Source organism: Carassius gibelio, chromosome A7 (assembly GCF_023724105.1).
Source record: "Carassius gibelio isolate Cgi1373 ecotype wild population from Czech Republic chromosome A7, carGib1.2-hapl.c, whole genome shotgun sequence".
NCBI classification, from domain to species: Eukaryota; Metazoa; Chordata; class Actinopteri; order Cypriniformes; family Cyprinidae; genus Carassius; species Carassius gibelio.
In genome coordinates, this window is record NC_068377.1 from 35,776,405 (window position 1) to 35,889,890 (window position 113,486).

The window sequence follows — 113,486 nt, forward strand, 5'->3', positions numbered from 1 at the left end:
AGTTTTTGTTATTTAGCGGGATGGAGAGTGATATTGAGGACGCAGGAACAGCTTATAAATTGATTAACAGTTAGAGTAGATGTTTGTGTTAAATGTTTCGAATTTAGAAATTAAGAAAGCGCTGAAATGTGTCAGTTGCAATTAAAAAGAGAAGAAGAAAAATAAAACTGTCAAATGAATCTCATCCTACCATTTTCCATGTTATCATGGTTTTAATGTGACAAAAGCCAGCTAAAAACCACAAATCATCACAGGATCCATCAAATTTACACCTAATATTACTGTTGTCATCTCCTGGAGGAACGACCTGTAAATGGATTCAAAATTTGACTTGTTCGATTCAAGTCTGGAAACTGGAATATTTCATAGGAAATTGTCTGGGTTTTTTTTGGTAATAGAATAAAAGTAATAATATCTTTTGGTTTGCATCCATCTAGTCACAAATAAAAAGTAAAAAATGTGTATTTCATGCATTTAATACATGCATTTAATTACAGTTACTTCATAATAATATTAACCTTTTTGCATTGAATTACCAGCAAAACTATATTTATTTTTGTTTATTATTATATTATATTATAATCTATGTCTATATCCATTTATCTATATCTATGCAACCCAGACATTTAAACAATAGTGTGTGTATATATATATATACAACACACTATTTATATATATAACACACTATTTCACTACAGGTTCACATCACGAAACACTCGAATTAAAAGCTAAATGTGTTCATGAGCTTCATCCCAACAGCTGTGTCGCCCGGAGATGTCTTTAATTATACAGAAGGGATGAATGAGTTTGCCAATTATTTATATGATTATGCAATCAGCATAATCCTCTCGGCTTGATGTCTTCTAAATGAGTGTTTCCTGTTCATATCTTCTGATATATTTTCAGCATCTCTCCTCCAGTCTTCAGTGTCACATGATCCTTCAGAAACCAGTCTGATATACTGAATTATTATCAGTGGAACAGTTGTGCTGTTTAATGTGTTTTTAATAGAGTGTAAATATTGTGTAAGAGCATGAGTCACACATGCATACAGTGTCTGAGGTCAGAGCGTGTGTGTGTGTGTGTGTGTGTGTGTGTTTCAGGTTGTTCCTGCTGAAGAGTGATCTGCAGTGGACTGAAGACGCAGCAGATATCCTGGGACAGGGGGGCAGCGGGACCATCATCTACAGAGCCAAATACAGAGGTCATCCGGTGGCCATCAAACGCTTCCACATCAAGAAATGCAAACAGCAGTCGCTCAGCAGCAGCACAGGTACGTCCCCCGTACTTCCTCCCAAACCTGCGTCTGTTGACTGTAGATCGTCCCGCTCGTCAGAGGTGAGGTGTAAGCCGTGTGTTCCTGCAGGCGCATGTAAGGTCAGAGGTCAAGCGCTGTGGTTTTTTTCAAGGCTCGCAGCGGGACGCACAGCGGCTCTGAGCGATGGAATTTCCTGTGAACAGAGAAACGCTAATCCTCGCCGGATTTCTCCTGGTGTGTGTCTTTCTCCGATCCAAAACCTACTGAGATGCAGACTTTAATGAGACATATGCTGAAAAATAATCCCCAGTAGAGGGACTTAATTCAAGAGAAATTCTCCAAAAACATGTCTTTGTCTTTTGTCTGTTTACTGTTTATTTAACCATAATTTAAAGACACCAAGTTTGTGTGTATATGTGTGTATATGTGTGTATATGTGTGTATATGTGTGTGTATGTGTGTGTATGTGTGTGTGTGTGTGTGTGTGTGTGTGTGTATATATATATATATATATATGCGCACCTTTGGGGAATTAAATCCAAGAATTCCATACAACAGGTTGAAAAAATAAATAATAATAAATAAATGAATAAATAAATTATATATATATATATATATATATATATATATATATATATATATATATATATATATATATATATATATATATATATATATATATATATGTATGTATAAAATTATTTATTTATTCATTTATTTATTATTTATTTTTTCAACCTGTTGTATGGAATTCATGGATTTAATTCCCCAAAAGTGCATGCTGATAAAATACATTAATTGCACTGTAAATGGCATTTCATAAAAAACATCTGCATTGCATTTTAGTTTTAGTGATGATAATAAAATCTGCATTTTTATTATTATTTTTTTTTTTTATGTGGCTGACAATTTATTTTTCTTCACAATATAGCAAACATGATTTTTCAATATTTATACAGCATGCTTTTATAAAACCTGCCAGTCGTCTTCCTAAATCTGTGATGAGAATAAATTATGAATCTGTCGTCAACAAGAGAACGTCTCGTTGAAGTTTCAGCAAAACAATAAAGGCTGTATAGTTTGAAAGCCAAGATATTAATATTTGTTTAAATTGATTTTATTTTTATAATTTGAATTATTAAATTCTCAAAAAAACAACAACAATACTAATAATTATTATTATTGTCTTTTTTGAGAATTCAAGAAAAGCGATACAAATAAGTAAAATCACAATTCAGAGTGTAAATATATATCATATTTAGATATAAATTCTTACATTGTAAAGATTTTAATGCACAACATGCAAAGAAGTACGCCTCAGAGTCATGCAGTGGAGTATGACATGAATATGATTTATATGCAACAATTTTAATAAGTAACATAATTTATTTATCACCATAAACACATTTCACCAATTACAGAGAAATCAGAGAAAAAAGGCGATATTTTACTGAATGTAGACTTGCTATCAGCTGTTTCACCTCATGTCTCAGACTCAGATACAGTATATCCACTTCATAAAAGAAGATTAACATTACATCTCTCTAAACTATAAAGTCTGTTAGGAAGACACATCACATGTAAGAGGAAGCACATCTCTTTTCATTGTAGATCTGATTTCAGAAAACTGGCCTGAAGTAGCATCCTGGATCCCCAAAAACATGTTGAACTCCTTCAGCAGTGTTCAGACTCCTCGTGTATTATTTCAAGCTAGCGTCACACATGAACCGAAGTGTTTAGGAGATGTGTGAGGCAGCGGGACACGGTCTGCAGTCGGGCTCATTAGGAGTTTACAGAGCCAGAGCAGCTCTTTAACCCTGCAGCTGTAAATCAGAGCATTTATTTCAGCTTTCCTCTTCGAGCTCACAGACTGGACTTCAGGTTTATTACAGCTCTTAATGAGATGAGAGAGGTCAGAATGTGTTACGCAAGACCTGATCCCTGACCGCTGCTCTTTTAACCTCACAGTTTGAGCTGACGGACACTTATTTAATTATTATTATTATTATTTTATTTTTTATTATTTAATTATTATTTAATTTATTTATTATTATTATTATTATTATTATTATAAATGCAGCGAAAAAGAACAAAGAAACACTAGGAAAGGCAATAATTGATAACACTCAAATAAAATAAAAAAAATAAAAAAATTAATTAACATTTATTCATTTTTTTACAGTTACTAATTTACTAAATAATTAAATATACTGAAATTTGTTTAATGAAATATAAAATGTAATGAAATGCATACGTTCTAGTTGGCAACAGATAAATAAAAATAAACATTACATTTACATTTCCATGTTTCACATGTACTCATTTAACAAATAAAGTAATAAAATATATGAAAAATATATTAATGTATTTTACGAAACAAAAATATTTTTTGTTTAAGTTTAAGTTTATTTTTGCAAAAAAAATATACATTTAGCTGTAAATGCATACATACATTCATGCATACACACACACACACACACACACACACATGAACTACATATGTTCATTTTGACAGCAAATAAAAAATAATTTGAAATAATAACATTTATATATTCACTTTTATTTAGCACATATATATAATTTTGCACTTTATTTTATATAAAAAATTATATATATAAATTTAATTAAAATTAATGTTTAATAAAGTCCTTTTGGGAAAACACACACACACACACACACATACATACATATATATATATATATATATATGTATATATATATGTATATATATATGTATATATATGTATATATATGATATTTTGATTGCTAAATGACTTTATGTAAAAGTAAGTCACTTGTTTGTTATTCAAAACTGTTTTGTAAATAGCATTTTTAAATGATGTAATGCATTGCCACAGAGAAACAGTAATTTTCCACTCCAGAGCGCGTGGTGTATTGGCGTGCTGATGTGATGGTGTCTGCTCTGTTGTGTATCCGAGCCGCTCTCCTCCTCAGGCCTGCAGCTCAGTAACGGCGTGTCTCTTCACAGACACCATGATGAAGCACCTGCAGTCGCTGGATGCGGCCCACAGCTTCTCAGAGTTTCGTCAGGAGGCCAGCATGCTCCACTCCCTGCAGCACCCGTGTATCGTGGCTCTGGTGGGCATCAGCATCCACCCGCTCTGCTTCGCCCTGCAGCTGGCACCGCTGGGCAGCCTCAACACCATCCTGGAGGAGCGAGCCAGAGGTGCGTCTCAAATTACAGAAGACATCGCCAAACATAGAGAGCATGCAACAATATATTATTATTTATTATACATTACTATACACCTTTATTTGAAAGTAAAATATTAATTAAATAAAAAAAATTGGGCATATGTTTTATATGTTAACAATATGTTTTATTGTTTATATAGTACAATGTATATGTTTGTGTGTGTGTATAAATAAATAAATAAACATATATATATATATATAAATATATATATATATATATATATATATATATATATATATATATATATATATATATATAATTTTTTTTTCATTTATTTTAATTTATTAATTAATTTCATTTATTATTATTTATTTTTTTCATTTATTAATTTAGTGATAAATACATTTGAATAGATATCAAATAAATGGCATTAAATAAATAAATAATAAATATAAATATATATAATAAATACATGTGTGTACATTTTAATAATTTTTAAGTGTATTAATTTAGCTAATAAAAAAAGAACAAAAAAAAATACGATTTAATACAATGCATATTTTACTATTGGCAACAAATAAATACACAAATGTAATATAATAGATAAATGTGTTCATTTAGCAAATACAAATAATAATAAAAATCGATCAAATGTAATGTTGCTTATAATATTTATAACATTTAATTAATATAAATGCTGAATATTTGTTAATGATTAAGCAGTGCAAAATTATATAATAATTTAGAATTTAACACACACACACACACACATATATATATATATATATATATAAATTTTTTATTTTTTAATTCAGCAAATAATTTAATAATCTGCTGTTCTTTAGATCTGCATCTATTTTATAACTTATTCAGAGAATATGTATTAGTTTTTGACATTAAAATGTAAGCTTTTAATTGCAACAGACTACTGAACAAACCTAAGAAGCCTTAATAGTTTTCAGAAAGCCCTCATCATTACGAGGGGTTTGTGAGAGAAACAGACTGAAGTTACTGTCCGCCGCTCCTCAGGCTCTCAGTACGTGCCGCTGGGTCACATGCTCACCTTCAAAGTGGCCTATCAGATCGTCTCAGGCCTGGCGTATCTGCACAAGAAGAACATCATCTTCTGCGACCTCAAGTCTGACAACATCCTGGTGTGGTCTCTGGAGCTGGACGACTCTGTGAACGTCAAGCTGTCCGACTACGGCATCTCGCGCCAGTCCTTCCACGAGGGAGCGCTGGGGGTCGAGGGCACACCTGGGTACCAGGCTCCTGAGATCCGGCCCGGCATCGTCTACGATGAGAAGGTACAGAGAGCCCCCCAGCAGCTTTTAGTGTGACCGCACAGTCTGCTTACTGCCTCCATTCACACTGAATTCACATTTTTCTCAATATCTAGTCTTTAAACTCCCGTCGTGGTCATTTAAAGACTGGTAACCCTTAGCTTTCACACTGACACCAGGAAGCGATGTTAATATGACTACTACATGCAAAATACTGTTATGATGGAGACATTTTAACGTTATGCATAACTAGAAAAAAAAAAGACACATTATTTATGAAATAATTTATATAAACATCACATTTGTGCTTTTAAGCTCTACAGTGCATTTTATTTTGTGTTTTATAATTGCATTTATTCATTTGACAGACACAGTTTGACTTTTCTCCTATTATTGAGCCCCATAATGCTACTCTATATACCATTATAAAATGTATTCATGTTTTAAATTAGCTTTTATTTTTAAATGAAGTTTTGGTTTTAATGAGTCTATGATGCACTTCTATCATTTTTTTTTTTTAGGTATTTATAAATATTTATATTTAATTTTCACTTTATTTTTAGTGTAGTTTTTAAACTTATTTATTAGATTTGATTTTAGCTTTATTTCAATTACCAAAATTATTTGTAATATTTGGCTACCATTTATGCTTATATGTTCAGTTGTCCTTTTATTTTAAGTTTTAGAAATTTTGTTAGGGATTTTTTATTATTATTATTATTTTTATAATTGTAGTTTTTTCCTTAGATGTAATTTATTTTAATTTTAGTCTTGGTAAATTTAGTACTTCATCTTAAACCTATTTATATGAATTAGCTGCAAATTATTATTTATTTTTTTACATTTTTATCAAAATTTTCTGTTTAAGTTTTATTTCAATTACCAAAAATAACTAAAGAGTTTTGGTTGCCTTTTACAACACTGACGCTATCCAGATTTTAATTCTACTTATTTAATTCTGCATTAGGCATCAATTATTCTGGTTTTTTATTTTTTGTATCCAGTGTAACTTTAGTATATATATATATATATATATATATATATATATATATATATAATTAGGGGTGTCACAATTCTCCAAATCCTCGATTCGATTGCATTTTCGATTCTAAGGTCACGGTTCGATTCGATTCTCGATTTTTACATTTATTCTCTTTAAAGCACAGATTGTCATTTTTCAAACTAGACTTTTATGTAATATAATATCTGACCTTTGTTTGCAATGTACCACATTACGCTGTCAAATTTAAAACTTTTATTAACAACATAATGTAACAATAACTTATATCTTTAGTCAATTGAAAACTTAAAATAAACTGCCATCCAGTTTCTCTTTTGTAAGTGCAGTCACAAAAGATGACATTCAAGTTCACAACAAAACAAACAAAAACAATAAAAAATGACTAAACTAACCTTCAAATATTACGATGTATCTATTTAAAAGATTAAAGATAAAACGCTTGTTAAACACTTCACTGTCATTCATTTAGATTTATTTATTATATATATATATATATGTGTGTGTGTGTGTGTGTGTGTGTGTGCATCATTACAGTCTGTAAAATATGTGTATCTCTTATTACAAGACTGCAATCACTAGCAATCAGAAGAATTCCAGTTAATCAAGTATCTACAAAAGATCTACTCTATAAACAATGCATTAAATTACATTAAAGACAAAAATAAATTAAACAAGAAAAAGAAATGATTACTCGCATGTATCTGGTCCACTGATGAAGTCATGGGTCAAGTCAAGTGAATTATTAATCATTTTCTAACAGGCGTCGAATACTGACTTTAGGAAAAGGGGAATAACCAATGACATTTGAGATAACAACTAAAACAGCAAGCCCCGCCCCACGACTGACAAAAATAAAGTTGTTAGCGCGAGCAGAGGTGAGATGATCGAGCGCGAGGATGTGGGGAATGAGCATGCGCGCGCGAGGGCTTTTATTGCGTGCAGAGTACATGTCACGCGCGCGAGAGAGTTTCAAATGAGCTCGCGGGCTCCCGTTTCTTTGCATCCGATTCAGTTTTCCTCTCGCGGAAGCCATATAGCGCGCGCGCCAGCATCAGTTGAATACTCGGTTATTTTTGTCATTGATTTGCCGTCATACAACATGGGGGCGTGGCAGCATCGACGATTCCATTTTTTAATTCGAAGTTCGACACTGTGACTTAATTTCGATCGATTTCGATTTAAAATCGAAATCGTGACACCCCTATATATAATATTTATTTATTTATTTATTAGTATTTTGAAGTATTATTTTTATAGTTTTTTTTTTCTTAGCTGTATTTTTTATTATTATTATTATTTATTTTTTTTATTATTTTTTTTGAATATTTTTAGGACTTCAACTTCAACTTTTTTATTTGAATTAATTGCAAGGCAGCATATCTAATTTTCATTTCAGTTAAGGTTTTTATATTAGTTTTTAGCTTTATTTTAATTAATTTCTATAATGGTTGTAATTATTTTAGTTAAACATGATTTGTAATCGTTTGAGGTAACATTTACAGCATGTATCCAGTATTTTATTGCGCTCATGTAAATAACAGCATTAGTGTCAGCTGATGAAGACTTCACTGAGGCACAGGTTGAAATGACGTGTGATAATCAGCAGCACGTCACAGCGTCTGTCGATAGAGATGAACTTGTTTCACAACCACAACGATTCAGTCTGAAAGCTGAGAGCGACAGGTTTTCCTTGAGATTGCATGTGCATCCCTCGTCTGTCGGCATCCAGTGACTTCTGACTTAATTGTTTTTTTTTTTTTTTTAACATGGGTGGGGGGGGGTTATATTTTACAATGCAAGGAAGTATGCATTTAAATTTTCTGTCAAATATTTATGCTTATAATATATTTTGTAATGAATTTATTTCAACCAAATGTATATATATATGGATGAATTAAAATGTATTTGGGCATTTCCTCTGCAAATATAACAAGGAAATATAGATTTCTGAATATAGGAGTATTTTATTTTAATTTATCTTATTATTTATTTATTGTTTTGTCAGACTGAATATGAAAGGTTGTGACAGTATAATTTAGATGGCCTGTATGTGTGTGTGTGTATATATACGTGTGTGTGCGTGTGTGTGTGTATGTATGTATGTATGTATGTATGTATTCCTGTGTGTGTGTGTGTGTGTGTGTGTATATGTAGTATGTATGTATTTATTCCTGTGTGAGTGTGTGTATGTGTGTATGTATGTATGTATTCATGTGTGTGTGTGTGTGTGTGTGTATGTAGTATGTATGTATTTATTCCTGTGTGAGTGTGTGTATGTGTGTATGTATGTATGTATTCATGTGTGTGTGTGTGTGTGTGTGTGTGTATGTAGTATGTATGTATGTATTCCTGTGTGAGTGTGTGTGTGTGTGTGTGTGTGTGTGTGTGTATGTATTCCTGTGTGTGTGTGTGTGTGTGTGTGTGTGTATGTATTCCTGTGTGTGTGTGTATGAATTCCTGTGTGTGTGTGTGTGTATGTAGTATGTATGTATGTATTCCTGTGTGAGTGTGTGTGTGTGTGTGTGTGTGTGTGTGTGTGTGTGTATGTATTCCTGTGTGTGTGTGTGTGTATTCCTCTGTGTGTGTGTGTGTGTGTGTGTGTGTGTGTGTGTGTGTATGTATGTATGTATTCATGTGTGTGTGTGTGAGTGTGTGTGTGTGTGTGTATGTATGTATTCCTGTGTGTGTGTGTGTGTATGTATTCCTGTGTGTGTGTGTGTATGTATTCCTGTATGTGTGTGTGTATGTATGTATGTATTCCTGTGTGTGTGTGTGTGTATGTATGTATGTATTCCTGTGTGTGTGTGTGTGTGTGTGTATGTATTCCTGTGTGTGTGTGTGTATTCCTGTGTGTGTGTGTGTATGTATTCCTGTGTGTGTGTGTATGTGTGTGTGTGTGTGTGTGTGTATGTATGTATTCCTGTGTGTGTGTGTCTCAACTACAAACTATTTCCTGTTTCTTCACATGCCTGCTCTGTGATGTCATGTCAGGCCACCCAAATTAAAGCGAAATGTGGAAATTGCCTTTTTTTCTCTTTGTGCTGGCAAAGCCAAGCATCCTAAAAATACAGATCTGGATTGATACGGCTCTGCTCAGAGCTCATGGCCATTTATAGAAATGACCCAGAAAGAGGTTTAATAGAAACATGTCTTCCAAACAATCACAGGAGTGTGTGAAGTACGATCTGCTGTGTCAGAAATCATGACTTCCTTCTTTCACTTCTCCACCTCTCCTCCGTCCTGGCCTCACATTTCACCATCCACATGAAGTCTGCGCCATATTTGCACTGCACAAAATGATCTGTATTTTTATTTGTTTTTCATTACAAATGTCCAGACATTTAACAACGTTTTACAGCAAGTGGCTCCCAGTATGAACATAATAATGGGTTAATATACGGAGAAAACGGCTAAATATGAATTGTGTTCGTTTGTGGCTGAATAAATCAACTCTGTTGGATAAAAAGTTAAATATTGCATCCATTTTTACTTGAGGAAAAAATGGGTTTCAAAAGAAAAATCACTGCAAATATCTAAACATTCACAAATCAAGATACGTTTACTTCATTTAAGTAAATGTTTATTACATTAACTAAATTCTACTAAATAACAAGATTATTTTTCTCAGCCAACTTGCATTTTTTTTGTGCATTTTTTTTCTGTCAGAAAAAGTCAGATTAAAAAAAATCAGTTAGGTCTATTAGATATCAAGTTTTGTATTCTGCATTAAAATGTATGCTTAAGTTTATGCTTAAAATAAAAAGTATGTCAGTGCAGTAAGAAAAAATGATTATTTTTCTTGTTTTAAGCATAGACTCATTTAATTTTCATGCATTTTTAAGAAAACAAGATTTTTAGTCTACGCAAGTACATTTATTTTGATTTAGGATTTTCTTTTTTGATATTTGTATTAGAAAAAAAAATGTTTTTGCAGTGTTGCAGATTTTCAGGCCAGGAATTGCACACACAGACGAGACCAAACCAGACGTTTATTATTGTTTTCATTCATCAGATCATGTCACAGCCAGAAAAATGTAGTTCTAGTTTACTTTCTACCTTGCTCAGCAAGACGTGGAGTTGCATGCTGCAAATGTGTGACTGTTTAACAGCATTACGGTGCATTGCTCTGTGCTTCAGGTGGACATGTTCTCGTACGGCATGGTCCTGTATGAGCTGCTGTCCGGCCGCAGACCGTGCATGGGTCAGCACCAGCTTCAGATCGCTAAGAAACTGTCTAAAGGAGTCAGACCGGCGCTGGGCAGCTCAGAGGAAGTGCAGTTTCACTGTCTGCAGAAGCTGATGCAGGAGTGCTGGGACACCAAACCAGAGAAGGTACAACACACACCCGTCTCCTCCTTCAGACGCATTCACTACGAAAGCTATATAGCTCAAAATCAGCTCGACTGTGTCAAACCATTATTGTGTTCCTGTAGCATGAACAGTAGAGCAATGCGTTTCTGATTCCCAGAGAATGCATGAACTGAGAAAATGTGCATGATTTTTAAAAGCATCTGCTAAATGCAAAATATAAATGTCAGGACAAATTTTTTTTTTTTTTACTTTGAAAAGGTCAAATTCTTAGTGTTTCAGATGGTATTTGTCATTAAAGTAAGCAACAATGCTGAAAATGTTTGTTTATACAGAATATACACTACTGTTCAACAGACTTGGCTCAGTACTTTTTTTTTTTAAGAAATTAATATTTTTGTTTAGAATTAATGCATTCAATTGATCAAAAGTGACAGTAAAGTCAAAATCTTTAAGGAAGGATCTAAAGATTTCGGCTAAAGAGCAGCACATTATCAGTTTTCAACAAATGATAATAATAAGAAATCAGCATATTAGAATGATTTCTGAATACTGAAGACTGCAGTAAAATTCATCTTTGATCACAGGAATAAATTAGATTTTACAATATACTCGCATAGAAAACAGTTCTTTTAAACTGTAAAAATATGTAATTTTTTTTCTATTTTTACAGTATTTTTGATCAAATAAATGCAGCCTTGGTGAGCAGAAGAGACATTATTAAAAAGTCTTACCAACCCTGAACATTTGAACTGAAGTGTACAGCAGACAGAAATAGTCATGTAGGCACATTCTGTCTAATAGTGTCTAAGGCATGTGTCTAACAGTGTCCTGTCCTCCGGTGGCTGTAGCGTCCCCTGGCCGCTCCTCTCATGAGACAGATGCAGGATCCCAGTTTCGCTTGTCTCAGGTACCTGCTCCCCTGCGAGGAACACAGCCAGCTCTTCTTGTCCCCGCTGCAGGGACACAGCGCCGTCTTCTGGGATGGAGACAAAGACGACAGGTGCGTTCTTGAGAGAGCACCATGCTTTTCCATTGCTCTGTTCCAGAAACCTAATAAGCCAACTCGCTTTCTGTTGTCTACATAGACAGCTGTCTTCTAAGGGAACTGAAATGTAAACTCAGATGACTGATGAGGTGGTTTCAACTGATTTTAATAGAGTTTGGTTTTAGCAGGTCGATGCATTAATGATTTAATACTCTACACACAAATATTGGGTAAAATAGTCAACATTTAGTAGCAGTGAGCATTCTTTACAGACGCCTTTAGTGAATGAGTTTTTAAGTATATTTATAGTTCATTTACATTTCCCTCACTCTAGTGTTATTTTAGTGTTTTTATACACTATTATAGTATTTATTAATATGATTTAGCTTATATTTTTATATTTTAATTTTTAATTTTAGTTTTAGGGTTAGGGTTATTTTTCTATTTCATGTTTATATAAATATACCAATAAGTATTGCATAAATGTTCATTTTAGTTCAGTTTTAGTTTTTTATTACATCAACGTAAAATTGTTATTTCAGTTAGTTTTCAAGTCAACATTTCACATCTTTTTATTTATAAAATTTGTAATATTTTATCTTCATTTCAGTCAACAAAAAAAAACAAATTTTAATTTCATTTATCTTTTGAATTACCTTTTTTTTTTTAATTTTTTTTTTTTTTTGCTTTTTTGAATATTTAAATTTTGCCTTTTATTATTTCTGTTCATGTTTTAGTAATTTTAGTACTTCAGCTTATTTTATTTCACATAATTTCCAAGGCAACATTTCTACATTTCATTTTTTTTTTTTAATTCTTTTTTTTCTTCACTTTAGCAGAATTTTTTAAATGCCATATCTATGTACTTATTTTACTACTATTTTGAATTAGCTTTTATTTTCAGTTTTCATTTTAATTCAATTCTCAGTCATTTTTATTTTATTATTATTTTTATTTAGTTTTCAATGCAACATTTACATTTTTGGTGACATTTGGGTACATTTTTTTGCCTCAGTGAACAAAAGCCCGTTTTACTGGTTTTGGTTGTAGTTAACTATAACAGCACTACTGCATGTGACTGTGATCTAGAGTTGGCCTAAACAAAGCTTTAGGAATAGCATTCGTGTCATTAGTGTGCTCTCATTAAATTGCTGTCTACGTAGGCAGCTCAATAGGTTTTGGAACAGAGCCTTTTCAATAATGAGGCCGAAAGGCCAAAGAAAATGAAGTATCTCAAAGTACCAGGTTTGCACTTTACAGAAATCACCCTCGTCAGCCGGTACGAGCCCGTAATCACCTTTTCACTCCATTTCCCTCATTTAAACGCTCTCCCGTTTTTTTTCTATTTACCACCAATTTGCTCCCCTTCAGACCTCTGGCTCACTCATATAAACACCCTCATTAAAATCTTTCAGGAATCTCATTTTTCCAGCTTCCCTGGATGCTCTCAAGCCTCCTGCAGCTGGAAACACCTGAGAATATCAGGGAATCTTAAAAATGTGATTTTCAGATCTTAGGAATTAATCAAATTATTATGTCATTTGTTATGTGTGTGACAGTTTTGGAGTTCGGGGTCATAGAAATGTCTTAAAAAAAAAATTAATGAGTATACTTTTCAGTGATGCTTTAAATTGATCAAAAATTACAGTAAAGTCATTTATGAATGAGACATTTATGTATATCATATATTTATATATTGTTGTATATATATATATTAATATTTTTTACATATGCTGTTCTTTTGAGCTTTCTGTTAATCTGAAATCCTGAAAAAATAAGCCACGGTTTCCACAAAAATATTAAGTGAAGACTGGAGTAATGATGCTAAAAATTCAGCTTTGCATCACAGAATAAAAAAGATATTTTAAAATACTGTACTGTGTTTTTGACCAAATAAATTCAGCATCTATTTGTTTGTTTGTTAATAATAATAATAAAAAAATTATTTTAATTTATTCTAAATTAAATCTAAATTTCAGTTAATGAAAACAAATGTTAATGACATTTATGCACTAGTTTTATAAATATTTGGAGTTAGATTTTTAGATTTATTAGATTTATGAAAATTTTCGTTTTTCATTTGATTAGCTTTTTTATTTTATTTTTACATATATTTCTATTGTGCTATTTCGTTTTATTTCGGTTTTAGTCATTTTAGAACTTCAGTCTACTTTTCCAGTTAATTTTCAAGGCAACATTTGTAATTTTTGTTAGTGAAATTCATTAATTAATATAATTTATTCGTTTGTTTAGCTCTAAAGTGTTTGATCTGGTTTTAAAATGTTGAGTGTTTATGTAGGAAGAGTTATCCTTATCTTTGTAATCAGAGATATCTGGAGCAACCATTGAAATTTATTGAAGAAAAAAAAGAGAGAGAGTAGAAACTCGAAAATCCTGCTTGAACCAGTCTGAGCTGGTTTAATTTGGCCTTTCATCTTTGTGAAGCAGCTAAAGAGTGCCAAAAACCACCCTAAAACTGCCTAAAGGTCCAGACCGCGAGACCAAACGAAGCTATTCCTCTGGTCCTAACAGGTTTGAGTTGGTCTCTCCTCCTGGCCGAGCTGGGGCTAGCTGAAAAGTGCCCAAAATCATTTGTTTTGTTTCCTCCAGTCCGGGAGACCACCAAACCAATCTGGGCTGGTTAAACGTATTATCTTTTCAGCAGGGAAGCAAACAAGACATCAAAACATTGGCACGAAGCAGGCAGTAAAAGCTCCATGTGGGTTTTTATGATCTAATGACCCCCTTGATCCAGTAATACCCTGTCAATTATATTTGCACGAATCGCTTTATCATCACAGCCTTTATTCGTCAAGGTTTGACGTTGCCAATTATATTTTCGCGTCTTCGTAATCAAAAGGGGGAAAAAAGGAGAACCCAGTAAACCGCTTGCTAGGGTATTTGGATCAAAAGCGTGTGTAGTTGAATCACAGGGGTGCGTTTGTGACCGATTGAATCATTGGTGTGCTCTGTCACAGCGCACCGTCAGATAAATGACTCCTCTCATCAAGTAATGAATCACTGTTCAGCAAATGAATTAGAAGAATACATAAACCTGAGCCCTGCTCCTGCATAACAGCGTAATGTATGATAAATGCTAAGATTCAAGACTCTTCATAAATCATGTGCAGATCTGAAATCATTTGGGTTTGTACGACATACTGTGTTGGTACAAAAGAACAGAACAGCAAGGCTTGGGTTGTGTGCATTAATTTCATTATTACTGTTAAATACCAAGACCTTTAAAAGGAATATTTCCTGGCTTTGGTAATATCTTTGAAAGTTGTTGTTTTGACTCTTTTGTGAATAAACCAGCCAGAACACCCTCGCCAGTGTTATATTTATGTACTACTTTTTATATATATATATATTTACATTTACATTTATTCATTAAGCAGATGCTTTTATCCAAAGTATTCAAAATATTTGTTTTGAATCAGCTTTTATGTTTATATTCCCAGTTTAAAATTTTTAATTTTAGTTTAAAATGTTTGTAATTGTAATATTATGTGCTTTTAATTTGTGTTTAATATTAATATTTTTATTATTGTATTAATATATTTTGGTAGTTTTTATTTTGCATATATATTATTTGTATAATAATATATTTAGTTTAACAAAGTTTTTAATTGTTTTATTTTAGCCCTGAGAAAACCACCACTCACAGTTATTGCTTACAATATTTATTCATTTAATTGTTTGTTGGTTTATTATTAATTTCTAAAATAATTAATAATACATTTATTTTTATTTTGGTTCTATGAGCGGTGTTATTTTATAATTTATTTTATTTTATTTTGATATCCATCCATCCATTTATATATGTACACACACACAGTTTGGGTTTGTCATTTAAGTGTCAGTTGCCAATGCAATATTTCTCATTTTAGTCTAATGTTTTATTTTATTATTCATCTTGATTTCAGCTAACATAAATGTTTTAATAGTTTTAATTTTAGATAACAGTAGTAACCCCAAGAAAAAGCACCATTCACATTTGATTCTCAATTTATTGATTTATTTATTCTTATGTTACAATTTAGGTATTGTTTATTTCAGTCTTAGCCTTTATTTCTCTTGTAATTTTCCAAATGTGGATTTCATAACTGCTGTGTCCCAAAGACACATTCACGTTTCTCTGTGTGTGTGTGTGTGTGTGTGTGTGTCCTACAGGAATTACACGGTGGTAAACTTGGCCAAGGGGCAGGTGGAGGTGAATCGGATGCCTTGCCCAGGAACACGTCTGAGCTGCCAAATGAAGATGGAGAACAGCCTGTGGACGGCCACTGAGGTGCGTTCAGCTGTCAGTCGCAGCACTGGGTTCAGCAGCGCACGATCTTTAACAAGGAAACAGCACTAATCAATAGACGCAGTAAAGGAGATTGTTGTAACTTATGTCAAACCAAATGCTTGTTGCACAAGACTTGTGTGTCATTTATCCACCGTTAGCAGAACAGCAGAAATAATGATGATTTTCAGACAGGTTTCCTGAACAAACTGATGTTTCTTCCCTAAACTCACACCATTAGTTGAGACGGTCCTGATTCTGATGCCTCTGGATCCAAATTTGATTCATTTTAAGTGATACTTTTAATGGGGTTTAATGTTTAATGTTTTTTTTTTAATGCAGTTAAATGCGCTTAATGTCAAGAATGCATTAAATTGATCAAAAATGACAGTAAAAGGTTTATAATGTATCTGAAGGTTTCTATTTCAAATAAACACTGTTTGTTTATTAATCTAAAAATCCTGAAAAAAATATTGCACCAGTTAATCACAAAATAATATAAGGCAGCATGAAGTGTTTTCAACATTGACAAAAAATAATAAGTGTTTCTCGAGCCATAAATCAGTTTATTATAATGATTTCAGAAGGATCATGTGACACTGAAGACTGAAGTAATGATGCTGAAAATACAGCTTTGATCACAGGAATAAATTACATTTTACAATATATCAAAAAAAGAAAAGTTTTTTTAAATGGTAAAAATATTTCACAATAATACCTGTATTTTTGATCAAATAAATGCAGCCTTGATGAGCAGAAGGTACTTCATTCAAAAACATAAAAAAAATCCCAAACTAGGAACAGTGGTGTATTTGAAACATGGAGCACAGAATAACTGTGTATTTCAACATCAGATCAATTGATGCAGATCACCTTTAAAATATTGTAAAGGATACACATTTTGTAATTTTTAGTCTGGTTCATGTTGTCTTGTTTTGTTCCAACCATTAAAGTGTAAGAATTATATTGCAATCCCCATCTTTACACACAAACCACCTGAAGTAGTGCATATACCAATAAAAGATGCATGCTTTTTAATGCACAGAATGAAAGCGTGTGCAAATGCTTTATTCAGTGAACTTCTGGTGGAGCTGAACACCCTGAAATTCACTTGTCCCGATAAGAAGTGAACAAAAATGGTTCTGAATACGGTCTATTTCGCGATTCCCAACCCTCTTTGTGAGTGAACACAGCAGATGAATGGAGATGTTTATCTTGATACCTTGTTGCTGTTTCTGCAGGAACAGGAAGTCTTTATCTACAGCCTGAAAGAGATGTGTCCCTTGAGTCACCCGCAGAAACTGCTCTCCTGTCCGGCTGTGGTCACCTGTCTCTTTTTACTGCCCGCCAGGAAAGAGGTCAGTGCCCCGGTGTGCAGTCATTGTCATGTAAACTATGCTTCTGCTGATCCTGTTCTTGCATGGGTTGTTTTTCTAGCTTTCTTTGGATATACAATGTAAAAACTAAATGTAACACAGGAGTCATCTCAAATTAAAGGAGTAGTTCATCAAAAAAATGTAATTTGCTAAAAATGTTCTCACCCTCAAGCCATCCAAGATTTTTACATGGGAGCAGATTTTTGGAGAAATGTAGCATTGCATCACTTGCTCACCAGTGGATGCTCTGCAGTGAATGGGTGCCGTCAGAACGAGAGTCCAAACAGCTGATAAAAACATCACAATTATCCACACCATCAATTAATGTCTTATGAAATACTGGATGTTTTTAAGAAATAATTCCATCATAACGGTGTTAAAACAACTTTAACCTGTTGTTTCCAATCAAAATATGAGTCCATAATACACAATAATGCTTCCTCCAGTGAAAATGTCCATCCCCTGTTGTCTCTCACTTCAAAAACTACCCACATTTTTGTTTAGAGCCGTTTTGGACTGTTTCTGCTTGTAAACAGTGTTTGATCTTTGACTTTTCACTGGAGAGGACAATTTTATGAAATAGATTAGCATTGGTTTGAAGTTAAAAACATCTTAATGATGGATTTGTTTCTTACAAACATGCAGCTTTTCTTTTCACAAGACATTTAACTGAAGGACTGGAGTGGTGTGGATTACTTGTGGATTACTGTGATGTTTTTATCAGCTGTTTGGACTCTCATTCTGACGGCACCCATTCACTGCAGAGGATCCACTGGTGAGCAAGTGATGCAGTGATGCATTTCTCTAAATCTGGTAAAGAAACAGACTCATCTACATCTTGCACAGCCTGAGAGTTTGCAAAATTTCATTTTTGATAGTCAAACTATTCCCCCGAGTATTAAAAACAGTTAACAAGTGCCAAAACTCTCTAAAACCAGCAAATCAGACTCAATTGTTGGCCAGGTAAGAACAGCAGGCTCTGTCATTTGAAGTCTGTGTTATCCAGGTGTTCCCGCTCTCCCTCTCTTCAGCGGACGTCCCAGTGACAGATTCAGTCCTCAGTGCTTCTCCAAACACACTCTAATACGAGTCTCGCTCCCTTTGAAGTGCCCTCGGTCCATTCCCTGCAGGTCACTGAGGATGTCAGAAGCAGTTGTGCAGATCGGTGAAGGAGCATGCAGCTGGTTGAGGGCTGTCAGGACCGTTTTAGGGAGGAAACGCTTTACATTTGGCACTTGTTCAAAAATGCATGCGGAGGCGGACTGAAATATTCAGAGAATGAGTGTTGTGTATGGTTTGATGGGATGTTGTTTGGGTTTAGTATGACTCTTCGGACAGCAAGGCCGTTTAGAAGTTAACTAGATCCGAGCAGTTCATTACAGAATTGATAATCTGCTTAAATTATTAAACAAAGTTGTTCTTACAGAAGAAACGTGTGATTTCGATATGACTAGTGGCAACTGATGAATCGCAGTCTTCTGGTTTTGCTCCAGGCCAAAAGGATAAACCAAAAGATTGTATGGGACAAAAAAGCTAGAGATGATGTGAATCAACTGTTTAAACTAGAGTTCATCCACATGCACATTGTCTGTACAGCTCTCAGAAATCTTGTGCTTAAATATGCAGCGTTTCGAGTTCATAGCGGCACCAAACTGAATTTCCAAATGTATTTCCGTTATGTATTATATGACAACTTATTTCTTGTGATCACCACATGATGGAAAAGTACACGTTTCTGGCTAATAGGGGAGCATTATAGAAATCTAGTTAAAATGTTCATCATTCTGTTTATTTATATTATTCATATTTTTTTTGGTGCCGCTAGTAGTGAGGACCATACAAACTTAGTTTTATTTTATTTTATTTATTTATTTTTTATTTTTATAAAAACTATTTTATTAATAATCATATTAACGGAAGCAACTATTATTATATTGAGTAAAAATTTATACAGTATTACTTAAAAATGTATTATTATATATTATTGTATTGGATTATAATCTTATCTTGATATATAGATTTACAAATGTTATTAACAAATAACTTTAAATGTAATATTCTATCGAGTAAATATTTTTAAAAATTATATTGAAATAAGCAGATATTGTATTGTGTAAAACAAATCATAATACAGTAGTGTGTGTGTATATATATATATATATATATATATATATATATATATATATATATATATATATATATATATATATATATATATATTAGTGTCAAATAATATATATAATACAACCATTATTATTAACCAATTATTAGTGTATTATATGCAACATATATATTAATATATGTAAAAAAATATTATATTCATAAATAACAATATTAATCAAGTCAGTAAGTAAAATTTCATAATATACTACATAATACACTTATGTTATAATAATATAAATTTATACAAATAAATGTGTTATATTAATGCGAGAAAATATAATTATATATACTTATATTTATAAAAATGTACAAGTAACAAGTATTATTGTTTTAAGGAAAAGAATGTAACCTGATATAATAAAGAGTGATTTAAAACATGTATTTAGAGTATGTCCCTGTGTTTCAGTGTCTCCCGCAGGTGTTTGCCGGCATGTCTGACGGTCTCGTGGTGGTTTATTCCCTGGTGGATGACATGCCTGTAGAAGGTGAGACTTACATCTGCTCGCACACCATTAACAAGCATCTTCTGAACATGGAGGACTCGGACCCTCGGCAGCGACCGTACCCCGTGTGCAGCATCGTCCCGGTGTGCTCCGGATCAGAGGTGTGGTACACCAACGGCCCCGGCGTGCTGGTCATCGACAGCCTGTCGCTTCAGCCCATCCGCCGCCTCGAGCCGTATCTGCCTCCGTCCCGCCTGGTGTCCATGGTCTCGTCCGCCAGCTGCTGGGGCGAGGAGGCCGTCTGGTGTCTGGACGATCACAGCAGCACACTTCTGATGTATCACGCCGCCAGCTACCAGATCTGCGCTACATACAGCTGCAGCGACGCTAACCCGCTGCGGGACGTTTTCCCCGTCCAGAGGCCGGCTGGGGCTATGACCCCTGTGACCCCTGATCCTGACATAGAGGAAGAGTCTCTTCCGGCCGCCCTGGAGCCGGTGAAGGTGACGGTCACACACAGCGAGGACGCAGGGACGCAGATCTTGTGCCAGCAGGACTCGCTGGATTACTGCTCCATGACGTCCTCGGGCTTCAGCTCGGAGCAGCTGGATCAGATCGGCCATTTCCCTCACGTGGAGCGCTCCAGTTCGGGAGCCCTAAGCTCTCTGACCAGCTCCAGCAGCATGCCTTTATCCACAGACTTCGAGGAGACGGACAGACCGCCGGACGAGCCGGTTTCACCTGAATCATGTCCTTCTGGGAGCGCAACAGATCCAGAACTAGCGGCTCAAAGCCAGACACCAGAGCAGCTGAAGGCTTTGAGCATCATTTCTGTCAACAACACCATCTGGGTGCCCAGGTACGACTCGCACTTCACAATACCTCTCAGTATTTGCATTAGAAAAAAAACATGATTATTACATTTTAAAATACTTGTTTTTTATTTGGATTCTTTTTGATGCCATGCCAAAATCATGTAAGAAAAGTAAATAAATAATATTTGTATTTTTATTCGTAAAACATGCATTGAATTAATCAAAAGTGACAGAAAAGACACAAAGCAGTCTTAAGTGTCTGGGGTATATTTGTAGCAATAGCCAAAAAATACATTTTATGGGTGAAAATTATCGATTTTTCTTCTATGCCAAAAATCATTAGTATATTAAACTTCCTACCGTAAATATATCCAAACTGTGATAAATGTTGTTCCAGGAGCGACAAAGGGACATGTCCTGCATCAATTAAACATTTGGTTAAAGAGAGTAGGATCAAGGGCAGAATGGCTATGTTTTATTCATGAATATAAATGCATTATAATGTGAGTTTCGGGAGGCGTTGGACTTTATTCTCTGTAACCCAGACACCGCAGAGCAATCAGGTCACACAGGTGCCTCATGTTGAGCTCAAGGGAAAGGACATGATTTATAAAAGGAGCTTCCTGCCGATTAAACTAGGTTAGATGTCTTTCATGAGCGCGAGAGTATCAGTGTGAAATGTGTTCATCCAAACAATAAGAGACCGTATTGTTCAGCGTTTATTTTATTATGTATAGCGTGGTTTGGGTTAATGCAGACAAAAATTATTCATGCAGTCCTGACTTAAATGGATTAAGTAGATGTTCGTTTGGGAAATTAAAGTAGATTGAGTGCAATAAAATGATCAAGAATACAATCATTGGTCAGAGACATCTGGGAACACTGATTAAAAACAGCTTGGACCGTTTTGTTCACTGCCACACTCAAGTGAACCAAACAGCTCCTTATTCCTTATCAGTTCATCCTAGTTTTCTCAAATCGTTTTTTTTTTTTTTTTTTGCATCCTGTAACTCCTCCAGGACGAAGGAGAAGATGCAGAGACATATATCAGAGCATCGGTTTAATTTAGACACTCTTGATAAATCTCTATGAAGCAGCATGCACGGTTACTGTCTGAAATATACACTTGTTTAATGTCACTTTTGTGACTTGCTACACATAGCATCATTTTAAATAGTTTATTTTAAATTGTAATGTTATGTTATCGATAAATTTGACTAGCTTAATATAGATTTTATATTTATTATTATTATTATTATTATTATTTTCAAATAAGTTGTTTAATTGTTAACCTTGCTTTTTAACTATTGTGTTAAAAAATGTGATAACATGTTTTTAAATGTATGGTTCATTTATTAAAATTATTAATATTATATTGTTTACAAAAAAAAACTAACTATACATTTTTATTTATTTATTTTTAAAATAAGGTTATTATTAACATTATTAAAAGGTAAATAGTCATTGTCTTTAAATAATTTGTTTTATTTAAATTGTTCACGCAGATTTTTAATTTTGTGTCGAAAAAAAAAAAATCAGTTATATATAATATTGTAATCTATTTTTAATTTTGTCTCACTTTTAATATTATATTGTCAACAAGAATTTGCTTTATATTAAATTATTTCATTTTAAATATAAGGTTTATTTGATTTTAATTAATTACCATTACTTTTAAACTAGCTAGATATAAAATCATATTTTTTTTTATATTGGTAAATGGTTTATTTAAATTATAATGTTTACTTGTTATATTGTGTTGACTGACTAGCTGACTAGCTATGTACAATGTTTAGTATATTTTTTAAATATGGTTCATAAAAATATTTTTTCTGTTATACTGTTGACAAAACTTGACTAGCTTAATATTAATATTTAATAAAATAATTAAAAACTTCTACTTCCATTTTTAACCTTTTACTTTTAAAGCAGCTGTATATGAATTAGTGTTTTATTTATTTGTACGTGACTCTGTCTGATTGTGAAGTGTGAATGACGGCGTGTGTCTCTCTCTCTGTGTCAGGCGTGGAGGAGATATCCTGGTGATCGAGGTGCAGGAGCAGGCCGGTTCGTTCAAGGGTCGTGTGATCGCCGTGTTGACGGTGCCTGGAGTGTCCGAGTATGGGTACGTGTGTCCCAAACATGCACATTAATAACCACACCGTGTCCAAACACACCAGAGCTGTCAAACCCAGTTCCTGAAGGACCAGCAGCTCTGCAGAGTTTAGATCCAACCCTGCTTCAACACACAGACCCATTTAGTTCCCAAATGAGCCTGTAGGACCTGATGAGCTGGATCAGGTGTGTTTAATTAGGTTTGGAGCTAAACTCTGCAGGGCTGTGTCCCTCCAGGAGCTGAGTTTGACAGCCCTGACGTACACGACTCCACACTGTTCGTGACACCGGTCGCCTGGAGCAAACCAAAAATCAGCGATGCCGTAAACAAGCCCAGACAGGTTCAAATCTGCATCGATTACTGAGAGAGAAACTCTCAAAGCACTGTTTCTGCTAGATATTTAAAAACATTTAAAGCTGCATGCATTCGCAGCCAAATACAGTAGATGAATGGGTTCATCTCAAAACTAAAATCATTAGTTTGAAAAGAGAGATTAGCAGTTGTAGGTCAGTTCTTCATAAACCTGGTATATTTTACACACACACATAGCAGCCCATCAGCTTTAAGTGAACACACAGTAAAGTGTGCTTGCACCTCATATAGACTGCTGACAAGACTTTTGTACGAACACACACCCTAAAGATCTCATCTGGGTCGAATTAATCGCACTGATTCTTCAGGTCACACAGATTTCTTCTATATTATATTTATATTATACTTAATATTTTAAGGTTTAAAGTTTATTATTATAAAACCAATCTTTAAATAATTATATGTACATAATATTGTTATTTACTTTTAAATATTACATTTATTTTATTTTGTAAACATTGATTTTAAACTACCTTATATACACATATATATATATATACACACACATATATATACAATGTATTATTTAATTTTAATCTTCTGTTATTGTATAGAACAGAAATGTCACCAGCTACACATAATCATTTATTTATTTGTTTGTTAAAGGAAATGTTTATTATTACATTACTTTTAAACTAGCTTATTTATATTTAGATAAATAATATATTATTTATTTATTTTATTTATATTTTGGTTGTATTTATTTTCATTTAAATTATTTGTTATTTTTTATTTATTTTAACACTTTAATAAAAAATTTTATTAAACAAAAGTTTGACCTGCAATACATGAAATTCCTTTTATTTATTTTTTTCATTTTTAAGTATGTTTTATTTCAACCCTGCAGGTGAAACATGTCTTAAAACTATAGTGATAGCCGGGAGGAGCATGTGTGCATGTGTCAGGTTTATAACACAGATCTGCACCTGTGCATCTCCTCTGAAGCTCCTCGTTCCTCACCTTCTCTCGGTGCGATTAGAGAATCGATACGTCCTTCATCATGGCGCTGTCTGATCACTTTCCAGACCACAAGCTGAAGGACAGAGCAGTGAGAAAACAAGGAAGTCATCAATTACAGTATCAGGAAGCATCCAGAATGACAGAAATAAATAATTCAGTTAGTATTAATAAACACCCTGTAGCTTTTTTAGAGAAAGTGTGAATGTCTTGCAGCTTTATTAGAATGTGTTTGTATGTTTTCAGAAGTTAGCGGTGCTATGAAGTGTTTATCATGAACTAGTCTCTGTCCCCGTCAGCTCTCAGCGTAAACACATTCATCACACAGTCGAGGCTTTCAGGCCTGCGTCTGCGTCTCCGCCGCGCGGGTTATTTTCAGCGTAAGCTCTCGCTCACTCTTCCTCTCGTCCGTCTCTCAGGACCCTGGCGGAGGCGGCGCTCGTCGCAAAGGACACCGTTGTGTGCGGCTTCCGTAAAGAAAACATGGCCTGGTGCCTGGCTGTCTGGAGGAGCTGGGGAGGACGCGATCTCGAGCTCTTCTACCAGGGATACGAGGAGCTCGGCCGCTTGGAGAGCAGTCTGAGGAAACGGAGGTAGCTGTGTAAACGTATGTGTGTGTGTGTGTGACGGAGAATCGACGTTCTGTGCAGCGCACACAGATACAGGTGTTGAACTGGAGGGAATACACACACACACACACATGGACTGTTGCTATAAGCAATATAATCCTTCAGGACTTGGCCACATACACATTTCATATATATGCACATAAATAAACACAAACGATTGAATGCCACACGCGATGGATGCATGAACATATTTATTCAGCCCTGGGCATTTGTACGTTTGCTGATATATGAGTACAATTACATTCATGGACCAAGACTGCATCAGAATTCAACGAAACTAATGTTTGTTTGTTTTTTGCATTTATGGGTTTGTGTGTTTAAATGCCAAGAGAGAGATTTATGAGGTGTGATGCTGGTTACCTGACTTTATCCACTTTGTCTCAAGTTAATCTGCAAACTAGATGTGCCTTTGGATGAAGGATTTTGATTTAGAAGTGACACGCAATGAGACGAGGACCACTGAAACGGCAGGCCTTGTGAAGCCCCGCCCACTTAATGAGATCACAACGGAGTGGAAATGTTCCCATCAGCATTAGTATTTTTCCCATTCATTATTTCCCATAGGGATTAAAAAAAAAAATTAAAGAAAAAAAAAAATTACATTCTGTCGATGCCTGAGAATGCGATATAGTTCTGTGCGGTCAACAAATCGCAAAGACTGCGTTGTAATTATACAAATAGGTAATTTAATGTAAAATATCACAAACATCTGCAGGTTTCCACCAAAATAAAAGCTCTGTGATTCTAAAACATAAAAGTTTTTTTTGCTGCTGTTTTTGTTGTTATTAACTACAATTATTATTTTACAGTACAGTGGTATTATAGTGATATTTCTTTATTGATTTGTTTAATTATTACATAATACATAAAAATATTCCCCAATTCCTGGTCTGTTTTTTTAATAAAATACTAGTGCACATTCAGTAACCTTACCAGGAAAATATATTTATGGCTGGTAAAATTCTCATGTCACTGGCCATTGCAGGTGCACCAAAAAGTTTATTAAAACATATAAATAAGCAATATTTTGAATATATGGATATGAAAGTGTTTCATTGCAAATTTGCTTGATGCCATTCTCTGCTGAATCATGGGTAATGTAGTTTTTCACCAGGAAGTCCACTGTTAAAACACGATCTTTTAAAGATACGTTGGAATAGTTCTTCAACAAAAGCATGTTCCATTGATTAACAACCTTGTCGTTTATAGTAGGTCTGTTGTTAATGGTTTATAAGTTCATCACTAAAAACCAGTTCCCTATGGAGAAAATGAATGGGATGTTTACTACAGCACTATAGAGCACGGGTTGATGATTGTTGTGACTCAAAGCGGTTCTGTACAAAGTGGAATAAGAGCATACTGAATACTTCTAGCCTTGGTAGGCTATATTTGTCACTTTCAGTATGTGGCATCTGTCAGTCTTTAAAAAAATATGATTGTTTTACAGTTTCAATCCATTTTTTGTTTAAAATCTGTTAACATTTGGCTGTCTGATCATATAATGATTCATCACACAAAAATCACACTGGAAATGAAAGGTTAAGTCGAACGCATTGCATTATGGGAGGGATGCAGCGTTCCACACAATGTTATTCTGCTCATTTTAGGAAATGCAGAAGGTTGTACTGTGTCTAGTTCACATCCTAAATAGTGCAGAACTAGTATGCTGCTCTGAACCCAGCCGGAGTGATGGGAATCTCTGATTTGTAAGGAATCCAGAAGGGATTGATCTGATTGTTCAGTGTTTAGAGAACACCAGCATGCTGACTCTTTGCTGTTGTAAATAATATCCAAGCGTTTCTTCTCTATTGGAAGAATGTTATTTATTATAAACTGTTTAAATCTCATGCTGCATGTGTACAAAGTTGTTATTGAACTGTAAATATGCTGAATAGAACATGATAAATAGATCAACTGCTTTTTTTATTAAAGAGACTGTGTGCAACCGAAAAGTCTGGATTGTGAGATATGTCACAATTGCCTTTTTTCATTTTATTCCACGGTCGAAAACAAACAACCAAAAAAAAAAAAAAAAAAAAAAAGAACTGCGAGATCTAAACTCTGAATTCCAAGACAAAAATAAGTCAGAATTGTTAGATGAAGGTGAAAAAGAATTGCGAGATGTTAACTTTGAATTACAAGAAAAAAAAGTTACTTTTTTTGTATTTTGTAACTTTTTGAGTCTGACTGATTAATGAGGGCCTGTTTTCGTTATTGCATCTATAGAAGAACCATTAATTGTTCCCCAAAGAACTTTTCAGGGAACAGTATGAAGAACATTTTAAAAGTCCTTTTAAAAAAACCTTTTGCGGAATGCACAGATTCCATGGAAGTTAAAGGTACTTCATGGACTCAGATGCCAATAAAGAAGCTTGTTTTAAGAGACTAAAGTCATGCATAATTATAATATCTGAGCTATAACTTTCAAATGACATTTAGATGTTTTCAAAGGCGATACAGTGTTTGAATGTGCCAAGGCATGCAGTGCTACCTGAGATTTGAGGTTACAGTTGCTTTTGCCTGCTGGCATTGCATAACAACATAAACTTCTCTGGAAATGACTCATGTGGTAAAAGCCCTGAGCTCTTTACAAGCAACAGTTGCTTTGCCCATTCTCATTGTGGCATGCATTGTTGGCAGTATACATGTGCATGTGTTGTTATTCACGTGAGATTAGAGGGGTAAAGGAAGCACACACATGACTGGTGAAAACTCCAGCGTTTTGTGTATGTACACTCACATTAAGGATTATTAGGAACACCATACTAATACTGTGTTTGACCCCCTTTCGCCTTCAGAACTGCCTTAATTCTACGTGGCATTGATTCAACAAGGTGCTGAAAGCATTCTTTAGAAATGTTGGCTCATATTTATAGGACAGCATCTTACAGTTGATGGAGATTTGTAGGATGCACATCCAGGGCACGAAGCTCCCGTTCCACCACATCCCAAAGATGCTCTATTGGGTTGAGATCTGGTGACTGTGGAGGCTATTTGAGTAAAGTGAACTCATTGTCATGTTCAAGAAACCAATTTGAAATGATTCAAGCTTTGTGACATGGTGCATTATCCTGCTGGAAGTAGCCATCAGAGGATGGGCACATGGTGGTCATTAAGGGATGGACATGGTCAGAAACAATGCTCAGGTAGGCCTTGGCATTTAAACAATGCCCAGTTGGCACTAGGGGCCTAAAGTGTGCCAAGAAAACATCCCCCACACCATTACACCACCACCACCACCAGCCTGAACATTGTAACAAGGCATGATGGATCCATGTTCTCATTCTGTTTATGCCAAATTCTGACTCTACCATCTGAATGTCTCAACAGAAATCATCAGAGACTCATCAGACCAGGCAACATTTTTCCAGTCCTCAGCTGTCCAATTTTGGTGAGCTCGTGCAAAGCGTAGCCTCTTTTTGCTATTTGTAGTGTAGATGAGTGGTGGGGTCTTCTGCTGTTGTAGCCCATCCGCCTCAAGGTTGTGCGTGTTGTGGCTTCACAAATGCTTTGCTGCATACCTCGGTTGTAACGAGTGGTTATTTCAGTCAAAGTTGCTCTTCTATCAGCTTGAATCAGTTGGCCTATTCTCCTCTGACCTCTAGCATCAACAAGGCTTTTTCTCCCACAGGACTGACACATACTGGATGTTTTTCCTTTTTCACACCATTCTTTGTAAACCCTAGAAATGGTTGTGAGTGAAAATCCCAGTAACTGAGCAGATAGTGAAATACTCAGACCGTATCATTCTAATATGCTGATTTGCTGCTCAAGAAACATCTATTATAACCAATGTTGAAAACAGTTGTGCTGCCTGATATTTTTGAAAGAAGTTTTTTTTTTCTTCTGAAGAATGGAAAGTTCAAAAGAAAGCGATGTGTTGCAATCTTTCACAATACAAACAATGGCATCACTGATGTCAAACCTGTCGTAACTCGAGGCCGCAGCTTTTCAATGTGTTTTACGGTGGAAAGGATGATTAACAGTGAATAAGTTCATTCTGTTCCTCAAAAAAAAGAAAAAAGCTAACATCAAATAGCTTATGAAATCATTATGAAATATAGCGCAAGAGTCATATGAACATGATGCATGTATTTTTTTGATACCCAAGGCTCAAGCATAAGAGTAAATTAATTGTAATTGTAACACTTAAAAGTTTAGCCTTGAAGCATCAGAAGTGAGTTGAATTAATGGTGATGCGGTTGTGATCTATTTCGAGTGTTATGAGTGTGTCTTACAGAAACAAAATATATAAATCTTCATCTTTTCATTATATTTACTTGATCAGTACAGCGCTTTTCACAAAACAGATTGAAAGCAGCTTCAGTAAAAAATGCATGTTTCAATGTTAGGATCAGGAATTATTATCAGACATGAGTGTGTCAAACTAATCTCCTTCTTGCAATAATATTCAACTATCAACCTTATTTTTAACATAAGAGCACGCACAGCCATTTGTAAGCCTCCCGGTGTCATTTGCCTCCGGTATTTTACCTGTATAAAAACAACCCTTTATCCAGTTTGATTTTGCAAACTGGGATTTGTTATCATATGATTTTAATAATCATAAATTCCAGCACACATAGCACAATTGATTTTACCTATAATAGATTGAAGGAGAGAAGATCAGAAAGGGTTTGGGGTGTGAGACAGTTTTTCAAACCTGCAGTAAAACTCCTAGAATCAAATCTTCAATAAGGTCGATGATCTAATATGTAATGTGGTTAGTAAAGGTCCTGTATTCAGTAAATATTACAATGTAAGGATACTCTTCGACAGTTTTGGACATGGATCCGAAGTTGGCCTTATCTGAAGGCTTTAATCAAGACCGGTTTCTGAGATCAGCACAGCACCAGTTTACAGGAAAATCTGCTAACATTACAGAAGAATCTGGAGAGGGACTTTTCCTGCACATGGAGTCTGATTCTTTGTAAACACGCCGCTGGATTCGGAGCCAGAGGTTTAGTCAACACCGGACATGGTGCCCCAGAAACTTCAAGCTGGATGAATGTTCCTCTGTTTTTTTTTTTTGCATGATGGGAATCGTTCTATTAATCGATTAATCTTAATTCACTCTCCAAACATCCCTGAAAGTGCGGCGGCGTTTATATTTTTTGGGGGGTTTGATACGGGACAGATGGCTTAAATGGGTCGAAGGGGCGTAAGTGCTGTATTTTTTGACCTCACTCATGCATTGTGATGCTTTACTTATATCTTGATTATATAAATATGAGATGTTTGGCTGAAGCAGCGACTTAAGAACTGGTGAATCTGTAGTAAGACCAATCTGAGACTTTTCATACTTTAAACGTATGTAATTAATCATTTTACATTAAAGTGCTGGTGTAAATGACAGTATGTTAGTTTAATTACAGTTATAGAGCTGGTCGAGTGGTCTGGGGGGTTTCTGGGATGAAGGCCCATTAATGCATTTCTGACCATATAGAAGGTCAAGATTTGGGATGATGTCGCTGAAGTTGTGTACACCACTGTGAAGCTCTACAAACTTTTGGGGTACGATTTTATTTATTTTATATGCTTATATGCATAGTTTGTTAATAACATTGGTTGGACGAGTGCAACATGTGACATGCGTTAATGACAAGTCAATTTCGCCACAAATATATCAAAACAGGTGTCTTCATTTGGCAGAAATGGACTGAAATTGGCAGACATTTAGGACAGAAATTGTCAACCTTGATTTTATATTTCTGTAAGATTATTAAAGTTATTTTGAAAGACATCTCTCATGCTCACCAAGGCTGCATTTATCAGTTTAGAAATACAGTAAAACTATTAAATTTTAAAATTTATTTTTTTATTCTTTATTTCTGTGATGCACTGCTGGATTTTCATTCCTCCAGTCTTCAGTGTCACATGATCCTTCAGAAATCATTCTGATATGCCGAGTTCATGTTTTTGTGTAAACTGCAAAGTTAAAAAAAAAACTGCATTTATTTGAAATTATTATTAATTTTTATTTTTTTTTTGTAACAAATCAGTCGGAGCAATTTAATGCGTCCGTGCTGGATTAAAATATTATGTTTCCTTCAAAAAATTTTAATCTTACTGACCCGAAAACTTTGAAGGGTAGTTTCTTTGATTTTTACAAAGAATGCTAACGTCCTTAAATATTCAGAAGCTATCAAAACATTGTTTGGCCCAACAATTTTGTTAACTAATGGCTAAAAAACAGTTGTAACCCACTTTCAGAAGAGTGAAACATTGTACATTTCCAATTATAACAAAATTGGTAGATATTATATACTATAATGAAGTATTCTTTAAGTGCAAAAAGCCTTATAAAGTATCACGACGCTAAAATCCAAAATCAGATTCAAAAGCCAAATCAAGTTCTGAGTAATTCCAGTTCAAATCTCCATCCAGCTCCCGCAGCTAATAGTCCCGTCGTTTCCATCTCACCAGGTGTCTGAGATTGACAACATTTGATGTTCATTCCCATTACTCTACCATCTGATCCATTAGCATCAAAAGCAAAACTTCCTGAATGCGGTGATTCCTGCCGGCTGGAGTCCCACTTCCCCACTGACCTGCCACTGCAGCGGAAAACTCATTACCATTCCCTTCACTCAGCGCATTTTCCACTGCTCTTTTCTGTGCTATAACTGCAGCGCAGTGGTTTTTCTCACTGTCGAGCATTAGCAGAGGCCTGCGGGGATCGGGACGTGCTGAGAGGGGGTAAAGGATCTGAACAGGGCAGTAATGGAGACCAGGTGGCAGCCAGTCAGCCACTTTTACTGCACTCCTAAAAATATAGGGGTTTTCACAACAATGCCATAGATACAACCTTCCAGAAATCATTAAAACTAATAGTTCACCAAAAATGAGAATTAACCGAAAGATTACTCACTCTCAGGACATCCAGTATGTAGAGAAGACGGTTTCTTCATCAGATTTGGAGAAGTGTAGCATTTCATCACTTGCTATCCGGTGAATGGGTGCCGTCAGAATGAGAGACCAAACATCTTATAAAAACATATCAATAATTCAAAAGTAATCCACACCACTCCAGTCCACCATGAAAAGCTGTCATAAATCTATCATTAAAGTGTTTTAACTTCAGTCCACTGCTAAAATACAAGTCGTCTATCCATAATATTGCTTTCTCCAGAGAAAAAGTCGTCACGTGTGACTTGGGAGAGAAATATGCACAAATGAAGCAGCGTTTACAAGAGAAAACAACTCTAAACAAAGTACTGTATGCTGGTGGATTTTGATGTGAGAGGACATTGGTTTATAGACTCATATTTGGACCAGAAGCAAGAGTTTGACATTTAAAGGTCCCGTTCTTTTCGTGATCCCATGTTTTAAACTTTAGTTAGTGTGTAATGTTGTTGTTAGATTATAAATAATATCTGGAAAATTCTAAAGCTCAAAGTTCAAAGCCAAGTGAGATATTTTATTTAACAGAATTCGCCTACATCGAATGACCCGTTTGGACTACAGCCCTCTAGTTCCTGCAGTAATGACGTCACTAAAACAGTTTTTTGACTAACCTCCGCCCACATGAATACACAAACAGGGGGCGTGGCCTTGTTGTGCTCGCACGGACAAGAAGGAAGAGCTGTGTTTTTTTTGTCGCCATGTCGTTGAAACGCTGTTATTTTCATCTCGGAGTCCAATCATCTTTGTTTGGCCTTCACAGGGACGCTGTACTTGGAGATTAATGGTTACAATTTATGTTTAACTCGGTTCCCGAAAATTATAATCAACATGTAAAACTATGTGCAGCACATTTTGCTGAGGACAACTTCCTCAATCTCAATCAGTTTAATGCTGGATTCGTTCAAAGTTTATTCCTGAAAGATGGAGCAGTTCCCTCTTTATCTGGAGAAGGCGTTGTTTATGGACCACAACCGGTAAGTGTATTTTATTATTTAAGTTGGTGCGTTTAACAGTTTCTGTAACTTATTACACAAAGGGCAACGCTGTTTAGCTTTGTTAAGTAGATGTTAGGGCTGTGCAAAAAAACTAATGTAATTTTCATGCACATCTCATCAGTAAAAACGTTCCTGTGATTATAAGTACATCTCCAGCACCTGCGTTCTTTTACTGTCTATGGTTCAGATCAGGATTGCCAGGTTTTTTGAAAAACAAATCCTGCCGACTTCTCAAAACTAGCCCGATCACGTTTGCAGGAGGTCGGCGCACGCTCAGCTGCTGTCGAATCACAACACAGGAACCGCTGGCCCAATCAGAACTCGTCACGTATTTCTGAAGGAGGGACTTTATACAACAAGGAAGACATCAGCCCGTTTTTATGACAGTGAAAACAGCGGTATACAGATAGGTGAATTGTGTGAAGAATACTGTTTTTTTCTTTTTTTTACACATGAAACATGAACACGTTATATTGCACACTGTAAACACAATCAAAGCTTCAAAAAAACACAAAAAACGTGAACTTTAAAAAATCTTGATGATGGATTTGTTTCTTAAAAACATGCAGGTTTTCACTTCACAAGACATTAACTGATGGACTGGAGTGGTGTGAATTACTTGTGGATTACTGTGATGTTTTTATCAGCTGTTTGGACTCTCATTCTGACGGCACCCATTCACTGCAGAGGATCCACTGGTGAGCAAGTGATGCAATGCAACATTGCTCCACATCTGTTCTGATGAAGAAACAAACTCCTCTACATCTGGGATGACCTGAGGGTGAGCAGACTTTAGGCAAATTTACATTTTTTGGGTGAACTGTTTATTAAAAAGAACATTTTTCTTATTGTGAAGAACATTTTAATAACCTAAAGAACTGTTTCTGCATTTGAAAACATGGAACCTTTTTATTCCAATAAAGAAACTTTATTTCTATAGTGAGAGCTACTTCACTGTGAAACCAGAATTACATTGAGAGGTTAATTTCCAAATTTGAATTGAAAAAGCAAATAATTCCTACTTGAACCCCTTCAGGGTGTAACACAACCCCCTCTGCTTCACGTCAGGGTTCATTTTGCATGAATCAGTTCCATGGAAAAGCTGGGTTTCTTGGTGTTTTCTGGCACACACAACCACAAACAGAGACCATTACGCAAGCTCACATCTCCTCTGAGAAACTTCAGAAACATGCACATGCACACACACATGCATGCACACATGCAAGCAATCCAGTCTTAATCAACACTTCCCCACAGACGGACCCCCAGCACTAATCGATTGGATGCAGATATCGGAGCAATTACAAACATGTGTCTCACATTAACTCGGCTGATAAGCTTTTTAAGTGCTCTTTAATATATGCATGCCCTGTGTGACTGCAGTTGTGTAACTACTGATTGAAGACGGTGTGTTTTCTTCTGGATCTGGGATGGGCAACTGGTGGCCCATATTTTGTGTGTGTGTGTGTGTGTGTGTGTGTGTGTGTATTTGCATTTTAACTATTTATTTCTATCCTCAAATCTAAAATTTGCAAAAATGCATTTTTGTGATTTATAACTATGCATTTAGAAACATGGTTCATGATTCAGACCAGTTTGTTGCAAATTTACAAACGATGCATTTGCTTCTTAACATTTTTTGAATTAGCATTATTGCACACAAGTTTTATAGTTAATAAAATGTTTTTATTATTATTATTACATTCATTATACTTAGATTTCATTCAGTAAGAAGGAAATCGAGTAAAATGGTTTAGACGTCTATTTACTGAATATGTTGCATAGAAAAACTGTACATATTTACAGGCAAACATTTGTTTTTCAAAGCAGTATTTTCATGCATGTGTAAAAAAAATTAATAATAATAAATAAAAAAATTAAAGATGTACATTCTGTAAACTCTCTCTTTATTTTATTTTTCTATAATATTGTTCTGAGAGGAAATAGGCAGCATTTTGTCAGTGCATTGATGAGACCCATATAAAAACATGTTGAATATAAATGTCTAAATACATTCGATTTTTTTCCCTTCAGTTGGTTCTTTGTCAGGTTTGATTTATATTTATCTTCCACTAAATGCTGCACAATCTTCCTCGTAATGGTGAAATGTGCTGTATAATCTCTCGGGACAGAGAAAACAACATTAAAAAGCTTCATGCTACCAAGACAAGCATGAACTCTTTGACAGCATCTGCCGTGGGTTTTGGGGAAGGTGATTAGCATCCATGAAGCGGTCGGCCGGCCGTCCGTGTGCCAGCCAAACTTCCCCCACATTATCCCAGCGAACAACACCGCCATTGTTCCTGGCCAAGGAAATGCAAAGATGTGCTTTATGTGGCTTTAAGCTCCTGCGAATCAGCACTTTTGAGTGTCTCTGTGTGAAACATTTCCTGTTCATTCTCAACCCAAGTCCTGATGCCGAATTAAAGAGATCAGGTCTCCCAGAATTCAATCCTGTGCTTTACTCAGCCTATAGTGCCATTCAAAACCTTTATGACTTCTCATACAATGAAAGTAAACGCCGAGTGAATGTTAAATCTCTGTCTCAAACATATGACTCCACAAAACTTGGACTATACTGGAGCTTGGCCTTCTTTTAATCACTCTTTTATCAATCACAAAGAAATGTAAATCAAAAAAAGGGAGGGGAAAAAAAAATCACATTTTATCACTATTTATGATGAGCGAACATCTTACGAATTACATTTCATTTTACAATACTAATTTTATTTTATTTTATACATGTATATATTTGTAAATATTTTATAAAATTATTTGAATTATAAATGTAAAATATAATCTGACAAAAAAATATTTGTGTGTGTAAACATGTATATGAGAAAAATAGTCTGAAAAAAGTAAATAAAATATTGAAAAAAAAGAATAATATTGATATATAAAAAAAAAATCACACACAAAAAAATTGTAGTAACGTTTTATCACTGTATTCAAGATGAGGAGAAAACGCTCTAAAGCTATAAATAACTAAACAGAGGAAAAACACATTTGATAGTAATATTATTATTTGATATATTCTAATTTTAGATATTCTGTATATTCTTTTAGAAACTTTATGAAGTTACTTGCACATTATAGCCTACTTATTTACATTTGACCATGTAAAAGTAAAAAATTATTACAAATTAATTTAAAACGTACAAAAAACAATCACAAACAATCTGATAAGGAAATAACTGTTTTCGGCATGCTGTGATTTGCTGATTATTCTGTCAGTATGATTAAAAACCCTCCTTTTATGTTCGCGACAGAACAAACTAAATGAGTCAAACTGGAAAAAATCAAAATAAACAAAAATTAAACGCATATTTGCGACTTTGTATCTTATGAGTTTAGAATTGCGCGTTTATTGTGTAAACTTGCAAATCTCAAAAGAGAAGTCAGAACCGTGAGATAAAAAGTCGCAGTTTAAAATACTAATGAAAAAAGTCGATGAAAAGTTGGAAGAGATTCACAATTATGAGAAATAGCCAGAATTGTGTGGTCACAATAAAAAAAGCAAATAAAAAAAATTGCAAGATAAAATTGCAAAGTATTCTGAATTTTTGTATTATTATTATTATTAATTTATTTTATTTTTTTTTATGAGAGTTTATATGTTTGAATCGTGCCGGGTAAATTAATTTATTATTATCATTATATATTTATACATTTATTTATTCCATGGTTGAAAATGGCTTTCATATGTAGAAATTAATGGAGTAATAATTACAGTGTAAACAACAGTGATACCGTAATACAAAAATGATGTACAATGCCTGCACGCTATTGGTCAAAGTACTTTTCAGTCATTACCTTTAGCAAGCATGAAAACAATAGGAAAACAAAGCCAAAACCTGGACGTTTTAGGCAATTTAGAAGCAGAAAACAGGATGTGTGAGGAACATTTGTCATTCACTGAACTAGAACCAGTCCAAAGTAAGAAATCTCTCGGTTTGATACAGATCAGAACCAGTTGCGTCAGTGAAAGACTTCAGAAACCAGTCATTTAGTTGTTCTTTTAAACACATCCACCTCAAAAAGCCAAGCCAGAGAGATTCACGCCAAAAGCTGGCAGCAAGATGCCAGGAAAAATCATGGCTGGGTAATACTTGGTCTTTTTGGAAGCCAGGTGATGACACATTAAACCCAACTGCATGCTGTTCATCCAGCCACCATTATTAATCCACATACAGCTCTCAGTTTCACACTGGTCAGCAGCAGAGCTTTCCTTCAGGACGCAAATTCACCTTCATGAAAAAATAAAAGCGAGATGGCAACCTAACAAAGAGGGCATTCAGTTTTGGTCCTGACATGTTTGTTTCCATCTTACTTATCAATAAGCACATCGACTGCTATGCAAAACACAAACTTATTTGCAAAGCAGGAGTTGGTTCCATGAAGTCTAAAGCTTATCAGCTCTGTGACTTCAGGAAAGAAACATCAGAAACTCTCTTATATGAGGTTTGAATGGTTGTGGCTGACGACTTACTTTTGATTGATTCTGTAATGATTAAATGGTTGTTTAGAAGTTAAAGCCTCTGTGGTTAGAATCAAGAATGAAACCAAGTATTTAATACTGAGGGGGGGGGGGTGTAACAATTAAAAAGCCGTGTTGACAACACTGTTGAATATCTGGGTCTAATATCAGTGTGTATTATGGTTTTGGCTCTGGGTTACAGACAGGAATGTTAGTTTGCTAAATAAACAAGTATTTATTTAGAAACCGTAGATTTTTATAATAATTTATAACTAACTTTATATTTGTGTGCGTGTGTGTTATTGTAGTATGAAACTAGACGTATTTAAATGAGCATAGCTTACTCACCAAGAAAACCACAGATATTCAAGTACAGACAAGAACTCCAAGCAAAACCTCCAAACCTGCTCATTCCTCAAGTGCCCCGTTACACACACAAGGAATGTTATTTTAAAGGTGTGTGTGTGTGTGTTGATATCAGGAGCAGTGGGTCAGACCGCTCATGTCAAACGCACAGATACCTGCTGAATCATAGTACTGTATTAAAGGGAATTGCACAACCGCACAGGGCTGTCCCCAAAAGGTGCTGTGACTCAGATTTAAGCAGGAAAAAAGAAAACCACAGGGCAGATTAGAATCCACTCTCAGGGCAAGGAACATTTGAGGAAAATGGTAGAGACATGGGCTCCGTTCCAAAACCCAGCGAGCTGCTCACTGCCTACTGAGGCACCGCATTTATGACCTGAAAAGAGATCGTTTCAGTCCTCAGAATGACAACGGGACATTCTTGTATGAAGAAACTTATAATGACAGAGTATAAACTCAAAAAAGCAAATGTCGAAAAACATTTTCGAGCACTTCTCGGTTCAACTGCCAACTTGCATTGATTTTTCAATAAGTTTAATTTAATTTCAGATACATGCAATGTAAGTTTAAGGTATCTTATAATAATGCAGCCTATATTTTGGCACAGGTTTCATGCCGAAAGCACATGGAAAATGCAGTCCATGTAGGCAGCATACAAGGTTTTGGAACAGAATGGCATGAGATCTCGATGGCATTGATTTTGAATAAGGTAAAGCTTATTTGTTTCAACCTGAGTAACGGTCAATGGCAGGAAAGGAGAATCGATTCAGGTCTTGGCTTCTGCTTATGTGGGAAGTTTCTCCACACGCGTCTGCACATGAAGATTTCATGAAGGTGATGCTTGTTGCCCATTGCAGTTTTGGGGCCTCCTTTTAATTACCTGGAATGTTTTTGCCTGGAATGTAATTTCACTCTGGGTAATTAAACCTGAAGATCCTTATCTAATTTAGTGTTTGGCATTTAAAAAAATTCTTGTCAACATGCTATATTATCACCAGTTCTTGGTTTCAATCTTTTTGTCTTTTAATTTTCATGTTTTTTTTCTCTCTTTTGGAATTGATTGATTATAGTTCCCACCGATTTGATCTGCACCTTAGATTTTGAGAGAAAAAAAGCATTATTTGTGGAAACATTTGGCAAGTTCACTCATAAACAGAGGTTTATAAGTACAGATCAATGAGGCAAACTATAAGTAAAAAAACAAACAAAAAAAACTGCTAATTGAAAGAAAACAAGTTCAATAATTGGTAATAGCATACCATAGTGAGAGATTTATGCAATCATTTTTGAATGGGAAACACCACAAGTGTAAAAAGGTTGGGGGGGGGACACACCCCAGATTTGGGAAGCTATTATACCGTCTGAGCAAAGTCAGTTTTAGTCCAATGTGATAATTAACTAGCATTTTCAGGAAGAAAATCCTCTCTTGGTCAAAATGTTCAGGATTTAATGCAAGTTAAGCACAACACTTTAATATCCTACAACGGAAGTCATTGAATCTTAATTTGTGTGAAAGACTTTACTAGCCTTCCTTGTGCAAAGTTAAATCCAATCGTTCTGTCTGGTCATAATGTAGAGCCGCTAAACCTGGAAGGTTTCACAATATACTGGCAATGACACTAGCAACGGACTGTTTATATGATGAAAAATACACAGGAACTACACAAATCTGCTCAACTGAGCTCAGCGATTAGATTCCCTGGGAAAATGATTGTATATAAAGTTTCATCCTTGCATAAAAATCGCTTTGGTTAAAAGCACTGAAAAGCGGTTTTAACTGCTAAAAGGATGATTGGCTTTACGCAATAACACATTTCTGTACAGAATAATACACGTAGGCACATTAGTGCTTTACTGTAAACATCAGTTACCAACAGATCTTACCTCGTCTTGAATCTGGAATGTTCCTTTGAAAGTGTTTGGATGCTCTGATAAGCAATTTAGTGGTAAACAAAATGAGACGAAACCTGAAGGCATGGCACATTTTGGATGTAGAAATCAAAACATGATGCATTTTGATAAACATTTTCTATTTTATTAAATATAAAACTTTTGTCCCAGCTGTATTGGGGCTAACAGAGAACTGAAGTATGAAAATGCCCCAGAAAGGAACGCAAAAAAAAAAAAAAAAAGAAACCGACTGCTGTGGGAGATCAGTCCTCGTATTGGAAGGCTAGGCGGCAATTTAGGCTGATTCCCCCTGTGGAGTGCATGGCTCAATCACATGAGAATGGCCTGTACTTAAATAACAAACAGGAGCAAACGAACTCTGATCGAATGAAACAAGAAAATAGATCGCTAAGTGGTATGTTGTCGACATGCGTTCATAGAGCCATGTAGAATAGAAATCTGGTCATCGGTACCGCCATCCTACAGTACAATTCATGTTTTCCTGCTCCACCACTTTGTATTCGGACATCCACACACGCACACATACACAAGCATGCTCGAACAAAAAAAAAAAATCACCTACAGCAACTGTGCAAAAAAGTCTTTGGTAATCAAAGCCATTCAAGATAGAGAGAGGAAGATGTAGAGGAACAAAAACACTATCCATGACTGAGATGGTTATACGATCTCTACTATACATAACCTCAGCCGATATCATACGAGACCGAACGTTCAATAAATTAGACAGTGGGAATGAGTTGGAAAGATCTACATCCAGCAGTTTCATTCACAGAAGTCAATAAAAATAAATCAAAATCACTGAAAACAAAACAGTGTTATTATGGATTTCCCAAGACAAATAAACTGGAAAAACAAACCAAAAGCCAAAAATTAGAAACTTTTGATCAATGGCCCTTAATTGTCACAATTAAGATTGTTATTTAATAGATCCCCCTTCCCAAGCATGAATCACTTGTTCGTAGCTCTCTGTAAACATTCACAGATAAACATTTACCAATTGCCAGACACCACATGTCCGTGTCCAAACTCCCTCTCCGATACCATCGCAACGCATTTTCAGGGGAGGTACACAGCAGTTTGTATGAGAGGTGGCATAAATATAATGCTCAATATTGGATTGGTAAAATACATCTCCTTACGTCAATGATCCTTACACTGCTAAAAAAAAAATAAAGATCAGAGTCTAAAGATGTCACGCTGCTCCTGTACAGTTTACAAAACCAGTTCTTATGTCAAAATATATCCACAGACGTCTTTTCAGTAAAAAATAAATAAGGTAGTTAAAAAACTCCATAGAGAGGAAGACAGACAGTTGGGTGTGCACTTGCCGGGTCTATTCTGTCCTCACTGAATCGTTATTAGAGTTCGAGATCTTTCGGAAGCCGTGGTTGTTCTTCTCCAACCACAGCTCCGCGAGTTGCTGCGTGGAGCCGTGCGAGGATGCTTTGGATCCCAGGCACATTTTGTACTGCTTGGGATCGAGGTTTGGGTCGCAAACAACAGGGTGGTGGACGTGCACGATTCCGGTGTCCGTGCTGCGGAACAGCTTGATCCCGGACTGGACGAATTTGTTAAAGAGGTCCACGTCTTCCAGTCCCCAGCCTTGGATGGAGACGTCAAAGCCACCCGCTTTGACCAAGTCTCCTTTGTAGATGCAGACGATCCCATAACCGTAGTGTCTCCACAAGCCTGTTTTGGATGTGAACACGTAGTGGTTGTCACTGGGCACCTTGCCTGCATAGACAACCTTAGGGTCATACTGGCTGAAGATGATGGGAAAGTACGTCTGTTCCCCAAGTATGGTGTTCCCACGACATCTGGTCAAGAAGTCGGGGGTAAACAGTAAGTCCACGTCACAGTAGAAGAGCAAGGAATCATTGGTAAAGTGGGCCGAGCCGACCTCTAGGGCCAGAGCACGGGAGAAGGGTCCAGAAACTGGTTTGATCTCCATGTCGGCTTTGGGATATTTCATGTGATACTCCCTCATGAGCTCGATTTGCTTAATGCGCTCCGTGTTGTTGTCTGTGCTAAAGAGCAGAATCAGCAACTTGACGTTCTGGTTGGGAATCAGGCAAATCTTCTCGAAGTTGGCCATGAAGCGCACAAAGATCTCGTAGCGTCCCGCCAGGGGCACAAGGATGTTGATCTTCTTCTCTTTGGGTTCGTGTTGTTTGATGCCAGATTGGCTGCTCAGTTTGAATGGGACGAGCATCTTGAGAGAGTTGGACAGGAAGGACAACGAGTCCGAGTCTTGGTTGATCCTGGCAGCCAGGACTCGGGCGTCCATCTCCTCGTCTTCCAAAAACTGGATCTTACTGAAGGTCTGTTGGAGATAGGCGTGCCTCCTTACAGGAACCGTCATGGTCTTCCCCTTGTGCTTCTTGTAGAGCAGCAGCAGATCCAGTACGTACTCCGCCCCGTACATGGGGTTGACCCTTCGGTATCCGTACTGGATCTCTTTGAAGTCAATGACTCTTCCTCGCGTCTTGGCATTGGCGTTAATCATCTCCATAACCTGCATGATGATGTCGTCCAGCGCCATCTTCTGCGAGGAGTCGATGCCCCGACGTGGAGGCTGCCCGTCTGAGGACGAGAAAATGTACTTGCCCGTGAGGAACTCCCATTCTAGCACCTCCTCCCGCTGGTGGGGATGAAAGCGCATGAAGGACGGAGGCATGCCCAGTTGGAGGTCTTCCTTGTTCACCTCGGTGTTGCTGTAGCGGCTCATCTGCACAATCTCGCGGTGGAGCTGGATGGTGCGGTGGCGCAGCTCCGCGATCTTGCGGCTCAACATGTAGCTGTGCAGGCGATACTGGTACGGCGGGTTCTTGTTGGGGTGAAGGGTTATGGCCCGGTGGATCTTGCTGTTGTGGAGATCACGGATGTAGCCCTTTTTGTTTGGCTCGTAATTCTCATAGAACAGCTGCTGCATCTGAAAAAGAGAAAATGGGTATTGATGACTAGCTCAGACGTAATAATGGCTTGACATCATAATGACTGAACTGTGCAATAATAGATCATTAAAAGCTTGGAAGCTAAAAACAAAATAGGCAGAAATTTTCCAATTAAAGAGCCAAACTGAAACACAAACAAGCAAGTCTGCCTTAAGACACAGGAGAAGGTTGGAAAGTGGCCCACAGACTAATCGTGGGATTAAAAGTGATAGCATGACATGGGTAAGATTACAGAACAAGGCCTGTCTGACGAATCTGGAAAGTGATACAATCACTAGCACAGAGTCACAAGACACGACTAACCCATTTCTATGCCTGAAAACTACAGTGCTGAGGGGCCAATGTCCAATATATTATCACTCATTTATCTAAAAAATATCTAAAATGTCTAAAAATATCACTAAACCTAAAGTATGACTTGACATGACTAGGAATAAAAATAATAGATCAGTTGATATTTGCCCATTTTGAGGTAAATAACAGTTGAGTAAATGCTCCTTTCATCTTATCCAGTCATTAGACCCAACTATCCCATTTCTAAGCCTGTCCTGTAAACTATATATCATCAAACATAGAATTATTTAATATTATAAGTATTATTATTTTTCTAATACTTGGTTAAAAAAACATTATAAATTAATTTAAATTAAAACGATCTTACTCGTAACTACAGTCCTGGGTGACAAGTATATCCTATATATAAAGCTAGCATTAATGACACCACAAAGAAAATAACAACTCTTCTGACACTCTAGTTACATTCTCAGATACAATATCCTACAAGTCTGATGAATCATTTGTGGACCAAGTAATAACCTGCAATCATTGAAGGCTAAACCAGGTGCTCCTAACTGCAGCTCTGCTGGCTCTGGCTGAAAGGGTAATAAGGGTGTGAGAGGAACACGGTGCCAATCAGCAGGTTAGATTGACCTGAGAAAGCCTGAGAACGCTTCTCAGCAGCAGTCAGGACTGTGGGAACACTTCATCATTAGCCAGCCCATAATTATCCCCACTTTGGGTCACTTCTTTATTCTTAAGGCACTTTATGACCATTTATAAAAATTCTATGATGGCCACTGATGTGATGAGGCCGTTCATTAAGGTTTGGAGTTAAATACCACTGAGTGGCGTCTACCAAGCAGAATTAGAGAAGTAAAACTGGGAGAGGAACTGAAAGTCAATTTGAACTCAAAATTGTTCTTCCCATGCCAAGACGAGGTGCATCAGTGTTATTAACGAAATTACAAGAGCGTCTCTCTGGCCCAAAGCAACCACTTACATTTAGTCTTTAAGCAGAAGCTCTCAACCAAATCCACTCAGAGCACATCTTTATTACAGAGGCTTCCCAAGCCTTTCGACCAATGAATTTCAGTAACTTTCCCACTTTGATTACTGGATAACTGAAGCATGTGAATACAGGATTGTAAGATTGCAATCTCAAAGAGCAAGTTAAAGCCAAGAAAAAAATCAATTCTTTATAGAAAGGTCCATGATTTTCAAATCTGACTCACAGAAATTACTCCAACAAAGGTATTTTTTTAATTCACAGATTTTCCAGGTTTTTCATGACTGTGGGCTATAAAAAGGTATATATTTTCAGCCTATTTATCTTTTTATTAAAAAAAACCTATATTTGAATATTTTTTTTTTATAACGCATTTTATAATTGCACTTACAAAGACCAATTTATAGCCAAGAAAAATGCATATTAGCATTCAGACAGCAGACGCGTCCCTTTAAATGGAGGATGCCAGAGAAATGAACTCAAGCTGCAATCGTGTCGTCACACAACATCCCCGAGCCTAAACAAACACATTACAACAAGATACAATCACTTCATTCCCACAGATAAATGCAGACGGCCGCATGACAGCATCAGTCTGCTTTCTGTCAGGACTCGACGCGTTTCCATTACAGCCCATAACAGGAAGCTCAAGCGAGAAAACCATAAAGGAAATGCTCATCCAAAATTCTGTTATCACGTCAATAGTACCTGTAAACCACAGCAAAATGCTCAAATTAAATAAACACATTTTACACAATATTTTTAAAGAATATTAAAAATTTCCAATAAATAAACATTACAAATTTTGGAGGAATTAACATATGTATTAATTGGCCACGCTCCGTTAATTCTAATATTCCTATAATTAATGCACCATAAAAATAAATAAATAAATGAATAAAAAATTATATTATATTTGATATTTAAAAATATAATTACATTTATTAATGCTAAATGAGACACTATGAGAAATTACACACAAATTACAAAATATTTACTCAACAATATATTTATTCAGTATTGTGTGTTTTATTTATTAGCACATTTATAATTTACAAAAAATAAATAATTTGAAAATAGAAATTTTGGAAGATAAATGGACATTTAATGGATATGTGCCATGCTCCGTTAATTATACAGTTATTATATAAACTGTTTCTAATCGGTTTACCATTAACATCATTTTTTAAAATAAATATTATGATAATTTAAAATAATATAAATTATTAATGCCAAATGAGACCAAACTGAAATTATGTAAACTATTTACATCATATTTACTACTACTACTACTACTACTACTACTACTACTACTACTACTACTAATAATAATCTTTATTCACAATGATATATATATATATTTTAGAGAATATTTTAAATATCCCCTCCCCTTTTTTATTTATTTAGTTGAGACCAAGGGAATGAACATTTGTACTAACTGGGCTGAGTAATACATTTTTGTCTAACATTACAAACACATTTTTTTTTTTTTTATGAAAATATAACTAAATTTACAGAAGCTAAATGAAACACTGGTGAAATTCAATAAACACATTTTACACAATATTTACCTTTTTAAGTGTTGTCAATCGATTAAAAAAAGAAAATCACTAATCTATCACACATTTTTTTATAAACAAAGTCCATTTCTCGGCCTGCTCTATACTGTAAACCCATTACTGAATTACATTTATCAAATGAGTCCCTGTCATGTGATACACATTGAAAGCAGTCTTTCTTAGCTTGAATTGTTGACAAGCAGCACGAGAAAAAACATTAACAGTGCACAAAAACCTAATGTGGCACACAGCTGACGGGATCAGTGTAAAGCAGTGCATCTAAACAGACGAATGTTTGACTTCTGCAGCGGGAGATTTGCTTGGCACGGGAGCCCATGTTAAAGTCAACATGTAGTCAGAACCAACCCTATTTACACTCCTAATGAATCGCTTAATTTATTATCCTGTAGGTCAAATGTGCTGTGAATCTTTCATTAAAAGCACTGATTGGTTGTGACGTACAGTTGATTCTCATGACTGCTTCTCTGTTGTGATGGTGCTGGATTTGTTTGGGATGGTGAAGGGCGAGTGAAATCTGACATGGAGAAGCAGATCCCGGCACTGGAGCATGTGATGCAAGATTAGAGCTCAGATTCAATCCGTCCACAGCTCAGATAACGGAGTAATGCCACACGACACGCTTGACTTGCTGGATTCACATTGCACCGGATGAGATAATGTGACCTATTTCTCATTTTCTAACATGTAAAGGCCAAACTGCAGTAAAGGAGTGATCTGCTAATGAGCTGCGTCATCATTTAAAGTCACACAAGGCCCAATTCATGCACATTCACGGTTCATTTAGCTCGTTTATGAGTAAACATGTTTTCAATATCCTTAACATAAGTTTACTGTAGTGCATAATGTATTAAAACTCATTTTCAATTAGACACTGTATTAATCTCCAAGCTGAAAACACAGAAACAACTTTGGATAAATCATTATAGCTACCGCTATATAAATATGCAAATGTGCATTTTAAGATGCATGTCTCTTCTGATAACTTTAACTGTTTAGCCAATTAACTGAAATGTTGCAATACCAAAAAATATGAACAGCCTTGTCATTAAATTTTAAAACCTATTTGCTGTTTTTCAAATAGTGTGTGGTGAACTTGTAATAAATATTGCATCAGATAATTATTTGGATTATATTATTTATATACGCTTTATTTTGTGTATTTAGAGTAAATAATGCATTAAATAAGATCTGCGTCATAAGTTTTAAATAAAAATGTATGTGATTTTGTAAAATGCAATATATATAGTAACAAATTAACAAATCTAGTCAAAAGACTTTTGCTATGCAAAATAAACAATTAAATGTAATCATACCTATGAAATGGTAAATAACAAAATACTTCTAGTATTAAAATAATAATAAATATAATCGCATTGTTTATCTCTGTATTTGACCGGTGTAGTTTCAGTGTCTGTGACGTGATGTGATTTATAAGCATGTGACCGGATAGAGCGTCTTAAACCTGACCACACTAAGATTTCTCTGCTGATGAATACGCAGCATCGCAGCTCATACATGTGTGACTTGTTCCCTACAGATCACAGACTGAGAACTGAAACCGTTGTTAGCTCTTAGAAAAGAGTTGTTAACTCAAAGGACTGCAAAGTAAAACATGGGTAATTCTTTCCACTATTTAATGGGAAGCGATTGCTCCTGATGTTAAACACGTGTCAGGGCTGATTTGATGGCCGAGCTCTTCACACTGATGGTGAGCATCAAAAACAGATGGAGCCTCCTTTCTCTCAAATATCTCATGCATGATGGCACAGGACTGGACCGGAACAATATCGGTTTACAAATGCATTGCATTAAAAACTGCAGAAACAATGCATTTCAAGTTTGAAAAATGAGTAAAATGTTCAGATATGAGAAAGACAAGAACATGCACGGTGGTTAACACTAAATGGACTGTTTTCCAATGCCACTCAATTATAAAAACCTTAAGTAGTTAAATATCCAATAATGAAAGGACTTTTTTCAGTCAGCTTTGAACAGAATAAATGTTTGCATTATTAATGGAAACATATCTAAATCGTAATGTAATCATGGTCAAAGCTTCTTTCTAACATTTCCAAAACATGTGTTGTAAGAAACTAAAAGGCAAGAATCTATAAGTGTAGTACAACTTAATTACTTGCCACTTAACGAATTACATTTCATGGAAAAAGCTAAATAATTTAAATAAATCATTTTTTTTTTTAATATATAAATTAAAACAATCATATCTAACCATACAAAATACATTACTATCATCTAAAGCAAACCGAAGAGGGTAGATATGATATGATAACATTAGGGGTTTTATTCCTACTATAACTATTATAATGTAATATAATAAAACAGTCTCGGTGTGCTTCAGCTGCAGCTTCCAGCCCCTTTCTCTTGAGGCTGCTTGTGAGAAGATGTTAATAATGCTGATTTCAGCGCTGCGGTCGCTGTATGATGGACGGCTCTGGTCTGGACGCATGAAAACACTTCAGCGTGCCACAATCAAAATCAGCATTATGCAACACTCCCAATGACGCAGATGAAGCTGCCTCCTCTGCATCCCTGTGAAAAAGCCTTGTTGACTGAGAACAAGAAAGGTCCTTGAAGCAGAATGAGAACGTGTGAGTGAGGAATGAAAGCGTGAGGATGAGCCAAAGTATCGCCCGTCTGCTGTTGGAGGTCATCGGGTCTCATATATTATATTATATTATATATTAAATTTGCTGAATTTATATTGATGTGATTTATAAAAAAAAAAAAAAAAAGAAAAAAAAAGTATCCCTCTTAAAATTCTGCTTATCAACGGCTTTCAATGGGAAATACAACATTAAAGTAAATAGCACTGGTTTTCATAAAAATATAATATAATATAATATAATATTTTTTATAATATAATTTTTTTTAAAGGAATAGCACAATTTATTCCTCCATGTATAAATTTTAACAGCACATTTGCCGAAAAGTAGACTGTGTTTTAAAAGATTAATACATTTCTTTAAAAAAAAAAAAAAGGACCATATTAAAAAAAAAAATTAATTGCTAAATTTGTGTTAATTCAATTGAACAGACATTAATTTTTTGCATTTAAAAGTAATTATAAAAATGTCTTTATAAAGTGTAAAGGAAAAATAGAATCTAGATATAGAAATATAATTTCTTAAACTTTTAATTAATTTCTGTTAAATTGTATTGGATTTATGATTTCTATTCATTAGACATTATTGCTACATTTTTAAACTAAAACAGAATTAAAAAAACATTAATTAGGAAAAATTTTAATGGAATTTGGGAAAAATAAAACCTCTTTTTTGTAACTTAAGAAATCGTTGCTTATTTAATAATACCAAATTTTATTCAACCATTAAAATGGAATTCAGAAAAAATTTAAAACGGAATCCAGAAAAATGTACAGAATTTGGAATTCATGAAAACTAATTACAAGTCCCAATCTATCCACCATCCTAATATATTTACTCTGGAAAGATTGAGGCAACTCTAATAAATGACTACTTGCTTTTATACAAAATGTACAATAAATAAATGGAAATGTCATTATTTTATCCATTTAATTTACTGCTAAAGTCATCCATAATCTATTCATTGTCCAGTACAACAACAGGAGAATCCATACACGATTCATTCACCTCAAACGTCCCACAGTAACCAAACCTCAAGAGTTTTAATAAAAAGCCAACGATTTTTCCATCAATGCCTGCGGATCGGATCATTTGGCCAATAATCGGCCCATTGAGTCACAAAGGAGGCTCTCAGCAGGTAATGAAGGCTGAGTGGAGGTGGACGCTTCTGTCACTGCGCTCTTTATTGAATCGATTGATGGAGCTTGACGCAGATATTGAGCTCTGATAATAGACGGCCTCATCCAGCACCTGTCAGCTGAACAGCTCCACGCAGAGAGCCCAGGCGGCCGCTCAAGGTCTCCTCGTTAACATCTGCTGAGACTAATCAAACCTGAGACCTCAAACATCCGGGGAAACAAGCCTCACCACAGAGACGACCCTGGGAAACAGCATGGGACAGCCAGAAAATACACACCAAAAGAGCTTCTTTACCATGCAAAACAAAACAATATATATAATTGCACCTGAGAATACTAAAATAAAAAAACGAATATATAAATGAAGTAAACAAATATTAGTAACGTAAATAAAATATTATTGCACCTATGAAATAATAAACAAATTTCTATAAAATAAAAAAAAAAACTAAATCTGGAGCTGAACTCTGAAAAGCATCATGGGATGTCAAAAGATGTTTTCTGAGCAACTTCTACCTAAGTTCAGGCTTCTTTCGTCTGTTCTGCTGTAACCCAAACAGAGACTGAAGGACAGAGCTGAAATCAGTCATCAGCCGTCATATGAAAGCAGATCTCATTACCCGATATAACTCTTCTGATGACAGGAATCCAAGACCAGTGTTTTTCATAGTCCGTTCTATTCAAAAGCCACAAGAAAAGGTCCTTCTCTTTCAGAAACGTTGCATGACTTATCACGGATCAGATAAAATAGCTCAATAAAAGATCATAAAGTTGCCAGTTTAAGGCATACAGATATTGTATAAAGGACAGTCAGCGTTATGCTGAATCTCAGAATGTGGCTCATCTTATCAGAAATGTAATAAAACACTTTTGTTTTTAACCGAAGCATTACCAATCTGTTTTCTTATGTGAATGTTAACGTTCAGGTAACATGGTGCATCTCTTATATAAATCTTTCCTCCCATTGAATTTCCAGCTCAAACCCTACTCCACCGTATTCATACCATCTAAATCGATTCCATTCAGTATTTCTTGCCGCCACTTTCTCACAAACAGGTGTCAATGTTTAAATCTTGCTTGAATCCAGACAACATGAAGCCAATGTCTTTGTGAAACACTTCTGACATTAAAACGGAGCAGACTGGTGTTGGACCGATAGGAAAACAATCCATCAAGCCCTTATCTTGTTCCACAGCGCTTATCTAGAGAATACAGTGAATAGAATACAATCAGCGGAGATAAGAGAGAGAGAGAGCTGAGAAGAGCTTGAGCCTGCAGACGCATGACACACTGCACACCGGCATCTCTAGAGCCGTCACACACACACACACACGCATGGAAACGATCACAGCTGTCGGGTAAAGTGCAACCCGGGGCGATTCAGAGCATTCGGCCTGAGATTCCTGTTAAACACACTGATAAAGTCCGGCTCTGCATCCTGTTCAGATAACAGACCCAAACAGGGCATAATGATGACCAAACCAAGAAAGGTTGCTATGTGAGAGTTTTCACACTTGGTTTAATTGCTTTGGTCTCTTTTACAGCAGCGGCGTGAGAATTACAGCAGATGTTTAGTAATAGAGATACTGACTCCAGACCACACTAAAGCTCATAGCAAATCAAGCTGTGACAAACAAACCTACTCCATCCGGTCCGTCTCAGAGCTTCCTAAATCTGTCTGTACTGTGAGGACGGTCTGTTTCCAAGTGCTGCTGGTAAACCATCATTACTGCCGAGGGCCGTCTAGTCACATCGGGCCACTTAAACTCAAGACCTCATCTATTCAGTCGTAGACCTCGGCGTCTCGGTTCAATTTTCCTCTGCATTACTTTATTATGGAGGCTTTTCATTCTGTGCTTGAAACTGTGTCTGCAGCGACAGTACTATTCCAATCCAACTCCAAATGACTAGAATAGGAAGAAAGCTGCTCCCCCGTCTGCTGATAGAAAGTATACTTAGGCTGTCCTTTTAGTTTTTGGGTAATTGAGTTACAAAGCTCTTCAGTTTGTAATAACCAGGCCTGTCCCTTGGTGGGATGGTGCAGTAAGCCACACCCCTACAAAGCCAGATTTCCATCGCTGGCAGTCGCAGAGGGAACAGTAAATCTAACAGACCGCGGGAGTAAAGGGAGATGACACTGAAATTAAGAAAAAGCACAACTTTGGAAAATCTGACTTATGAATAGAGGAAATTCCATATCAACATCATGAGGATAAGATTGAACCGCAAAGTAGGACAGGAAGTAAAGGGGGAAGAGGAGCTACCTGCTTTGTGGCAGCCAACATGGTCCAAAAACTCAAGTCTTTAATTAGAAAATGAATAATGAAAATAAACTGGAAAATAAATCAGGCCAGATTCAGATCAAAACAAAAGGAAAGCAAAACAGCAGAGAAAAATGGTTTATGATGGCTTCAAAATATAAATAAAAGGTTTTTATTTTTTGGTCGCTGTTATTCATTTAGCTTTTTTATCAATTAAATAATATATTAAATAATTAAAATAGAATCATTAAAAATAATGAAATACAAAAATTTAATACATTTTATACTTAATAAAATATTGCCTTAATTGTAAATAGTATTAAAATATAATATTTCATCAATTAATTATATATCACAATAGCCTATTTTATACACAAACACACACACACACACACACACACACACATAAAAGATATATAATTTATCCATTAATTCTGCATATTTATTTATATATATTTCAATAAGAATTGTATTTCATATTTAATACGAAATAATGATTATACTGAAATATTTAAAGTAAATGACAAAAAGAGAGAGAATTGGAGTAATGCCCAAATAATTGGAAGCGTTTCTAGAAAAGCGCTCGTGGTAGACACATCTCAGTGTCTCATCTCTGATATATCTCTATTTGAAGTGGCTTCCATCCATATGCTAGTGACAAAGCAACTCAAACACCAAAGAGCATATATACAATAACATATACAAATATACAACATATACAAATAACCATAAACCTGCACAGACAATGTACAATTATCCATCGCACAAACCCCGGCGTGAACAACAAGGGTCTTGTAGCAGCCTGAAGTGATATTTCCAGTGATAATGACCAGATGATTGCACATTTTCACATTTATTTAAATAAATAAATGCATGCATGGACATGAAATGTTGATTTGAGTAGAAATTGAAACACTAGCAACAGTTAATTACACAGTTAAGTGGTTAAATCAGCCGTGTAATATTCATAAATCTAATTGTTCCGGGTCTAAAACGTGATCAGATGAGCAGTGTTTAAAGCTTCCACGCTCAAACCATCAAAGCACATCTAACGATCAGGTGACAGGAATAGCTCACCTAAAAATGAACATTTAATGTTTGGACTCTCATTCTGACGGCACCCATTCACTGCAGAGGATCCATTGAGCCCCTTTCACACTGCCATTCCGGCAAATACAGGGGTAAAGTGTTCCTGTAATTGTTCCCTGGTCGCAAGATTTGGCACTTTCACACTGCCAGTGATGACCCGGTATATGTGCGTGCTTTCACACACAACCCTTGAAGATCCCGTAACGACACGTGACATCAGCGCGTGACGTGTAATGTACGAGTCGACAACGCTTGGCACGTTATACTTTAATTGAAGCAAGCAAACGATCTCTGCGTCAGGGCGGAAAGTGAGGAACTAACTGATCTCTGCTTCATTACAGTTTGCACATATGTTTTCGTCGCGAATGTTGATCTTCCTTCAAAACAGCCGGTAAACGAGTCGCGCGATAACGCGCGTCATCACTTCGATACGGAATTAGATCTGGCTTTTGTTCACACAGCGCTCGTTCCGGATCGATTACCGCAATGTTACTATGTCCCCGACCCGGGTTCGATTTGGTAATCAAACGGGACGTGGTTGCTTTCACACAGAAGGCGACCAGGCAATGTTACGGGAATATTACGGGTCCGACGTGCAGTGTGAAAGGGGCTTTAGTGAGCAAGTGATAAAATACTACATTTCTCCAAATCTGTTCTGATGAAGAAACAAACTCATCTACATCTTTATTGGCCTGAGGGTGAGTCAATTTTCAGCAAACTTTCTACTATTTCTTTAATGAATTTAATAAAAGCAGTCCACCACAGGAGGCGATGCATTACAGCCGTTTTACTGCCCAACTCGCCCTGAGCCCTGGTAAAACTGCTGTAATGCTTCACCTCCTGCAGCTTATGGTTTCATAAATATCAGAGCCTTGTGTATAAGAGCTCGAGCACAGCTCTGTTTACGCTTTTAATCAGACACTATCTGAAGTCATTCGGTTCCACGCGGTCACACTGAACAGCAAAACCAATATACCAGCTGCCAAGCTCAGTGTGAAAAATGACAAACAAGCGCCGCCGTATTAGTCATAAAACACTGAATAGTCAATGTCCACAGCCAAGCACAGGAGGGAACGGGCCGAGCTGTGGCCATTTTTACATCCGCTGTCCTCTAAAAAACGACAAATCAGATCAAGTTAAAGCTAAGCATAATTCACTATGTCTTCTAATAATTAACATTGAAAGGAATCGTCTATATAGAATCAGACCACATCTTGCATTGGGAAAAATGCTGCATTTATTAATTTGCACTAATCTTTAGAAAACAAATGTGATAAAATATCAATATTATATGGCATGACCAAATCATCATATTAGAATGATTTCTGAAGGATCACGTGACACTGAAGACGGGGGTAATGATGCTGAAAACACAGCTTTACATCACAGGAATACATGACATTTTACTATATTACAGTAAAAATATATTTTACTGTAATCTCCCCTGTGGAGGATTTTTGAATAACTAAGCTATACCTCGATGAAACATTCAGATAGAGACAGAATGTGAGATTTCCTTTGAGAGGATGGGAGCTATGAGCAAAATCTTATCACAGTTAGAGTAATAATGCTTCACATCACAGAATAGTTATTTTTGCTGGAAACCCAACTTAAAGTTTTGCATTTTACTCTCCAAAACAAGGTTACATTTATAGTAATACTGTCCAGTCCCATTTAAAAAATGATTGGAGTGAATGAATGAACGAGTGTATCGGACAATGATTAAATGGCCAAAGGAGTGCAAATTAAAGGTGAAATGACAGGGATATTCCTATTTAAACAGATTAGATCACGTTCAGTCTGCTTGCTAAGAATAATTCAGACATAAATGGCCTATCATTTACCAGTCAGCACAATATGGACATGTTAAACCACAGAAGGTCGAGGCAGGATATGAGATAACACTGCACCATGGTGCATTACATCTACATTTTATGGTGGGCTGAAGCGCGATGCAATAAACTCAATAGTTCAAACTAGATTAATGAGCGTGCTCAGCAACGACTAACTCTCTCTCTTTTTTTTTTTTCATCATACAGATGAACTTCCTGCTTGAACGGTGTCTGTGTTTGTCTTTTAGCCTGCAGCATGGTAACTCACGACTGGCAACTCTGCACCAGAGACAACGACGGAGACCAATAAAATCCTTTCACTGACCGCAAGCTGGAGCGTCCCTAAGCCACCACTTCATTCCTGGCTTGTTGGTCACGGAGGCTCGTTTGTGACGAGCAGCAGAATTAATGAAATCTGGTTAGGTGGGGTCTGAGGTTTATAGGCCAGATCACTCATGTGAGATGAGGAAGAATCAACAAGAAACTTTATAATCAAATAAATAACTCATTCCAGATTAAATAACTAGTTTGAATTGAAGTGTTAAGATTATTAGAGGTCAAAAGACAGTGTAAGTCATTCTAATCAGTAATTATGTCCCAACTGGATGCAACAAATGCCTCGTTTATAATGGGTTTTATTGGTTTTGTATCGACTATTGATGTCCGGATCGCGAATGAATCGTTGTATTTAACCGGATCTTCTTAGTGAACCAGTCGAACCAGTTCACCAAATCAAACTGAATCGTTTGAAAATGTTTGCGTCTCCAGTACACACTAATCCACTCGAGTTATTCGATTTATAAACGTGCCTGACACTCCCTCTGATGCGAAATAAACCAATATCCAGAGTTATTCAGTTACTCCTAACAGTACATTGACTGAACTGCTATATTATATATATATATATATATATATATATATATATATATATATTAGGGATGTCAAATTTCGATTATTTCCATGATCGATCGTCGTTTAAATTAACGATCAATTAATCGATTAATCGTTAACCATAATACTGCAAAATGCGTCTATTGCAGGCACGCAGTCAGCGGTATGACAGGATGTGCAAAAGCCACACACACACACAAAACGCTTTCTCACTTGAATTAAAGAGGTTTTAGTCTGAATAAAATGCTAGTAGCAGGATTATAAAATGAATAGATGCGATTATGATCATTTGATAAAATGAAGAGAGCGCGCCATACTTTTGAGGTCATTTTACTTTGTTGACAGTTTCCATTCCCGCACGGAGAACGCTGAACGCGCCTCTTTAAATGGTTTTGTGGTGCTCGTTGTTGTATTTTAAAGCACAATTGCAATGTTTTCAACTGACATTATTGTATAAAATTATCCGAAATGTGGAGCGCGTGTGACTGCGCTGCACATTAAGTGAACTACATCGGCGCTGCTGCACCAAAACACAGTTGCTCACATTAATTTGATCCTGCTGGATTCTGTCCTAGAAAATGTCAGATTTTTAAAAATCCGGCATACAGCGCATTAGATCGTGACAGTGCATGCGTGCACACGAGGATGAGCGAGCGCGGCTTTGGCTAGATTTATTTGGAGGTTATTGCTCATGTCTCATTCGGCACAAATCGAAATGTTTCCATATTCGCAATGTATTTGAATGTTAAACTATTATTTATAATGTAAACTAGGCTTGTACTTAACACGCATTCGCATATAGACGGAAAAGATGATCCTCTTCATATGAGCAAAAACGTCCTTGGAACAGCAGAGAGGACCGGTATACTACGGTCTATTTAAACTGACCAGTGTAACCTTTTAATGTTTAGTTGACATTTTATTTTGATAATGAACAGACTGCGATGTAAGTTTGAATCGCTAGAATATACGTGTGCAGCAGGCTCCGGGGCGATCGAAACAGCTGAGACATTAAAAAAAATATATATTTTCCGCAAAAGTGTTTACTTTCATTTGTGCACACTCACAATAAAAACAGAAGATTTGTGCTCTTGTAAAATAAAGCAAACAAACAGAATGCGTTGTCATCCTTTTTTTTTTTTTTTTTGTGAACTTATGGTGCGCCCACACTTCTGTTTTAAATCCGTTAATCTTAATTAGCCTATTTAAGTCGGATATATTTCGCATAGCCTATTTAAAAAAAAAAAAAAAGGTTTATTTTATTATCTTTCGCTTTTAATAACTGTTTTCGCATCTCTTACTGTGGTAAACATGGGAAGGGAAATTAAACATTTCATGAATTAAGAATTCGTTCGATTTATTAATTTGTTCCCTTATTTCACTTAAATCATGGGTTATTTAGGGAACAAAATTAATGAAACATGGACAATTGCCACATTAATAATTCGTAGGAATGAATTAACAAGTTGTAGGAATGAATAGACTACCTGTCCTGTCACTGTGTCCCGCAGCCCTGCAAAGCGCACGATATAAAACAGTTATCTGATGAAATGATTAGTAACTACATTTCTATTGCATTTAATGTTGAAGAACTTTTATGTTGTTTCTATTTTAATGTACTTTAAAGTTTAAATCACATTAAAAGCTTAATTTGTACATTGTGAATGAATGATGATGCTTTTATATATCGTCACCGTCACTCACAGCCGCTCGCACGTGTTGAGTGCGCATGAGCCGCACGCAGCCCAACATTGAATCGGTTAACCGACCATCGATAGCCTTAATCGATTGCATCTCTTATCGACAATTAATCGATCATCGATTAATCGTTGACATCCCTAATATATATATATATATATATATATATACACACATATACACACATACATACATACATACATACACACACAACTTTTTCCCCCGATATATCATCATACATGAGTTTAATGCTGCTTTATGCAAACAATATCAACTTCATTGAGTTGCTTACAGCTGTTGTTACTTGTGTGGCCTCACATCACCTTTCATTGAAAATGATTGACTTTAGTTCACTGGTGTGAGAACAAAGCTAGTGTGTGCCAAAACAACAAGAAAATGATCTGGTGGCAGAAAAAATCAGCCCGGTAGAGGAAGAGGTACATCTCATATTCAACACCGAATGCTGTGGATTACAGTGAACTCTGCAATAAAGCCAACTTCACAAGCATCTTAAGCTGCATTACAGTTCAATGAACGACTGTACGAGAGCCTTGAACCCACACACCCACGGCACAAAGACACGTTATTCAATAACCTGAAATCCCTTTTGTTCCTCACAGCTCTAAAGAAGTTTAAGTGCTTTAGACAAACAGACAGGGGAAAGATATAGCCATAAACCAGCAGTGTATGACGCATTCATCTTTTATTGTTGCTGCTCTCAAGTGTTTGAACAAGACACACCATCAATTGCTTTGTCCAAATGAACAGTGTTGGGTGAGGAACTGTTCGGTTTTGTCTCTTTTGTAATAATTCACAAAAGATCTCGGTCTAAAATGTCAACTAACTTTGTAAAACTCTGATTACTTAAGTATTAAGGTCAAATGTCACAAGCATTCAGTAAACTCATGAACAACCACTATGTATTGATAGTGCTTTATGTTTCAAAAACCTAAAGTCCCCCCAAAAAATTCAATTTCAATTATTCAATTATAGCCTGCAGTTCCAGAAAGCGAGTCAGATATCGATTCAATCATTCAACTGGTAACTTGTCAGCTTGTGAGTCCTTTTTTGGGTGATTTAAAAAAATAAGTTCACTAAATAAGTCACTTGTTTTTAAATCAGACTAAACTGGTTAAGCTGTATGCTTCTAATTAACAAAGCAGAAAGAGTCATTTGTTCATGATTTGGACTAAATTAGTTCAGCTCCAGTATATGGTTTTGATTCACTGGAAAGAATCAGCTCACAAGTGTCATTTGTTTGTCAACCGGACTAAAATACTTGTGCTGTGTGGTTCTGATTCAATAAAAAGCAGCAGCCCATATGTATCATTTGTTTATGAATTAAACTAAGTTGGTTAAGCTCTATGGTTTTGATTGCCTGAAAATAATCAGTTCATAAGAGTCATTTGTATCAGACTAAACTGGTTGCACTGTCTGGTTCAGATTCCATCAAAAGAACCAGCTCATACGAGTCATTTGTTCATGAATCAGACTACTAGTTTAGCTAGCTCAGATAAAACCGGTTGTCCTGTGTGGGTTTGATTCACTGAAAAGCAGCAGATCATAGGTATCATTTGCTTATGAATCAAACTAAATTGGTTAAGCTTCCATAGTTTTGATTCACTGAAAGAATTAGCTCACAAGAGTCTAATTTGCATCAGAGTAAACTGGTTGAACGGTGTGATTCTGATTCACTTAAAATAGATCCGGCTCATGAGAGTCATTTGTTTGTGAATCTGACTAAATACATTCTAAACTAGTTAAGCTAGTTCAGACTAAACTGGTTGTGTTGAGTGGTTTTGATCAACTAAAAAGTCCCATCTCAAATAATAAAATGTGTTTATGAATTAAAAGAAACCGGTTGCACTGTGTGGTTTGCATTCAGTGAAAAGAATCAGTTCATAAGAATCATTTGCATCAGACTAAACTGGTCTGTCACTGTGTGCATGTGATTTAAAAGAACCGACTCAAATGCTCACAAAATCAATCGAACAGAATGTTGTGGTTTCTTGCCAATTTTAGTGCAGTCTTTTTATCTCATCACAACCAATCATATTGGGATAAATATTATTAGAAACTTCTTTGGCATGATTTTAATCATAACGCAGCCTTACAGGTTTCAAATATTACAGACACTAATTTACATGAAAATATTCATTAAGTGTGATCTTTCCACAAGAAGATTACTTAAGTTAATAGTTGCAGTCCATGGACGTTATGAACAGGTATTGTGACCAATCAAACTATCTTATATAATTTCAGACACAACTGAGAAGTCAATTCACGTCGCTTCTCCTTTTAAAGCTGGGCGGCACACACCAATAAAACCTCATTCAAACCTTCCAGCGAAGAGCAGGATTCAAAAGCCACCCTCAAACGACATGTTCAAGCTATAACTGATATTGTCTGTCCTTATTCATTTTATTGAGGGTAGTAATTACAGTCTCCGGGAAAGTTGTGGCAAGCCTGTGGCACACTGGCGCTCTGTTAGCTTTGCTCGAGAGGTGCCGCCCATAGGAAGGAGGGGGAAACGGGGACAGGAACTGGATCGTGGGTGTTTAGACAGAAGTGGCTGGGAGAAGTGAAATGATTAAAGTGAAACAAAGAGGGAAATGGAGTTCAAAAAGAGACCCAATTACATATAATCTGTTAAAGTGCGCCTCTGACCTAAACAACTCCCAAGCTCCCACAATGAGAAAGCCCAGCGTTAAGTTTATAGAATGGAAGTGTAAACCATGGGAGGACCACCACAAATGGAAGCTGGGTTTATTTAAAGCTGAACAAAGCTGGAAGATTATAGCTGTCACTTTCCGACACACATACTGGAGTGTGAAGGGCTGTGGAAAACATGTCAAATACAGCCTCACTTTCAGTTACAGATTCAGTACATGTGTCCTGTGACAACCTCAATCCTTCAATAAAACACGTTTCAGATCCTTGTCTGGTTTAGATAGATGAGAAATTTGTCTGTCCACACCAGATGTGACATGACTTTATGATGAAATCTCAAATCCACAGCCAATGAAGAGCGTGTGAAGAGTCTTTACTGTTAACTAAAACTAGCAGCATATTTTTTTTATACAAATGCGGTTGTTAATTGAAATTAATCTCAAATAAAATATTAAGCTGATGTAAAAAACAAATAAAAAAGAAAAAAAGAAAAAGAAAACTAAAAAGAAAAAGACCTAAGAGAAATGGCAAAAGCCAAACCAAATAAAATAAAAAACTAACAATACAAGCTTTGATAAATACTATAATAATACATTACTACTGGCACAGTCTTCTCTTGTACTTGCCATTGTGGCTAAATACATAACAGAAATTAAACATTATTCAAGAAGAAACACTTGTTCTTGTTTTGTGTCATTCATAAATGTAAATTATCCATTGTTGCTTTCATTATGGCTATTGAATCCACACACAATGAAACGTAACTAAAATTACACCATTTTATCCTAAAATTACACCATGAACTCAAAACTCACAATCAGTGAGTATAACTTTTGGTTCCGGTTCCCTGACATTTCAGACCCATCCTGTCGCTTCATCATAGCTATTAAAAAGCATGCAAATTTTGTATAATACAAAACACATAATCAGCACCTGAGATAATCACTGAGCTGTTAACTGCGACTTCTCAAAAACAGAAATTATATTTATTAAAACCGAATACACTCATTGCGTATTTTTTTTGCGTTATGTTTTTTTCTGTGCCACAAAAATAACGACTGTTTTCAAACAGGTTTCAAACAGATAGCCCCGCCCCCAAACTGGCATCAGGTTGATTAAATGCTACAAAAAAGTATTTTAATATAAAATCATTAGACTTTGAACTTCTGTTTAAACACTTCCGCTGTTGCTACATATTACCACCACTGCATATTACTGGCTAGCTGTATAATGAAATGGAAACAGAGGCTTGATTGAAACCATGAACATGTGCTGAGCTGATTCCTCTCACCAGGGCCACATGTCAGGAGATGAAGAGAAAGGTCTGTTTCACAGATCCTGCATCTACAGCCTGTAACGCTGACAGTGCTTCTGCTTCATAAGCTTCACACAGAAAACTAACTCGTTTCTGCTACCAAACGGAGTATTTTTATTAATAACAACCATAAATCCCACCACAGTCTTTGGATGGGAGCTACTGAGACCCAGTAAAAAAAAACTTTATCAATGTAAAGGTTAGTGTGCATACTCCAGTCCTCAAAATACTGAAACTTTTAAGAAAAAATAAATTATTGTACTAAAGATTTCAAAGTTACAAAATTAACCCAAGATATTACATGTGACCCTGGACCACAAAACCAGTCGAAATGGAGATTAATACATCATCTGGAAGGTGAATAACTAAGCTAGGGTTTATTAGGATTGGACAATTTTTGGTCAAGATAAAACTATTTGAAAATCTGGAATCTGAGGGTGCATAAAAATCTAAATACGGAGAAAATCACTTTTGAAGTTGTCCAAATGAATTCTTAAATTATATTACGAATCAAAATTAAGTTTTGATATATTTACAGTAGGAAATAAATGCATTTCGACATTCTTGCGACATGCAGCAGAACTAACGTTTATTGTGAATGCTGCAACATGTTAATATGGGCAAAATCAATACTTTCAAACGCAAGGTGAATGATCCAGACCTGAATTTTTCTTCTGATACAAAATGACATTCATTCAAAAGCATTAGCTGTGTGTAGCTATGTGAAAAAAAAAACTTTTTTGAAGTTGTAAATGAATACAAAATGTAAAATTTGTACTGCAGTACGTCTTTTTACTTCAAAAAGTCACATTCAATGTGGCAGGAGTGGGACCGCAGGCCGGAGGTCAGACACGCACAAGAAGATGGGACGTCAAAGGTTTTGCTTTACAAACAGGAGTGTTTTGGCCAGAAACATCATAATGACAAGCTGCTGTAATCTGACAAAAACAGCTGCAGAGCAACTCAACAGATGTGCAGGGGTCGCTGACGTTGATCTCCATCTGCTGCATAATGACGAGTCTGTTCACAACTCAACAACATCACAAAAGGGTTCAGGATTATGGAAACTCTGATACAAGGAGCACAGAAAATCTAAATCATGATTCACCATTTTGGCATCCAAGTTCAATTGCGTGTACAATGTGATGAGAGAGAAAGACGAGGTGTCGCACAGTAATACAATATAGTCCAACTTGCAAATGAATGATTCCGCAGAGCCAGCTCTAATGAATCAAACTCAGCAGTTTGAATAAGTCAAAAACTCTTTCTGACTCAAGTCAGAGCAGTTCCATTTCAAATAAACGCAGTTCTTGTACATGTTCATCAAAGAATCCAGGTTTACACAAAAATATGAAGCAGCTGTTTTCAACACTGATAAGTATAGGAAATGCTTCCTATGCAGCAAATCAGCATATTAGAATGATTTCTGGAGATCATGTGACAGTGAAGACTGGAGTAATGATGCTGACAATCAAAAAGGCATTTAAAAAAGTGGCATTTAAAATATAAAAAAAGCCATAAAAATGCATGTGTGAAAATAAGACAATGCATGATATTGTTCTTGGGGAAACAAGGAGGAGTTTCTGGGAAAGGCTGCAGATGGTGGCAGCTGTTTAAAATGCTGATGATAATGGTGGAAGATGAGGACATGGAGGTCTGACTGCCAGAGATGGATTTACATGACTGTCCCTCTCACACAAACACATTCTGTCACCATTTCCTCTACCACAAAAAAGAAATAAATAAAAAAATACAATATGCAAACCTACTTTGCATGAACAGCAACATCAGAACCTGACAAACCAGCAAGGCTGCCTGCTCTGCTATTCAGAAGTTATTTTAGGTCTGTATGTTTTAGTTAATCTGTAAGTGACAACAGAAAGACTGGAACACAATAACAGTCATTGTCATTTACTCGTTCCCTTCCCTCACACAGCACAACATCCATCCCATTCTACTACACTTTTTTATTTATTTTTATACATATAAATAAATGCACACCCGCTTCGCGTCGTGACCGCATCACCACCTGGGGGGGTGCATTATTTTGCAAATAATTCAACGGCCCGTCGTCAATTATTCTGCTTCTACTACGGTTACCACACCTCAAGACATCGATCCAATAATTTATTTCAAAGAGATTCGTCCGGTTTTTTGTACTTAAATTGCTATTGTGAGTAGGACTATTTCTTCCGCATCTCATCCACCGTCTCTTTTGCTAGTACCAAAATGTCATTTTAAAGCTGTTAACGGAATAACATATATGTGTGTGTTTTATTTATATATACACACACACACACACACGTATACATACACACACTACAAGGCCGTTGAATGCTTGAATCTGATTGGCTTACGGACGTTCTGAGGTGTGCAATTATTTTCTGGGAATTGCACAGTGAATGTAGTTCCAGGCAGCTCTCTTGACCGCATTACAGTTCCATATCACTTTGCATAGTTAACTAATAACAGTCATGCAGTTTGCACCAACAAGTATTGTCAGAGCTGCCCTATATATATATATATATATATATATTAGGGGTGTAACGGTTCACAAAATTCACGGTTCGGTTCGATACGATACACTGATGTCACGGTTCGGTTCGGTTCGGTTCGATACGTTTTAGATACAGCAAAATGTAAAAACATCTCAACTTTTCAGAATGCCGCAAGCGCACCGCGGGTCATGTGACAAGAACTAACCAATCAGCTTCATCCTTTCCCGTAACAACGTTGAGAGCTCAGCCAAGATGAAGGATCAGCTGATCATAGTTGTATATGGATTGCAATTTTGAAATAAATTTAGTAGCAGAGCTACTGCAAGCGATTTTTAGAGCTGCAAATCCATTTATCCTTCGCTGAAATTTCCGCGTCTCATGGAGAGAGCACGTCATTGTTGCTTAGCAAAGACAGACGCCTCATGAGCGCTTCTGCCCAAGCGCTTTGGAAAGGAGGAGAAAGACGCGCTTAGCGTTTTCCATGCGTTTTTAGGCACGATATGTGAACGGCCCCTAAGGCGCTCGCTCACTCAGCATGCGCTGAAGGCTCGTTGCAAAATGTCGAATGCCTTTAACAGACCAGAAATATAAGATCCTAAAATAACCAACAGGTCTGGTGTTTGGGTTGGATTCCCTGTAAGCTATAGTTTCTAAATGCTGCAGGGATAGTTTGCTGCGTGCATGTTTCTCCTTTTTTTCGTCTTTTCCCAGATAGTACTGACGCATATATCCCAGATATTCCCGCTGGTGTTTTTTTTTTTTTTTTTTTTATTCCCGCTGGTGTACCCTGTCATGTTGCAGATGCGACATACCGTTGTTTTTTTATCCACCACTCTCTTGCCATCACCATTATAGCTTAAAGGGAATCCAAAGTGCACCCAAACACCAGACCTGTTGGTTATTGGAGGATCTTCTCATTTCTAGTCTGTTAAACGCATTGGCTATTTTGCAACGAGCCTTCAGCGCGTACTGAGTGAGCGAGCGCCTGCTGAGTAGCCTAACATAAACATATAAGATGGTGTTTTTTTCTTCTTCGGGAGTGTCATGGGCGTTGCCTGTTACGTTGTTTGGGTTATTGGGCTACCTTGTTGAACGCATATCATTATATTTCTCTCTCTCTCTTTTTTTTTTTTTTTTCAAATATAATTAATTACTCCAACGAACCGTTCGGTATACATAATGCGTACCGCGTACCGAACCGAAAGCGTCGTACCGAACGGTTCAATACGAATACGCGTATCGTTACACCCCTAATATATATATATATAATTATTATTATTATATATTACTTATTATTTTATTTTTTTTCTCATCTTCAATATCAACTTGCAGAAATGCTGGGGTTCTTTCAAAAACACAAGCAAAGCAAAGTTTACTTCACATAAAAATAAAAAGGGAGAATAAATGAGGCTGCACGACTGACTCCACTGGATCCTTCTGGTTCAAAAGCAAAGCCTAATTAACGTGTTTATCAGGATTCATGTGAGCCTCGGCCGTACGCAGCACAATGAGACCCTCGCTGTGCCTGATGCAGGACTGGCAAAGGCCCTGGCATGGCATGAGATAAGCTTCTTTCCTCTCCACGTGCCCTCTTCTGACCTCCCGGGAGGTTAATTGCAAATTTAATTCGTTGTAACAGAGGCCTGTAAATTTTAAGGGGCCACGCAGCGGCAGGCAGCCACATAGTTGGCCAGAGGCACGCTGGGAGATTCGGGCACAGCTGTGTGTTATCACACACCACCGGATGCACGACGACTTATATTTTAAACAGCTCCCGACCTTTCCAAACCATTCCCAACCAGTGAACTCTCAGTCCCAGACCACGAGAAAGGAAAACGATCGTTAGCGACTGGAAGTCAGGCATGCTGAAGAAACCGACTGTCACAATGGAAACATGCTGGACTGAGCTCACAGCTTCCTACAGCGGAGGAAAGAATAGAGATGTGCAGTCAAATCACCATTAACTAGTACAGAGAGAAACAAGGAGCTGACACTTCAACATTTAATCAAACAGACAGACTTGCATTTTTTCATAATCTACCATCTGCCATAATTTACCATTACTTTAAGTTAATATTATAACAATTCAACATGGTTGCGTTTTCATCACGTTGTCTGGAGTTGGTTAATGGCCACAATAAAATGCAGAAAAAAAAATTTGAATCTTTTTTTAGCATGTGTTTGATACCAAAAATACTCTCAAACACATACCCCATAAAAGCTCTGCAAACACTTTTACAAATGCTGGGTTCTCTAGCATATATTTGACACATATTAATGATAATGAATCTTGACTGATGCAATGTGATCTACACTAAACAGCAGTTTTGTGAAATATTACTGCACTTTCAAAGAACTGTTTTCAATTTAAATACATTGTAAAATGTCATTTATTTCTGTGATTTGAATTTTCAGCATTACTACTCCAGTCTTCAGTGTCACATGATCTTCAGAAATCATTCTGATAAACTGATTTGCTGCTCAAGAAAGATTCCTGATTATTATCAATGTTAAAAAACTGTTGCCATAATGCATTTGGATTCTTTTATGAATAGAAAATAACTTTTGTAACATTAAAAATGTCTTTAGTCACTTTTAATCAATTTATGGCATCCTTGATTAATAAAACCATTAATCTTGCTTAAAGACATCTATCTCTCTGTAGAGGTTACAGAAAGCACAGACTCTGCAACAGATAAATTGGCTCAGAATCTATTAAATCGCAATAAACTATCAGTTCACACACACACACACACACACAAACTAAGCACCAGTACTTCTAATAATGTGGAAATTGCTCCCAGCGGGTGATGTGAAGTCCACCAGTAATTGACTTGTTGAAGGCGGCGGATCCTTTACACACGCGGTGCTTTGATGGCTGCAGCGGCGATGCTTTAAAGACAATGAATTAAGAGATGCAACTTCTCCGAGAGGATTCCAGCATGCTGTGCTTTGGTGTTGTGTCAGCTTGCTAAAACAAGCTTGAAATGTTTCTTTTAACCTCAAAAATCTAGATACAAACCAATTTAAAGGTGCAGAATGTAATATTTACAGCTAGCAGAAGAAATACACTACAAGTTGATGAGTTGATTTATCAGTGTTTTAATACGCTCTGGTCGTAGAGCTTTTTAGATGGATGGCAAAGTTTTTGAAGTCAGGAAGAATCTCTGAGCCAGTTTGTTTGCTGGCTTCCTTGGCTGCAATGTACTGTGTTTTCCACCAACTGGCAACATGGAGTGGTGAAATGCTATTGGGTAGAACTGCAGTGGGTGGAGTCACACAGACCAAAACAAAACACAGACATTCCGACAATGAACATAACATTTCACACCATGGATGATAACTATAAAGATAATGATAAAGATATAGTTCTAAAAATCGTTCTTAATATTAAAGAATAGCAGAGTCCACACAACAACTACAATGATAAAGACAAAAGAGAAACAATATCGTTGGAATCACTTTCAAAACAATGTTTCTCCAGCTGATTAACAATAATAAAAAAAAGTAAAAAAATTGACAGCCAATCAGAATCCATCCTGCTGTAACAAGCTTAATAATTTAAAGCAGCAGATGAGCGTCCCCATAGAATAAACAGACGATATTGTTGGCTGGCCTGGATGCTAATATCGTTATCTTAATAGTTATCTCTCTTGGTGTGAACTGGGCTTTACTGGCTGTAGCATCGTTTTGTGGCATAACAAGTTTGTGAACCTAGAAAACTAAATATCTGTGAACTTGGTATTTTTATGCTTTAGTACAGTCTTAACAATTACATACAGCACCTTTAACCAACGCACATCTAGTCCATCAGTGTCAACTGCCTTTGTAGAACTTTTAAAACGACTGACTTGAAGAGTAGATCAAGAAACAATAGCATTACGAGGCTGGATGAGTGATGAGTAACTGGACTCGAACCAGAGCAGTTATTAGCTCTTTAAACCCTCTCAAACATACTCATGAATCCAGAGAGAGATACAGTAGCAGGATCTGCTTGGCTCGCTTATTTTAGGAAAACTGTTTGCCAATAAGGTGGCGCGATCCAAAAAGCAGCGCTGCCTCTTGGCACGTGCCGTGAATTAGCCGAGGGACACGGCGAGCCTCTCTCAATCTGTCTGGGCCTGCGCTCTCGAACAGAGCAGAAACCCATTTGGATGCGGCCCAGGAGAGGTGGATGGGTACCACGCATCCATCTTGCTGTCAGGAAGCAGACGCCGCAGTCTCTCCGCATGCAGAAATCAAATAACGCGCTTGAGACGTGCACAGAAACAGAGAAAGGCGCTGAGCTCACCTCCGCCAGCTCATGCTAACGTTATTTGACATCAGGTCTGTTGAAAGGAGCTGGAACTTCAAACGCTGAAACGGTCTGCTGAGATGTCAGATAAAACCCACATTTGTCTTCAGAAGACTCTGGGGACTCATTTTGGCTTTTGACACATTAAACATTGACTGTGAGGATCCGGAAAAAAACAAAACAGACAACAGACAACAGAAACATCACTCGCTGGATTCAAACAACAGCTCAACATATTCATGCATCTAACATGAATCTAAGATCTAACCAGAAGGTCATGGACAGACAGACTCTAAAACTGATCTGAAACACAAAGAATACTTATTCAAATCAACATGGAATCAATATGAACCCCTAACTTTATTTCTGTACGATATATGCTAAAAATGGACAAAACATCTAAAAACAGAGAGAGAGAGACTCTCATTCAGTTACCAGTCATATTGGCCTACTTTTACAGTTTGGCCCAGTCACTTCAACAATGAATCAGAACAGAAAAAGGAAACCAAAGTCTCCATGGTCCAAGAGAGATGAAAATATCATTGGCTATCTGACACTATTAGAGAACAAGAAAAACATACAAAACACAGAGCCTTGCTCTTCCAGCACCTTCTGAACTCAGTGACTTCTGCAGACTGAAAACACTTGTGTTGTCATTTCTATTGAACACTTCCTTAGCCATATTCCTAAGAAAACTTAGCTTGACTCCATTTCCATTAGGGGAAAAGACATAAAAAGGTGAAAAATGATAAAGCAACTGTAATGTCTCTTAATAAAACTGAAAAATATAGCACCGTTTCCTCAAACCAGAGCAGTAAAATCACTTAAAATTCACTCTGTGTTCATTCAGTTGTGATACAAGAAACTCATTTGATTTCCATCTTTAAAAATGCTGAGTTTTATATCTTATTCAATATATTAGAGACATGCACTGTTAGAAATGTCTGTAAATTTAACAGTATTTAACTGTAAAATGAACTGTATTTTACTGTAGGACAGTTATACAGCATATTACTGTATTTTAAAGTAACATTTTGGGGAATACCCTCTTGGCGACACTAAATTACAGTATTTTTAATTTACTGTAAATTTAAATACAGTAAAGAAAAAATGAGCGCGAAACCTGACCAATCACAGATCAAGTTTTATATCCCACTTGGAGAAAGAAGAAAACAAGACACACAGATGCGAAAAGAACCAGTCAGATGCAAAGGTGGGTACAAATATTACTTCTTTTACTTTAAATATATTATATCTTTGGTTTAACGCGAAAATGCGCCGCAAATGGCACAGAGCACAATGGAAATGTTTTCAGGGGACCCCAGTAAGTGACGAACCCGACTGTGTACATCCAATGCGCGATCAACGGCTGTCCGAATTCATTCACAGCTTCAAGTGAACCGTATTAGTGGACTAATGTAGAAATGAGTGAATGAGTGTTAAGGGGGCGATTTCGGATTTAGCCAACGTAATTTCCTCATTATTTTAACCTGGGATGTTCTCGTGTCAAAGCAGCATGGTGTCTATCAGCTTAATAGCTGTACTTAGGACATAAATGTCTTATTATTGCTGTTAACATAACTGTTGCAAATAAATACATTTTATACAAAAAAAGTTTTCGTAATATGCTTTATTTATCTGTGTGTGTCTCAACTTTAAAATTAGCTGTTTCATCTTTGGACCCTACATTACCTTACATTTCTTACCTATGAAACTTATTTAAACATAACATTAAATTTTTTTTTACAATGTTACTAATGTATAGATTAATATCTCACCCTCATGTTCTTTTTACATTTTTTATATTGTATATAAAGTTGTATGTCATAAATATGTAATCTCTGTATTTTTTGCAAGAAAACAAAAGTAGACATTGAGTACTAAACATGCTCCATCCGGGTTCGTCACATATTGGGTCCCCTGGAAATATTTCCGTTGTGTTCTGTGCCATTTGCAGTGCATTTCTGTATTTGGTTGTGTTGTGAGTATTTGGTTGTTTTGTTAGACATTTTTCACATCAAATGATCTAACTTTTTTTTCTGTTATGTAAAGGTTAAATGATAACCCTGACAACAGCAAGTGCTCCTCAAAGTTCCACGTCATCAAAAGAAGTGGGAAGATGGTGCAAAGGAAGAACTCTGGTCTGAACCCTCATGTATCCTCCTTCATTAAAGGGATAGTTCACCCAAAAAATTAATTCACCCATTAATAACTCACCCTCATGTCGTTCCAAACCCGTGAGACCTCCATTTATCTCCTCTGTCCCTCCATTGAAGCTGTGTGTGTTCGGTCTGCTGTCCATGTCCAGAAAGGTAAGAAAAACATCATCAAAGTAGTCCATGTGACATCAGAGGGTCAGTTAGAATTTTTTGAAGCATCGAAAATACGTTTTGGTCCAAAAATAGCAAAAACTACCACTTTATTCAGCATTGTCTTCTCTTCCGTGTCTGTTGTGAGAGAAAGTTCAAAACAAAGCAGTTTGTGATATCCGGTTCGCGAACGAATCACTCCATGTAATTGGATCCTTTTGAACCAGTTCACCAAATCGAACTGAATCATTTTAAACGGTTCGCATCTCCAATACGCATTAATCCACAAATTACTTAAACTGTTAACTTTTTTTAATGTGGCTGACACTTCTGAGTTCAAACAAACCAATATCCCGGTGAACTGCTGTGAGGAGAGAACTGAAGATGAACACCGAGCTGAGCCAGATAACGAACAAAATACTGACTAGTTCACGAGTCAGCCACATTAAAAAAGTTAACAGCTTAAGTAATTTGTGAATTAATGCGTATTGGAGACGCGAACAGTATAAAACGATTCAGTTTGATTTGGTGAACTGGTTCAAAAAGATCCAGTTACATCCAATGATTCATGAACTGGATATCACAAACTGCTTTGTTTTGAACTGTCTCACAACAGACCCGGAAGAGAAGACAATGCTGAATAAAGTCGTAGTTTTTGCTATTTTTGGACCAAAATGTATTTTCGACGCTTCAAAAAATTCTAACCGACCCTGTGATGTCACATGGACTACTTTGATGATGTTTTTCTTACCTTTCTGGACATGGGCAGTATACCACACACACAGCTTCAATGGAGGGACTGAGAGCTCTCGGACTAAATCTAAAATATCTTAAACTGTGTTCTGAAGATAAACGGAAGTCTCACGGGTTTGGAACGACATGAGGGTAAGTTATTAATGACCTAATTCAGATTTTTGGGTGAACTATCCCTTTAAGGAGTTTCTGGATTTCAGCTGGCAAAACTATTAAGCTACTAAGAGCAAATACATTCTACACAGGAGTTTTCTGAATTAGTAAATTTTTAAGATTGTTCTTATGACTGAATCTGTTCATGTCTGTTGTTTTAAAATGCTCTTAATATGAAACTTTTATGTATAAATGAAATGTATTCAAGTTTTTGGAAAACTGAAAGTACAATCTGCAAGAATATTAAAATGTTATTTCAAGTATTACAATTTAACTATTAAACCAATAAAAGAAGTTAAACAGTCTTTTGTTTCTTTTTATAGTTTTTACTACTGAGACATGAGACCTGTTGAAATACAATAATTTGTAAAGTTTTACAATACATAATAAAAGTGAACCAATTACAGTAAATTTCACAGTGTAAAGTAATATTTTATTGTATTAAAATATATAAAAGGAGAAAAAAAACAATTGTGTTTTACAGTAAAAAAATATATTACTGCAAATACATTTACAGCAAGTTAAATGGTACTGTAAATATGAATACAGTATTTTTACTGTAAGTTTAATTTACAGTAAGTTACTGGCAAACTGCTGCCAGTAAGTTACTGTAATTTCTACAGGAAATTTTTTACAGTGTGTACAATAGAGATACGTATGAAAAATGTGCATAGCAGAAATGAGCAGCAAAAAAAATTGATTAAACTCCTAAAGAGAAAGCAGCCCGGCCTGAAGAGATAAATATTTGAGTCATCATCAGTTCAACTCAAAGCTGGCAGAACACCCGGAACAGATCAGAAAGTTCCTAAAATCACAAAATGTTAGACTCTCAAAATACCACAGTAAACCCATTCTGTTGGTGAACTTCAGGATTATAGGGGACATGAAAAACGTGCCACTTTTGATGTACGAGCAGATGCATATGACGAATTTGTTTTTTCCCTCTCCTTCTTATTTAAAATGCTCCGATAAAGAAGTCAGAAAAAGCCTCATTGGAAACTTTCCCTCATATAGGAGAGGCCTGTTACGAGTCATTGCTCTCTGGTGGGGAACAGGGAAAGTCAAAGGATGCAATCAGGAACCAGACTTAAAAACAGGCTTCCCCGAGAGTCAAATCTCAAAACGGTTCAAAAAACAAAAGCACCCAGAATTAGAAACAAGTAACCATCAGAACAACCTAAATGCAGTCACACAGCCCAAAACAGCCCTGTATTGTTTTACATGAAATTATAGGTTGTGTTTTTGAGAACGGTCCATCTGGATCATTCCACACACTTGTCTTCATATATTACGCATCAGTTTTCCAGCATCATATCATGATCAACCAGTGCTGACATTAAATATGATATGATGACCATTTCACATGCATGGTGGGATTTCTTCTGTATTCAATTTTCTGATGAAGTTTATTGTAAATGTTAAAGTTTTTTTAGCTGAAAATTGATAAATTCAGACAAAAGCTTTGTATGAAACAACAACATATGATAAAAGTATGATAAAAAAACATACAATTAATAAAAATGTATAATTATAATAAATACTTCTTCCATCACATAATCTAGTATAAATGCAAGCTTTTCTTTCTTTTTTTTTTTTTTTTTTTTTAAATATGCTGATATTTAAAACTTTCAATTTCAATTCAGCATATCAAAGTAACATCACAGGTTATTAATAAAGTAATTACTAACCCTAAAAAGCCTTCTGTATCATATTTGACACAAATTTCTAAGGGTTAAATGATCAACATGATGAATAAAAATGGCTGAGAAACCAGTTTACTCACTGGACTGAAGTGTTTTTAGATTTTTCAAAAGATTCAATAAATTGTTCCAAAAAATAAATAAAAATAAAATTCTCACTTTTTTTTTCATTTCTCTCTATTATTTCATTATACTCTCCATTTTATAATGCAGATTTACAAGCATTATTTCTTAAAGGGAATGTTCACTCAAATCCATAAATTCGGTCTTCATTTTCTTACCCTCTTATGACTGACTTAGATTTTATTTTTGGACAAACTATCCCTTTAAGGAAAACCTGAATAGTCTTTGCCATCTTTACCTCTATGACTTGCTCTCTCACAAGTATATGAAGGAAATTATACTATGGGATGTCCTAAATTCTTAGACGGTTTCGAGTGTCAAGCACTGCTTCATTCCATCCAGTGAGATTTGGTGAGAAGGCACTTTCCAGCGGGGCAGATGAGCAAAGGCTGGAAAGAGTGAGTGAGGCACTGCTGAGGACAGACCAGGCTTTCCCTCTCGGAGCTGTGCTCATTCAGCGCTCGACAGGTGCCATGCTGGCACACCAGACATCACCACACACCGCTTCCAGACTCTCTAATTATTTCAAAACACAGCCACTTTGATGATGTTAATATTTCAGTGCGTCTGAAGTGGCTAGACAGATTTATTTACCTCGCTGAACCCGGAGCGTGCATTTTGCAGTCTGGATCAAAATTCAGGCGTTATTCAAGGATGTTTCCTTTGGTAACCGGCAGCATGTGACTCGTAGAAAAGGCTCGGCAGACAAAGACGGCTTTTCACTCCGGTGTAAGGTTTTAAAGCAAAGTGTCTTTTGTGGAGAGTGACGGTGAGGAAGTGTGATGAATCGTCCCAGTGTCATTGAAGAGAACCAGAGACAGGCAACATAATGAACATCACTAGTCCGTCAATAAGAAGCACTCCATCACACGCTTTCACATGTCCTTCAGTTGGTTAGCAATAAAACACACAGACGAGAGTCTGAAGCACTCAGTCTTCTGAACGTCAGACACTCAATCTGCCTGAACTCACACAATGTTTAGAGACCCAGCATCTCTTTCATAATGCAAATTAATTTCTGAGTAAATAACATACTCTGCAATATGTTCGTCTGTGGTGCCTACTGAAATAGAATGGTGAATACTGCAAAATGTGGTGAATATTGATCGACAAATGAATAAATAACACACTCTGCAATATTTTAGTTGGTGCCAATATGATCGCATATATTACAAAATGTAGTGCTAAATAAATTAATTTCATAACACTGCTATGTTTTACTCAGTGGTCTAATGCAAGACTATGGTGAATATTGCTAAACAAATTTAATAAAATACTCTGCAATGTTGCAACATGATGGTGAAAACTGCTAAATTAATTAATAATTAAAAATACTCTGCATCCTTTTAGTTCGTAGTGTCTATTGCAATAGAATGGCAAATATTTCTAAATGAATACATGAATAAAATACTTTTTTAGAATTCAACTTGTAATGTCTACAGCAATAAGATGGTGAATATTGCTGAATAAAACAAATAAAATCTTGTGCAATGTTTGTGGTGTTTGTAGCAATATTATGGCAAATTAATTAATTTATATTTATTTTTATAAGTAAATAAAATATAAATGCATAGACACAAAACTGAAAAATAAAAATAGAAGCTTGATATATATATTTAAAGTATTTAAAAATGCCAATTTTAGTCTTGGTGTTACCCTACAATATATTTTTATTCCATATCCTTCAATTTGAGCGAAAGCAGTAATTATTACTTCTGTTCACACTGCAGGTTTTGTTTTATCTGGAAGATGCATCTTTAGCTGCACATCACACACAGGGATGTGTTCAGCCAATACTGCAACACACCATCACTGCTGGAGCTGAACACTGCCCTTTAAAATGGTCCATTTATGACATATGCTTTCAAAATTAAAAGTCCTCAAACTACACATCAGAAATGTTTGTTTTATATAATTAACATAAGCGTGCAGTCGCTTCATGCAGATAAATGATGGCTCCATTATCAGACCCATTAGCACCAATCACAATTAAGAAGGTCAGTGGTGAGTGAGAGAGTGACACCATGCTGTGCCGTCATGCCGCCAGTAACTCCATGCCAAAAACACACACACACACACACACACACACACACCCCCCAAACAAGGTTATCCCATGTCAGCTCTGATAAGACTGAAGCTAATCTAAAACAGGAACTGAAGGATAAACAGGGACTCCGGGACAGCAGGGATGGCAGCCGTCCGCACAGCTAACAAAAACATCACTAAGCTGAGGAAGCAATAACGCCGAGTCATTCTGGTGAAATATAATCATAACATTTAGAAGAAGAGTCAATAAAACCACCCACAAACAATGAGACTGTTGTGAAAGTGATTATTCCGTTCACATTTTCATGAAAATTCCCTCAAAGAATAACGACAGCATCTGTTTAAGGTGTTAAACTTAATTTTGAGACAATTATATATATATATATATTTTTTTTTATTATTTAATATCAAATATTTGTAAATTAAATTATATTTATAATTTAAATTTACAAGAATAAATTGAGAGATATATATTATATTGTGCACGCAGACCTGCTGAGGAAAGTCCGGCTGGCATTGTCCTCCGACAAGTGAGAAGTGTGAGGTTACAGATGGAAGAGTGGGGTCAAAAGTTAAGAAAACAAAGTGAGCCCTGGGAAGGTACACAACGAGCAGCAGGGCCTTTTATTTCAGCAGTCCCTGTAAACCACCCACAATGACAGCAGACCTACCACATCCTAACATCCCAAACACAGATACAGCTTCAGAATCAGCTGCGGTCAGTATCATGGGCTGATCCTGGGATCCGTCTTGTGTCATACCAGAAATATAGTTTAGATGCAATGTTACTGAGGACAGGACAAAAATATATATACAAATACATCAAGACATACTGTGAACAGTTTTTATCAGAAATATATTATACATTTATTTAATATTAACATATTAAACATTATTTAATAAATACTATATTCTAATTAAAATACAAAATGTATATTAGAACAAATATTTTCATAGTAAGTTAAAATTTTGCATCAAAATATTTAATACAAATATAAATAAAATGTATATTTATATAAAACACACACACGCATTATATATATATATATATATATATATATATATATATATATATGACAAAAATTGACAAAGTAAAGCACTTATGTGCCAAAAAATAAAAACTAAGACTAAAACAAAAGCTGCAGAAACAACAACAGCGTGCACAGTCTAAATGTGATAAATCTGTGCTTCCCTCTGTGCATTGACCTGAATCCTAATGAACAGACAAGGTTGTGTTCACTTTTACACGCTTGAGTGCATGTTTGAAAACAGTCTCGATCTTTCACACTCGTGGATGCTGGACAGACAGCTGAACCCACACGTCGATAAAAAGGTAGAGACCTTTGGAGCGCTGTGCACTACTCTGCTCTCAGCCTAATGAGATTGTTTAGGCTGGTTCATGCACGGTGGGTTCACAATCTGTATGGCAGAGACACCTGGTCAACAGGCCCTCATGCTGTAAGACTCTTAGAGCTTAATCCCGTTTAATAGGATAGAGGCTTTAGCCACTCCTCTGTGATCGCTTGTGGTGGCTTGGATGGTGGTCATGAATAAACATGGTGTAGAATGGGTGAAAATGCATGGCAATGACAGCTGACAGCGGTCTAGGGGTCACAAGGTCATTCATTCTACTAGAATGGGGTCATGAGGTGAAATGACCAGTGCCATAAGCTTTGAGTTCAGCCCATCACAGAGGTCATGCTCTCCAATCAGTAAAGCGGACATCATGTGGCTCTGGGCCTACAAAGATTAAGATGTGCAATTAAGCTATAGTATGTGCACGTCATTGAAGAATCATGAGCTGGAATTTGGGAACAGGAAGTAGAAGTGGAATTTAAATTAAAATGACAGGAAGAGGAACTTACAGAATTGTGTGTTATATTATAACATATATTCTCTATGCCCTGGATCCGTATTCTATTTCCTAGACCTACATCCTTCATCTATCTATATTATATATTTAGTATTCTATAGGCTATATCCTGTATTTAATATCAGTATTCAACATCCAGTATTCTATATGCTATATTCTATTTCATGTATCTATCTAACATCTACGCCCGCATCAGATTTTTATATTCCATTTCCAAATTTCCATATTTCCATATCTGATATCAGTATTCAACATCCAATATACTATATTCTATATCTTATGTCTATATTCGTTATCTAGATCCTATTTGGTGTTCTCTACATGATGCATGTTGTAAACTATATCTTGAATCCAACATCTACATTCCATATCCATGTCCAGTTATCTATATTCTATATGTAATATCATAGACTATAGAATTCCCATGACCTGGCTCCATCAAACAAAGCCCCGCCTTCTGAGTAAAAGAGCCAATCACTAATCGGTAAGTCAGCTGCCATTAGAAGCATCCTGGTTGCTATAGAAACAGTCAGCGTTCTCAGACGTGTGCTTAGGACTGTGCATGCGCACTGGCTGCTCTAGCCTGAAAAATGTTGTTTTTACGCTATTTGAACAAAAGAAACAATATTTATGAGATGGCTATTGTCAGATTTCACTGGTGATTTCAAATATATTTTATCTTAAGCTTGGTGAACAGTTTTGCAGAATTTGATGTTCCCCCATTCAAAGAAACACTTGCATGCCTGAGAGGCATTTCAAAGATGGCCGCCGAGTGACATGACTTGCCCCATGGGGACTTTGCTAATATACTACATTTTATATTTTAGATCAAATATCTAGATTCAATATCTATGTCCTATAACTTTATATTCTATGTCTTATATCAATACCCTATAGTTTCTCTCTATTATCCAATATTTATAAATCAAGTATTGTTAAACTTAATTTCAAAGCTAACGAGCCAACGTTCAGTTCATCCAGACAAACTTGCTTTTCTAGTTCAAATATTGGATTTCAGGCCATTTTTATTGTACTTCCTGATTCAAATTCCAGTTGCAATACTGCATCTAGGTTAATACCACAGTTGAAGTTGAATATTCATTTGATATGCATTCTCGGTTCAGTGCTGAATGACACACAACCTCTGTGCATGTAGAAGTGACAGTCCATTCATCTTCAATGGAAGAATAAAACAGTCATAAAACGGCCTCAGGGGATGCTTTTCCATTCCATATTATCAACAAAAGACCGGCATTCGGGTGAAGCACATTTAGCAGTAAAAAACTGGAGTGCTCATCTGTCCCTGTGCCAAAACAGTCCTCTTCCTCTGCTGCCGCGGGACATGGGATATTCGGCAGAAAGGTGGAACAATGTCACCAACGGCTTGTGTTTGTCCTGTGGCAGGGGCAATTACACTGCTGAGATTCACACGGCAGTGACAGGCCGAGGTGAAACAATGGCAGACGGAGTCATCTGTATGAGGCCGTGCAATTAAGCAGCCAGTCCGTCTGACATCAAGGGAGGGTCCCGCAGTTGAGCTCCATCTGAATGCAGTCGGACCTGCTAGCTGGCCAAACCTGTAAACAGACTGCTGTGGGGGATGATGAGCTGATAAGAGCCGGAGAATTTCCCCTGAATGTTCAATGGGGAGAGAAACACGAGGGCGCAGCCTTTTCCACATGAGACTCATTACAGGCCAGACATCCATCAAAATGGAATTACATGGAATTCTCCATTACCGTAATTAGAATGCACTGAAATGAACCCCGTTTTAAATCTACGCTAAGATTTTGAAATGGTCAACCCATGCTAAAAAAGCCCTACAGCTAGCTCTTTGGAAGAAAAGAGAAAGTTGTAGTTTCTCACCCTCACGTTGTTCTGAACTTATTTGTTTTTATAAGATACAGGAAACATTTGTGCATGGAACAGACTGAAATTAAGCCATTATTTATGGAAAATACTTTATTTTGCTGCATTGCACCATTCAAATTGCTGTGACAAGATGCCATTTTTAATCAGATTCTGAACCCGATTATTAATGAAATTCTAGAGATGAAGATTTCTCTTGGTTCTTCTTACAAAACTATTATATGACTTCAGGTGAATACATCACAACTCAAACGGACCACTTTTATGTTGGTCATGGTCTTTTTTGCAATTTTGTCACTATTGCTGTATGAAAATGGCTGTGTGAAAATTATTAAATTCTAATAACAGTTTGTTGGTTGGATTGACATGGGGCTGAGTAGACAGGATTTTCATTCCTATGTCAAATATTAATTTATGAGAAATGCAACATGAATTTGACTAATTTCACTAGTCCTCCAATTCCCATTCTTCAAGATTCCATTGAAACGCATCATTGGGGGAACAAATATTTCTCACATGCCAGTGAATGCGTACTTCAAGGGAGTCCCATCACAGCCACCACAGAGACACTACATCATTCCCACAGGCTGTCCTTCAACCGCTATGACACCAAAAGACAAGCCTCGTCTCTAGCCCCGAGTCCATCTCCCACGGTACAGCAGCCTACACTCTTAAAATAAAGGATTGTTTTCTCTGCATGGGGAAACTTGTACATGTTCTATAGATTTTTAAAATGGTCAAAGGTTTCAAAAAGGTTTATTTTTTTGGGAGGGGGGTTTCACTGTGACGCTAAAGAACAACCATTTTTGGTTTCAGTAAACAGTTCTTAAAAGAAACATTTGAAGATTCAAAAAAATCTAAAGAACCCCTTTGAAGTACCTTTTGTGGAATGGGTTCCATGATTGTTCAGGAACCATCAACGCCAATAAAAAACCATTCATTTTTTTAGAGTGTAGAAGAATCATATTCACACCCAGAAAAAAAAGTTTCTGGAACTATATTCGTATGTGCAACATCTGCACAACTTCTGTTTGGATCTAGACACCTTCTGACGACTCTGTGGGGATCAGTAACCAGTCCAGTCTTTTAAGACGCTTCTCCAAAACTCCTGAAGAAGCTGCTGTGGAGTAGAAACCCTAAACTTTAAAACTAACTAGCATCATTTGGATGTGTTAGTGACAGATTATAAAACCTGGTTAGATTTTACCAGAACTACCGTCAAACATCCTACCTTTTACTTACTGAAATAAACCTTTTTGAAAGGAAGATTTTCCCAAGATTACAGCATTTCAAAGAACACAAAGTCCTAAGATGAAGTATTCACCAACAATCACGCGGTTTCATGTTCTTCTTTTACATAAATGAATTATGCTCTCTCGTGTTGGTTGCAGACATTCCTGCCTTTATAGTCACCACAAAGCCTCTTGGGATCATGAGAGTGATGGTACAAGTGCTGGCCGGCAGGAAAAACTGTTTATTATTAAAAGAAAATGCTGGAGTCTTCATTCAGTTCCATGAGATGGAAAATAAAAACGTTCATTTCAAGATTTTGAGAAGCCAGTCACAATCTCAATGTCAATGTTAATGAGATTATACGGAAGAATAACATAGCTGATGGTTTACTAAAACTCCTAATGCACAAAGTGTTCCTTTATGAGAGTCTGCTAACATTCAAACCACAAATCAAAGCGTTCTTGTGCACCTAGAGCAAACATACTTGAGCAAACCAGTACGACTAACCAATCAAACAAAGCTTTAGCACTGTAGCCATATTTGAATATGGGAAAAAAAATAAACAAAAAGATTAGCGAAGTATTCATTTCAATTCAATTCAATTCTGAAGAGAAATAGCACAGATATTAGAAAAAGATTTCTAGCTGCTTAGTTTGAGCTGTATGCATATGCTAAGTGTTCGCATCAAAACTGAAAAATACTTTGGGCTTAATTTTAAAGTACAGCACGTAACCTGTCTGTGCTAGAAATGATTCCTCAGATCACGTTGTTAATTGAGGAGAAGGTGCATTATTACTTTTGTAAGATATTGGATTTAGCAGACAATAAAATGTGCTAAAACAGCAGCTTATCAAGCGCTGAGTTGTGGGTTCTCAGTCCTTTTCTTTCTTTCTGCCCTTGCAAAGTGAAAAAAAAAATACACTATTTAAATGAACAATATCCCACTGGACCTCACCAAGAATCTTGTTTCTCCCTCAAATCTACACGTATGTCTCTTTCCCAGTCTATAAAACTTTATTTCCTCCTGGTTTACTTCAAATCCTTATTAGGATCCCTTAACTGTGGGGATGTTCCTGGAGGAGCAAGAAGAAATTGACAAGACCTTGTTTTTTTTTAATCCATCAAAATGACAAGATATCTTTTTCTAAATTGAATCTTCAATTGAATTGAATAAAATGAATGGGAAATTTATTTTTACAGACAAAAATATATCAAAGCAGGCGGTATGCAGAGCTTCCTCGGTTTTATTCTAATGAGCATCCGGAGTCTCTTTCCACAAGGATCGATCTCTTTCTTGCTTGTCCAACAGCAACACATACAAGTAAAGCAGTGGGAAGAGGGAAAGAAATGAGATTTACAAGAACAAAGGCTCTCAGGGTCGTTCTGGCAAAGCGCAAGCTCACTTTCCCCAACATCCTGAATCTCCACAGGCCCCCTGCATAGTCAGAGATGGAGCACTGTGGTCTCACACCTACAAACAGAGCCCGGAGGCTGAAAGAAACCACGCAGGATGTCACCGCTCTCTAATTCAATCCCCTCCAAGCGTTAGTTTCAATCCAAGGACTGACGTTCCACAGATGAAGGGTAACACAGATGGCTCACACACACACACACACACAGGACTGATGACACATCCCCTCATCGGCATGTTCGTCTGCCGCCACTAGGCACCAGATGTTGCGTTGGCGTCGTCCCACAGATGTACAGCAGTGGCCCCTCTATCACTGCCTAACGCTCGAGCCGTCATCGGCAGATTTAAACACAACCATCCCTGCCTATTAGATCATGAAGCAGGTGGACGGGCCGCGTAATGCTCCCACAGGGAAGCGGTGGAGATGGAGTGCATTTGCATTTCAGAGCTCTCGCTATTGATGATCTCAGTAAGTGAGTCATTGGCAGTCAGTCGCCATCACAGACGGCAGCGGAAAAAAACACTGGCATTCTGCAATAAATCATCCAATAAACCATCTAAACAGAGAAGCGTAGAAACACATATATAATATACTCATATATTCAGCAAACTATACAAAAAATGAAGAATCGATGATAACATAGCCTGGCTGTTAAAAGTTTAGGAAGTGTGACTGACCTTTAGAAGGCATGAAAGCAAAAAAACAAACAAAAAAAAAAAAATATATATATATATATATGTATATATATATACACACACACACACACACACACACACACACAGTACAGACCAAAAGTTTGGACACACCTTCTCATTCAAAGAGTTTTCATGACTATGTAAATTGTAGATTCACACTGAAGGCATCAAGGGCTATTTGACCAAGAAGGAGAGTGATGGGGTGCTGCGCCAGATGACCTGGCCTCCACAGTCACCGGACCTGAACCCAATCCAGATGGTTTAGGGGTGAGCTGGACCGCAGACAGAAGGCAAAAGGGCCAACAAGTGCTAAGCATCTCTCGGGGAACTCCTTCAAGACTGTTGGAAGACCATTTCAGGTGACTACCTCTTGAAGCTCATCAAGAGAACGCCAAGAGTGTGCAAAGCAATAATCAAAGCAAAAGAAGAACCTACAATATGACACATTTTCAGTTGTTTCGCACTTTTTTGTTATGTATATAATTCCATATATAATTCCACATGTGTTAAATCATAGTTTTGATGCCTTCAGTGTGACTCTACAATTTTCATAGTCATGAAAATAAAGAAAACTTGTTGAATGAGAAGGTGTGTCCAAACTTTTGGTCTGTACTGTGTATATATATCATGCACTAATAAACTGCTGGATAATTAGTCAATTAGTCGACCATCATTGAAACGAAGTACTAGACAATTTTAACAAGGGATGGAGATGAATGTCACTCCAATTTGGTTGGAATCTTTGGAGCTTTCTGTGGATGCAGATTCAGGATGGACCAGCAAACTAGCAATTAATAATTCAGTAAACGGACAGGTCAACAATATCATGCCACAGCAGTGCCGAGCATCAGTAACTGAATCAGTGCAGTCAAAGCCACTACTATAGATGCTCGAGCAGATGGTGCACCAAAAGGAACTGGGCCAAAACTCAAACAGCCCTATTTAACACAGTCTACTCGTCAGACCCGAAACAAGCCCACAGGGCTCAGGGTTCATGATGCTGGAATCACCATCTTATAAAATGAGATTTTTCCAACATTGCACAAAGCTAATGAAATCACATGCAAATAAAAGCATTATATGGGGAAGTAGGGCATTTCTTCCTCATATTTCCCTTTCCAATGTGTAATAAGCACAAAATTTGCCAGCTAGACACGGAAAAAAAGGGTGGTGGACAGGAGAAATGAGGCCATGGCTGGGATGCGTCAGGAATATGTCCATAGAGGTGCCTGGAGGACAGACGCTTTTTTCTGTACCAAAACATACTTTTACCAGGGAAAGAGACAACCATGCAATTCTGAAATGCTGGAGAGGAATCTGAGGCTTTGACAGTGAATCTATCAGTGATATGGGATGGTTTGTCCTTGATTGGACGCTGTAGAAATCATGCATGGTCGTCTGACAGTGCGGCACATCTGAGACATGTGGTTTTGCGAAAAATAAAAAAGGCAAACCCAAAGTAAACGCTGAACATATTTATCTCCATGCTAGAAAAATACAAGTAATACTTTAAGCTGTTTGCACAGTCACTCAGCCAGCACTGGTAGAGACCGGGCTCCACGGCACAAGACATTTTAATCCCTAACAAATGGATGCTGGTCCGAATTAACTTCGACTGCAACGTGCAGTTTTTTTGCAGGCCACCTCCAGCTGCGAAACTCTCTCTGGAGTCACAACTGTTTGTTGGGCACGAGTGAAAAAAAACAAACAAAAAAAACCAAGAAAAAGTCAGCCCTCGCCCTGGAATAGCAGGGACCTCGAAGGGAGGGCGAAGCAACAAAGTGGGCGGCGATTAGCAGACCTATAGTTCTGTGATTTTGCTGCGAGCCAAGAGGCACATTAGATTTAGTGGTAATCCGAGTTGGGCTCCTGTTTCCTGAGGCTTTGCTCTCTTGAACATCTAGGCTGTTATAAATGTAGGGAACCTATGATCTCCGAATCACGGAATCCAGTCGTAAAAATGGAATTTATAAAAATGGAAAAGCGGAATTTTACAAATAAAATCAATAAAACGTAGGCCTACTGGAGTAGTGTTAAACTGGAGTAGAATATTAAACTGAAAAAAGACTATTTAAATATGAAGTCTGCATGTTCTGCGTATCTTTGTGTGAACGAATGGTGCAGTTTCATCTATCAATGTTTTTAGCATATACATAGTCTCACTATATGAAGACATGAACACAAACTTCATCACTTCATGAGCATTTCACTATTTAATTTGAGAAAAACTATCAATCAAATATATACAGAATCTAAAATGTCTTCACTAGAGCCTACAAAATAAGAGTTTGGTTTAACTTGAAGAAATTGAGACAGAAATAGATTTTTCCCTTGAAATTGTAATTGCGATTATTAAATACGATTATCACAATTTACAATGAATGATGTTTATACCATTGTTCCATGCAACTGCATGCCTTATTTTTATATTAAAATAAAAAAAGCTGAAACACCTTTGGTGCATTTCAATAGTATCAAGCTTCAAATGTCAAATATACATCTTATTGTTTTCTTCAATGAATTCTAAAAAAGTAAAAATATGAATGGAATTATAATGTTATACTAAAACAAAAATTCTAATAAATGGGAAAAACCCTAAAGAAAACATGTACAAAGAAAAAATGAATCTTAAGCATGCAGAACATAAGTGGACTTTGAACAATTGTCACTTTGAACGATTACGTAATTGTGGCATCGATAATTGTAATCGCGATTAGAAATTAGATTAATTGTGCAGCCCTACATATTACTTTCATAAAATAGAATGTGCATCTCAAATTCATACCTTTATTATTAACAACAACAACAACAACACTGAGATATACATTAAATTGTGCAAAAACATTATTAATAACTTCAAGATAAACACTGTAAAAATGTATTACATTACTATTAATGTACATTCACTTATACAATAGTTATATCTCAAAGTATAATAATACTAAAAAAATTAATAAAACATTATTTTTTAAGAGAATATCATACAATAATCAGCCAATTAAAAATTTTAATAAGATAAAAAAAATTCTTGGCATCCAGTTAAAAATAAATAAATACAAAAATTAAATACAAAATTTGTAAAAAAAAAAAAAAAAAAAATTAAGAAAAATAAAATAAAATAAAAAATAGATTTCACAGGGCCCTAAATCAGCTGCCATAGGAAACCGTGAGAGAACTAACACCTTACAGATCAGGTTCAGAGGAGATACAGCATGAATTTAAACCATCAGTGAGCTTCCTTTCTGCCCTTTAAAACTAATCTAGGCTTTTCCTAATCTCTTCACCAGCTTAAATAGTCCAGGGCAAGATGACACCCGTACGTCCTTTTAACACACATGGGCTACACGGACACAAACGGACACAAACACAGGAAGTCGAGAAGGTCTGATGTGAAAGTCAATACAAAGACCTACTTCACAGCTGGACAAATGTCACTATCCCTATTCCCGATCAACCGTCTCAAGACATGGTGCGCAGACATTTCCATTTCATATTTGGAGCATATCCTTTTGGAAAACCAGCAGGTGTGAAAGCGTCAGGAAAGCTCACTGCGATATCAAACTGCTTAAACTTTACCATAAACAACAAAATTCAAAAGCAGCACTTCTGCAAGAACACCAAACCGTCATTTCCTTCAGATAAAGAGTCAAACATGCACGATGGACACAATGTCATTTCATCGCGGCTCATGATTATGAATCACATTTTCTTCACCGCTTCAGAAAAATGAAATGGTATATCTGCATATCTTACTTGCCTGAAGGTCTATTCTTTACCTCTGCTCGCTATAAAAATGTTAGGAAAACTATACATAGAAAATACACAAAGGCTATAAGTGATAGACTTTCATATCTGTTATGCCAATTAATTGTTAACCATATTTATTATCCATTTTGAGATCAGCTATTCACTAATAAACGTTAAAAAGTATTAGTTCACTTCCAGAATAAAAATGTCCTGATAATATTCTCACTTCAATTCACTATTATTATTATTATTATTATTATTATTATTATATAATTTCAGTTATTTTGTATATTTAATTTGGTACCCTGGAAAAAAAGATAAAATAATAAATTGTATTAATAATTTTGTTTTTTCTAATTTGTGTAATTTGCAACCCTACGGTAAAGTAAAATAAAATAGCGTAAAATACACATTTTAAATATTAGATAAGTGCAAATGTAAAATTCTAGTATTATACATTTATATATAAAAACATTATAAAAATTACACTTATAGAGATTGATACATTTCTTAAACTTCGTTTAAATAGATTTACATTTCTTATGTAGTTACTGTAAGACATATGACAGTTTTGCATGCTTTGAGAAGCATGAAAGCATCAATCTGTAATCACTGCAGAAAGAAAGTAGCTAATACTATCTTCAGAAACGCTCCATGTGTTTCATGAAAGAAAGTCATATGGGCATGGAATAATCACTTTCACCAGCTGAATCCACAGACTGGAAACAAATGGAACGGTTCCCATCCGATCCAGCCGCCACAGGCAGGACAGCACAAGGAAAGAACTGCCGGCATTTTGGTGGAGAACGCCGACTTCTAAAAGAGGAAGAGGGTGTGTCTGGGAGCTGTTTGGTCTCACTAAACACGGACAGAGCCCAGACATGTGCTGACATCAGCATCTCCTCCGCCGTGCCCATTTCTTTTCCCTCTCCTGCTTGAAGATCCTTCGCTTTCTGCTCCTTTCCCATCTCCTTGATTCTGCTCTTTGTTGCTAATTCTTCTCGAAGATTTCCATAACTTATTTTCCTTCCCTTGAGTTTCTCTAAATGGCCTCATCCTCATTTCATTCACATTCCGCTGTCTGAAAGGAATGACAGATTCTGTCTGGTCCTCAACAAATCAGACGTGATCTAAATATCGACTGCTCAATGAAGCCCATTCACCAAACCAGCAGCATCAGCATCAAACCAGCTCACATCCAGTCCGACTCATTCACAGCTATGAGAACATATGAGGCTTTGAAACAATTGAGGCACACTATAGCACAGAATATCAAATAAGTAAATAAACGTAGTGAACTGTGAATTGTCACAATCTTTAATTGTATGCTGCCACAAAATTAAATAAACTTCACGTAAATGGCAGGTTAAGAAATCAGCACATTTGGTCCCAATAGTGTCTCTTCAGTTGTGTTGTATTTGCAGATCAACAAACTGCATCCCAGTGTAGCTGCATGACATTAGCTTTTTAGAGCATTCACATTCAAGCCAAAAACCTTGCAAACGGCTCTGAAACCAATCAAAATCCATGCAGGAACCATAATGGAGTGTGAAATGACCCTTCTTGCACAATTTAGGACAACACAAGCAGTGTGAATCTGCTTTTGTTCCTCACTAGCGTCATCTTAGCTGCAAGTACGTTCTTTCTGTTCGACCTGCCAGAACATTGCAAAGACGCTATGTGAGTCATTTACATGAGGTAAACACTGACCCACCAACTAGTTGACTAGTAAACACACGTAGATGTGCGAGCTCTGAAAGACTGGTCCTCATTCGAACATGGAGGAAACGTAATTGCGCTTGCCGTTTTTGATGTAATGTTCATTTTGAACCAAAAACAGAGGCAGCATCCTTTTCAGATTCAGATACTGTTGGCATGTTGATCAATGGCTCTTTTATCCCATTTAATGAACGCTTTGAAATGAAAAACAGCAGCTTTCAGTGCAATCAAATATTAATAGCCCTCCAGAATCCCTATTGTGAGTTTTAAGTGGTCTGAAATTCTTCGATTCTCGTTTAGTTGCTTTTGTAGTGACTCACGACGTTGACCAAACACACTTCAGGCAGGAGAGAACGGCACAAAATAAAAGATCGGCAAATCTGCCTCACAGATTACGCTCTTAAAAAGATAGTTTAGCCAGTCTTGGACTGGACAAACCAGCAAAAAAAAAACAAAAAAAAAAAAAGTGAAAAAGTGTTTGTGCGAATGGGGGGAAAAACAGCCCAAACAGGAAAAGGTAGCTCCTGGATTGCCTTTGAGAGAGCAGAAAAGCTCTTAATAAGCCTGCTGGTGGAAATGAGGGGTTCAAATGGCACGCTAATGGACTTCCTCTAAAAGAAAGTGTCAAACGGCGGTGAACACAGCCAAAATACCACCCACAGAAGCCAGGGAACACAAAGAGTCTGCCAATGAAGCGTTATCTCCTGCTATTGATATCTGACAACACTGCAGTTCCTCTCATTAAGAGAAAACCAGAATCTGAACAACCAGACAAGAACTTCTCAGATCTTAAAAGACCCCAGTTAACTTAAGACCTCAACATCAGAAATAAGGCTTACTGCTTTGATACTAAATCTTACAAATATGATCCTTACATTTTAACATTAATACAGATTTTCTATATAATTATTTAAATAAGAACAAATATTTTAACAAATAAATGTTATTAAATATTTCTGAATTTCTGAAATGTTATTAAAAATAACATTTGTATTAACATTATGTATTATGTATTAACAAATACATAATCATTTTAATGTTTTTAAAAATAATAAATACTATCATTAAAAATATAGAAATAGGTTTAATAAAGTAAATTAATATTTTAATAAATATAAATAATTAAAACCAGAACAGAATTTTTAAAGTCAATAATTGAAAAAAATAAAATAAATAAATAAATAACGTAGACATTTAGATATTAAAGTGGTTTTCCACATTCCTGCACAAGGTAAAAAATTATATCTATACATGAAGACGACAAAATCGGCAAATACTACAGTATTTCAACAATAAGACCTTCACTGTGGTCGTTTCTGTCAACGACATTAATGACACTTCCTCTTTTAAACAGGTTTTTAGGGAAGTGTCAATTATTGACCGTTTAATACATACAATGTTTCACAACATATGCTTCCCAGTTCCTTACAAACTCAAAACGGCTGTATTACATAAGCACTTCCTAATGTCTGTAGTGACATGAATGCTACATAATCATGTACTGGTTTGGGATGGAAAAAGGAAGGCTGATTTGGTTTCATGCCAATGCCAAGCCATGTTCAAATCTACAGAGAGCCTGTGCTTAATCGTCAATAACAGGCCAGTTTCCTGCAAGGTAGACAAACATCTGAGTGTATAATTGAGGCTGTAAGGCGATCAGTCGGCAGCTAGCAGCGAGACACTCATTCTCTACAGCATTCCTGAAGTGCCACATACAGAGCTCACCGTGGGAGAGAAAAGGACAAGCGGTATGAAGTTTGAGGATTTAAAGGGGCCACGCCTGAAACTTTTCTTGCACAAAAAAAGCCATAATTTAGTTCATCAAGAACATTTTTCAGACACTCTGACACTTACAGTTATGAAATTTTCCTGAAATGTGCTCACATTCAGGCCATCCAAGATATAGAGGATATATATTGTTTCTTCATCATAACAGATTCTGAGAAATATAGAATTGCATCACTAGCTCACCAAAGGATCCCATCCAGTGAATGGGTGCCGTCATAATGAGAGAGTTAACAAAAACATCACAATAATCCACATCACTCCAGTCCAACAGTTAACATCCGGTGAAATGAAAAGCTGCGACTTTGCAAGAAACAAATCCGTCACTAATGTGTTTTTGGACTATTTTGTTTAAAGATTTTGGCCAGGAGCAGTGTTTTAAAATTAAAACGCCATAATGATGGATTGGTCTTTTACAAACACACAGCTTTCACTTCACAAGACATTAACTGATGGACTGGAGTGGTGTGGATTAAGGTTATGTTTTTTTCAGGTGTTTTGACTCTCATTCTGATGGCACCCATTCACTGCAGAGGATCCATTGGTGAACAAGTGATGCAATGGTACATTTCTCCAAATCTGCTCTCACAAACTCATCTACGTCTTGGATGACCTCAGTGTGATCACATTTTAGCAAATTTTAATTTTGAGGTGAACTATTCCTTTAAAATATGCTATTTTAACATGTTAAGTTAATATATCAGTTTGTACAAACCTTTGCTGACACTCCTGGATTATTAATCAGTTTTACCGGAATTTGCATCAACAACTGAATTTTAGTATTGCGTCAATACTTGTACGTGCTAATATCAGTGAAAAAAAAAACCCTTAAAATGCTCAATGCAACAAGAATGCCAAAGAAATGAGGCACAGAAGTCACTCCTCCAGGCATCCAATCAAAGTGAAGCATGACTCACATCAGGCTTCCTCTTCAGTTCAATGTGTCAGCCTCAGGTGCAAAAACTGCCCTTTACAAACAAAAGGCATTTTTTTAACAGCAGCCCATTTACTGCATCACCCGATCACACGTGAAACAGCTGAAGAACAAAAAACACACAGATTTTAAAACCGTCAAACTCACTGAATAAGAGCAGCGGTTGAAAGCGAACTACACTGGGGAGGTAAAAATAGACTCGAAGCTGTTCCACAAAGACGCTCTTGTTCGAGGATTTCTCGATGAAAACACGGAGGCCAAAGAGCGAGAGAGACAGAGAGGCACTTATAAAAGATAGCGCGGGTGCAAGTCAGCATCTCGCGAGTGTGTCAGACCTGTAGGAAACAGATGCTGTGGTTCTCATTCACATTAGCTGTGCTTTGGCATGGAAATGACGCCAAAAACCACAAGACCTCCACTCGAGCCACGCAGAGCCGTCCGTGCGCTTGGCGCTGCATGGAAATCCTGCTTTACTCCAACAGAGGGGGTTTTGATGCAAAACTAGAAAAGGCCAAAGCAAAATCTACTTTTGTCAACAGATTTTTTTTTTTTATATAGATGATAAACAAAAAAAAGCCATAGTGCAAAAGTAATAAGTACATCAAAGTATCACAAAACAATGTGGCGTTTGTCCAAGGGCAACACAGACTTGGAAGCTCTTTGTGTTTATGAATAAGATTGAAACCGTAAGCAATATGACTGATAAAGCACTCTACACAATCAGCAATGACTTGTGCAATCGTATCTGTATGCAAACAGCTGGAGAGATATTTACGGCTGTTACTCCACAGAAGGAGTGTTTCAAGATCGCTGGCTTTTATGCACCAGCGAAACCCTTTAACCTCTGTTTGCGTGTATTTTTAAATGAAGCTAGTAAACATTTATTTGCTCACTGCCGCTATAATTTTAGCATCCTGCTCGGGAGGGCCGAGGAGCAACAGAATAACACATACAGGAGTCCAGCGGCCACAGGATGTCTGAAAATACACGAGGTTTGCCACATACACGGCAGTCTGCTGCGAAGAACTCAAATAAGTAGTGAAACAGAGAGACACCTCAATCTTTAAATTCTGAACGTGAAGATCTACATGACGCGTTCAGTCGCTGCTCGTCAGACAGACAAATTAAAAACTAGTGAAGAAAGCTGGAGACAGGGTGAACACATGTCTGGGGAAAGATAGCATAGGAACTGGTGAAACCGGATTTAAGAGTAAAAAAAATATATAAAGGTTACGACTTGAAAAAAACAACAACAGTGAACCCATTTACTTCTCTAACAGAGCTAAAGAAGGAACCATGTTGGGTTAGTCCACCGCCAAACCCATGAAACAGGTGAGCAAAGCTATGAATTAGGGCCACATGATTACGACAAAAATCATAATCGTCAATTACTCCCTTTAATTGCAATTGCATGCCATATTTTTATATGAAAATAAACAAGCTGAAAACACTCGAACTGAAAAACCTTTAGTGCTTTTCTATAGTATGAAGTCTCAAATGTCAAATATACATCAGATTGGTTTCTTCTCCAAATTATAAAAACGTTTACATATTATGAATGGTAGAAAAAAAGCATCTTAAGCATGCAGAATAACATAAGTGGACTTTGAACGATTAATTGCCACTTTTAACAATTACGTATTGTAATTGCGATTAGAAATTCAATTAATTCTCTCTGAGTGATCGCTCACATTCTGACTGATGTTTGTTCTTTTCAGAAAAGCTTCACATATTCTGCGCTCCGCCGCCAATTTTCAAAACACTATAACTGAGTGCAATAATGATCCATCTCGCATAGATCTCCAAAACAGATTGCATGAAAATGGCCACAAAATACAGGACTGCATGGCAGTATAATACTGGCCTTTACTGAGTGGCAAGAAATAGACACGACTACAGGCGTTTGTTTGTTAGAGCTCGAAGAACAGTATATGCGTGTGGGAGGCTGACTTCCTGTGGATGTCTGAGCAGAGAAAGAAACCAAAGTCTTCTTGACACACTGTGCGACACATAGAAGAAGGTGAGAGAACGGGGTCTGGATCTTGAATGAGAAATCAAACATTCAAAAGCCAAAATGAAAACTAAACTGACCGTAGTTCCTAAAAGGTTCTCATAGTGAAGACTTAATTTCTCCAAATCAATTCATTGCTCCAAAATGGTTCCATATTTAAAGAGTTGATCAAAAGGATATTGGATAACATCAACCAATAGCCAAACAGCAACTCGACCTCAACGACCTTTCTGATACAGATCTGTGGGCACACTGACACAACAGATGTGTGGAAATATGTGTTTGAAAAGACAAGTTTGACTTCTGCGGAGTTCACATGGCGAGCTGAATCATGCGTGATAGCTCCTCTAATTGAGATCTCACAGATAGATGCAATCATCATCACACGGAAACAGGAAGCGGATAATGTGAGGAGAGATGTCAAAATGACTCGAGATGTCAAGGAGAAAAGACTCACACCCAGTTGATCAAAAAATGGCTCTGGTCTTATGGTGTAAAATAAAGACTGGTTAAAAAAAGAACAGGGATAGTAAGATTTTTCTTTTTTTAGTAGTCTGCATTTATTTGACCAAAAAAAAAAAAAAACTACATTTAACAATGTGAACTATTATTACAATTTAAAATAACGGATACATTTTTTATTTTTGATACACTCCAATTCATTTTTTTACGATTCTTTGAGGAAAAGAAAGATGTCTTTTAGTGTCACTTTTGATCAATTTCATGCATCCTTCCTGAATAAAAGTATTAAATCGTTTTTTGCAATTTACTTGATTGATAAAAATGTCCCTGGCTTTATTGTGCACGATTCTTAGATGGTCTATCTATTCTAACAAGACAACAGACTGAGCAAATAAATGCGCTGACATGCTATTGACAACAGAGTCATAAATCAAGGGCGCAGATGGAAAAAATGTGGAGCCCAATATTGGCTTTCAGTTTCCATTCTTTGTGTTGCCATTTACGGCTGTTTTCAGAGCAAACAGATGGACTGACAACTAAATAATGGGTGAAGAAGAGCTTGTCAACATCAGTCAGAATGTGAGCGATCACTCAGAGTCACGTGACGGAAGACGAAACGTGTACGACGTGACAAGCGAGGAGCGTCTTGCATAGTTCTTGCACTGTTCGCCATTTTCAACGGAACAAACCACCACTTTCCAACGCTCCTAATTGGCACATTTGTTTGGAATAACCAAGACTGCTCTTCGTTCGGTTGTAATTTGTGAGCTGAAGTCCCACACTTCAGTCAGGCAGAACATCCGTGACAATATAATTGGTGTAAAGATTAGCCAAACTGCTCTACTGAACAAGACACCTTCACTTCTGCATTTAGGGGGTCTACATTCAATAACACTGCTCAGAAAAAGCTTTTTAAGGACTTTCCCTGACAGTGTGTTACACGGCTTTCTATGTTTTACTAAAAAGCACAAAGATGCTAACTTTTTAATATGCATCACAACAGTAAGCTAAGGAAGGACATCATTATATATTTAAAATGTTATTAATAAATAAATATTTATTTCTAACTTCTAACGTATATTTAATATTGAATACACTTCATATGTATTATTATTATCAACAAGAAGAAAAACAATACTGATTTTACTGTATTTTTTAACAAATGAATAGAGCTTTAGCAAGCTTAAGAATCTTCTTCCAAACACCTAAAAAATATCTTACAGATTCCAAACTTTAGAATGGTAGGGTTTATCACCAAATAAGTAATTCTATACATCTTCCATCAAACACACACATCAGCAGCAGTGGCAAAGACAGGACAGTTTTGTTTAGACCCTGAAATGTGAAAGTCCTCGATGAGGGCAGGACAAGGTCAGCATGAGAGATACCAGATCACCTGAGAGACACGACCCAGATCGACAGCTTTAATATGACACCGGTGACAGCTAAGGTTTGATATCACTGGTGAAGCGGAAAAGATTAGATAAAACACCCACACGTCTCCGTGATATCCTGGCCTCTGGATATGGTTAGAGTCCTGCGTGCATTCGAGGAATCATTTGTGTAACTGTACAGTCAAAGTGACCAAGCAAATGCACTGAAATCAGATGAAAACCTGTCAGTTTCGTTACAGCTACTTAAATTGCGCACAGGAATCATCTCAGGTAGCTGCGAGTCCAAAGCGGAGGTCAGATGAGACCGTTTGCGCTCTGGCCATAAACAAACAGAAGTTGAGCGGCGGCACAGACAGATACACATCTGAAGAGCTCCAAACAGACAAAGATGCTTAATATCAGTATTTAAGGGAGTTACAGGCTGCCATTTTGAGCCGTGAGGTCTTTGAGGTCACTTTACAAGGGGGCCGTCCCATAAAAAAACCAGAGGCCGAACGCTCCGACATTAATAGCAGGTTGCCCAGCTGTGCCGTCTCTAACTAATCCTGCACGGCTGTAATTAAAGCACACATCAAATGCGCATTAAAATCCCAGCGGCCCCAGTCACGAGGGAGACTCGTTAAGACTCAGAGGTTCCAATTCCGCCCCATTCCACAAGCCGAAAAAGATCCATCTGAGCACCTCTGATAGCTTTCCAACCCTTTCATTTTTCCATTTTGCAAATTTGTGAGAAGCGATGTCACATTTACGGTGACGGATTGCGCAACTCCTTCATTGGGAGCAGATGGAAAAAAGGTAATCTCACCTTGACAGAAGGTCTTGGTTAGAGCCCGACCGATATATCGGCCGGCCGATATTATCGGCCGATATGAGCTAATTGCATTTAAATCGGCATCGGCGTTTATAACGGCCGATGAAACATGAAAAAACAGAGTCTCATGCTTCACTCATGTTATGAGTGTTGCATACTTTGCCCACCAGAGGGCGGTCTGCAACTCCAGAGTTGACAACAGCGCCAGAAATTCACTACAGAAGGACAGCCAAGCCACCCAGGTGAGTCTGTCGTTCGTCATGTGAAATGATTGTAGATTTAGTTCATACACTGTATATAAAAACGGTGTGGTAGTTCTAGCTAACGGTCCTATCATTATCACTTCTAAATATTCTGCAACATCACTTACAGCCGCTCATGCATTGCTATATTAGATTAGCCACAAAGCTAATACCATGTATTATATACCATGTTTATTAGTGGAAGAGCGCGAACGTTAATAAGAGGTCAAACTATAACGTTAGCATTTAAATTATTCTTATTCTATTGCGGTGTGTTTCCCACATAATGACCGCGTAATGGTCCTTTCACACAGGACGCGGTATGCTGGGTTCAGCGTTGCCCTTCAGCGCTATGGCGTTGGCGGAGTTTTAATAGTCTGTTGTTCCTCCTTTCGGTCAGCAGCAAACATGTATCTGTCCCGTTGTAAGAAGCGAGCGATAGCGCTAGTCCAGCTGATGATAATTAAGAGAGAAGCAAGGAAGAGAAGGCTACCCTCAGGTCCAGAGCACAATTTGGTGAATTCAGGCTGGTTATGTTACTCTAACGCTAATATAGCTTCCTTTTTAGCAGGCCCCTTAAATGCTTGCTATTAACTTGTTTGAAGGTGGTGCTTCTCAAAATTGACAGCGGTGTGTTCATGACACTAACGTTAACCATTCAACTTCGAATTGATTCCGTAATCTTCCGGTAACAGTAGGCTAACTTTACGTTCGCCAGCGCATGACGATGTTTTGATTCAGACTGCACAAAGAGAAGAGGAGAAGATCTACGGGTCCGTTGTGAATATGTCTGTGAGAGCAAATGTAGTGTAGTTACAGTAACTACAGTAGGTGCGTAAGAAATGATTAAACCAGAGGGGACATGTAAATAAATGTGAGCTGAACACGCGCTTTTTTATTTTTTTATTTTTTATTTTTACATATTGTTTCAAAGCAGCTTTACAGACATAACAGGAAAATGTTGAAATAATATAGTTAAATATAAGTAGGTAATACCTATTGCTTGACAAATAAAAAAATATATAAATTTCTCATTTTTGCCTATGTAGGAGATCCCTGTTTATTATTATTATAATTCTAATGATGACATGAGTAATAATACATGGTGATATTATTAATACACATGCTTATTCTTTCTCTGTCTCTCTTTCTGCCTACAGATACCTGAAAAAGGTGAATGCTGTAGCAGCAAAGTGTGGGACTACTTCTGCAAATACTTTAACTTTAGTATTATAATTTATTTACAGTACACACACAGACTGTTAAAACCAGCTTCAGCTGGAAGAAAGTAAAAGTGTTAAATGTTTAAAACCAGACTGTTTTTTGATCATTAAAAAATATATACTTTTGATGTGCAATTGTTTAGTCATTGAGACCGTAATCTAAGGCTTTTTTTTTTTTTACATAAATCCCTTCTGGAAAATGGTTTATACAGCCCACATACATAGAACAGGTAGATATTTTGCTATTGAATGTTGTGTAAGTGCAGTTTATAGGAAATGGGTCTAATATCCAGTTTACTTTCAAAATCAAAATATCGGCTTATAAATCGGCTATTTTCGAGTTAATATCGGCATCGGCATCGGCCCCCAAAAATCCATATCGGTCGGGCTCTAGTCTTGGTAGACTAGACGATACGCAGAGACTTAATCGAGATGTTGGAGAAAAATGCAAAGGGCTTGACTCAAAACTAGCAGAAAACCTGCAGTCACCTGACTGCATTCAAAGCATATTTGTAATAAAAAAAGAAGGAAATCCAAACAAAACATTATAGAGCCACACTAAATATCAGTTTCCTTTCACTACACAGAGCCGTGTTTAACTGAGAAGATGTGCAAATAAACGCTGAAAATGAACGTTTATTTGCGCATCTTCTCAGTTAACAACGTCTCTGTGTAGTAACAGCTGCTCTATGTGAAATCACGCACCTGAGGGAATTTACCGCTGATTATAGAACCGGTTTTACTGACGAGATGCGCATAACGATCGGCCGATCGTGATCGGAGCAGCCATAACATTAATGTGAACTAACAATGACAACATTTATAAATTTTAGATGATATTACTGTAAGTTAAATTAAAATTAACATTTACTAATACATTGTTAAAACCAGTCAATATCATTTAAATCCTGAACTAACAATAAAAGCTGGAACATGCGTACTGATTATTGTTAGTCATTGCATTTACTAATGTTAGATAATGGAACTTTATTATATATATATATATATATATATATATATATATATATATATATATATATATATATATATATATATATATATATTTTTTTTTTACCATGTAAGGAAATTGATTAAAAAAAAATCTAAAGTTACTGCAATCACAAGAGAAACTCAAAATGAAAGCATCATGGTAATGAGAACTGGGTTTTCTGGAACATCTGGAAAATTATGTCAGATTTGTAATGGTTTTAAAATAGGCTCCAATTTCTTTATACAAAAAAAAAAAAAAAAAAGGAAAGGCAAATTTTTATTTTTTTTGTAAAATCTGACCGAAATGTTCTCTGAACGGTGCATGAGATTCGCCTGGATGCAAATGACTTCTTTTTACAAAGCATTTCTCAGTCTTTTGATGTGCACAAAAAGAAAAGGCAGAGGAAGGAGCCATCACAGCAGATTATAAACTCCATCCGCTGAAGAGACAATGACTCATCTCATCTCTTCAAGGTCAGAGGTCACACTTTCAAAAAGTCACCCACCGTCCAAAGCTTAATTTCCTATGAGTCACCCTATAACAGCTCTGATAAAACAGCTGATGTAGCCCAAGCATCCATGGACAGCAGAGACGCTGCACTCCTGTTTGACAGCGTTCCACTATTGTCCAGCTCGCTCTGTAATACCTGGTCAGGTATCAGCAAAACCCTTTGAAGGATCAAAGCTGTCTGGGCCTTTTCTGATTTGCTACAACCTATAATTTCTAGTACCTGAAAATTACAGCTCTGGGAGTTCAATGAAGAGGCTGATTTCAAACAATATGCATTAGAAACCTTGAGCCTGAACCGCATTTAATATTGGACACTAATAATTATGCAAATGGTACCTTGTTGGCCACGTGACTGCTGTGGTTTGGCCCTGTAATTATTATCCAGGTGTATTGCAGGTTCTTACCTCATAGGACCAGACGCATTGGACGCCGGCGAATCTGCGCACGCAGCGACCCACCTCCACGTCCTCGTGGGTGGTGTACATCTCCTGCAGGCACTGGCGGATGTGGGGCACCATCCTGCGCAGCACCTCACGGCTCATGATCACACCAGGGCCGCCCATGCAGAAGTTCTCGCCCGGTTCCAGGGCCAGCTTGCCCAGTTCATCGCGGGCACCCATGCCCGTCTGGCCAAGGAAGATGGCCTCGCTGCTGTTGAGACTCCTTAGGAAGCTCTCCAGCTTCTCGCTTTTGATGTAGACGTCATCATCGGCTCGCATGAACCACTCGAACTGGTCCAGGTAGTGGTCATGCATGTACTTGAGCATCATGAAGGACTTCTTCTGCGGAGGGTACGAATCGTCCACGTTCTGCAGAGCCACGATGGGGATGGGGATCGTCGTGTCTGAACCCTCGCTGGAGAAAAACTCCACTTTGCCCGGGATGGTCTTGGCCCAGGTCCTACATGATGCAAAAACAGGATAGTGAACACCATAACACGAAGGAGATGATTCACTAAACAGTTCTCAGTTAGTGGTCATCCAATGTAACCATAATAATGTTAACAATATATCTCAATATAGTTACTTGTGCTGCGCATTCCACCCCAAAATGTTTCATATAGTACCCAACAAAACAATTGTCAATTTTTCAGTACTCTAGTGATTTAAATACTTCTTGAAAGAGTCTTTAATAGGTACATTACCCCTCTTAACCAATGTCAAAATCTGCTGAAACCATATTTTAAAATGTCAAAAAGTATTTTTTGCGGGTATACATTATACATTTTTTGTGTATAAAAAAAATTAATTTATTCATTATAAAATAATACTATTTCATAAATTTTGTGTACAAATTCTAACATCATTAATATGCATTATCAGGCATGTGAAGGAAACCCTGTTTTTTGCCACGGAATATGACTGAACAAACAACAATAATAAATAATGATTGTAATCTAAATTATTATTGTCATGTACATTTTTTTTTTTTTTTTTTTTTATAAATTATAAAAATTAAGATAAGAGAAATATATAACTCTTGCAATAGTACTATTGTGCTATAAAATAAAATAAAATAAAAATAACAATAATAATAAAGTAAAATTGCAATACTTATGTTTATAGCAGTCTTAATATCTTTGCTTTCAAATTCAAACATTGGAGTAGAGCTTTTATTTGGAGGTAACCATAGGGAGATCCTACAGGTTTTCATTTAGTGGCAACAGATTTATAACCTATTCTCAATGAAAATTTGTGAAGATGGTCGGTGCATGTTTAACCCGATCATGTACTGCTCACGTGTAAATGTACACAGTGCCATGCATCACTAGGAGAATTGGTCATACTTCAGGCCAGAAAATATGAAAATCCATATAAACACAGACATAAATACAGAAATAATACCACAAGATATTATCAGAAAGATAAAGCAATGAGTAGCATGATTCAGATGGTTTAAAAACAAAAGTCCCAAGCTGATTCACTACAAGCATGTGGAAAGAAAACCGATAAACTAAATGCGGCACTCGACACAAGGATAAAATGCCAAAAGCTTTATTCTGCCATGACCCTGTAGGAGGACGCTTACAACAACTAAATCAACTCAGCAGAGCCTCAGAGTCTCTGAAATGCACTCAGTGTCCCACATGTCAGCACGTGGAAAAGCTGCACTGTTTTCCTTCAGATAATATCCACTCTTATTCACGCCAACATCTAATTTTAACAAAACCCAACTTCCTGTTCTCAGAAACTGAAAAGGAACCCAGAGATACCAATGTTAACCTTTCGCACACTTCTGTCGTGCAGATATTGTGTCAGTCTGTCATTCAGCTCTCAAATCAGGAGAAACAGCCCAGATCTGCTTTAAAACACTGTTCATTTTTGTGCATGAAATATGCAGGCATCTTAATGCAATTAAATAACAGAGACTGCAGACCAGGGGAAGTAATGTGGTTTTGTCTTGCAGTCCTTTGTGAACATCTTCAAGTAACTCCTGTGTAGCACTACAAGCACCTAACTGTAGGAAATACAGCAACAAGAGAGTCATAAATACTCCCATGATGCTCTGGCTTTTCCACCAAGGCCAACCAATTCATCATGAAAAACCTCTCCGGCGAGGACTTACTGCTGATTAAATGTAGGTTATGACATAAATGCTTGTTTCAGCACATCTCTATCCTCTACTATACTTAAACAAATTACCATGGTAACCACCACTGTTCCTGCCAAAGTACCACACAAATACTATTCCTATAATAATAATAATAATAATAATAACAATAGTGGTAAATTGGCATTAGTCAAAAGTGGCATTAAAAAAAAAAAAAAATCACACACTGTGGAAGCTAGAGAATACGGTTTATAAAGTTTTAAATATGGATATTTTTCCTACACAAACACAGCGATTGGTTTCAGGAGTCCTTTATTAACCCTCCGGAGTCATAAAAATATCACCGGACTATAAAATATCACCACCCATTCACTGCCATTATAAAGCTTGGAAGAGCCAGGAGATTTTATTTTTATATAATTCATCTGGAAGAAGAAAGTCTTATACACAAATCATGGGGTAATTTTAGGCGTGCACAATAAATATCGTCCGATAATTAATGCGCATCTCGTCAGTAAAGCCGGTTCTCTAATCAGCGGTAAATTCCCTCTGGTGCGTGATTTCACATAGAGCAGCTGTTACTACGCAGAGCTGTTGTTTACTGACAAGCTGCACAAATCCACTTCATTATCAGCGTTTATTTGCGCAGCTAGTCAGTTAACAACGGCTCTGTGTAGTGACAGCTGCTCTATGTGAAATCACACACCTGATGGAATTTACCGCTGATTAGAGAACCGGCTTTACTGACGAGATGCACATTAATTATCGGACGATATTAATCACGCACCCCTAGGTAATTTCCATTTTTGGTGAACTATCCCTTTAAAGTATTAGGATTATGACACTTTGGAGTAAATGATTGCTACTATGGTGGTTCTTCATAAATAAAGGTTTAATTATAGTGCTGAAATAAACTGATTTAGCATAACCGCTCTCCATTCTTACAATAATTTACCATGGTATCCAGTGTCTCTGACACAAAAAAACAACAACTACAATACTGTTACAACTAATTATTTATTTATCAAAATATTTTTAAAATAAGATCCTGTAAATTAATTCGACCTTACAGAAGTAAAAGAAAAGAGAAAAACCTAAGATATTAGGAAAGAAACTACAGTTAGCATGGTGATCTCTCATATGGACATATTTAATTTAGTGGTCAACCGATATATCGGCCGATATTTGTAATTTTGTAAATATCCCATTGGCTGAAAAGTCCTTCCGTGTGGTTGATGTTTTTCAAAAAGGATTATGACACAATAATGTGCATTTATGCTTCCTCTTTAAGACAAGACGCTCAGATGTGAAGCCAGCACCTGACACAGTTAAAATGACCAATCGTCATCCACTTTCTAACATGACAGTATGCACGTTGTGTTACATACAATAACACTCCGGCATGCAGCAAAGTCTTATTCAAACATACAATGCACATACATGGAATTGCTCATACAATTTTTGACATTAATTTATGGATATTAATTTGTTCATTATTGTATGAATGTTAGAAATTTTGCACTAAACCATGTTCATTTAAGTGTTTCCTCTATGTATTTATTTAAATAAATAAATACAAATTATATATATGTTATGTTTCACCAAAACTAAAATGAATGTATTTACATGTATTACATTGTCCAATCCGCCAGACTGTCTCAGTATCGGCATCGGCCATTAAAAATCCCACATCGGTGGACCACTAATTTAGTTACTTATATTTCCCTTGCACCAAAAATAATAATAATATAACAATTTAAAAAAATTTAAAATAAATAAAAAACACTGAAATAAAATGTTTCAGAGTTAAATTAATCTTGCCTCTCTCCATCCTCACCATAATTTACCATGCCATCCACTGTTTCCACTAAAATACCAAAATGTTACTGTTACTACAATAAAAAAGTGGTCATTTTTAGTAGATCAAGTAATAAAATATTTAGACTTTACAGAAGTAAAAAAAAAATTAAAAAAATACTATGACATTTCTGCAGTTTACGTGGTGACCTCTCATATGCTGAATTAAGTTTTGAACTAAATGTTTTTCCCACATGTAAGTTGCTCTTACTGTGACAGTAAAACGTTTTTTAAACAAATATATTTTAAAGAAGATGCTGTTTTCAATTATTCCGACTTTACGCAAGTAAATATGTACTGATATTTTGGTAGAAACTACGGTTATCGTATTTCATATCGAATATTTCCCCCGCCCACACATATACGTTCGTGCTTTTTACACAAACAAGCTTAAATAAAATATCTCCAGCACAGCCCAGACTTCTCTCCATCCATACCAAGATTATTGAAACCACCGTCTCCGGGGAAATAATAATAATATTAACAATAGCGTCTCTATTTAACGTTACTAACATACTAGAACTACAGCGCACAGTGTTTACTGCGGTTACCATGGTGATTGTGCGCACGCGCTGGATTACCTGTACGCCGCCACGGCGCGGTTGTTCAGGTACTTCTGCGCGGTCATGACGCCCACGAACAAGAAACTGCTGGACCGGGGCACCGCGGGCTTCTCCGTGCTGGGCATCAGCGGCGCTCCGTACTCCTTCATCATCATCATCATCCCCGCTCCTCCTCCGCAGCCGCCCGCGCCGCCGCTTGCGCGCCGCTTGTGACCCGCTCTCTTGAGCTCGGTGGCTCGGGGCAGGATGAGCCTGGACGCCAGCGTGAACCCGACCACCAGCCCCAGCAGCACGCTGAACCACGACCTGCGGCTTCTGCCTGCCATCTCAGAGAACACTCACAGGGCTTTCGTTTCTTAACGCCTTCGGTTTGTTTGTTTTGTTTTCAAACGCCGCCCGCTGCTGCAGTCCCGTCCAGAGCGCTGGGTTTGGGTCCGAGCATGGTCACCGTGTGCCGCCGCTGCGCTCCAGTCCCCGTGTTTTACCAGCCGCTGCCATCTAACCACCAACTCTCCCGCGAGCCACGATCGGGTTCGTAAAGGTAACGTTACCTCCGTCGTTTCGAGTCTGAATCGGTAATCGGTCAGTGGACATTAACGGTCTGCTGACTCGAGGAGCGCGGCTGTATCCTCATCCTCGCGACGGTCTCGCCATTGTGAGTGAACGCGAGTGCTTGAAACGCGTCTGCGGCGACGCGGCTCAACCGTCAAGGGTTTTTGACACGCAGGAGGCGCCGTAGCTCGTCGCTGATTGGCTGCGCACAGCTAGCTGGTGACGTTTCTTTTACTGTCTATGGACGTCTCATACATGGGGAAAAGCGTTGCGTCTTCTTTTTTTTTTTTTTTCGCGTGAACTGATCTTTTGTAAGATTCAGCAGGAAACTGTGGCCAAGTTTCATTGATTTAGAAAACAAAATACGTTGCTTATTTACACAAGTTTAAATGCAGTTTTATTTAATAAATGGTTAGTAACGGTACATTTTCAAACCAGAAGCCAGTTTTGATTCCTTTTACATAATTATAGAGTTTTAAAAGTAGATTTACACTGCTGTTCAACAGTTTGGGATCAGTAAGATTTTGAATGTGTTTTAAAGAAGTCTCTTCTGCTCATCAAGGTTGCATTTATTTGTTTAGAAATATAGAAGAAGAAAACAGTTATATTGTAAAATATAACCATTTAAAATAACTGTTTTCTATTTGAATATATATTATAAAATGTAATTTATTCCTGTGATCAAAGCTGTATTTTCAGCATCATTACTCCGGTCTTCAGTGTCACATGATCTTCAGAAATCATTATAATATGCTGATTTATTATCAATGTTTTACTGTTTAAGATTTTTTGGAACCTGTGATACTTCTTTCAGAATTATCTTTCATGAACAAAGTAAAAAAAAAGTGTTTATTTAAAAAATAAATCGTTTCTAACAATATAAGTATATATTATTTTAACACATCCTTGCTGAATAAAAGCATTAATTTCTTTAAAAAAATAAAAATAAAATTATAATAATTACTGACCCCAAACTTTTGAACAGTAGTGTATATTGTTACACTTATCTTATCATAAGAAATAAGATAAATCAACTATTTTCAGACAAAACTGGACAAAAGAAAAGTTTATGTATCTAGGAATTAACCTGTTCAACATTTTCAGAGGTAACATATTCATCTGTTTTTAAGTGTAACCTGCTTTTTCCATTTTCTAAATTTATTTATGTTATCTCCTAGTAAGGTATTACATTTACATTTATTCATTTAGCAGACGCTTTTATCCATGAGTGTGACGTGTATTCTTTTTGGCTCATTAAAAATTAATCTTGCTGCCGCGTTCTGGATTAATTGTAAAGGTTTGATAGAATTGGCTGGAAGATCTGCCAAGAGAGCATTGCAGTAGTCCAGTCTGGACAGAACAAGAGCTTGAACAAGGAGTTGTGCAGCATGTTCCGAAAGAAAGGGTCTGATCTTCCTCATGTTGAATAAAGCAAATCTGCAGGATCGGACAGTTTTAGCAATGTGGTCTGAGAAAGTCAGCTGATCATCAATCACAACTCCACTTCAATTGTAATGAAACGATGGGTTTGCTGGAATCACAAGCAGTTCTGTCTTGGCAAGGTTGAGTTGAAGGTAATGGTCCATCATCCAGCAAGAAATGTCTGTTAGACAAGCTGAGATGTTAAGGTATACTAAACAATTTAATATATTTATTTTAAATATAAACAAAATCACTTTCGTGTGGCTTCTTTAAATATTTTCAAAAACATTTTATCAAGTAAAATGCAGTTTATTTTATATAGAAAATCCAGTGTAATAATTCTATATTTATGTCACATTCAAATGATTATTTCCTAATCCTATAATTTAGAACTTTGACGGAGACGTTCCAAATCACGTGCTCATCTTGCCACCTAGTGGATGAAGTGAGTCCTCGCGAGATTAGAGTGTGTAGTTTACTCGGGTCTTATGTCGCAGCGTACATGAATGAAATACTAAACACAAGATGGGCTCATTACATGATTTTTTATCAAAATATCATAAGGACATAAGGATGAATTTGAATAATATCACTACACTGCATGGATGTTATTTTTGCCAGGTCTCTACGAACTAACTTCTATAAAAAATTATTTAAATATCAAGATAATATTGCTTATATTAATTTCATTTTTATTGTTTTTTTTTATGTCTATATAGATTTGTATTCATTTTTTTTTTTTATCACATCATTATTACAGGTAATGAAAATGTTATATATATATATATATATATATATATATATATATATATATATATATATATATAAACACACACGTATATATATATATATATAGAGAGAGAGAGAGAGAGAGAGAGTTTTAGTTAATTATGATGACCTTGCTATCAGGAAATACTAGCAATCTGTGTACATATACATATATATATATATATATATAATAGTTTCCACTTTCTCTGTTTCCTATAAATCCATCTTATTAAAAAACTAAAACTGAGGACGAGACAGTGAAATCTTGGGTCCTGACAAATAAGACAGACATGCATTGAGTATGCAGTTTAATTCGGAGAAACTATAAAGCAAAAACAATAATTCCTAAAGAAATGCTTTTTAGAGAACAGCAGAGACGTCATACCACTATTATCCATCATTAACCACTGCACGGATGGATCTGTCATGGAACAGCACTCCCTACATTTACAACAGAACACAAACACAGCTAATGATATGAACAAAACGTTCTGCGTTTGTATTTACTCTCTATGTGTTTATTTAGCACAGCCTTCAGAAGTGCAAAAAGCTAAAAACAGAACCACGATTATTACTGAAAAACATCAGCCTGCCCCAGGAGTATTAATACCTTTGATGAGGAGGCGTCATTAGAGGCTGTCAATCATACAAACAGGAAATAGTTTCTTAATGTGCATGAAAGTAAAAAAAAAAAAAAAAATTTTGTTATTCTTGACTCACTCTCATGTCATTCTGACTGCAAATGCACCAAAAAAATAAATAAAAGAACTAGAAAACTATCCAATCCAGCTGTGCACTATACGATATTCAGAAGTCTTCCAATTCATATAATAGTACTACTGCACTGAAAAAAATAACAGCATACAGGATTGCAATGACATGAGTGTGGAAAAAGACAATGCAAAAAAAATAATAGTGTGCATGAAGACCCTTATATGATATAACCATAATTCTATTGTCCTGTGATGAGTGCTGACAGCTTCCTTCAGATAATATTTCTGTGTTCCAACGGAGGGTCAGAGGTCAGTCTGACCGTCCTTTAACCTCATCCACCGGCGGACGGCCCTCTCCTGCCGGGTCTCCAGGAGCACGTTCCTCCTCCGTCTCCAGACAGAGGACTGTATCCTACAACACACACAGACAACAACATTATTAACACAAGACTGTGTGAGAACTGTACAGAGTCATGAAAGACCAATTAACAACCTCTGAACACAAATACTGGGGAGTAAATGATCACGGTTTTCATTTTAGTAGAGCTTTTCATATATTATATATTAATTTATTATATTATTTGGCAACATTTATTTAATTTTTTATATTAATTTATTAACAACCAGGATAATTTTCGCCTGTAAAATATTGGCCTATTCTGAAACATGGGTTATTATTTGGGTTAGTGTCCTTAAAATGCTTGCATCTTTTAGAAAGTCATGCATGACAATTTTAACTTGAATAGAGTTTTTCTATTTACTAACATATGCATTAAAATTAAGTGTAAAATATGCTTTTTTTCATGTTTTAATTTATTTTTTATTGTATTTTCCTTATTTCATTTTCTATAGTTATAGAATTTAACAACCAAAAGTGTTTTATGTACGTGTGTGTGTGTATGTGTGTTAATATTTCTTAAATATATACTTGTGTGAGTATTTATATATACCGGTACACATTTAAAAACACAGTACGCACAAATATTGTGTAAACAAACTCAAATAATCCCAATTGATTTGACAGCATTTTACATTTTTTATAGCTATATAAATAAAGAATAAAAATGTTTTAATAAAGTTAACTATTATTTTAATCAAAAGAGAAAATGTTGGCAACACTTTAGATTAGGGAACTCTATTCACATTGCATATTAGCATGCATATAACCAGCACATTGGCTGTTAATTAATACTTATAAAGCACATATTAATGCTGTTTTCTGCATGACCATATTCTAGATCCCTCCATTTCTGAAGTACTACAACAACTACCATACTTACCATATAATCAATAAGCAGCAAATTAGCATTTATTGAAAGAAAACTCTTTTTTTGTGAATGTGCATTATGTAATCTGAAACGTAATGCTTGCGTACCACTGTTGCGAAGGGGCTTTTTGTCTGTCTTCGGTCTCAGCGAGCTGGAGGAAGTGGCATCTTCTGTGTTCTGCTGGAAATGAGAAATAATAATAATATGTAAATGCAGGACCTGAAGTCTGAGGCCTGGAGACATTAGTCCCAGCAGACTTACTTGTGCAACTTTGGCATTTCCCTTGTAACTCTTTCCCTCCTTCATGCTTTCCCACATCTCGATTTTCTGTCTTCTCTTCTCCTCCTCGAGCTGAGCAGATGAGAGGAAGCAGCATGAACACAGTGAAGGTGTGAGACGATGTGCTGCGTGACACTCACCCTCTGCTGCCTTTCTCTGAACTCTGCCGCTCGGGCGTCCTGCTCCTCCTGCATTCTCCGGCGGGACGCCTCCAGAGCCGCCTGGGACCTCACCACAGACTCAGGGTCTGGAGACAGGACACACACACACACACACCTCTTAAAATCGCTAATACTTCTCAAATTGCAGACGCCACTCATGGTTTGTCCTGACCTTGGCTGGCCGCTGAGACAGACGAGCTCTGACTGTCTGTGGATCTGTTCTTGCGGAGATGCTGGATGAGCAGATACACTCCCACACACACGAACACCACATACCAGCCATAGTCTGACAGGAGAGCTGTAACTGATCAAAGACATCCAGACACTCGAGAGTTTGTATACACTTTACCAAAGCATGATAGATAGAGAAATAAATAACTGCATCAGTAACAAATAAAACAAATAACATATTACATTTTGTGACATTCAAATATATATATGATGTATATCATTTTCATGATCATTTTGACTATATAAATGTCACATGATATATAAATAAATAAATGCATGCATATGTATGTATGTATATATATATATATATATAAATAATCTAGTCATTAATCATTACTGTATTTCTCATAACATTGTATGTTTAACAACTTTTATGAACACAGTTAAAAATAATTATAGTGTCAAGAAACTTCATCTTATATAAAATGTACTTTACTAAATAAATACTATGTAAAGTATATATATTTTTATAAACTAATAAATGTTTTCAAATTAAGTATACAATGTGCTTTATTTTTTATATTTTGTTTTCATATGTTATGGAAAGTAAAGATCCAAAATGATTTAAAAATGTAGCTGCAAGCAGCAATTATCAGGGTTCAAGTGCTTTAAGGCATTGAAGCACATATGAGAAAATATATTAACGTTACGTATTATTAATCAAGCCTGTATCCATCTAAATCAATGATTTAAAAAGCATTTTTGGCAACTCCAGGTAATTAACCATAGAAATATGATGATTTAACGTTTATGACTGCATTTGACAATATAACAATTTAAGTCTTTATTATCACTTTTCTATCCATTCAACACATCCGTACTGAATATACAGCATTAATTTATTTAAAAAAAAAAATTAAATAAAAACTGACCCCAAATGTTTTAATGGTTATGTGTATTGTTACAAAATATTTCTGTTGTATTCAGAAAATAACAGATGCTAATTTTTTAAACATTTTACTCATCAAAGAATCCTGAAAAAAGGTATCACGGGTTCCCGAAAAATTTAATTAATTAGGCGGCAATCGAATAAGATCTCTGATTAGACATCAGTCCTGATGAGCTCGAGCTCTGTTTGTTTACATACCAGAAGGCAGAAGAAAACTCAGATCCTGGTTCTGAGGAACTTCTTCATCTCGGACATGCGCGCCACCCTCCGCCTCCATATTAAAACGCCTATCGGGTGTCTTATATAAGAGAATATAATAATTACCGCATGTTTATTCTGTCGATCTCCACGCAAGCTAACTTACACCGCGACACACACAAAACACGAACTCACTTCCGGAGCCACAACTCCGCCAATCAGCTTCGAGATGACGTGGAGGCCCTGCTGCAGAGAACACACGTTTTGAGAAGTTTTAAGAATTTCTGTAAGGTTTGTAAGATTTACCTGCAGCTTAATGTATTAGTGTGAATACTGGCTTAATAGTCGTTGTTTTACCATATTTATGTATAAATATATTTCATAATTAAACTTCACTGACTGCCTAGTTGCAGTATGTGTTAGCCTGTTGTTTTGGCATTGTTTTGCAATGATAAATTAGGCATTTGGCAATTTTAATAGTTTGTTACAATTTGGCCTAATCTGCAGGACTACTCCACATACAGTTATACATTGCTATCATGTGTTAGTTTCTGTCATGTTCTGCATGGCCAATATGAAGTGATTTTATGGATTTGATTAGGCTCATTGTAGGACAGATGATAAAAAAAGGCACTAGGGATATTTTCATGATCTCAAAATATTCTAACAAGTACACTCTCACTTTTCCAAGATACATATAACAATCAAAAAGGGAAATCCCTGCCCGAATTGAAGAGATGCACCACATGCTGCAAGGACTTTCACTTTTCATATATATATACATTAGAGCCCGACCGATATGGATTTTTGGGGGCCGATGCCGATATTAACTCGAAAAGAGCCGATTTATAAGCCGATATTTTGATTTTGAAAATAAACTGGATATTAGACCCATTTCCTATAAGCTGCACTTACACAACATTCAATAGCAAAATATCTGCCTGTTCTATGTATGTGGGCTGTATAAACCATTTTCCAGAAGGGATTATGTTAAAAAAAAGCCTTAGATTACGGTCTCAATCACTAAACAATTGCACATCAAAAGTATATATTTTTTAATGATCAAAAAACAGTCTGGTTTTAAACATTTAACACTTTTACTTTCTTCCAGTTGAAGCTGGTTTTAACAGTCTCTGTGTGTACTGTAAATAAATTATAATACTAAAGTTAAAGTATTTGCAGAAGTAGTCCCACACTTTGCTGCTACAGCATTCACCTTTTTCAGCCATCTGTAGGGCAGAAAGAGAGACAAAGAAAGAATAAGCATGTGTATTAATAATATCACCATATATCATTACACATGTCATCATTAGAATTATAATAATAATAAACAGGGATCTCCTACATAGGCAAAAATTATATATATATATGTCAAGCAATAGGTATTAACCTCCTTATATTTAACACTATTATTTCAACATTTTCCTGTTATGTCTGTAAAGCTGTTTTGAAACAATATGTAAGAAAAAAAAAGAAAAGAAAAAAGCGCTTGTTCAGCTCACATTTATTTACATGTCCCATCTGGTTTAATCATTTCTGACGCACCTACTGTAGTTACTGTAACTACACTACATTTGCTCTCACAGACACATTCACAACGGACCCGTTTATCTTCTCCTCTTCTCTTTGTGCAGTCTGAATAAAAACATCGTCATGCGCTGGCGAACGTAAAGTTAGCCTACTGTTACCGGAAGATTACGGAATCAATTCGAAGTTGAATGGTTAACGTTAGTGTCATGAACACACCGCTGTCAATTTTGAGAAGAACCACCTTCAAACAAGTTAATAGCAAGCATTCAAGGGGCCTGCTAAAAAGGAAGCTATATTAGCGTTAGAGTAACGTAACCAGCCTGAATTCACCAAATTGTTCCCTGGACCTGAGGGTAGCCTCTTCTTCCTTGCTTCTCTCTTAATTCTCATCAGCAGGACTAGCGCTATCGCTCGCTTCTTACAACGGGACAGATACATGTTTGCTGCTGACCGAAAGGAGGAACAACAGACTATGAAAGAGCTCCCGCTAAAAGTTTTTAAAACTCCGCCTACGCCATAGCGCAGCGCAGCACAAATCGCGTTGTATCTGAAGGGCAATGCTAAACCCAGGGGGCAAGCGCTGTGCATACCGCGTCCTGTGTGAAAGGCCCATTACGCGGTCATTATGTGGGAAACACACCGCAATAGAATAAGAATAAGTTAAACGCTAACATTATAGTTCGACCTCTTATTAACGTTCGCGCTCTTCCACTGATAAACATGGTATTAGCTTTGTGGCTAATCTAATATCGCAATGCATTAGCGGCTGTAAGTGATGTTACAGAATATTTAGAAGTGATAATGATAGGACCGTTAACTAGAACTACCACACCGTTTTTATATACAGTGTATGAACTAAATCTACAATCATTTCACATGACGAACGACAGACTCACCTGGGTGGCTTGGCTGATCGCTTTCTTCTTTGTGGATTTCTGGCGCTGTTGCAACTCTGGAGCTGCAGACCGCCCACTGGTGGGCAAACTATGCAACACTCATAACATGACTGAAGCATGAGACTGTTTCTCATGTTTCATCGGCCGTTATGAACGCCGATGCCGATTTAAATGCAATTAGCTCATATCGGCCGATAATATCGGCCGGCCGATATATCGGTCGGGCTCTAATATACATATATATATATATATATATATAATATATATACATATATATATATATATATATATATAATATATTCCAACAAATGTTTCTTATTTATCTCTCTCTGTCTCTCGCTCTCTCTTTCTCTAGAGTTGAAGCCTACAGCCATTCTATCCATGCAGCAACTGATGGAAAAGGGGTTCACTTTGGTGCTGTTGTGATGTTGTCACAAAAATGACATGTATATACTGTACAGACCAAGAGTTTGGACACACCTTCTCATTCAAAGAGTTTTCTTTATTTTCATGACTATGAAAATTGTAGATTCACACTGAAGGCATTAAAACTATGAATTAACACATGTGGTATTATATATGGAATTATATACATAACAAAAAAGTGCGAAACAACTGAAAATGTGTCATATTGTAGGCTCTTCAAAGTAGCCACCTTTTGCTTTGATTACTGCTTTGCACACTCTTGGCATTCTCTTGATGAGCTTCAAGAGGTAGTCACCTGAAATGGTCTTCCAACAGTCTTGAAGGAGTTCCCCGAGAGATGCTTAGCACTTGTTGGCCCTTTTGCCTTCTGTCTGCGGTCCAGCTCACCCCTAAACCATCTGGATTGGGTTCAGGTCCGGTGACTGTGGAGGCCAGGTCATCTGGCGCAGCACCCCATCACTCTCCTTCTTGGTCAAAAAACCCTTGATGCCTTCAGTGTGACTCTACAATTTTCATAGTAATGAAAATAAAGAAAACTCTTTGAATGAGAAAGTGTGTCCAAACTTTTGGTCTGAACTATTATATATATATATATATATATATATATATATATATATATAATATGTATATAAATAAACATTCTTGAATCATTCTTGTGTCTTGTCTTGCCTCTCAACAACTTTTTAAAATATTGGCAGTAATTTAGTGACTCCATATGCTGATTCCAACTTTAACTTACCTGATAATGAGCTAATTCACCTTAAGGAAGTGAATCAATATACTGTATAATTCAAGAGACAATTCAAGACTTTTAAGGTTCTTCATTTTTTACAATTGTTTTAACATTGATATACATCAATTTTACAAAATTGATATTTCATTTATATTTTGTGTAAATTCATGTTTAAATTTAAAATTGTGACTCAAAGCACACTTAGTAATTTAACTCTGCTGCATTTTGAATCAAAAATCACATTTAAAAACATGCTACTGAGATTAATATATTGATGCTATATACAAAGTAACGTGACTGCAAACTAAACCAACAGGATACTAAAACTGCGTTCCTGAAACTGCAGCCATCGCTATATTGGCCAGTACGGTAGGTGGCGCTGTCAGGAAAAACTAGGGTCCTAGAACTGCGGCCCAGATCTGCGGTCCTGAATCTGCAGCCTCCGGTTGTGCAGGAACATACTATTGGCACGTTTTGGACTCAAAGAGCGCTGAAT

General features: G+C 36.5%; 3 protein-coding genes across 9 annotated transcripts in view; 1 reads left to right on the plus strand and 2 right to left on the minus strand.

Moving 5' to 3' along the window:
* LOC128017390 (leucine-rich repeat serine/threonine-protein kinase 1) overlaps positions 1–27,126 on the plus strand; it is a 74,106-nt gene extending 46,980 nt beyond the window's left edge. For 3 of the 6 annotated variants that reach the window (XM_052602766.1, XM_052602764.1, XM_052602765.1), the window contains 10 exons: positions 1,104–1,273; positions 4,248–4,445; positions 5,445–5,722; positions 10,857–11,051; positions 11,879–12,030; positions 16,189–16,306; positions 17,545–17,661; positions 20,249–21,144; positions 23,124–23,225; positions 24,965–27,126. In XM_052602766.1, the coding sequence (XP_052458726.1) occupies positions 1,104–1,273; positions 4,248–4,445; positions 5,445–5,722; positions 10,857–11,051; positions 11,879–12,030; positions 16,189–16,306; positions 17,545–17,661; positions 20,249–21,144; positions 23,124–23,225; positions 24,965–25,142 (2,404 nt within the window). In that variant the 3' untranslated portion in view covers positions 25,143–27,126. Of the gene's footprint in view, positions 1–1,103; positions 1,274–4,247; positions 4,446–5,444; positions 5,723–10,856; positions 11,052–11,878; positions 12,031–16,188; positions 16,307–17,544; positions 17,662–18,685; positions 19,348–20,248; positions 21,145–23,123; positions 23,226–24,964 lie in introns of those variants that run through there. The other 3 variants (XM_052602769.1, XM_052602768.1, XM_052602767.1) reach the window with 2 other exon arrangements.
* Positions 27,127–39,929: 12,803 nt separating this feature from the next.
* On the minus strand, positions 39,930–103,630 carry LOC128017393 (chondroitin sulfate synthase 1). Its single transcript, XM_052602770.1, has 3 exons — positions 102,943–103,630; positions 98,359–98,854; positions 39,930–42,761 (listed from the first exon to the last, which is right to left on the minus strand). The coding sequence occupies exons 1-3, from the start codon at positions 103,248–103,250 to the stop codon at positions 41,163–41,165; spliced, it is 2,403 nt and encodes an 800-aa protein (XP_052458730.1). The 5' UTR covers positions 103,251–103,630; the 3' UTR covers positions 39,930–41,162.
* Positions 103,631–105,959: 2,329 nt separating this feature from the next.
* On the minus strand, positions 105,960–109,622 carry LOC128017394 (selenoprotein S). Of its 2 annotated transcripts, none has more exons than XM_052602772.1 (6): positions 109,406–109,622; positions 108,260–108,391; positions 108,067–108,173; positions 107,909–107,998; positions 107,755–107,824; positions 105,960–106,791 (listed from the first exon to the last, which is right to left on the minus strand). In XM_052602772.1, the coding sequence occupies exons 1-6, from the start codon at positions 109,482–109,484 to the stop codon at positions 106,712–106,714; spliced, it is 558 nt and encodes a 185-aa protein (XP_052458732.1). In that variant the 5' UTR covers positions 109,485–109,622; the 3' UTR covers positions 105,960–106,711. The 2 variants fall into 2 exon arrangements, with proteins under 2 accessions (XP_052458732.1, XP_052458731.1); XM_052602771.1 differs by having other exon boundaries at positions 107,755–107,827; positions 109,406–109,618.
* Positions 109,623–113,486: the final 3,864 nt, after the last annotated feature.

Bases quoted from the DNA above. Each gene is read 5' to 3' on its own strand.
- LOC128017393 (XM_052602770.1), bottom strand. From the start codon at position 103,250: ATGGCAGGCAGAAGCCGCAGGTCGTGGTTCAGCGTGCTGCTGGGGCTG. The intron at 98,855-102,942 runs GTAATCCAGCGC...TGCATCATGTAG, and splicing joins CGCGCCGTGGCGGCGTACAG to GACCTGGGCCAAGACCATCC. The intron at 42,762-98,358 runs GTAAGAACCTGC...TCTCTTTTTCAG, and splicing joins AATGCGTCTGGTCCTATGAG to ATGCAGCAGCTGTTCTATGA.
- LOC128017394 (XM_052602771.1), bottom strand. From the start codon at position 109,484: ATGGAGGCGGAGGGTGGCGCGCATGTCCGAGATGAAGAAGTTCCTCAG. The intron at 107,999-108,066 runs GTGAGTGTCACG...TCATCTGCTCAG, and splicing joins TCAGAGAAAGGCAGCAGAGG to CTCGAGGAGGAGAAGAGAAG. The intron at 106,792-107,754 runs GTACGCAAGCAT...TGTGTGTTGTAG, and splicing joins AAAGCCCCTTCGCAACAGTG to GATACAGTCCTCTGTCTGGA.